General features: G+C 40.2%; 3 protein-coding genes across 11 annotated transcripts in view; 1 reads left to right on the top strand and 2 right to left on the bottom strand.

Moving 5' to 3' along the window:
* Positions 1-19,813: 19,813 nt before the first annotated feature.
* On the bottom strand, positions 19,814-59,210 carry matk (megakaryocyte-associated tyrosine kinase). 4 transcript variants are annotated; one of them, XM_072914584.1, is made up of 14 exons: positions 59,022-59,210; positions 58,923-58,943; positions 56,416-56,449; positions 54,444-54,560; positions 48,610-48,725; positions 48,206-48,425; positions 42,668-42,761; positions 42,538-42,603; positions 38,114-38,213; positions 32,831-32,915; positions 27,420-27,493; positions 27,153-27,354; positions 24,877-24,963; positions 19,814-20,197 (listed from the first exon to the last, which is right to left on the bottom strand). In XM_072914584.1, the coding sequence occupies exons 1-14, from the start codon at positions 59,207-59,209 to the stop codon at positions 20,030-20,032; spliced, it is 1,572 nt and encodes a 523-aa protein (XP_072770685.1). In that variant the 5' UTR covers position 59,210; the 3' UTR covers positions 19,814-20,029. The 4 variants fall into 4 exon arrangements, with proteins under 4 accessions (XP_072770685.1, XP_072770687.1, XP_072770686.1 ...); XM_072914586.1 differs by lacking the exon at positions 56,416-56,449 and adding an exon at positions 56,072-56,342 and having other exon boundaries at positions 58,923-59,152; XM_072914585.1 differs by lacking the exon at positions 56,416-56,449 and having other exon boundaries at positions 59,022-59,077.
* Positions 59,187-128,561, bottom strand: zfr2 (zinc finger RNA binding protein 2). Of its 2 annotated transcripts, none has more exons than XM_061976274.2 (19): positions 128,447-128,561; positions 122,057-122,315; positions 107,748-107,862; positions 103,015-103,257; positions 102,597-102,922; positions 96,689-96,877; positions 96,372-96,603; positions 96,086-96,246; positions 92,337-92,456; positions 92,123-92,262; positions 91,814-91,940; positions 86,674-86,885; positions 80,816-80,984; positions 76,826-77,000; positions 67,560-67,654; positions 67,365-67,460; positions 61,955-62,066; positions 61,783-61,880; positions 59,187-61,698 (listed from the first exon to the last, which is right to left on the bottom strand). In XM_061976274.2, exons 1-19 carry the CDS (start codon positions 128,497-128,499, stop codon positions 61,531-61,533), a joined length of 3,090 nt encoding a protein of 1,029 aa, XP_061832258.2. In that variant the 5' UTR covers positions 128,500-128,561; the 3' UTR covers positions 59,187-61,530. The 2 variants fall into 2 exon arrangements, with proteins under 2 accessions (XP_061832258.2, XP_061832259.2); XM_061976275.2 differs by having other exon boundaries at positions 67,560-67,651.
* A 2,781-nt stretch (positions 128,562-131,342) lies between these two features.
* atcaya (ATCAY kinesin light chain interacting caytaxin a) overlaps positions 131,343-141,287 on the top strand; it is a 57,737-nt gene continuing 47,792 nt past the window's right edge. For 2 of the 5 annotated variants that reach the window (XM_061976284.2, XM_072914587.1), the window contains exon 1: positions 131,343-131,762. The gene's annotated coding sequence lies outside the window, so the exon portion shown is untranslated. Of the gene's footprint in view, positions 131,763-135,669; positions 135,702-141,287 lie in introns of those variants that run through there. The other 3 variants (XM_061976282.2, XM_061976280.2, XM_061976281.2) reach the window with 2 other exon arrangements.

The raw sequence follows: 141,287 nt of genomic DNA, 5'->3' as shown, positions 1-141,287 counted from the left end.
ATACGTTTGTCAAGTTTTAGTCCCAAATGTCCCAATACTTTTGTCAAGTTGTAGTCCTAAGTGTCCCAATACTTTTGTCCAGTGTAGGTGTCCCAATACTTTTGTCCAGAGGTAGGCCTAAGTGTCCCAATACTTTTGTCAAGTTTAGGCGTAAGTGTCCCAATACTTTTGTCCAGTGATAGTCATAAGTGTCCCAATACTTTTGTCTACTTTTAGTCCAAATTGTCCAAATACTTTTGTTTAGTGTACCTACCTTGTCTGCATTGTGTGGGCACGCTGGTGCGCCCTGCTTTTAAGCAGCCTTCTAGAAAAAACAGCAGCATCAGCACAGCGGCTCTTTGAAGGGTCATAAAATCAAAACCGGAGCCGGTATCAAAACTCGTTCGCTAACTTTCAATCAGAAGGGTTCAATCTCTCTCCTGTGTTAGTTTGAAGCCGAAACGACAAACACGCTCAGAGGAGATAATGTTTGAAGAAAGGTGACCGGTTTTTACAAAAAATGTTGTGTTGAAGGGGGAATAGCAAACTTCCTGTAGATTTTTGCTGGGGGTTGTCAATTTATGAAATGTAGGTCTAAGTGAGACCTACATAGTGGTTTTTGTTTCATGTCTTTCCGACCTTCCCAGTGGGAGTTACAGGCAGTTTTGTCATTTTTTTCTTCCGAGGAGCAGTTTTTTCTCCGTTTTATTCAAAAATTGCTCTAGAGCGCAATTTTGAGATTTTGGGTTAGGTTTTTTTTATTAGATCGCAATTTTTGCCAGTCCTGATGTGTGCGTTCAGTTTGGTGAGTTTTGAAGCGTGTCAAATTACAGCTCAAAGAGGCAAAAGTAACTGTTTTTAGTACTTTTTGAAGGGGGAATTGCCAACTTCCTGTTGATTTCTGCCCGATGATATACAGTTATGAAAACTAGGTCTAAGTCAGACCTACATAAAGGTTTTTGTTTCATGTCTCTCCGATCTTCCTAGTGGGGGATATAGGCAGTCTAGTTTTTTTTTTCCTAGGGGGCGCTAGAGCGCAATTTCGAGTTTTGTGGTTCGGTTTTTTTATTAAAAGACAATTTTCGCAGGTCCTGATGTGTGGGTCAAATATGGTGAGTTTTGAAGCATGTTAAGTGGGACAAATTAGTGCTCAAAGAGGCGGCGGAAGAATAATAAAGAATTAAAGCTGCAAGCAGCGTTGTTCGGGCCCGCGTATTTGGCAGGTGCTAGTCCTAAGTGTCCCAATACTTTTGTCTACTTTTAGTCTGAAGTGTCCCAACACTTTTGTCTAGTGTACCTACCTTGTCTGCATTGTGTGGGCACGTTGGTGCTTCCTGCTTTTGAGCAGCCATCTTAAAAAAAACAGCAGCGCAGCAGCATCAGCGCAGCGGGTCTTTGAAGGGTCATAAAATCAAAACCGGAGCAGGTATTAAAAAGCTGTTCTGTTATTTTATACACAAGGGTTTAATCTCTCTCCTGTGTTAGTTTGAAGCCGAAACGACAAACGCGCTCAGAGGAGATAGTTTTCGAAGGAAGGTGACCGTTTTTTACAAAAAATTTGTTTTGAAGGGGGAATAGCAAACTTCCTGTTGATTTTTGCTGGGGGTTGTCAATTTATGAAATGTAGGTCCAAGTGAGACCTACATTGGGGTTTTTGTTTCATGTCTCTCCGACCTTCCCAGTGGGAGTTACAGGCAGTTTTGTCATTTGTTTCTTCCAAGGAGCAGTTTTTTCTCCGTTTTATTAAAAAATTGCTCTAGAGCGCAATTTTTAAATTTGGGGTTAGGTTTTTTCATTAGATCACAGTTTTAGCCTGATGTGTGTGTTCAGTTTGGTGAGTTTTGAAGCATGTTAAGGGGGTCAAATTACAGCTCAAAGAGGCAAAAGTAACTGTTTTTAGTACTTTTTTGTCTTGAAGGGGGAATTGCCAACTTCCTGTTGATTTTTGCCCGAGAATATACAATTATGAAATCTAGGTCTAAGTCACATCTACATAAAGGTTTTTGTTTCATGTCTCTCCGACCTTCCTAGTGGGAGTTACAGGCAGCGTAGTTTTTTCTTCTTCCTAGGGGGCGCTAGAGCGCAATTTTGAGTTTTGGGGTTTGGTTTTTTTATTAAAAGGCAATTTTCGCAGGTCCTGATGTGTGGGTCAAATATGGTGAGTTTTGAAGCATGTTAAGTGGGTCAAATTACAGCTCAAAGAGGCAAAAGTGACTGTTTTTAGTACTTTTTTGTCTTGAAGGGGGAATTGCCAACTTCCTGTTGATTTTTGCCCGAGAATATACAATTATGAAATCTAGGTCTAAGTCAGACCTACATAAAGGTTTTTGTTTCATGTCTCTCCGACTTTCCTAGTGGGAGTTACAGGCAGTCTAGTTTTTTTTCCCGTAGGGGGCGCTAGAGCGCAATTTTGAGTTTTGAGGTTTGGTTTTTTGATAAAAAGTTTTGCCGTATATTACTGATGTGTGTGTAAAATTTGGTGAGTTTTGAAGTATGTTAAGGGGGTCAAATTACAGCGCAAAGTTGCGGAAGAATAATAATAATAATAATAAAACCTTAGAATAACAATAGGTCCTTATGTCCCATTGCATAAGGACTCCCTGTGGGAGTCCTTTTGCAATGGGCCATTGCGGGCCCTAATAATAAAACCTTAGAAAGTCAATAGGTCCTTATGTCCCATTGCATAAGGACTCCCTTTGGGAGTCCTTATACAATGGGCCATGCGGGCCCTAATAAAGAATAAAACCTTACAAATTCAATAGGTCCTTATGTCCCATTGCATAAGGACTCCCTGTGGGAGTCCTTATGCAATGGGCCATGCGGGCCCTAATTAACAAATAATAAAATCAATGAATAAAAATGATAATGTTTTAAGCTAACCCTCTTGTCATTTAATGCCATAGCAACAGTGCACGCATTTCTCCCATAGGTCATTGCATACTGGTTTGGTCTGTAACGATGTCAGTGTGTGTGTGTGTGTGTGTGTGTGTGTGTGTGTGTGTGTGTGTGTGTGTGTGTGTGTGCGACTAGAGAAGGGGCGGCCACAGAGTTGGAGGCTGATGCCAGCTTAGCGTCCTAGAAATCAGCCACGACTCTAAAGACACTAAAGAGATTTCCTGTGACCTTCAACATTTCCCTAAGATAAAGAAAGGAACATTTCCTCCATCTTTGTCGTTAAAAATACCAAAAACAACGTTATTATTACGCCACCCCGATCAATACTAAAATAAAATGTTTAAATAGTAAATAATTTCATAAATGAAATGTTTATCTGCACTTCGCCTGCCGTCTCTGCATCCTGGGGTCAAGACCAGCACTACCTTGACACGTTCCGAACTCTGCTACACTGGAACGTAACATTATCATCATCAGGTGTGTCCCCATCGAACGGATAGTGAACCCTTGAGTAATGACCGATACTGATCTGATATCAGCAGGAATCTCACATATTATTATTATCATTTTGTATTATGGGATGTTGAAAAGGTTTGATCAAGTGAAGTTAAAGTTAAAGTAGCAATGATTGTCACACACACACTAGGTGTGGTGAAATTTGTCCTCTGCATTTGACCCATCACCCTTGATCACCCCCTGGGAGGTGAGGGGAGCAGTGAGCAGCAGCGGCGGCCGCGCCCGGGAATCATTTTTGGTGATTTAACCCCCAATTCCAAGCCTTGATGCTGAGTGCCAAGCAGGGAGGTAATGGCTCCCATTTTTATAGTCTTTGGTATGACTCGGCCGGGGTTTGAACTCACGACCTACCCATCTCAGGGCGGACACTATAACCACTAAGCCACTGTAGAATTTACATTAGTTTTTTTTAGTTTTTTTTACTGTAAAGAAAAAAACTGCAATTTTACAGTGAAGTCAGTCAAAAAAAACTAAAAACTAAATATATTCATTATTGACTGTCTGGTATGGACTTAAGCGGATGGACTGGACTTAGGCTGTCCTAATTGTTTTACCGCGACACCTAGTGGCCACAATAGTTAAACAATGCGGACACCTTTGTTACTGGATACTTTTTAATACGCTTGTGCCTTGGAGACTCTGTATGAGTAAGTAATATACAACTATAACTACTTGATACTTGTTTATATTTACACTGTTCAATCATTATTAGGTATGTTTAGCCTGTGTGCTATCGTCTGCTTAACTGTTGTGTAGCTGCTAGCTCCTGGTAGCCTGTAGGCTAGCATGTTTACCTTTCTCACAAATAGGGATGTCCGATAATGGCTTTTTGCCGATATCCGATATTGTCCAACTCTTAATTACCGATACCGATATCAACCGATATATATACAGTCGTGGAATTAACACATTATTATGCCTAATTTGGACAACCAGGTATGGTGAAGATAAGGTCCTTTTTTAAAAAAATTACTAAAATAAGATAAATAAACTAAAAACATTTTCTTGAATAAAAAAGAAAGTAAAACAATATAAAAACAGTTACATAGAAACTAATAATTAATGAAAATGAGTCAAATGAAGTGTTAAAGGTTAGTACTATTAGTGGAGCAGCATGTGTGCTTACGGACTGTATCCCTTGCAGACTGTATTGATATATATTGATATATAATGTAGGAACCAAAATATTAATTAAAGCTGCAAGCAGCGTTGGTCGGGCCCGCGTATTTGGCAGGTGCTAGTCCTAAGTGTCCCAATACTTTTGTCCAGTTTTAGTCCCAAGTGTCCCAATACTTTTGGCAAGTTGTAGTCCTAAGTATCCCAATACTTTTGTCAAGTTGTAGTCCCAAGTGTCCCAATACTTTTGTCCAGTTTTCGGCCTAAGTGTCCCAATACTTTTGTCCGGTGCTAGTCCTAAGTGTCCCAATACTTTTGTCTACTTTTAGTCTGAAGTGTCCCAAGACTTTTGTCTAGTGTACCTACCTTGTCTGCATTGTGTGGGCACGTTGGTGCTTCCTGCTTTTAAGCAGCCATCTTAAAAAAAAACAGCAGCGCAGCAGCATCAGCGCAGCGGGTCTTTGAAGGGTCATAAAATCAAAACCGGAGCAGTTAGAAAAAAAAGCGCTTCTGTCATTGTAATCACAAGGGTTCAATCTCTCTCCTGTGTTAGTTTGAAGGCGAAACGACAAACGCGCTCAGAGGAGTTCGTTTTTGAAGGAAGGTGACCGGTTTTTACAAAAAAATTGTTTTGAAGGGGGAATAGCAAACTTCCTGTTGATTTTTGCTGGGGGTTGTCAATTTATGAAATGTAGGTCTAAGTGAGACCTACATAGAGGCTATGTGGGCTTTGTACCGAGGACGTCGTTGTGGCTTGTGCAGCCCTTTGAGACACTTGTGATTTAGGGCTATATAAATAAACATTGATTGATTGATTGAGGTTTTTGTTTCATGTCTCTCCGACCTTCCCAGTGGGAGTTACAGGCAGTTTTGTCATTTTTTTCTTCCGAGGAGCAGTTTTTTCTGCGTTTTATTCAAAAATTGCTCTAGAGCGCAATTTTGAGATTTGGGGTTAGGTTTTTTTTTTAGATCGCAATGTTTGCCAGTCCTGATGTGTGTGTTCAGTTTGGTGAGTTTTGAAGCATGTTAAGGGGGTCAAAATACAGCTCAAAGAGGCAAAAGTGACTGTTTTTAGTACTTTTTTGTCTTGAAGGGGGAATTGCCAACTTCCTGTAGATTTTTGCCCGAGGAAATTAATTAATAAAAAGTAGGTCTAAGTAAGACCTACATAGAGGTTTTTGTTTCATGTCTCTATGACATTCCTACTGGGAGTTAGAGGCAGTTTTCTTCCTAGGGGGCGCTAGAGCGCAATTTTGATTTTTGAGGTTCGGTTTTTTTTTATTAAAAGGCAATTTTTGGAAGTCCTGATGTGTGTGTTAAATTTGGTGAGTTTTGAAGTATGTTAAGGGGGTCAAATTACAGTGCAAAGCTGCAAAGTGCGGAAGAATAATAATAAAGAATAAAACCTTACAAATTCAATAGGTCCTTATGTCCCATTGCATAAGGACTCCCTTTGGGATTCCTTTTACAATGGGCCATGCGGGCTCTAATAAAGAATAAAACCTTACAAATACAATAGGTCCTTATGTCCCATTGCATAAGGACTCCCTTTGGGATTCCTTTTACAATGGGCCATGCGGGCTCTAATAAAGAATAAAACCTTACAAATACAATAGGTCCTTATGTCCCATTGCATAAGGACTCCCTTTGGGAGTCCTTATGCAATGGGCCATGCGGGCCCTAAAAACAAAAAAACGATACCGATAATAAAAAAAACTATACCGATAATTTCCGATTTTACATTTTAAAGCATTTATCGGCCGATAATATCGGCAGGCGGATATTATCGGACATCTCTACTCACAAACAAGCAGGTTGCAGGACCGCTCGTATCGGCGCGCTTACACCGGAGATTTGACATGCAATCCCACATCATTTGCTAATATCAAAGCGATATCTGATATCAACAAGGGGACGGCAACATTTCTTTCTAAGCTAAACCAGAAGGACGTGAATCCACCTTCGCTGCCTCACTCTTCCCTCAGTAAGCTGACACTGCGCATTTACACATTAGCTGCTTTGGCCTTTAATAGGATGAGGGCGACTTATCTTGTCATTTGATAAAAGCCAGCAGCTCCACAACCACGCTGAGGTCCCTCAGGCACGGGATAGATGACCACCAGCAGGACCCCCGACATGCGCGGCGACAAAGTAGCGATGGCGGTGATCTTGTTGTCACTCAGAGACCTTAAAGCACAGGTGTCAAACTCAAGGCCCACTTCATTTTATTTGGCCTGGAAATAATATGTGTCAATAAAGTATTTGTAACTTTTCTTACTAAATGTATTTTCTGTCTCTATTTTGGGAGAAGAAAAACAATATTACTCCATGTGGGCTCTGTACCGAGTATGTCGTTGTGGCTTGTGCAGCCCTTTGAGACACTTGTGATTTAGGGCTATATAAATAAACATTGATTGATTGATTGATGATGTAATTGCAAATTATGTTAACTTAAATATTGTCTAATTATGCAAAAATATATATGATCAAACATTCAAACTAGAGATGTCCGATAATCGCTTTTCTGCCGATATCCGATATTGTCCAACTCTTAATTACCGATTCCGATATCAAGCGATACCGACATATACAGTGGTGGAATTAACACATTATTAGGGCCCGCATGGCCCATTGCATAAGGACTCCCAAAGGGAGTCCTTATGCAATGGGACATAAGGACCTATTGAATTTGTAAGGTTTTATTAGGGACCGCAATGTCCCTTTGGGACAGAGGACCCTATTGAAATTGTAAAGTTTTATTATTATTATTCCGCCGCCTCTTTGAGCTGTAATTTGACCCCCTTAACATGCTTCAAAACTCACCATATTTGACACACACACCAGGACTGGCGAAAATTGCCATCTAATAAAAAAAAAACCAAACCCCAAAACTCAAAATTGCGCTCTAGCGCCCCCTAGGGATAAAAAACAGACAAAACTGCTTGTTACTTCTGTTAGGAATGAAACAAAAACCTCTATGTAGGTCTGACTTAGACCTAGATTTCATACATTGACATCCTTCAGCAAAAATCAACAGGAAGTTGGCAATTCCCCCTTCAAAACAAAGGTTTTGTAAAAACAGTCACTTTTGCCTCTTTGAGCTGTAATTTGACCCCCTTAACATGCTTCAAAACTCACCATATTTGACACACACACCAGGACTGGCGAAAATTGCCATCTAATAAAAAAAAAACCAAACCCCAAAACTCAAAATTGCGCTCTAGCGCCCCCTAAGGATAAAAAACAGACAAAACTGCTTGTTACTTCTGTTAGGAATGAAACAAAAACCTCTATGTAGGTCTGACTTAGACCTAGATTTCATACATTGACATCCTTCAGCAAAAATCAACAGGAAGTTGGCAATTCCCCCTTCAAAACAAAGGTTTTGTAAAAACAGTCACTTTTGCCTCTTTGAGCTGTAATTTGACCCCCTTAACATGCTTCAAAACTCACCATATTTGACACACACACCAGGACTGGCAAAAATTGCCATCTAATAAAAAAACCAAAAAAAACAACAAAACTCAACATTGCGCTCTAGCGCCCCCTAGGGATAAAAAACAGACAAAACTGCTTGTTACTTCTGTTAGGAATGAAACAAAAACCTCTATGTAGGTCTGACTTAGACCTAGATTTCATACATTGACATCCTTCAGCAAAAATCAACAGGAAGTTGGCAATTCCCCCTTCAAAACAAAGGTTTTGTAAAAACAGTCACTTTTGCCTCTTTGAGCTGTAATTTGACCCCCTTAACATGCTTCAAAACTCACCAAACTAGACACACACATCAGGACTGGCAAAAACTGTGATCTAATAAAAAAAAACCCAACCCCAAAACTCAAAATTGCGCTCTAGCGCCCCCTAGGAAGCAAGCACAGACACAACTGCTCCTAGGAAGAAAACTCAGACAAAACTGCCCGTAACTTCCAGTAGGAATGTCTTAAAACCTCTATGTAGGTCTCACTTAGACCTACATTTCAAATATTGACAACCCCCAGCAAAAATCAACAGGAAGTTTGCAATTCCCCCTTCAAAACAAAAGTTTTGTAAAAACGGTCACCTTTTTTCAAACATTATCTCCTCTGAGCGCGTTTGTCGTGTCGGCTTCAAACTAGCACAGGAGAGAGATTGAACCTTTCTGATTAAAAGTTGACCAAAGAGTTTTAATTACTGCTCCAGTTTGGATTTAATGTGCCGTCAAAGTCGGTCCCGTCCATCGCTGCTTGCAGCTTTAATTTATTCTTTATTATTCTTCCGCACCCACAATAAACTGTAATTTGACCCACTTAACATGCTTCAAAACTCACCATATTTGACCCACACATCAGGACCTGCGAAAATTGCCTTTAAAAAAAAAAAAAACGAACCCCAAAAATCAAAATTGCGCTCTAGCGCCCCCTAGGAAAAAAAAACAACTAGACTGCCTGTAACTCCCACTAGGAAGGTCGGAGAGACATGAAACAAAAACCTCTATGTAGGTCTGACTTAGACCTACATTTCATAATAGTACATTTTCGGGCAAAAATCAACAGGAAGTTGGCAATTCCCCCTTTAAGACAAAAAAGTACTAAAAACAGTCAATTTTGCCTCTTTGAGCTGTATTTTCACCCTCTTAACATGCTTCAAAACTCACCAAACTGAACGCACACATCAGGACTGGCGGAAATTGCGATCTAATAAAAAAACCTAACCCCAAATTTAAAAATTGCGCTCTAGAGCAATTTTTTAATAAAACGCAGAAAAAACTGCTCCTCGGAAGAAAAAAATGACAAAACTGCCTGTAACTCGCACTGGAAAGGTCGGAGAGACATGAAACAAAAACCTCTATGTAGGTCTGACTTACACCTAGTTTTCATAACTGTATATCCTCGGGCTAAAATCAACAGGAAGTTGGCAATTCCCCCTTCAAGACAAAAAAGTACTAAAAACAGTCACTTTTGCCTCTTTAAGCTGTAATTTGACCCCCTTAACATTATTCAAAACTCACCAAACTGAACACACACATCAGGACTGGCAAAAATTGCCATCTAATAAAAAAACCTAACCCCAAATTTAAAAATTGCGCTCTCGAGCAATTTTTGAATGAAACAGAGAAAAACGTGCTCCTCGGAAGAAAAAAATGACAAAACTGCCTGTAACTCCCACTGGGAAGGTCGGAGAGAGATGAAACAAAAACCTCTATGTAGGTCTTACTTAGACCTACATTTCATAAATTGACAACCCCCAGCAAAAATCAACAGGAAGTTTGCTATTCCCCCTTCAAAACACTTTTTTTTTTAAAAACCGGTCACCTTCCTTCAAAAACGAACTCCTCTGAGCGCGTTTGTCATTTCGCCTTCAAACTAACACAGGAGAGAGATTGAACCCTTGTGATTACAACAACAGAAGCGCTTTTTAATTAACTGCTCCGGTTTTGATTTTATGACCCTTCAAAGACCCGCTGCGCTGATGCTGCTGCACTGCTGTTTTTTTAAGATGGCTGCTTAAAAGCAGGAAGCACCAACATGCCCACACAATGCAGACAAGGTAGGTACACTAGACAAAAGTCTTGGGACACTTCAGACTAAAAGTAGACAAAAGTATTGGGACACTTAGGACTAGCACCTGCCAAATACGCGGGCCCGAACAACGCTGCTTGCAGCTTTAATTATTTATGAAACTCTCTAATCTGTTATTGAACAGTTTTTCAATGATTTTAGAAAATTGTGGAAGTAAGGAAACAGGTCTATAGTTTGTAAATTGATGTTTGTCGCCAGTCTTGTAAATTGGTGCAACTTTAGCTATTTTCATTTTGTTTGGAAATGTTCCTGTTTGAAATGATAGGTTACTAATATACATTAATGGTCCTGAGATCTCTTCAATAACCTTTTTTTATCGTTTCCATATCAATTCCGTTACAATCAAACTTCACATCAGATTTCAAAAATATATTTGTTATTTTTATTGTCTTTTCAACAGTTTCAAGTCTTGAAGTTGAACATGTTTTAAAGTGTTTGTTTCAATCACAATGATTTGCTTTTAGTGCTTGGAGTAAATGTAAGACAGTTGTAGTTTGATGATTAGATTACACATGAAATGTGCATGTTAAGAGTGCACATTAGAACTAACTACAAAAAATAAATGTTTTGAATTGAAAATGAGGCAATAAAGTGAGAGTAAAATGTGAGTAGTGTCGTAATAAAGAAGGGATTCATTCCTTCCATCGTAACTGTTATGCAATCCCAAAGAAAGAAGCTGTGTGGTATTATTGTTATTATTAGTAGTGTTTAACTGCGTGACCTCATTTCCAGACTAAAGCATGTTGTGGGCTAAACATACAGTTCTTAGGAGGATTGTGGGCAGCAAACGGACTAATCTACACAACTCCTTAACCCACTGATCTAATGGAGGGCAAGAACACAAGTCCAAACCACCACGTTAAAATAAACATGATTATTATAATAATTAGTATTATTATGATGATGATGGACAGGAGTAGGAAAAAAGAAGCCATTAACCCAGGCCCGGCCCTCACCAATCTGGCGCCCTAGGCAAGATTTTAGGTGGCGCCCCCCCACATCGGCAGTGAAGTGTATATACTCACAAGAAACTGAATAGCTTTGTCTTTGACCTTTTTTTTTTTTTTTACTTACAATTATACCTAATATATAAAAGGGGTGGAAAAGTGACTATTACCTGCAGGGCAAACATTAGCTAACCAGAAGGCAAAAACAATGTAAACAAAAAACACCTGCTTAAAAGATCTAATACAAATGTCCCTGAGGAATGTAAGGTGGGAGTACTGTAATTACCTAACGTTACATTATTATTTTCCATAACAATTTAGCCCCCTCCAACAATATTAACCTGACGTTAAAACAAAACTAGCTATTTATTGATTAGCAATTGCCGAATCATGTAACAATAGCTTAATGCTAAAAAGCCAGGTTACTATCACATTCTGTAACAGACAAATAATTTCATGTAGGCTAACGTTACCTACCTGCTACCTCTGTCTTTTCTCGTTTCTCCTCTTCTTTTCTCTTTTTTCTTCCCTGGGCACCTGACAGTTTTGGCCGTTTTGACATCTTGTGTTGATTTTTTGATGTGGTGACGTCCAAAAAGAGTCATGATACGGGAAGGGGGGGGGGGGGGGGGGCTTAATGGTGTAACAAATAATATTTCTATTAAATAGGCTTTACTTTGCATTTTAATTAACGTGGGATTATTTTTTGTATTTAGAAATAATAGTACCAACTTTCTTTTTCTTTTTTTTTTTTCTCCAACATTTGTGGCACTGGCGTGGCGCCCCCTGATGGACGGCGCCCTTAGCATTTGCCTATACGGCCTATGCCACGGGCCGGCCCTGCATTAACCCTTTGAGGACTTTCCAGTTTGATTATCTTCAAAGCCAAACAGGACATAAAAGCATTTGGGGTTCATATGTTTGTTTACTTTTTTTCCTTACATTTTTTTTAATAAACTTCAGTCCTAAAAAATATCTAACATGTCATTGAAAACTTTTCTTTTTATCTTTTTGAAGGCCTTTTGATCAGGTCTTATTTCAAGCATGAAATAAAAATTCCTGACTTTGACACAATTGTGTCTCATTATTAAACTGACAGTTAATATTTGAACATTTAACATGTGACATTTCAAAACAATTTTGAACAGAAATAGTTCATGCACATTCAGATAAATTCTTCAAAATTACAATAAAAAAAAAATTGGCCGGGGGCCGGGCTGTAAATAAATAAAATATATATATATATATATATATATACACAGGTAAAAGCCAGTAAATTAGAATATTTTGAAAAACTTGATTTATTTCAGTAATTGCATTCAAAAGGTGTAACTTGTACATTATATTTATTCATTGCACACAGACTGATGCATTCAAATGTTTATTTCATTTAATTTTGATGACTTGAAGTGGCAACAAATGAAAATCCAAAATTCCGTGTGTCACAAAATTAGAATATTACTTAAGGCTAATACAAAAAAGGGATTTTTAGAAATGTTGGCCAACTGAAAAGTATGAAAATGAAAAATATGAGCATGTACAATACTCAATACTTGGTTGGAGCTCCTTTTGCCTCAATTACTGCGTTAATGCGGCGTGGCATGGAGTCGATGAGTTTCTGGCACTGCTCAGGTGTTATGAGAGCCCAGGTTGCTCTGATAGTGGCCTTCAACTCTTCCGCGTTTTTGGGTCTGGCATTCTGCATCTTCCTTTTCACAATACCCCACAGATTTTCTATGGGGCTAAGGTCAGGGGAGTTGGCGGGCCAATTTAGAACAGAAATACCATGGTCCGTAAACCAGGCACTGGTAGATTTTGCGCTGTGTGCAGGCGCCAAGTCCTGTTGGAACTTGAAATCTCCATCTCCATAGAGCAGGTCAGCAGCAGGAAGCATGAAGTGCTCTAAAACTTGCTGGTAGACGGCTGCGTTGACCCTGGATCTCAGGAAACAGAGTGGACCGACACCAGCAGATGACATGGCACCCCAAACCATCACCCAGCCATGCACATTTTGCATTTCCTTTGGAAATCGAGGTCCCAGAGTCTGGGGGAAGACAGGAGAGGCACAGGATCCACGTTGCCTGAAGTCTAGTGTAAAGTTTCCACCATCAGTGATGGTTTGGGGTGCCATGTCATCTGCTGGTGTCGGTCCACTCTGTTTCCTGAGATCCAGGGTCAACGCAGCTGTCTACCAGCAAGTTTTAGAGCACTTCATGCTTCCTGCTGCTGACCTGCTCTATGGAGATGGAGATTTCAAGTTCCAACAGGACTTGGCGCCTGCACACAGCGCAAAATCTACCCGTGCCTGGTTTACGGACCATGGTATTTCTGTTCTAAATTGGCCCGCCAACTCCCCTGACCTTAGCCCCATAGAAAATCTGTGGGGTATTGTGAAAAGGAAGATGCAGAATGCCAGACCCAAAAACGCAGAAGAGTTGAAGGCCACTATCAGAGCAACCTGGGCTCTCATAACACCTGAGCAGTGCCAGAAACTCATCGACTCCATGCCACGCCGCATTAACGCAGTAATTGAGGCAAAAGGAGCTCCAACCAAGTATTGAGTATTGTACATGCTCATATTTTTCATTTTCATACTTTTCAGTTGGCCAACATTTCTAAAAATCCCTTTTTTGTATTAGCCTTAAGTAATATTCTAATTTTGTGACACACGGAATTTTGGATTTTCATTTGTTGCCACTTCAAATCATCAAAATTAAATGAAATAAACATTTGAATGCATCAGTCTGTGTGCAATGAATAAATATAATGTACAAGTTACACCTTTTGAATGCAATTACTGAAATAAATCAAGTTTTTCAAAATATTCTAATTTACTGGCTTTTACCTGTATAACACGGAGATAACTTTTTTATGATTAGGGCTCAAAGATAACAATGTATCTATAAGAGTTTCCGGAGGACGATTTGGAAAGTGTGGGAACTGCTTCTTTACGAAGTCCCTCGCTCATATTTGTTTTTTCTACCAAGAAAAGCGCACTTGTTATGAGTGAGAATATACTTATTTTAAGCTATGTTGGGATTAGCTAATTTGACTTGTTTTGTAAAGTCTTGACAAGCCAAATGTTCTTGTTCTATTGGCATATAATTTTGCTTAGTTCAAGTAAAATACCTCTCATTTTTTTCCCTTGTTTTTGAACACTGACCTTTTGCAGTGTAAATAAAAGTTCTTCTATGTATCAACTACCTCATTTCAACTATCAACTATTTGCTTGCCTAACAGAATTACTATTGCTACATCTAGTGGACACAATCAGAACATTTTAAAATGCAGTTCAATTAAACCGTGGACATTAATCCTGACTTCCTCATTTTGATACTTACCTTCCCTCCTGGCTGGCTGGAAGAAATCACACCATTCCAGTGCTTGATTTCGGTTCCTCGTCCTCCATCCATCCATCTTCTTCCGCTTATCCGAGGTCGGGTCGCGGGGGCAGCAGCTTAAGCAGGGAAGCCCAGACTTCCCTCTCCCCAGCCACTTCGTCCAGCTCCTCCCGGGGGATCCCGAGGCGTTCCCAGGCCAGCCGGGAGAGATAGTCTTCCCAGCGTGTCCTGGGTCTTCCCCGTGGCCTCCTACCGGTCGGACGTGCCCGAAACACCTTCCTAGGGAGGCGTTCGGGTGGCATCCTGACCAGATGCCCGAACCACCTCATCTGGCTCCTCTCCATGTGGAGGAGCAGCGGCTTTACTTTGAGCTCCCCCCGAATGACAGAGCTTCTCACCCTATCTCTAAGGGAGAGCCCCGCCACTCGGTGGAGGAAACTCATTTCGGCCGCTTGTACCCGTGATCTTGTCCTTTCGGTCATGACCCAAAGCTCATGACCATAGGTGAGGATGGGAACGTAGATCGACCGGTAAATTGAGAGCTTTGCCTTCCGGCTCAGCTCCTTCTTCACCACAACGGATCGATACAGCGTCCGCATTACTGAAGATGCCGCACCGATCCGCCTGTCGATCTCACCATCCACTCTTCCCTCATTCGTGGACAAGACTCCCAGGTACTTGAACTCCTCCACTTGGGGCAGGGTCTCCTCCCCAACCCGGAGATGGCACTCCACCCTTTTCCGGGAGAGAACCATGGACTCGGACTTGGAAGTGCTGATTCTCATCCCAGTCGCTTCACACTCGGCTGCGAACCGATCCAGCGAGAGCTGAAGATCTTGGCCGGAGGAAGCCATTAGGACCACATCATCTGCAAATAGCAGAGACCTAATCCTGCAGCCACCAAACCAGATCCCCTCAACGCCTTGACTGCGCCTAGAAATTCTGTCCATAAAAGTTATGAACAGAATGGGTGACAAAGGGCAGCCTTGGCGGAGTCCAACCCTCACTGGAAACGTGTCCGACTTACTGCCGGCAATGCGGACCAAGCTCTGACACTGATCATACAGGGAGCGGACTGCCACAATAAGACAGTCCGTTACCCCATACTCTCTGAGCACTCCCCACAGGACTTCCCGGGGTACACGGTCCAATGCCTTCTCCAAGTCCACAAAGCACATGTAGACTGGTTGGGCAAACTCCCATGCACCCTCAAGGACCCTGCCGAGAGTATAGAGCTGGTCCACAGTTCCACGACCAGGACGAAAACCACACTGTTCCTCCTGAATCCGAGGTTCGACTATCCGGCGTAGCCTCCTCTCCAGTACACCTGAATAGACCTTACCGGGAAGGCTGAGGAGTGTGATCCCACGATAGTTGGAACACATCCTCCGGTTCCCCTTCTTAAAGAGAGGAACCACCACCCCGGTCTGCCAATCCAGAGGTACCGCCCCCGATGTCCACGCGATGTTGCAGAGTCTTGTAAACCAAGACAGCCCCACAACATCCAGAGCCTTAAGGAACTCCGGGCGGGTCTCATCCACCCCCGGGGCCTTGCCACCGAGGAGCTTTTTAACAACTTCGGCAACCTCAGCCCCAGGTTTCAAGTCGGTTTACAAGAGCAATAATAATCAGCGGAAATATGTAATATGTATTTTGACCTTTCATCTTTGGGCCTTCCTGAACATCCTCTTTAGTGTGAAGGCGCCTGCAGGGACAGTCCCGTGGTTCCTGTGTAAGAATGGAAGACTCCAGCCATCAGTTCAGTTTAGGACGCCACAAAAGCCAAATGGTGCCGGTGAAAAGGTTTTATTGGCATGCTTGACTTAGCGCTCATTAGGCAGCTTGTTGTCCCGTCCAAGTGAAGCAGAAAGCCCACCTTAGGAGGCATTAGATCCACGCTAACATATGGCCAGTGGGATCATGGCTGTGGACACCAAGACCACAGTCAGCAATCCTTCACGCAAAATCGTTTATCATTTTTTTACATGTGCTGTAAATCCTTGCTGGGGAAATTGCTGCTCATCCTATTACGGACGTGGAGGGGGGAAAAAAACAGATTGAACAAATGCTAAAGTGGGAAGGAAGCACGAGGGATCAAGCCTCAATTTGGGTTTGTGTCTCGCGGGACAGAGACAAACATCGAGCTTACGCAGATTTAAAGCTCTTCCATGTGCTCATCCTGTGTGACAACAATCCTGGAAACCATTCTCAAGCTTTCATTACACACAACACGTCCGATTATTGACATGTTCATTCACATTTGTACCTTTGAACCTCTGGATCACACCATTTCAATGTCTAAAGTAGGATTCAGGTTAGATTAAAATCCTATAATCGATGGACTGCCCTGACCAAAGAAAGCTACAATGTCATACGATCAGAGGTGGGTAGAGTAGCCAGACATTGTACTCAAGAGTACTGTTACTTTAGAGATTTATTACTCAAGTAAAAGTAAGGAGTAGTCACCCAAATATTTACTTGAGTAAAAGTAAAAAGTATGTTGTGAAAAAACTACTCAAGTACTGAGTAACTGATGAGTAACATACACACTCATATTATATATATATACACATATATATATACATATACAGGTAAAAGCCAGTAAATTAGAATATTTTGAAAAACTTGATTTATTTCAGTAATTGCATTCAAAAGGTGTAACTTGTACATTATATTTATTCATTGCACACAGACTGATGCATTCAAATGTTTATTTCATTTAATTTTGATGATTTGAAGTGGCAACAAATGAAAATCCAAAATTCCGTGTGTCACAAAATTAGAATATTACTTAAGGCTAATACAAAAAAGGGATTTTTAGAAATGTTGGCCAACTGAAAAGTATGAAAATGAAAAATATGAGCATGTACAATACTCAATACTTGGTTGGAGCTCCTTTTGCCTCAATTACTGCGTTAATGCGGCGTGGCATGGAGTCGATGAGTTTCTGGCACTGCTCAGGTGTTATGAGAGCCCAGGTTGCTCTGATAGTGGCCTTCAACTCTTCTGCGTTTTTGGGTCTGGCATTCTGCATCTTCCTTTTCACAATACCCCACAGATTTTCTATGGGGCTAAGGTCAGGGGAGTTGGCGGGCCAATTTAGAACAGAAATACCATGGTCCGTAAACCAGGCACGGGTAGATTTTGCGCTGTGTGCAGGCGCCAAGTCCTGTTGGAACTTGAAATCTCCGTCTCCATAGAGCAGGTCAGCAGCAGGAAGCATGAAGTGCTCTAAAACTTGCTGGTAGACGGCTGCGTTGACCCTGGATCTCAGGAAACAGAGTGGACCGACACCAGCAGATGACATGGCACCCCAAACCATCACTGATGGTGGAAACTTTACACTAGACTTCAGGCAACGTGGAGCCTGTGCCTCTCCTGTCTTCCTCCAGACTCTGGGACCTCGATTTCCAAAGGAAATGCAAAATTTGCTTTCGTCAGAAAACATGACTTTGGACCACTCAGCAGCAGTCCAGCTCTTTTTTTCCTTAGCCCAGGTGAGACGCTTTTCGCGCTGTTTCTTGGTCAACAGTGGCTTGACACGAGGTATGTGGCAGTTGAAACCCATGTCTTTCAAGCGTCTCTTGGTGGTGGATCTTGAAGCACTGACTCCAGCAGCTGTCCACTCCTTCTGAATCTCCCCCACATTTTTGAATGGTTTTTTTTTCACAATCTTGACCAGGGCGCGGTGATCCCTATCGCTTGTACACTTTTTCCGACCATAGTTTTTCCTTCCCTTTGCCTCTCCATTAATGTGTTTGGACACAGAGCTCTGAGAACAGCCAGCCTCTTCAGCAATAACCTTTTGTGTCTTTCCCTCCTTGTGCAATGTGTCGATGGTTGCCTTTTGGACAGCTGTCAAATCTGAAGTCTTCCCCATGTTTGTGTAGGCTTCAGAACTGGACTGAGAGACCATTTAAAGCCCTTTGCAGGTGTTTTGAGTTAATCAGCTGATTAGTTTGTGGCACCAGGTGTCTTCAAAATTTAACCCTTACACAATATTCTAATTTTGTGACACACGGAATTTTGGATTTTCATTTGTTGCCACTTCAAATCATCAAAATTAAATGAAATAAACATTTGAATGCTGCACACAGCGCAAAATCTACCCGTGCCTGGTTTACGGACCATGGTATTTCTGTTCTAAATTGGCCCGCCAACTCCCCTGACCTTAGCCCCATAGAAAATCTGTGGGGTATTGTGAAAAGGAAGATGCAGAATGCCAGACCCAAAAACGCAGAAGAGTTGAAGGCCACTATCAGAGCAACCTGGGCTCTCATAACACCTGAGCAGTGCCAGAAACTCATCGACTCCATGCCACGCCGCATTAACGCAGTAATTCAGGCAAAAGGAGCTCCAACCAAGTATTGAGTATTGTACATGCTCATATTTTTCATTTTCATACTTTTCAGTTGGCCAACATTTCTAAAAATCCCTTTTTTGTATTAGCCTTAAGTAATATTCTAATTTTGTGACACACGGAATTTTGGATTTTCATTTGTTGCCACTTCAAATCATCAAAATTAAATGAAATAAACATTTGAATGCATCAGTCTGTGTGCAATGAATAAATATAATGTACAAGTTACACCTTTGAATGCAATTACTGAAATGAATCAAGTTTTTCAAAATATTCTAATTTACTGGCTTTTACCTGTATATATATATATATATATATATATCTACATCCTGAAAATATGCAAACAAAACTGTGTTTAGATCATTGATACTTCAAACTTGCATAAATAAATCTTAAGGAATATAACATAACTTGGCTTCTGAGAGCTTCAAAATGTAATGAATAAAATGCTAAAATTGTTGATAAACAAGCAATTATTTTAATAATTAAACATGGTCATTTTAAATGAATTATGATCATTTAAAATTATTTCAAATATGTTTATTTTAATGTATAATTCTATGGCTGGATGTAATAAGGAGTCAGAAAAAATACAAATAAAAATACAATTAATTTTGATGTTTTTAGCAAAATATAGTAAAAATGTATTTCTTTTTTGTTTTTTTTAATTAGTAAATATATTTATTTTTAGGTAAGATAAACATAATAATACAATTTATCTCTAGTCTGGATGATTTAGTTCTTGTCACCCTGTTGTCCTCCCGTCATAAAAAAAAGGCTGTCCTCACTCAGGTCCGCATGGAGCTGGAGGGGGCGTGGCCTCCAGCTCCCGCTGAAAATCGGGAGATTTTCGGGAGAATATTTGTCCCGGGAGGTTTTCGGGAGAGGCGCTGCATTTCGGGAGTCTCCCGGAAAATTCGGGAGGGTTGGCAAGTATGCTTTTAAGAAAAAGACGACCGAATGCTAAAGCGATACAACAATGGCTAAAAGGCAAGGCATATAAAAACAATACAATAATAAATACAGTGGAAAAAAACTATTCATAACCAGGAACATAAATATTTATTACTACAGTCAATGAAGAGGATATTTACTGAATGGTTGGTGGTATCCAGTTCTTCAAGACAAGAACTATGAAGAAGAAACGCTCCAATGGGTCAACTGTACTGGCGAGTGTGTGTGTGCATTATTACAGGACCGTATTCCACCCGGAATGTTTTATATTCCACAAATGTTCATCAGAAAATATCTTATCAACATGTCGTGTGGGATATCCACCTCCGTGTCCGGATCCAAACCTGACGCTGTCAGAACTCTTCAAGGCGTCTGTTGCTCCAGTTTCTCCCTCACTTTGTGGAAGGCGGGTCTCCTGCGAGGCTCCTTGTCCCAGCAAACGGTCATGAGGGCGTACACAGCGGGGGGGCAGTCGCCCGGAGCCTCCATGCGGTGGCCGCCCTCCACTCGCTCTTTCACCTCCTGCAGAGACTGGGCCACAGGAAGGGAAGAAGAAACTTGGCTATCAAATCATTTCTCTTCCGGATTAAAGTGCTCCTCCTCGTCTTGGAGAATTGAAGTATGTTTTATTCATATCAATAATATCACTATTAGCCCAACATTAGCAATAAACCCAAATATGCTTATTTTTGATACCATTAACCCCATAACAATACTCAATACTAATAAATACTAAATTATTAAACACAATTAAGATTTTGTTTTGCACGTTAAGAAACAATTAGTTACTCCCCAAGAACCCCTGCGTATGGTGAAAAATGGACGCAAGGTCAAATAAAGTAGGCCTATATAAAAAGGTAAAAAAAAAAAGGTAAATAAAAGTTAAAAGAAGTAAATAAAAGATAAAACAAGGTAAATAATAGGTAAACAAAGCCAAATAAAAGGTAAAAGAAGGCGTATTAAAGGTAAACAATAAATAAAAGACAAAAGAAGATAAATAAAACGTAAAAGAAGGTAAATAGTAGTGATGGGTCCGGCAACACCGATGCATCGGCGCATGCGTCGAGCTCATAGAGCAAAACCCTGTGTCGGTGCGCGTACCGCTTTTAGAAAGTCACGTGACCGATCATGAGCTGTTTTGGTCACGTGACCGATACGCCAACTGTGTCGCCTCCTCTGTGCCCTGTGAGCGGCTCTTTTCTACAGCCCGAGAAATAATAACTAAGAAGAGAAATCGTCTAAAATGTAATACGTCGGAAAAACTTTTTTTTTTTTTTTTTTAATAAAAATGTGTAAAAAAATTAAATTAAAAAAAATTCCCAGTCCACAATCATCCACAACACGTTCTCTTAGATTTCCATGTTATGATACATGTTCACATTATTTATTGACTGTATCTAAAAAAGATAAAATATATTTTTATTTAAATGAAGATATGAAATAATCCTAAATGAAATACAATGACTTGGTTTATATTATTGTATATACTAGGGCAGGGGTCACCAACGCGGTGCCCGCGGTCACCAGGTAGCCCGTAAGGACCAGATCAGCCTTTTCTAAAAATAGCTCAAAGAGCAGCACTTACCAGTGAGCTGCCTCTAATTTTTTAAATTGTATTTATTTACTAGCAAGCTGGTCTCGCTTTGCTCCACATTTTTAATTCTAAAAGAGACAAAACTCAAATAGAATTTGAAAATCCAAGAAAATATTTGAAAGACTTGGTCTTCACTTGGAATAAGCGGTAGAAAAATGGATGGATGGATGGGTCTTCACTTGTTTAAATAAATTCATTTATTTTTTTACTTTGCTTCTTATTACTTTTAGAAATACAATTTTAGAGAAAAAATACAACCTTAAAAATGATTTTAGGATTTTTAAACAAATATACCTTTTTACCTTTTAAATTTCTTCCTCTTCTTTCCTGACAATTTAAGTCAATGTTCAAGTACATTTTTTTTTTTTTAATTGTAAAGAATAATAAATATTTTAGCTTCTGTTTTTTCGACGAAGAATATTTGTGAAATATTTCTTCAAACTTACTATGATTAAAATTCAAAAAAATTATTCTGGCAAATCTAGAAAATCTGTAGAATCAAATTTAAATCTTATTTCAAAGAATTTTGAATTTCTTTTAAAATTGTTGTTCTGGAAAATCTAGAAGAAATACTGATTTGTCTTTGTTAGAAATATAGCTTGGTCCAATTTGTTAAATATTCTAACAAAGTGCAGATTGGATTTTAACCAATTTAAAACATGTCATCAAAATTCTAAAATGTATCTTAATCAGGAAAAATTACTAATGATGTTCCATAAATTCTTTTTTTAATTTTTTCAAAAAGATTCAAATTAGCTAGTTTTTCTCCTTTTTGTCGGTTGAATTTTGAATTTTAAAGAGTCGAAATTGCAGATAAACTATGTTTCAAAATTTTATTTTAATTTTTTTCGTGTTTTCTCCTCTTTTAAACCGTTCAATTAAGTGTTTTTTTCATCATTTATTTTCTACAAAAAACCTTCCGTAAAAGGAAAAAAAAATGTACGACGGAATGACAGACAGAAATACCCATTTTTTATATATATAAATGTATTTATTTAGCTATTCTTGTTCAAATCACACTTACGTGTAACTTACAAATGACAATATATTTATTTATTTAAGTGTGTATCAAACTGGTAGCCCTTCGCATTAATCAGTACCCAAGAAGTAGTTTTTGGTTTCAAAAAGGTTGGTGACCCCTGTACTAGGGCATCAAATCAGTGTCAGTTGAGTCGGTCCATAGGTTGCCTGTAGGGATTTTAAATGTCCAGCAGATGTCAGTATTTAGTGACACAGTATCGACACAGTATCAATACAGTTTTGCAATGTGTCGAAACACTTCATGACGCCTCATCAACCCATCACTAGTAAATAGAAAGTAAAAGCTAAATAGAAGGTAAAAGGTAAAAGTTAAATAGAGGGTAAAAAAAGGTTAACAAAAGGTAAAAGAAGGAATTTAGAAAGTAAAATTAATTAATTAGAGGGTAAAAAAAAAGGTTAACAAAAGGTGAGGGACGGTAAAATAAAATGTAAAATTATAAAAAAGCTAAAAGATAAATAAAAGGTAAAATAAGATAAATAGAAGGTACAAAATGGCAAACAGAAGGTAAATATAAGGTAAGAGAAGTTATATAGAAGGTGAAAGAATATAAATGAAAGGTAAATGAAGCTAAATAGAAGGCATAATAAGGAATATGGAAGGGAAAATAAGTCAAGTAGAAGGTACAAAAAAAGACTATAGAAGGTAAAAAAAAAAAAAAAACATAAATAGAAGGTAAAAGAAGGTCAATATAAGGTAAAATAAGGTAAATAAAAGGTAAAATAAGGTAAATGAAGGTAAATAGAAGGTAAAAGACTTTAAAATAAAATGTACAATTAGATAAAAGCTAAAATATGAATAAAATGTAAAATAAGATAAATAGAAGGTAGAAAAAGGCAAACAGAAGGTAAATAAAAGGTAAAAGAAATTATATAGAAGGTAAAAGGATATAAATGAAAGGTAAATGAAGGTAAATAGAAGTTATATAGAAGGTAAAAGGATATAAATGAAAAGTAAATGAAGGTAAATAGAAGTAAAAATAAGGAATATAGAACGAAACATAAGATAAATAAGTAAATAAAAGGTAAAATAAGTTAAGCAGAAGGTAAAAAAAGGAATATAGAAGGTAAAAAAACATAAATACCAGGTAAAAGAAGGTCAACAAAGGGTAAAAGAAGGAATTTAGAAAGTAAAACTAATTAATTAGAGGGTAAAAAAAAGGTTAACAAAAGGTGAGAGACGGTAAAATAAAATGTAAAATTATAAAAAAAGCTAAAAGATAAATAAAAGGTAAAATAAGATAAATAGAAGGTACAAAATGGCAAACAGAAGGTAAATATAAGGTAAGAGAAGTTATATAGAAGGTGAAAGAATATAAATGAAAGGTAAATGAAGCTAAATAGAAGGCATAATAAGGAATATGGAAGGGAAAATAAGTCAAGTGGAAGGTACAAAAAAAGACTATAGAAGGTAAAAAAACCAAAAACAAATAGAAGGTAAAAGAAGGTCAATAAAAGGTAAAATAAGGTAAATAGAAGATTAAAAACATAAATAAAAAGTAAAATAAGGTAAATGAAGGTAAATAGAAGGTAAAAGACTTTAAAATAAAATGTACAATTAGATAAAAGCTAAAATATGAATAAAAGGTAAGGTAAAAGGATATAAATGAAAAGTAAATGAAGGTAAATAGAAGGCAAAATAAGGAATATGGAAGGGAAAAAAAGTCAAGTAGAAGGTACAAAAAAAGACTATAGAAGGTAAAAAGAAAAAAACATAAATAGAAGGTAAAAGAAGGTAAATAAAAGGTAAAATAAGGTAAATAGAAGATTAAAAAGATAAATAAAAGGTAAAATAAGGTAAATGAAGGTAAATAGAAGGTAAAATACTTTAAAATAAAATGTAAAATTAGATAAAAGCTAAAATATGAATAAAAGGTAAGGTAAAAGGATATAAATGAAAAGTAAATGAAGGTAAACAGAAGTAAAAATAAGGAATATAGAACGAAAAATAAGATAAACAAAAGGTAAAATAAGATAAGGCAAAAGAAGAAAAACAAAAGGTTTAAATAAGTAAATAAAAGGTAAAATAAGTTAAGCAGAAGGTAAAAAAAAGTAATATAGAAGGTAAAAAAACATAAATACCAGGTAAAAGAAGGTCAACAAAAGGTAAAATAAAGTAAATAGAAGGTTAAAAAGATCAATAAAAGGTCAAATAAAGTAAATAGAAGGTTAAAAAGAAGGTATAAAAGGTAAATAAAAGGTAGAATAAGATAAATATAAGGTAAAAAAAAAGGAATATAGAAGGTGAAACAAGGTAAAAGATGGTCAAAAAAAGTAAATTAAAGTTAATGAAGGATGTGACAAGTAAAGAAATATTTGCTTATTTCAACTATTTTCCCTAAAATAGGCAATAAGGCTATAAAGTGTGTTTATCCAATTACTAGATTAGTGGCTAGATTAGTGGATGACTAAAAGAATGGAAAGCTGCAGCCACACATCAAGATGGCTGTGAGAGGATCTTGGATCAATAAAGAAGGCAGGCTGGGAAAGTGTGCTGGGACTCCAAATATGTCTTTTAGCACAGTCCTGGAACTTTTCTCACACAGCTCCTCAAATGAAACGCTCTGAGAGCACATACCATCTTTGGGTAGGGTTGGCGACCATAAGAGAAGATCTCCCACAGGAGGACGCCGTAACTCCAAACGTCTGACTTGGTGGAGAACTTCTGCGGTATGGGGACAAAGTCACAACATTAGGTACGCCTGCACAATGACATGAGAGCCGACACAAAGGAAATACTTCTGATTGATGTGGTATAAATACACTGTCACAGAGTATCCATGTAACATACAGTAATGTGGTATAAATACACTGTCACAAAGTATCCATGTAACAACATACAGTAATGTGGTATAAATACTAAGGCTGAAACGACGCGTCGACGTCATCGGTTACGTAAATACGTCGACGCCGTTTTTGTGCGTCGGCGCGTCGCATATTTACGTCACACTACTTTACTGTCATGGCGGAGCGCAAAGCAGACGATGCGAGCGAGGGGAAAAAAGCACGCCAAAAGTCGTCAAAAGTGTGGGAGTATTTCAATAAACGGCCTAATAATGTTGTTGTATGCACACTGTGTCGAGCGGAAATGGCCTATCATAGCAGCACAACGGCTATGAACGAACATTTGAAAAGAAAACCGACAGCGTTCTTGCCATCACCATCAACAAGTCAATCGTCCGCGTGCGTATACGTTGTCATTATTACACAAAAACATGAATGTGTCATTTGTATCTGCGTTGTAAATTCATAAACTAAAGCACCGTTTCGCTCGGAGAGGCGCGTTTGGCGTGCCTGTTCAGTGTTTACAAAGACGCGCTCCTCTTTAACGCTGTGGAGAGGCGGCGGCGGCGGCGAGCGAGCGGCGAGGCGGGGCGCGCCGGGAGCGACGCCGCAATCGTGCCCAGGTGCGCGATCCGCGCAGTTGGAAGAGAAAAGACTTTGTGTAAAATTAAAAGATTGTAAACCTGGCAAAGCCGTCTGGCGTTCAGTCTGTCGGTCCTGAAAGAACCCCACGGCACAAGACGTGTCACAAACGCTAACGTTAATTAGTTGTGCAAATACCTTTTACAACATTAACAGTTACATATACTATGTACAAACCAACAATTAACTTTCACTTTAATCATACTATCATTGTTGTGTTATTAAGCAAAATAAGCAATACTTTTACTTTTGTTGAAATGTTTACACTGTACACTTTTTTGTATTGGATGTTTAGCTTTATTTTTGCACATTTTAGCAAATAAGCAATACTTTTACTTTTGTTGAAATGTTTACACTTGTTACAGAATATTTCCGTTTTGCACTTTTTTGTATTGGATGTTTATCTTTATTTTTGCACATTTTAAAGCAAAATAAGCAATACTTTTACTTTTGAAATGCTTATACTATTCCAGAATATTAAGATTTGCACTGGATGTTTACTTTTATATTTGCACATTAAAAAGCAAATAAGCTACTTTTAATTTTGTTAAATGTTAAAAGTTTTAAATGTTTACATTGTTACAGAATATTTTGTCATGTTGTTGTCAATGTTGACTGAGTGGCCATACTTTTTTTTTTTGTAAATAAAAGCCATGCCTTTTGAAAAAACTGGCCTACATTTATTTTTTCCTCTTCATTTTAAATAAAACAAAAAAAAATCGGTAAAAGGAAAAATAATCTATAGATTAATCGAAAAAATAATCTATAGATTAACAGATTAATCGAAAAAATAATCTATAGATTAATCGATAGAAAAATAATCGTTAGCTGCAGCCCTAATAAATACACTGTCACAAAGTATCCATGTAACAACATATAGTAATGTGGTATAAATACACTGTCACAAAGTATCCATGTAACATATTACATATATTATAGAATGTATCACAAACAAAAGCATGTAGTTTTATGAAGAAATGTAATGATAATGTACAACATTCACTTTGGAGAGTGGACTTCTACGGTATTTTGTTTGAGCCGCTTCTCCGTCAAACACACCATCAGCAGCTTTTCCATATTTTCATGTATAAATGTCCGCCGTTTAGATATTATTTTAACATTTTTCTGCTACGCTCAAATTGCTTCACCAAGTTAGCTCGCTACACACTATGTCATGTTTTTCACGATTTATTTCTTTAATTCAATGAAAATCATCTTCTCAGCGATGTCCTTCACACTCACGTTCTTCCTTCCTATGGTTGGAAAACATCTCTGGAGGATGGCGAGGATGCTGGTAACTAAAATGTTAGCTTGCAACTTAAAGCAAAACAATTCGCCGAGAGACTGCTCTTATCTCAAGACGCTCTTAAGTCGAGGTGCCACTGAAGTAACCGCTAATAACCGATGTAGAGCATTCCGTCCACTGACCTCATTACTCAGCGCTTCTGGGGCGCTCCATCGAACGGGCAGTTTGGCACTCTGGTTGTCCGACACCTTGGAGGCGGCCCGAGTCAGCCCAAAGTCGCTGACCTTGGCCACAGTGTCGTGCGAGACCAGGATGTTGCGAGCGGCCAAGTCTCTGTGCACCAGCTTCTTGGTCTCCAGGTACTCCATTCCTTCACACACATCACTGTGGACGTAGGGCACGGTCAGGCTGACTTGGTGTATTTCTGCACGTGCACCTGCTGTACTTACAGTGCAAAGACCAGCAGCTGCACGCGGCTGATGACCGAACGGCCTCTTGTCCGGAGAAAGTTTGCCAGGTTTCCCTGCAACATAACAATTATTTGCTTCAATAACAATTAATATTATTTGCACTGGAAATGTAATAAAATGCAGTATGTGGCTCTAGGCCAAAATGCGCCATAGAGGTGGGAATCTTTGGGCCCCTCACCATTCAATTATGATTCAGGGGCTATTATTTATTTATAAATCTATAATTATTACAGTGTATATTGTTAATATATTATACATTATTATTCTAAACTATGTCTACAAGGCATAGTTATATACATACATACACCTATATATATATATATATATATATATATATATATATATATATATACCGTATTTTCCGCACCATAAGGCGCCCTGGGTTAAAAGCCGCGCCTTCAATGAACGGCATATTTCAAAACTTTGTCCACCTATAAGCCGCCCCGTGTTGTAAGCCGCATCTAACTGCGCTAAAGGAATGTCAAAAAAACAGTCAGATAGGTCAGTCAAACTTTAATAATATATTAAAAACCAGCGTGATGTGGGCGCGCATGGAGTCGTATATCAACATGGACGGAGCTGCGTGAAAAAAGCCACCCGGCCTCTTCGCGTAAACTTAAACTTACCTTAACCACTCGCTCATCTTTTCTTCATCCATCCCTTCGAGTTAGCTTTTATGATGACGCCGGCTGGAAAGGTCTCTTTTGGCAAGGTCTTCCTTTTGAATATCACCATGGGTGGAAGTTTCTGGCCATTAGCATGGCAAGCTAGAACCACAGTGAAGGATGACTTCTCATTCCCTGTGGTGCGAATATTCACCGTACGTGCTCCCGTTGTATCCACAGTGCGGTTCACAGGAATATCAGTTGCTGTGAAATAGTAATCCGTGTGCGGATGGAGAGATTGCGTCTTTTCATGAACCGGATCCCTGTCGCTTAGTAGGAGCCATTTTGTGGTCTTTACAGATGTAAACACACAAAGGAAATGAAACGTACGGTAATATCCGCGCGCTTTTTCTTCTTCTACGCGGGCGGGTGGTTGCTTACAGTAGAAGAAGAAGCGCTTCCTGTTCTATGGGGGCGGGTGCTTACCTTGGCGGTTGCTTGCGTAGAAGAAGAAGCGCTTTCTGTTCTACCGGGAAAAAAGATGGCGGCTGTTTACCGAAGTTGCGAGACCGAAACTTTATGAAAATGAATCTTAATATTAATCCATATATAAAGCGCACCGGGTTATAAGGCGCACTGTCAGCTTTTGAGAAAATTTGTGGTTTTTAGGTGCGCCTTATAGTGCGGAAAATACGGTATATATATATATATATATATATATATATATATATATATATATATATATATATATATATATATATATATATATATATATATATATGTGTGGGGAAAAAATCACAAGACTACTTCATCTCTACAGGCCTGTTTCATGATGGTACAACCCCCCATAGAGCAAAAACGTCTCAACTAACATTGGCCACAAATTCCTCACTCTGATTGACAAACACTTCCCCAAAGGCAACACCCTAAGAAAAGTATTCAACAAGAACAACATTAAATTGAGCTACAGCTGTATGAACAATATACGACAAATTATCTCAAACCACAACAAAACAATTGCAAATGAGCCGTCGGCCCCCGGACAGAGCGACTCCAAAACCAACAAAGGCTGCAACTGCCGCAAGAAACCTGATTGCCCTCTCAACGGGGGGTGCTTACAAACATCAGTTGTTTACCAATCTAAGGTAACACGCAAGGACATTAACATATCCGACACGTGTAGGATTAACCGAGGGAGAGTTTAAAACCAGATGGAACAATCACAAGGCTTCTTTCAGGAACCAAAACCTGCGGAATACCACAGAACTCAGCAAACACATTTGGGACCTCAAAGACAATAATGTTGAATATTCAATAACATGGCAAATTCTTGCATCCAGCACACCTTACAATAGTGGTAATAAAAGATGCAACCTATGCTTGAAAGAGAAACTGTTTATTATATACCGTCCAGACTTGTCATCCCTCAACAAGCGCAGCACCCCAAACCATCACCCAACCATGCAAATTTTGCATTTCCTTTGGAAATCGAGGTCCCAGAGTCTGGAGGAAGACAGGAGAGGCACAGGATCCACGTTGCCTGAAGTCTAGTGTAAAGTTTCCACCATCAGTGATGGTTTGGGGTACCATGTCATCTGCTGGTGTCGGTCCACTCTGTTTCCTGAGATCCAGGGTCAACGCAGCCGTCTACCAGCAAGTTTTAGAGCACTTCATGCTTCCTGCTGCTGACCTGCTCTATGGAGATGGAGATTTCAAGTTCCAACAGGACTTGGCGCCTGCACACAGCGCAAAATCTACCCGTGCCTGGTTTACGGACCATGGTATTTCTGTTCTAAATTGGCCCGCCAACTCCCCTGACCTTAGCCCCATAGAAAATCTGTGGGGTATTGTGAAAAGGAAGATGCAGAATGCCAGACCCAAAAACGCAGAAGAGTTGAAGGCCACTATCAGAGCAACCTGGGCTCTCATAACACCTGAGCAGTGCCAGAAACTCATCGACTCCATGCCACGCCGCATTAACGCAGTAATTGAGGCAAAAGGAGCTCCAACCAAGTATTGAGTATTGTACATGCTCATATTTTTCATTTTCATACTTTTCAGTTGGCCAACATTTCTAAAAATCCCTTTTTTGTATTAGCCTTAAGTAATATTCTAATTTTGTGACACACGGAATTTTGGATTTTCATTTGTTGCCACTTCAAATCATCAAAATTAAATGAAATAAACATTTGAATGCATCAGTCTGTGTGCAATGAATAAATATAATGTACAAGTTACACCTTTTGAATGCAATTACTGAAATAAATCAAGTTTTTCAAAATATTCAAATTTACTGGCTTTTACCTGTATATACATATGTATATATACATATATGTATGTGTGGGAAAAAAATCACAAGACTATTTCATCTCTACAGGCCTGTTTCATGAGGGGGGGTACCCTCAATCATCAGGAGATTTTAATGGGAGCATTCGCATACCATGGTTTATATAGGGCACAGAGTGGGTGGGTACAGGCTGGTGTAGGGGCGTGGTGATTGGCTCATGTGTTACCTAGGAGGTGTTTCCGTCTATGGCGGCATGCTGTTACAATTTCGCTGCGCTTGTTGAGGGATGACAGGTCTGGACGGTAAATAATAAACAGTTTCTCTTTCAAGCATAGGTTGCATCTTTTATTACCACTATTGTAAGGTGTGCTGGATGCAAGAATTTGCCATGTTATTGAATATTCAACATTATTGTCTTTGAGGTCCCAAATGTGTTTGCTGAGTTCTGTGGTATTTCGCAGGTTTTTGTTCCTGAAAGAAGCCTTGTGATTGTTCCATCTGGTTTTGAATTCTCCCTCGGTTAATCCTACATATGTGTCGGATGTGTTAATGTCCTTGCGTGTTACCTTAGATTGGTAGACAACTGATGTTTGTAAGCACCCCCCGTTGAGAGGGCAATCAGGTTTCTTTCGACAGTTACAGCCTTTGTTGGTTTTGGAGTCGCTCTGTCTGGGGGTATACATATACATATATATATATAAATATACACATATATATATTACATATATATATATACACATATATATATATATATATATATATATATATATATATATATATACACATATCCACTATACTGTACATATATACACACATATATATTTATATACATTATATACATACTGTATACACACAAATGGTGGCTATTTTGAAGAAACTAGAATATAAAACATGTTTTCTGTTATTTCACCTTTTTTTGTTAAGTACATAACTCCACATGTGTTCATTCATAGTTTTGATGTGACAATCTACAATGTAAATAGTCATTAAAATAAAGAAAACCCATTGAATGAGGAGAAGGTGTGTCCAAACTTTTGTCCTGTACTGTACCGTATATATATATATATATATATATATATATATATATATATATATATATGTACTGTACGTATGTTACTGTACATGGAGTCGGCTTTTGGTCCTCGACCAATTTTTTTTAACCCAATGCGGCCCCCGAGTCAAAAAGTCTGGACACCCCTGATGTAGATAATGGGTTTCACTATGTAAAGTGCTTTGAGTCTCTAGAGAAAAGCGCTATATAAATATAATTTACAATACACATACAAAACGCATCAAAACGAAACCAGCATTATTACATTTTGTTGTATGCGGCCCTGGCTGGAAACAGTTTGGACACGTCAATATATAACATGCTTTAAAAAAAAAAATACTTGAATTATATAGATATAAACATGTTTGAAAAGGGGGGGGGAGAAGCAGAGCTTATCCTCTCTCTTTATCTCCATTATTATTCTTTTTATATACAGTATTTTAGCTACTATTAATTATGCCCATATTTTTTTTTAACCTATAAACATTATTGTATTAGAATATTTCCTTGAAAGAACAGAAAAATAATGATGTGATGTTATTGATAAGGTTTGTAGCAAGCTTGGTGAGAATTAAAAAAAAAAAAAAAACCTCTTACAGATGACAGTTTTTTTAAGAATAAAAGTGAGGCAGTCTGTAGCAAGTACAGCTTTGCTAAAATGTATAGAGTATTTTTTATTTATTTATCAGGGGCATCCAAAGTGTGCCTCTAGAGCAGGGGTCGGCAACCCGCGGCTCTAGAGCCGTATGCGGCTCCTTAGCGCCGCCCTCGTGGCTCTCTGGAGCTTTTTCAAAAATGTATGAAAAATGGAAAAAGTTTAGGGGGGAAAAAAAATATTTTTTGTGTTAATATGGTTTCTGTAGGAGGACAAACATGACACAAACCTCCCTAATTGTTATAAAGCACACTGTTTGTATTAAACATGCTTCACTGATTCGCGTATTTGGCGAGCGCCGTTTTGTCCTACTAATTTTGGCGGTCCTTGAACTCACCTTAGTTTGTTTACATGTATAACTTTCTCCGACTTTCTAGGATGTGTTTTATGCCACTTCTTCTTCTGTCTCATTTTGTCTACCAAACATGAACCCACAAAGGTGAGTTTTGTTGATGTTACATATTTGGTCACTGCATGACTGCGAGCTAATCGATGCTAACATGCTATTTAGGCTAGCTATATGTACATATTGCATCATTATGCCTCATTTGTAGCTATATTTGAACTCATTTAGTTTCCTTTAAGTCCTCTTAAATCAATTTATATCTCATGACTCACTATCTGTATGTAATATGGCTTTTATTTTTTTCGCGGCTCCAGACAGATTTGTTTTTGTAGTTTTGGTCCAATATGGCTCTTTCACCATTTTGGGTTGCCGACCCCTGCTCTAGAGTATAGTGAAAAGAAAAAGCTGATTCATGCTCTCCGTGAATTATTGGAAGATGCACGCACCTTCGTCATGAGCTCTGTGATGATGAGGAGGCCTTTGTGCAAGATGACACCCAGCAAGCCCACCAGGTTTTTATGCTTCAACTTCCTGGAAGGAAACGAAGCAAACTCAACACGAGTGAAAACTGTATTCAACCAAGTAAAAGAAAAAAACACTGAGATTAAAATCTCTTTTACAAGAGCGACTTGGCCAAAAGGGGCAGCAAAAAACATGTATCATCAATCAGAGGTGGGTAGAGTAGCCAGAAATTGTACTCAAGTAAGAGTACTGTTACTTTAGAGATTTATTACTCAAGTAAAAGTAAGGAGTAGTCACCCAAATATTTACTTGAGTAAAAGTAAAAAGTATGTTGTGAAAAAACTACTCAAGTACTGAGTAACTGATGAGTAACATACACACACATATCATATATATATATATATATATATATATATATATATATATATATATACACACACACACATATATATATACACACACATATATATATATATATACATATATATACACATATACATAATGTATATATATATACACACACACACACATATATATATATATATATATATATATATATATATATACATACATTGATATATACAGTATATAATTTATATTTATTTATTTTGCCGTTTTTGTTTACATGTTAAAGGTGTTTTAATGAATATACATGCATGTTTAACACATATAGATTCCTTTCTTTCATGAAGACAAGAATATAAGTTGGTGTATTACCTGATTCTGAGGACTTGCATTGATTGGAATCAGACAGTAGTGATGATAACGTCCTCGTTTTCAAATGGAGGAGAAAAAAAGTTCCTCCTTTCTGTCTAATACCACATGAAAGTGGTTGGTTTTTGGTATCTTATTTGTCCAGCTTCCATATTCGTTTTTATACACTTTACAAGAAATACATTGGCGGCAAACTCCGTAGCTTGCTAGCTTGTTTGCGCTGGCTTTCGGAGACTCTTATTTTGAAAGCGCAGGCGCGATGGAGCGGCACTTTTATTGTGAAGACAGGAACTGTGCAGTCAGTCTTTAGGCTTTTGACGGGATGTACAGTTAAAATAAAAAAATGATCTTTTTTCCTTCACACTTTTGATTGATTGATTGGAACTTTTATTAGTAGATTGCACAGTACAGTACATATTCCGTACAATTGACCACTAAATGGTAACACCCCAATAAGTTTTTCAACTTGTTTAAGTCAGGTCATGTGACCCCTGGCTCTGTTTGATTGGTCCAACGTCACCAGTGACTGCATCTGATTGGTGGAACGGAGTGAACGTCACCAGTGACTGTATTTGTTGAAACGCAGGCACTATGAAGGTCTGTCTGACAGACCAAAACAAACAAAGCGTGCATTAACAGATCGATAAAAATTAGTAGCGAGTAGCGAGCTGAATGTAGATAAAAGTAGCGGAGTAAAAGTAGCGTTTCTTCTCTATAAATATACTCAAGTAAAAGTAAAAGTATGTTGCATTAAAACTACTCTTAGAAGTACAATTTATCCCAAAAGTTACTCAAGTAGATGTAACGGAGTAAATGTAGCGCGTTACTACCCACCTCTGTCATCAATACAGCAGCAGTCATACACTAAACATCAGGCCTGGGCAATTACTTTCACTCAAGGGGCCAAATTTACAGAACAAAATGTGTCTGGGGGCCGGTATATCTATTTTTTAGGAACACTAATACAAAACCTCACAATAATGTACATGAAAAAAAAAAAAGTGTGATTAACAATATTAGCTATGAAGGATAAAACACTGAATATTGACAACATATGAACGCTCGATTGACACATTTTTACAATCAAGCGAAACGCTACAAAAATGCGACATACGGCGAAATATGAACGTGAAGGGTTAAAAAAATAAAAAAAACTACAATCTGATACATCACTAAGCTTTAGAACTTTGTTGTAAAAATCTCCTTCGGCGTTTGTCCCTGACACCCACATTTCAGGCTCTGGAAACTGTGTGGAACTCTGTGGAAACGCTCCCCACCCACACTGCTTGGTGCCTCGTCTGAGCTGCTGTGACTTAGATGACCATAGTAACTAATTAGATTACCATAGCAACTAATTAGATTACCATAGTAACTAATTAGTTGACCATAGTAACTCATTAGATTACCATAGTAACTAATTAGTTGACCATAGTAACTCATTAGATTACAATAGTAACTCATTTGATGACCATAGTAACTAATTAGATGACCATAGTAACTAATTAGATTACCATAGCAACTAATTAGATTACCATAGTAACTAATTAGTTGACCATAGTAACTCATTAGATTACCATAGTAACTAATTAGTTGACCATAGTAACTCATTAGATTACAATAGTAACTCATTTGATGACCATAGTAACTAATTAGATGACCATAGTAACTAATTAGATTACATAGTAACTCATTAGTTGACCATAGTAACTCATTAGATTACAATAGGAACAAATTAGATTACCATACCTGCCAACTTTTGAAATCAGAAAAACCTAGTAGCCAGGGTCCAGGGGCCGCAGGCCCCAGTAGGTCCAGGACAAAGTCCTGGTGGGGGGTTCAGGGGGTTCGCCCCCCGATGCAAAATGATTGATTGCATTCAGACAGGTTAAAATGTTGCTAAAACCATCACTTTTCTATCAGTCACAGTGACTTTTCAAAACAAAAATATTACAGCAAAAATCATATGGGTTGATTGACATGTTTATTCTGTAAGCTAACTTCAATAGTTTGAAATTATTTTGACAGTTAATGCCAGTTATCCTGTCAACCTTTCACAAGACTTCAATTTGTTCATTGAAAGTATAAACACTTTTTACAGTAAACAAATGGTAAAACAGTACTAAACAATTCCATAAAAATAAAAAAATTGGTGTCATTATTAACTTTCTGTCCAAGCTTGTATAATCTACTGCCTTGTTCAATTGTATAAAATATTCTGTGCCTAAAATTCACATTTCGATCACAATTATCATACTGTAAACATGGTAAGCTAACTTCATTAAAATTAATAGTCCTGTCAATAGCATGGAATTACAATTCAAATGTCGTTTTTTTGTAAGCCTTTCAAAAGAATTCAAAATATGAAAAATGAATGAAAATTAATTTAAGCCATCAGACACTTGAAAAGTGGCACATCACATCTCTAATGTAATCATTTGAACTTTTCAACAGAAATAGCACTGCAAAAATATGAAGGACATACTTCTGTATTTTGGTAGTTATGCTGTCAACATTTAACAAGATTTCTTCAACTTGGACTTGAAAGCATAAATAGTATAAACACTTTTAACAGTATGTCGTGCTGTGAAATACAGCCGACAGGATTGCGCACCAAACACGAAGCAAGGCCAAAGCGCATATGCATGGTGCAGGAGAACAAAGGACTTCTTTCATTTAAGGTTTGTGATAAACCATCAAACTCATTCGTTAAAAGGACTCTATAGTAATATAAAGCGAATTTTTCTGGACATTATCATGCAAGAAAAGTTTATTTTTGGGACCGCGATCACCGCGTAATGATTTTTAAAGGTTGCATTACAAACATTTAACTGTCCCATGTGATCAGCCAGTGCGATTGGAAGTCCATGCTCAATTATTGCCTCCGTAAATAAAACTTCGGCATTTATCACATCCAAAGAATCTGTTTGGGCGACGAAAAACGTTGAAAGTTTTCCACTTGTATCGCTAGCAACGGCATTAGACTTGTGTTTTTTTGTCCCAACGTGGTCTTTTACATCGCTAATTCCTCCGTGTCCGATCGAAAAATCTTGTCTGCACAAGGTGCAATTCGCGTAGTTTTCACCCTTTTTTTTTTTTTAATGAATGAAAAACCGTATTTTTTATCACTGCAACCGTAACCCGGAATAGGTTGATGAAAACCGTACGAATTACGGGAAAACCGGAGTAGTTGGCAGGTATGTTAGTATAGTTGAAGACTTACGGTCATTAGAAAACATCACTGCACATTAGAGATGCGCGGATAGGCAATTATTTCATCCGCAACCGCATCAGAAAGTCGTCAACCATCCGCCATCCACCCGATCTAACATTTAATCAGAACCGCACCCGCCCGCACCCGCCCGTTGTTATATATTTAATATAGACGATGCAAGGCATTAGTGAGGTTATAAAGCTTTTGCCTGTTAAAGAAAGGAGACTGATCCAATGCAGCACAGACATTCGCGTGCCACGCTGTCACGGCCCAGACGCACACCAGTGCGCAATCATATGGGAGCCGCGCTGAGCGCACCTCCAAGCGCGTCTCGCTGCCGGCGACGGCCGGGTATGGTCCCGACGCTCCAGCGCCATCCATTTTCAGGGCTAGTTGATTCGGCAGGTGGGTTGTTACACACTCCTTAGCGGGTTCCGACTTCCATGGCCACCGTCCTGCTGTCTATATCAACCAGGGTGAGCCCCACCCCTTTCGTGAGCGCACTGCGCGCGGAGTGACCCCTGTTACGCGCCCCCGGCAACAGGGGTGGCGGGCAGGTAAGCTGCGCGGGCGGAGCGCGCGGAGTGACCCCTGTTACGAGCCCCCGCGGCCACGGGGGTGGCGGGCAGGTAAGCTGCTTACCTGCTGCGCGTGACGCCGGCCGCGGCGAAGGCGGACGAGGCGGGGTGTCGGTGCGGTGGTGACCCTGGACGTGCGTCGGGCCCTTCTCGCGGATCGCCTCAGCTACGGCTCCCGGTGGGGCCCTCTCGGGGGAAGGGGCCTCGGTCTCGGACCCCGGCGAGGCGTCCCTTCTCCGCTCCGTAAAAGTGTCCATCTCTTTTTCTTTTTTCTTCTTCTGTTGTGGCATATGCTGCAGGTGCCTGCTCGTTTTTCGTATGTGGGTAACAACATTTAACTATGTATATATATTTACCAATTGGTTTAACTGCCACCCGCCTGAATCTATTTAAAATCTAATTTTTTTTTATTTCAACCGCCCGACCCGACCCGCGGATAAAATCAAATTTTTTTTTATTTCATCCGCCCGATCCGCGGATAATCCGCGGTTGTGCCCGCAAACCGCGCATCTCTAGTCTACACATAAACAGAAATAAGGGAGAACCAGACCAAGAAGTGATTTTAAAAAAAACAAAAAAAACATCCATTGAGAAAATCTACGGACTGATAAAGATGGACAGTTTGCCTTTGCATATAAAGTGAAATGGTGGACAAGGTCGTCACAAGCAGTAATGTAGCAGTGATAAACAGTATCTAGTTTTTTGACAGATGTCAATGTGGTGCAAGAGATGCACGGAGGCCACAAAGAAGCGACGAGACTTACGTCATCACGGCCGTCTCCTGCAGGAAGGCCTGCGCTGTGACATCACACTTGATGGTCTTGACTGCCACCCTCTGGCCCAAATACTCGCCTTCAAACACAGCTGGAGGACACAATCATACAAGAAGTGTCAAGAATGAATCTCTTAAAACAGCAGCGTTCAAACTTCTCCCACTGAGGGCCGAACACTGACAAATTCAAGGATGCGGGGGCCATGTCATCTGCTGGTGTTTTCTGAGTTTTAGAGCACTCCATGCTTCCCGCTGCTGACCAACTTTATGGAGATGCAGATTTAATTTAACAAGTGCCAAAACTACCAGCACCTGGTTCAAGGGCCATAGTATCCCTGTCTTTAAATGGCATGCAAGCACGCCTGACCCGCGCGCGGGCGAACAGGTTTTGTCCGGCCTGTGAGATACGTTTTCAAAGTACAAGAATGAGCTGACATTTTTGAATGAAAGAGACTGCTGTTCTAAATGTGTCCACTGGATGTCGCAATTCTTTGTATGACTAGCTATGATAGAATAATGCAGTGTTTTTCAACCTTTTTTGAGCCAAGGCTCATTTTTTGCGTTGAAAAAATGCGGAGGCACACCACCAGCAGAAATCATTCAAAAACGAAACTCAGTTGACAGTAAAAAGTCGTTGTGGCAATTGTTGGATATGACTTTAAAGCATAAAATATGACTTTAAAGCATAACCAAGCATGCATCACTATAGCTCTTGTCTCAAAGTAGGTGTACTGTCACATCACACCCTGACTTATTTTAACTTTATTGCTGTTTTCCTGTGTGTAGTGTTTTACTTCTTGTCTTGCGCTCCTATTTTGGTGGCTTTTCCTCTTTCTTTGGTGTTTTCCTGTAGCAGTTTCATGTCTTCCTTTGAGCCATATTTCCCGCATCTACTTTGTTTTAGCAATCAAGAATATTTCAGTTGTTTTTATCCTTCTTTGTGGGGGCATTGTTGATTGTCATGTCATGTTCGGATGTACATTGTGGACGCCGTCTTTGCTCCACAGTAAGTCTTTGCTGTCGTCCAGCATTCTGTTTTTGTTTACTTTGTAGCCAGTTCAGTTTTAGTTTCGTTCTGCATAGCCTTCCCTAAGCTTCAATGCCTTTTCTTAGCAAAACTCACCTTTTGTTTATTTTTGATTTAAGCATTAGATACCTTTTTACCTGCACACTGCCTCCCGCTGTTTCCGACATCTACAAAGCAATTAGCTACCTGCTGCCACCTACTGATATGGAAGAGTATTACACGGTTACTCTGCCGAGCTCTAGACAGCACCGACACTCAACAACAACACATCATTTGCAGACTATAATTACTGGTTTGCAAAAAATATTTTTAACCCAAATAGGTGAAATTAGATCATCTCCAACGGCACACCAGACTATCTCGTGGTTGAAAAACACTGGAATAGAGGCAGGACTTCCGTGTTTGGACAGACGCACTTACACTGCTTATTAGTGATAAATCTACAAAATGTGGATTGTTACGTTCATGCCTTCATTGTCAAATATGTTGTAAGATATCATGTAAAACATGTGATGTAATGTAACTTGTGACATTTATACCCAAATAAATGCTTTTGATAATCTGTACATTTCGTGTTGCACAAATGACTGGGGACACATTTTCTTGGCACACATTTCCATCCATCCATTTTCTACCGACATAAATATGCTGAAATAATATGTATCCCCTTTTAACTTCATGTGTAATTCATGAAATAAGTCCAAATTCACAAGTTTTGTTGTAGATGATGCTACATACAGTACAAGTCAAAAGTTTAGACACACCTTCTCATTCAATGTGTTTTCTTTATTTTCATGACTATTTACATTGTAGATTGTCACATCAAAACTATGAATGAACACATGAGGAGTTATGTACTTAACAAAGAAAGGTGAAATAACTGAAAACCTGTTTTATATTCTAGTTTTTTCAAAATAGCCACCCTTTGCACACTCTTGGCATTCTCTCCATGAGCTTCAAGCACACCTGTGAAGTGAAAACCATTTCAGGTGACTACCTCTTGAAGCTCATCCAGAGAATGCCAAGAGTGTGCAAAGCAGCTTCAATAAGCTTCAAGAGGTAGTCACCTGGAATGGTTTTCACTTCACAGGTGTGCTTGAAGCTCATGGAGAGAATGCTAAGAGTGTGCAAAGCAGTAATCACAGCAAAGGGTGGTTATTTTGAAGACACTAGAATATAAAACATGTTTTCAGTTATTTCACCTTTTTTTTTTTTTTTTTAAGTACATAACTCCACTTGTGTTCATTCATAGTTTTGATGTGACAATCTACAATGTAAATAGTCATGAAAATAAAGAAATCACATTGAATGAGAAGGTGTGTCCAAACTTTTGGCCTGTACTGTATAAATGTTAAAATAGATTTTTTTTTTTATTAAATAAGAATCGCAATCTTTTTGATAGTCCTAATAACTACTGTGGCGATATCAGGAATTATGACGTTACACCAGCGTTTCTCAAAGTGTGGGGCGCGCCCCACTGGTGGGGAATAGAGACATGACAGGTGGGGCGCGAGGAACGGGAGGAAATTTCACTTTAAAAAATGTTTTTATTATTATATTCTTAGATTATTTTTTTTACTATGCTTTCATTTTCTATACACACTGTAAATCACTTTGTGATTCTGTCTGTGAAATCCGCTATATAAATAAATGGAAATTATCGGTACTTATTTTTACTGTAGGCTTTATATTTCTCGGTAGGAGCGAAAGTTTGACAGACATAGCAACAGTAACTAATGGGGGCGGGGCTAAGCGGAACAAACTTTCGCGCGGATGGGTAGCAGGCTAATGTGTGGATCACAATTACACAAATATATACATTTGTGACTCGCACCTCAAAGGTCGTCGAGCCAGAGCCAGCGCCTGCAGAGAAACAAAAATGTGACGGGCACACACTGTGTCATTCACCGGGAAGCACTCGCGTCAAGGCAGCTCAGCCCCGAACTCAATGAGGTTTTAACAGATGTTGTGAGCGCGGTAAATTTGATCAAAACACGACCACTGAAAGTGCGACTGTTCTCTGCACTGTGTGAGGAAATGGGAGCTGATCATACAGCCGTGCTGTTTCACAGTGAAGCAAGGTGGCTCTACCGGGGAAAAGTGCTGTCACTTGCCCGGTCTTGCCAAATGCATAGCTCCTCCTTTTTTTTTGCAAAGATTTCAAAGTGGCACTTTTATTGTATTTATTATTTAACTTGATGCAAGTTATTTGATTTATTATTGAACTTGGTGCAAGTTATAACACTTTTTTTGATTTATTATTGAACTTGATGCAAGTTAACACTTTTGTTTTATTTATTATTGAACTTGATGCAAGTTATAACACTTTTTTTGATTTATTATTGAACTTGATGCAAGTTATTTGATTTATTATTGAACTTGATGCAAGTTATAACACTTTTATTTGATTTATTATTGAACTTGATGCAAGTTATAACACTTTTTTTGATTTATTATTGAACGTGATGCAAGTTATAACACTTTTTTTGATTTATTATTGAACTTGATGCAAGTTATAACACTTTTTTTGATTTATTATTGAACTTGATGCAAGTTATAACACTTATTTGATTTATTATTGAACTTGATTCAAGTTATAACACTTTTTTGATTTATTATTGAACGTGATGCAAGTTATAACACTTTTTTTGATTTATTATTGAACTTGATGCAAGTTATAACACTTTTGTTTTATTTATTATTGAACTTGATGGAAGTTATTTTATTTATTATTGAACTTGATGCAAGTTGTACCACAGCTGCACAGTTATTTTATTTATCATTGAACTTGATGTTATTTTATGTTATTGAGTTTGAATGTATACAACTTGATGTTCAATAAATTTGAAAATGTTAAAGCTTGGCATTAGCGCTCTGTTGGGGTGATGGGGGCAGGTGGGGCTTGAAAACTCCCCCTTGTCCAAAGTGGGGGATGACAAAAAAAGTTTGAGAAACACTGCGTTACACCGATAAATCTGATCATACTAAACTGAAAAAAATAACAATAATATATATTTTTTAAATGATATATACTGTGCTGTAAGTAGGTCCTGGGTGAGGAAATCAAGCGCTCCTTTCCTCGTACTCGTGAGCTCATTGTAAACAAACATGGTGTCGATCATTCGGTACTTGGTCACTGTTTTAGACCCTTTGTGTGATATTTGCACCAAATGGGAAATCACACTTCAACACATCCAACCTTATCAGCCACCTGAAATGCCAGCATTTCTACGACGGCGTTTTGAGAGCCTAGAAAGTTGGCACCACTGTAATTTTGCGTGTGACGACCCAGGGCTAGCAGCAGTGTGCTCAAACAACCACCAGGTGCCATCTGTGAGCAGATAATACTGCATAATATACATAATACTATAAGAATACAAGAAGCTTACCACCAAACTCCCCTTCTCCAATGCTGTGCCCCAGTGTGAGTTTGGAGATGTCCAGCAGCCATCCAGCTGCAAGAGCAGACACATTTCGTGTGACAATCAATTAAGACTTCAAAGAATTCTTCATTCCTACCTTTGGATAGCTCCGTCTCCGCCGACTTGGCTCCGTGTTTGGCTTTGGGTTTCAGGAGCGTTTGAGCAATGGAGCCCTTGTTGTGAGAGTAGAACTGGAAAGAGGGAAACAAGTAAAGGTCAGATGACACTCATGTGCAATCACATTGGATCATTCCTCATTTAAAGATCATGCATGAGTCACGTTGCCTTTTGTCTGCATGCAATATATTTAACTGGGGTTACATATTGGCACAAACCATTGCCAAAAAGGTCAATCTCAGTATTTTTTTTTGATATCTGCAAAAAGCATACACTTTTATTTAGTAGTGAAAAAGTTTGGTCAAGTCATACACTCTTAGAAATAAGGGTTCTAAAAGGGTTCTTCTACAAGGGCTGAGGTTCTAACTGGAACCATTTGCTTCTGAAAAACCCTTTCCCGAAGAAAGGGTTTTTCAAGGGTTCTTGGTAACGCTAATGGTTCCAGTAAGAACCATTTTGATCCAGAGAACCCTTTAAAACCCCTTTTCTGAATAATTGGTTTTAAAAGGGTTCTCACTAACACTAAGGGTTCCAGTAAGAACTATTTTGATCCAGAGAACCGCTTCTGGAAGAAAGAGTTCTTCAGGGATTGTTGAAAGCATGGGTAAGATCCTGTGTCACCAGGGACATACTTCCTGATAACATTTGCCAATAATGGTGCCTATCTTTAAATAAATGTTTTTCTCATTAAAATGTTTGTTCAATGTCAACATGATAAATGACCACAATATAATATGAACTAAACTGATCTGTAGAATACAATATGGTTCTTTATAGAACCCTCAGAAGACAAGACGGTTATCGGTGAAAACCTTTGAAAAGGGATGTTTTTAGAACCCCCTGTGTCAGTTCTAGATGAAACCCTTGAAACATGAAAGAGTTCTTTGTAGAACTCCCTGTCTGGGTTCTAGATGAAACCCTTGAAACATGAAAGGGTTCTTAGTGGAACTCCCTGCATGGGTTCTAGATGAAACCCTTGACAAACGAAAGGGTTCTTAGTGGAACTCCCTGTGTGGGTTCTAGATGAAACCCTTGAAATACGAAAGGGTTCTTAGTGGAACTCCCTGCGTGGGTTCTAGATGAAACCCTTGACAAACGAAAGGGTTCTTAGTGGAACTCCCTGTGTGGGTTCTAGATGAAACCCTTGAAATACGAAAGGGTTCTTAGTGGAACTCCCTGCGTGGGTTCTAGATGAAAGTCTTGAAATACAAAAGGGTTCTTAGTGGAACTCCCTGCGTGGGTTCTAGATGAAACCCTTGAAATACGAAAGGGTTCTTAGTGGAACTCCCTGTGTGGGTTCTAGATGAAACCCTTGAAACATGAAAGGGTTCTTAGTGGAACTCCCTGCGTGGGTTCTTTGTAGAACCTCTCATGGGGGGTTCTGGGTGGAACCTTACACACACAGTTCTAGGTAGAACCCTCCAAAAGGGTTCCAGGTGGAACCTTTATAAAAAGGTTCTACCTGGAGCCAAAAAGGGTTCTCCTATGAGGACGAGCCGAAGAACCTTATATGGTTCTACTTAGCACTTTTATTTCTAAGAGTGTACTTGCCAACCTTGAGACCTCCGATTTCGGGAGGTGGGGGGCGGGGGTCGTGGTTAAGATATATATATATATATATATATATATATATATATATATATATATATATATATATATATATAAGAAATACTTGACTTTCAGTGAATTCTAGCTATATATATATATATATATATATATATATATATATATATATATATATATATATATATATATATATATATATATATTTTATTACATATATATATATATATATATATATATATATATATATATATAAATAAATAAAATAAATACTTGAATTTCAGTGTTCATTCATTTACGCATATACACACACAACACTCATCTACTCATTGTTGAGTTAAGGGTTGAATTGGCCAACCTTGTTCTATTCTCTGTCACTATTTCAGAACACACACATTATACAAATATACATTATAAAATCAATAAGAAAACGGGAGCTCTAATTTGGGAGTCCGAATTAGAATCAGAAGTTCCTATATAAACATTGCGCACTCACGTCGCCTTTTTGTATTGATTACTGCAGCTGTGCACTGGATTCATTCACAAATACAAACTACAACTCACAAACACTTTAGAGTTAGGCTCCACCATCAGAATGTGTACTTAAACTTATAAAGATCACATGGATATTATTCAGTGAGTGGATTCACCAAAACTAACCTGTTATACATGAGGAAAAAGCACACAGGACGTTTCAATAGTTCACAGACTGATCGCTCTCATCAGAATGACAAGACACTTCCGGTCTGCAGGTGATAGCATTCAATTGGGAAGAAACGCCCTACTGCCCCCTACTGACCAATGTGAATACTGATAAATGTGTAATGACAGCTCCAAAAACGAATTCAAACCACAAAATAAAATAAATAAATCAACACAAAAATGTGACACATTATGGGTGGGTCACATATGCATGTACAGTAGATGGCAGTATTGTCCTGTTTAAAAGTGTCACAACATTGCTGTTTACGGCAATGTTGTGAACAGGCTGTCAACACGTCACTCAGGTCCGCATGGAGCTGGAGGGGGCGTGGCCTCCAGCTCCGCCTACATTTCGGGAGATTTTCGGGAGAAAATTTGTCCCGGGAGGTTTTCGGGAGAGGCGCTGAATTTCGGGAGTCTCCCGGAAAATCCGGGAGGGTTGGCAAGTATGGGTCAAGTAAAATGAGTCAAACAGAGAATACCGTATTTTCCGCACTATAAGGCGCACCTAAAAACCACAAATTTTCTCAAAAGCTAACAGTGCGCCTTATAACCCGGTGCGCTTTATTACGATTAATTTTCATAAAGTTTCGATCTCGCAACTTCGGTAAACAGCCGCCATCTTTTTTCCCGGTAGAACAGGAAGCGCTTCTTCTTCTACGCAAGCAACCGCCAAGGAAAGCACCCGCCCCCATAGAACAGGAAGCGCTTTAAGCAACCACCCGCCCCCGGAAGAAGAAGAAAAAACGCGCGGATATCACCGTACGTTTCATTTCCTGTTTACATCTGTAAAGACCACAAAATGGCTCCTACAAAGGACAAGGATCCGGTTCATAAAAAGACGCAATCTCTCCATCCGCACACGGATTACTACCGTATTTCACAGCAACTGATATTCCTGTGGAACGGGAGCACGTACGGTGAATATTCGCACCACAGGGAATGATAAGTCGTCCTTCACTGTGGTTCTAGCTTGCCATGCTAATGGCCAGAAACTTCCTCCCATGGTGATATTCAAAAGGAAGACCTTGCCAAAAGAGACCTTTCCAGCCGGTGTCATCATAAAAGCTAACTCGAAGGGATGGATGGATGAAGAAAAGATGAGCGAGTGGTTAAGGGAAGTTTACGCGAAGAGGCCGGGTGGCTTTTTTCACACAGCTCCGAAGGCGAACACACCTTCACTAAGACGGGCAGATAGCGCCGGTCGACATACGCCAACATCTGCCAGTGGATCGTAAATGCCTGGGCAGATAGTTTCGGTCACAACTGTGGTCCGAGCTTTCCGGAAGGCAGGATTCACAGAACTGCTGCACAACAACAGCGACACTGAATCCGATGACTTCGACGAGGCGGAGCCGGCCATTTTTGGATCCCACGCTTGCGCAACTTTTCAATTCGGACACCGAAGACGAAGAATTCGAAGGATTTACGAATGAAGAATAACTTCAGAAGGTGAGCGCTATGTTTATTTTGTGTGTTGTGACATTAACGTTCGAGCAACATTATGTTGCTATTTATTGCTCTACACCATTTTGAATTTTACTATGTTTGTGATTGCACATTTGCGTACATTTTGGGACAGAGTTGTTAGAACGCTGGTTTTCAATATATTATTAAAGTTTGACTGAACTATCTGACTGTTTTTTTGACATTCACTTTAGCGCAGCGTTTTTTTGACATTCACTTTAGCGCAGCGTAGGCGCGGCTTTTAGTCCGGGGCGGCTTATTGGTGGACAAAATTATGAAATATGTAATTCATAGAAGGTGCGGCTAATAATCCGGTGCGCCTTATAGTGCGGAAAATACGGTAGTATTACAGACCTTGACTGATAATTGTGTTTTGGTGACACCTAGTGGCCACAATAATTCAGTAAGGGGTCATATCATGATTTTTCTTTTCTACATTTACACATTTAAAATCTTGTGGTTTACATAACATGTAAGGTTGGTTCTTTGGGTCAACATTTTGCATTTTCGAGCTGCTTTCTGACCCTCACTTCAGGATTCGCCGTTTTGTTTACGTGCCGCCACTTCGATAGGCGTGTCCAGTGATGTTGCAGTTTTTAGTGCTTCCAAAGCGAGTCGACTGACAGATTAAGTTGGAACTGTATGCTACTTTGTAGTAGAAATGGCAACAGCTGGAGGATGCATGTGCATGTACGAGCCAGTCTGTCCCGCAACAAGAGGAAAGTGAAAAAGAAGAAACTTATTGATTACATTGTCAGACTACAATGTGAGACCCGCGCAAAGCACTTTGGGTAAATCTCTACTATATGGCGATGACGTCACCAATGTCTAAAACATCATTAATGAGGCAAATTCCAAACGGCTCGTTTAGGCAAGATTATTTTACAAATATCTCCATGGTTTCAGTTCACATTTTTGCAACTTATGCAGATCCCAAATACCTGTACACTATTTTCCCAAATACATTTCAAAATAAAATACAAATAAACCAGTTCTTGTTTAAATTATCATTCATGAAAACAAATAATATTGATAATTAATTGTTTTGTTTTTTATTGTGGATGAAATGTTTATTGTATATTGTTTGCTGCCGGTGATCTACATCTTGCCCAGGGACTATGGCTGGAAACTAGCTTTGTAGATTTGAGATTTGTTCCTAATATTTCACTGCATCATGAACATTAGTACTGTCAGAATAATTGTATATAAGTTATCATACAAACTTTGTGTTCCCATGAGTTCATGCTGCCCTGCAAGAAGACAAAAGCTGTCTTTGATCTTATCAAGCAAAAGGCCTACCGCTTGTAAACCTCCGCTGTGTGCGATGGGTTGCGACGTGGAGGTGTCGGTTTCTTTGATCTATTGGACAGCCACAGGAAGACCTTGTCATGACCCGAGGTCTACACAGCAGAGAGGGGGGAAAACCTGACACCGCTACAGGCACCTTTTCTTTGAACTGTTTCTGACCGAGTGCGGCAGCTATTTATGACCCCCCTCCTCTGTAATCAGAAAAGGCCCAAATAAAGGAGGTGGCATGGAACCCTTTCGTCAAGAGAGTGGTGGGAGGCTGTAGCTGAGTGTGCGGCCTCAGACGTTTCTCCTCATGAGCTAAATTGAATCTTGTCTCTGTTTGATTGCTTTGCTTCTTGTCTTGTTTAATAGATAGTTCGGTGTACTACTGCATCATGAACATTAGTACTACTGCATTGTGAACATTAGTACTACTGCAGTGTAAACATTAGTACTGCGTCATGGAGGTTTCTGATGCACACAGAATACAAAGTACCTCTATCATGTGGATGAGGTTGGGGAAGTGCTGCTTGTTGTCAATGGTCAGCTGGTGGTCCTGGTGCATCACACGGTAGTGGATGACCTCCCCACACACACTCACACACAGCACGTAGTCGCCGGGGTGACGGATGGACTCCCGCACCAGGAACAGGCCGTCCTGCGCCGGCTGCAGCTTGCAGACGGCATCTGGGCCCGAGATCTTCCCGTGAAACCATCTGCTGAAGGACAGGTCACACATCTGGCATTTAAAAAAAAAAAAGGAAGTCGGTCTTCGGACTCCTGCGGGGTGTTTGTGAGTTTCCTAGCCCGCAGAAATAGAGCTGTCACTACGTCAGCCGCCACACTTCCTGCGGTGGCGGTTGAGTTTCCTGTGAACATTCGGAGGAACAGTTTACGTACGGCATGAGGCTGAGGCTTGCATCAACACGCAGAGCTCCTCTTTCACGCACATTGCTGCCGTTTATGATCCCCTCTTCTCCGGTGGAGTTATATCGGGCTTTGTAGTATCCTTTATTCTAGGGCACATATTACAAACACGCAATAAGTATGTTGACTTTCTTATATTCAAGGTTTAGGTATACAGTGGAACCTCCATTTAAAAACACCTCTATTTGCAAACTTTTTGATTCATTTAGATCGCGGGTGTCAAACTCAAAGATTTTATTTGGCCCTTGAAAGTCAGGAAATAATATATCAATAAAGTACTGTAACTTGTCTTACTAAATGTATTCTTTCTTTCTATTTTTGGAGAAAAAAAATGTACTCCATGTAATCGCAAATGATGTTAACTTAAATATTGTCTAATTATGCAAAAATATATTATCAAACATTCAAACTATTTTTTAAATATAAATAAATACTAATAATAATGATTTCAAAGCAAGTTATCAATTAAAGTGTGCAATGTAAAAGTAGCAATAGATTTCATGGTCAAATTGTGAAATTTCCTGTGGTTTTTACAGCATTTTTCTCTAAATGAAAAAAACAGTACTTTTTTTTTACTGTAATAAACTTTGGTGCCCTTTTGGCATTTACAGTAATACACCCAAAAATATACACTTGCATACCTGCCAACTTTTGAAATCAGAAAAACCTAGTAGCCAGGGTCCAGGGGCCGCAGGCCCCGGTAGGTCCAGGACAAAGTCCTGGTGGGGGGTTCAGGGCCCCCCGACGCAAAATGATTACGGTATTAGCATTCAGACAGGTTAAAATGTTGCTAAAACCATCACTTTTCTATCAGTCACAGTGACTTTTCAAAACAAAAATATTACAGCAAAAATCATATGGGTTGATTGACATGTTTATTCTGTAAGCTAACTTCAATAGTTTGAAATTATTTTGACAGTTAATGCCAGTTATCCTGTCAACCTTTCACAAGACTTCAATTTGTTCATTGAAAGTATAAACACTTTTTACAGTAAACAAATGGTAAAACAGTACTAAACAATTCCATTAAAAAAAAATTGGTGTCATTATTAACTTTCTGTCCAAGCTTGTATAATCTACTGCCTTGTTCAATTGTAAAAAATATTCTGTGCCTAAAATTCACATTTCTATCACAATTATCATACTGTAAACATGGTAAGCTAACTTCATTAAAATTAATAGTCCTGTCAATAGCATGGAATTACAATTCAAATGTCGTTTTTTTGTAAGCCTTTCAAAAGAATTCAAAATATGAAAAATTTATGACAATTAATTTAAGCCATCAGACACTTGAAAAGTAGCACATCACATCTCTAATGTAATCATTTTAACTTTTCAACAGAAATAGCACTGCAAAAATATTAAGGACATACTTCTGTATTTTGGTAGTTATGCTGTCAACATTTAACAAGATTTCTTCAACTTGGACTTGAAAGCATAAATAGTATAAACACTTTTAACAGTATAACAGTACTAAACAATTCCAACAGATAACATTGGTGTCATTACCTTTTTGTGGCTAAAATCCAAATGTATTCTATCAGATTGATCATACTGCAAAAATGATATGGTAACTTTATGATAAGTTTACTTCATTAAAATGTAATTCAATAGCATCATAGAATTAAGAAGTAATAGAATAGTATGATAGTTATATGTTACTTGTTTTGAACATGTTATCGTTATCACAAATAAAAAGATATACTGTACACAGAAATTATTTTTGATTTCATTTATTGTTTATGTAATAAAAGATTTACTTAAAATTTTATGTTTTGTGAGTTTTTTTATGCTACGAACTGTACTTACCGGCGATGTAAACCGAAGGAGACATTTCCGTAATGAAAGCTGCAACACCTTTTTTAGATCCCATCATCACTGCAGCATTATCGGCAGCAAAGCAAACCAAATTCTACCAAGGAATTTCGTTTGAGTCAATTTCTGCCGCGAGTATTTTGTAAATGTTTTCGCCTGTGGAAGCCGTATTGCATTCCCTCAAAGACAGAAGTACTGACAATACTTTTCCAATGTCGTCATCGAAATATCGAACACTAGGTGCAATTGGCGTAGTTTTCACCCTTTTTGGAACGGATAATTATTCCCGGATAGGCTTTTGAATATTCTTCACGGAATGACTGCAGTTTTCTTTTCGGTTTAAGACTCGTTTGCCATTTTTCTCCGGCTGATTCCATGATCGTTCGCTCGTTTGGAAACAATGGGCAACAGGTGCCTCGTGCTTGGCAGCGGTGCTATAAATAGCCTCGCGCATGGCATTCGGAATGGCTCGATAGGAAGTTACGGGAAGCAGTGTCGATTGTCATTGTTGTTACGCGATTTCGTGAATAAAACTTTTTTTTTTTTTAAATGAATGAAAAACCGTATTTTTTATCACTGCAACCGTAACCCGGAATAGGTTGATGAAAACCGTACTAATTACGGGAAAACCGGAGTAGTTGGCAGGTATGCACTTGTTGATTTGCGGTAAAAAAAGAAGAAGAAAAAATGGCAGCTCAGGTGCCAAAATTTAGTAAAATTGCATTTTGTTTTATTTACAGTAAAAAACTAATGTAAATTTTACAGTAAAATTCTGGCAACTGAGCTGCCTTTTTTTTTTACCATAAAAACAGCGGTACTGTTTTTCCATTTACAGTAATATACACTACATTTTGAGGTGTAATTATTGTAACTTACCATATTTTTTTTACATTTTAGTTTAAAAAAAATCTACTAATAAAATGCATTTAAAAAATTGCGTAATAATAGTACCGTATTTTCCGCACTATTAGCCGCACCTAAAAACCACAAATTTACTCAAAAGCTGACAGTGCGGCTTTTAACCCGGTGCGCTTTATATATGGATTAATATTAAGATTCATTTTCATAAAGTTTCGGTCTCGCAACTACGGTAAACAGCCGCCATCTTTTTTCCCCGTAGAAGAGGAAGCGCTTCTTCTTCTACGCAAGCAACCGCCAAGGTAAGCACCCGCCCCCATAGAACAGGAAGCGCTTCTTCTTCTACTGTAAGCAACCACCCGCCCGCGTAGAAGAAGAAAAAGCGCGCGGATATACCGTACGTTTCATTTCCTTTGTGTGTTTACATCTGTAAAGACCACAAAATGGCTCCTACCAAGTGACAGGTTTCCGGTTCATGAAAAGACGCAATCTCTCCATCCGCACACGGACTACTATTTCGCAGCAACTGCCTAAAGACTTTCAAGAAAAACTGGCTACTTTCCGTGCATATTGTAAAAACAAGATAGCTGAAAAAAAGATCCGGCCAGAGACCATTATCAACATGGACGAGGTTCCACTGACTTTTGATATTCCTGTGAACCGCACTGTGGATACAACGGGAGCACGTACGGTGAATATTCGCAGCACAGGGAATGAGAAGTCATCCTTCACTGTGGTTCTAGCTTGCCATGCTAATGGCCAGAAACTTCCACCCATGGTGATATTCAAAAGGAAGACCTTGCCAAAAGAGACCTTTCCAGCCGGCGTCATCATAAAAGCTAACTCGAAGGGATGGATGAAGAAAAGATGAGCGAGTGGTTAAGGTAAGTTTAAGTTTACGCGAAGAGGCCGGGTGGCTTTTTTCAGCAGCTCCGTCCATGTTGATATACGATTCCATGACTGTTTTTTTGACATTCCTTTAGCGCAGTTAGATGCTTGCTTACAACACGGGGCGGCTTATAGGTGGACAAAGTTTTGAAATATGCCGTTCATTGAAGGCGCGGCTTATAACCCAGGGCGCCTTATGGTGCGGAAAATACAGTAGTTAATTTATCACCCCTTGTTATGTTTGTTTGCGATACCGTACCGTATAGCACTTTATTGTGTGTCATACTTGCCAACCGTCTTTCCGAGAGACTCCCGAAATTCAGCGCCTCTCCCGAAAACCTCCCGGGACAAATTTTCTCCCAAAAATCTCCCGGAATTCAGGCGGAGCTGGAGGCCACGCCCCCTCCAGCTCCATGCGACCCGAGTGACGTGTCGACAGCCTGTTTTCACGTCCGCTTTCCCACAATATAAACAGCATGCCTGCCCAATCACGTTATAACTGTAGAATGATGGAGGGCGAGTTCTTGGTTTCTTTTATGGGTTTATTGTTAGGCAGTTTCATTAACGTCCTCCCAGCGCGGTAACAACACACAACAACAGCAGTCAAGTTTTCGTCTACCGTAAAGCAGTTCGTCTGCCGTAAACAGCGATGTTGTGACACTTTTAAACAGGACAATACTGCCATCTACTGTACATGCATATGTGACAATAACATCTACGGCTTTTAGAGAGTGCAGTGCACAACTGCGCACACAACAAAGAGACGAAGCAGAAGAACGAGGAAGATACAGCCATGGAGACGACGACGACGACGAGTAAGATGAAGAAATATGCTTGTAAGTTCCAAGCCGCAGCTGCGATTGGACCTGCATAGCTTCCGGGAAGAAATAGTGGACTACCAAGTGCTTGTGAAGATCTTCCTCAGGAAGCAAGGATTGGCCGGTTTTGGGCCATGAAATGTTTTGATGAAAGCACTTTTGTGCGTGCCACACAGAAACGCATCATCAGAGAGGGTGTTCAGCATGGTTAGAAAAATAGTGACAGAGAATAGAACAAGAATGGACAATTCAACCCTTAACTCAACAATGAGTAGATGAGTGTTATGTGTGTGCATATGTGTAAATAAATGAACACTGAAATTCAAGTATTTCTTTTATATATATATATATATATATATATATTGTCGGAGGCAGATATTTACATATATCCGAATTTAAGTTGTACTTCTTTCATTTCTTAGTCATATTTGAAAACAGCTCGTGTTTTCCATTTCTTCTCTTGATGCTCTGTCAGCAAGTATACTGTGTGTGTTAACCTTGAGTTCTTTGGAATGTGTTTTGACTAGCATTTGTTTTGTCTACAGAGATGGGACGAGAGAGAGGGTGGTGGGATCGGGAAGACAGACCATTTTGGGAGGCGCAATAGAATGTTCTAGGGTTAGACTGGTCTCAATCAATGTATATTGGCAAAGCTTTGAAAATATACAACAAAATACCAATTCTGTCTCTGGTGGTTTTTCAACTCAGCTTTAAGTGTCGTAAAGAGCTTGGGAGCCAATTGTGACTTGAATTCCCTGGGAGGAACAACTGGTCCAAAACGCAATATATATATATATATATATATATATATATATATATATATATATATATATATATATATATATATATACATATATATATATGTATATATAGCTAGAATTCACTGAAAGTCAAGTATTTCATATATATATATATATATATGGATATATAGCTAGAATTCACTGAAAGTCAAGTATTTCATATATATATATACATATATATATATATATATATATATATATATTTATATTTATTTATATATGAAATACTTGAGTATTTCCTATATATATATTTATATATATGAAATACTTGACTTGGTGAATTCTAGCTGTAAATATACTCCTCCCCTCTTAACCACGCCCCCGCCCCCAACCACGCCCCTGCCCCACCACGACCCACCCCCCACCTCCCCACCGCCCACTTCCCGAAATCGGAGGTCTCAAGGTTGGCAAGTATGTTGTGTGTTCAAAGTATACAAACTTTCTCGAAAATATGGACTTTTGTCAAGGCTGAAACCCATTATTATTATTATTATGGAGAAATTTGCTTCACTCGATAAAACTTTTCGATTAAGAAGCAATCAAATTTGTAAATGGAGGTTCCACTGTAATAGTTGTTTTTACTTATACAGAAGACATCGATGTATGAACCCAAAATGTGAAAACGTACCATTATGTTGGTGTCAAGGATGGTGAGGATGTCACCTTTGCAGTATGCCAACTCCCCTGGTTTGGGCTTCCTGTGGTCTCCCTTGGCGACGCACTGCGTACCAGCGGTCCAGCTCATCTGCAGGTGAAACGTAACAAGTGTTTAGCGACAAAAATCACACTCGTTTGTCTTAAAAGGTGAACAAGTTTCATATTTGGCTGCAACACAGGCTTGAGTCGAAGTGTGTTTAGAATGCAGACGGGATTTATGGCTCTTTGACGGCAGCTGGATCTTGAGGGCGGCCATTCCTTATAAAGAGTTTATATTTATAAAGAATGTTTTGACAGTGACAACACTATATTTGAATTTTCCTTCACCTAAAAAAACTTCGTAAAACAAGAGCATTACAACAATACAGAAAACAATACATAAATACAAGTAAGAATACCATATATATATATATATGTATATAAAAAGTAGAAATACAAATTAGGAAATTGTCCCAACCTACCCAGTAGGGATGTGACTCTTACAACAACTCATGAGTCGATTCAGAATCGATTATCCGTTTAACTCAATTCTCGATTCAAAGCGATTCTCACAAGACATTATTTGGTATAATAATTGTAATAAAACCTTTGTGAGACAAGTTACGGGTTCCAAAAGCACCTCCTGGCTGCTGACGTGTGACGTAAACGTGCAGCAAGGAAGCACTGAGATGGCCTAAAGAACGTATTTTTAAAATTGGATTCTTAAAAAATATAAACAGTACAGGCCAAAAGTTTGGACACGCCTTCTCATTCAATGCTTTTTCTTTATTTTCATGACTATTTATACATGTACTTAACAAAAAAAGGTGAAGTAACGGAAAACATGAATTATATTCTAGTTTCTTCAAAAAAGCCACCCTTTGCTCTGATGACTGCTTTGCACACTCTTGGCATTCTCTTTATGAACTTCAAGAGGTAGTCACCTGAAATGGTTTTCACTTCACAGGTGTACTTGAAGCTCATCAAGAGAATGCCAAGAGCGTGCAAAGCAGTAATCAGAGCAAAGGGTGGCTATTTCGAAGAAAGTAGAATATAAAACATCCGTCCATCTATTTCCTACCGCTTGTCCCTACATGTGTTCATTCATAGTTTTGATGTGACAATCTACAATGTAAATAGTCATGAAAATAAAGAAAACACATTGAATGAGAAGGTGTGTCTAAACTTTTGGCCTGTACTGATATAGATATATATATATATTAAGGCTGAAACGACGCGTCGACGTCATCGGTTACGTAAATGTCGACGCCATTTTTGTGCGTCGATGCGTCGCATATTTACGTCACACTACTGTCATGGCGGATCGCAAAGCAGACGGTGCGAGCGAGGGGAAAAAAGCACGCCAAAAGTCATCAAAAGTGTGGGAGTATTTAAATAAACGGCCTAATAATGTTGTTGTATGCACACTGTGTCGAGCGGAAATGGCCTTTCATAGCAGCACAACGGCTATGAACGAACATTTGAAAAGAAAACACCCGACAGCGTTCTTGCCATCACCATCAACTAGTCAATCGTCCGCGTGAGTATACGTTGTCATCATTACACAAAAACATGAATGTGTCATTTGTATCTGCGTTGTAAATTCATAAACTAAAGCACCGTTTCGCTCTGAGAGGTGCGTTTGGCGTGCCTGTTCAGTGTTTACAAAGACGCGCTCATCTTTAACGCTGTGGAGAGGCGGGGCCGGCGAGCGAGCGGCGAGGTGGGGCGCGCCGGGAGCGACGCCGCATCCAATCTCCTCTCGCTGAAGAAAAGGGGAGCAGCAGAGAGAGAGGGAAGAGAGACTGGAAGGAGCCAGAGTGAAGCTGACGTGGAGCGAGAGAGGAGGAGAGACAGAGACAAAGGACGACGAGCGAGCGAGGAAGAGGAGCTGAAAAGCGAGGAAAAAAAGAGAAAAGAGTTGGAAGAGAAAATACTTTGTGTAAAATTAGAAGATTGTAAACCTGGCAAAGCCGTCTGGCGTTCAGTCTGTCGGTCCTGAAAGAACCCCACGGCACAAGACGTGTCACAAACGCTAACGTTAATTAGTTGTGCAAATACCTTTTACAACATTAACAGTTACATATACTATGTACAAACCAACAATTAACTTTCACTTTAATCATACTATCATTGTTGTGTTATTAAGCAAAATAAGCAATACTTTTACTTTTGTTGAAATGTTTACACTGTACACTTTTTTGTATTGGATGTTTAGCTTTATTTTTGCACATTTTAGCAAATAAGCAATACTTTTACTTTTGTTGAAATGTTTACTTTGTTACAGATTATTTTCGTTTTGCACTTTTTTGTATTGGATGTTTATCTTTATTTTTGCACATTTTAAAGCAAAATAAGCAATACTTTTACTTTTGAAATGCTTATACTATTGCAGAATATTAAGATTTGCACTGGATGTTTACTTTTATATTTGCACATTAAAAAGCAAATAAGCTACTTTTAATTGTGTTAAATGTTAAAAGTTTTAAATGTTTACATTGTTACAGAATATTTTGTCATGTTGTCAATGTTGACTGAGTGGCCATACTTTTTTTTTTTTTTGTAAATAAAAGCCATGCCTTTTGAAAAAACTGGCCTACATTTATTTTTTCATCTTCATTTTAAATAAAAAAAAAATCGGTAAAAGGAAAAATAATCTATAGATTAATCGAAAAAAATAATCTATAGATTAACCGATTAATCGAAAAAAAAAATAATCTATAGATTAATCGATAGAAAAATAATCGTTAGCTGCAGCCTTAATATATATATATATATATATATATATATATATATATATATATATATATACATACATACATACAGGTAAAAGCCAGTAAATTAGAATATTTTGAAAAACTTGATTTATTTCAGTAATTGCATTCAAAAGGTGTAACTTGTACATTATATTTATTCATTGCACACAGACTGATGCATTCAAATGTTTATTTCATTTAATTTTGATGATTTGAAGTGGCAACAAATGAAAATCCAAAATTGTGTGCAGGCGCCAAGTCCTGTTGGAACTTGAAATCTCCATCTCCATAGAGCAGGTCAGCAGCAGGAAGCATGAAGTGCTCTAAAACTTGCTGGTAGACGGCTGCGTTGACCCTGGATCTCAGGAAACAGAGTGGACCGACACCAGCAGATGACATGGCACCCCAAACCATCACTGATGGTGGAAACTTTACACTAGACTTCAGGCAACGTGGATCCTGTGCCTCTCCTGTCTTCCTCCAGACTCTGGGACCTCGATTTCCAAAGGAAATGCAAAATTTGCATGGTTGGGTGATGGTTTGGGGTGCCATGTCATCTGCTGGTGTCGGTCCACTCTGTTTCCTGAGATCCAGGGTCAACGCAGCCGTCTACCAGCAAGTTTTAGAGCACTTCATGCTTCCTGCTGCTGACCTGCTCTATGGAGATGGAGATTTCAAGTTCCAACAGGACTTGGCGCCTGCACACAGCGCAAAATCTACCCGTGCCTGGTTTACGGACCATGGTATTTCTGTTCTAAATTGGCCCGCCAACTCCCCTGACTTTAGCCCCATAGAAAATCTGTGGGGTATTGTGAAAAGGAAGATGCAGAATGCCAGACCCAAAAACGCAGAAGAGTTGAAGGCCACTATCAGAGCAACCTGGGCTCTCATAACACCTGAGCAGTGCCAGAAACTCATCGACTCCATGCCACGCCGCATTAACGTAGTAATTGAGGCAAAAGGAGCTCCAACCAAGTATTGAGTATTGTACATGCTCATATTTTTCATTTTCATACTTTTCAGTTGGCCAACATTTCTAAAAATCCCTTTTTTGTATTAGCCTTAAGTAATATTCTAATTTTGTGACACACGGAAATTTGGATTTTAATTTGTTGCCACTTCAAATCATCAAAATTAAATGAAATAAACATTTGAATGCATCAGTCTGTGTGCAATGAATAAATATAATGTACAAGTTACACCTTTTGAATGCAATTACTGAAATAAATCAAGTTTTTCAAAATATTCTAATTTACTGGCTTTTACCTGTATATATAATTATTATTTTTTATGAAATGATTAATCAATTTAGAACCAGGATAGAAACTGCAATTCGGATGTGAATGCATTTTCTTCAGCACCCCTGCTACCTGGTGTGTACTGTGTAGCTTGAAATACTTTACATATCCACATCACAAAAATGACTAAGAAATGCAAAACGAAACAAAAATCAGACAAGTGGATCCGAATGCTCCAACCTGTTTTTTTGACTCTGACTCACTTTCGAGTCCATTCGCCAGTACGGTGTGGTTAATCAAAACATCGTCCCCAGTGTAGTAGAATCTACACCATTGCAACCATGATAAATAACAGATTTTAAATTCATATTTATTATTTTCGTTACATTGTAAATGTGCACTGCATGTACAGTAAAGGTCATCGACTACATAGTAAATGTATGAAGTACACCTATAGATGCTTCTTAGAGTGCCTACCTTTTAGCGGTCCTGGGACACCTGTCAAAGGGAGAGAAAAAATACCTTCAACAAGCATACAGAGGCAGAGAGCTTAATGACCAGTGAATGTTTTATTACCTTAGGCAAGATGGACGGTGGACGGACGTCTTCCTCAGCAAAATGGACAAAATGTTACATTGTGGAAAGCAGCAGGACGTTCTTATCAGTCCGTCACAGCACTTCCTAAATATGCGCCTAAATGCGTCTGCTGCCAAATGACGCAACGAGTCACATGAAAGGTGCTTTTGTTTTTTTTGCGTCTCCATGACTGTTTATTTACATTCAAACCAATAATACAACTGTAAAGGACAAACTGGCTTAAAAGTGTCTTATAACACACCTAAACGGGCGAGGGAAGGGTAGCAACAGTTTTTTTTTTTCAATATTGACAGAAAATTTTTTAGAAATAAAATTGGTTGCTCTTAGCAACTAAACGTACATCATCCTCGTCTACTTTTAAACCAAATTGTTGCGCAATCGCCCCTTCCTCGCCCCCCTCCTTCAGTGTACTGCAAACCGCAGGTTGCTCAAAACCACAAGAGCAGGGGTTTTCCACGTAGATTTCTGGCAGCAGCTTCAAAAAAAAAAATAAAAATAAAAAATCAAGAAAGAAAAAAAGATACCTGGCTAAGCCAACTTGCGTCGTACAGAATGAAGATGAATAGATTTTTAGTACAAAGGATAAATAAACAAGTCTGGCCGGATGATATTCACTCTGAAATACATCACTGCATATTCAGTCAGACATGCTCCTAATAATCACTTGCTAAATATTTATTTTAAGGTGTTTTTTTACTTAGTTTCCAGGATTTTTAAACATCCATTCATCGCAGGTCTGATTGTGCCTCCTAGTCTGCAGTCGCCGGCCATAAACCTCCTTTTTTACTCTCTCACGGGCGGAGTCCACACCGCAGGGAAGGATGTCCAATTCGGATATTCTTGTCAAATCCGCTATTTTGATGCAATCGTTCACATTAGAAAACAAATTTGACCCGCATGCAGACATTGAAGTCACACGTGCTGCAGTGTTCACGGCTTCGGTTCTAGGCGCATTTTGTTGCAATTTCAAGGGTTTTTGTCAACATTTTCTGATCCGAATAATTGTGCGTAAAAGATGAATGAATTTTGGCGTTCACTGTTTGTGAGACATTTGCATTTTCTTTGACGGTTTTCTGCTCATTTGTCAACTACCGTAAATTCCGGACTGTAAGCCGCTACTTTTTTTCCCAAAGTTTTGAACCCTGCAGCTTATAGAAACTTACTGGATTTTTCTTTGGTGACGGTCATAATGCAATTTGTGCTATGGCGCCATCTTCTGGACGAGTTCGCTCATTGCAGGTGCTGCAGTGTCCTTCTATTTAAGTCCTTTCAAATGGAAGTAGAAGTGCCATTCAGGCTTTTAGCCGTCAATAGCGTTTTTACGCGTATTTTATTTTTACGCACCAACCGCGACCCTGAAATGGAAAGAGGGGAAGCAAATGGATGGATGGATTCTTCATTCATCAGTCCAATCTACGTTCGTAAGTTTCATAAAATAACAAACAATTCTTACTGACTAAGTTGTCCCACGTGTGATGTCTGTCCAAACATTCACGGGTGTCTCTATTAGTAATATTACCTTACAATTAGATTTTTGTTTTTATTGTTCCAGTTTCACAAATTCCTCAGTAAAATCACCAAGAGAGCTGATTAGAGAGCTAGCTTGCGCAGCCAGTGGGTCCATGACCATGACTTCTGTTTTGTTTGATTGGCCGTTTTACTGCCGTGTTTACAAGCACCATTTGGTAGCAAATAATTTAAATTTCTGTGTAAATACCTCATTTTGCGACGTATTTATCTGCAGCTTATAGTCCGGTGCGGCTAATTTAGAACAAATAGTATTTTATTTTATAATTTAGTGGATAGTCCGGAAAATACAGCATCTATTTTGGCAAAAAATTGTGATGTTTACCGCTATTTGATGACGTATTGGTGGGATAATTGCGACAGGGGCGTTTCGACTGCCGTTGCATTCGATACATATCCGATTTATATCTACACATGCATGGGTCGGTCGGATTTGAACATTTTGGAATTGCTCTGTTCACATTGACGTGAAAAAAAAAAAATCTGATTCAGGTCACATATGGGCCAAAAGATGGGGATTTGACCTGCAGTGTGAAAACAAGGCCGAACACACATTTACTATTACCTTAGGCAACCTTTGTTGAGTCTGGAGAGAAAAAAAAAAAAGGACACGACTGCTGCAGAGTTGCATGTGACTAATCAAAAGCTGCAGAGATATTAGTGCGCAGTTGAAATGAAATGGAATGATGCATACTGTGCACACTTCTACATCTGTAAGGAAAATGAGATCGGCCTCTGCACTCTGGAGCACGTGTGATTAAGATTGCTTCATTCCGATTACCGTATTTTTCGGACTATTAGTCGCAGTTTTTTGCGATTTATATGTTTTTTTCCTTCTTTATTATGCATTTTCGGCAGGTGCGCCTTATACTCCGGTGCGACTTATACTCCGGAAAATACGGTAATTCAAATTGTGACATTCTAACGGGGCGCTAAACTAACAAGCTGCACTTTTTGGACGTCAAGCTTTCGCAGTCTCGTCCTTCTTTTCCTTTTTGCCCTCCGCCTCGCCTTCGCTAGTGTCGCCCACGTCCCGTCTGCGTTTGCGAGCGCCGGTCTTGGACGCGGCCAGGGAGTCGATGCCGAGGACTTTGTGGATCTGACGGAAGGCGAGCAGCCGTAGCGCGTGCTGGAAGTCAAAGACATGGTTGTCACGACTCGGTTAGTGTTATAAAAAAAATAAAAAATAAATTGCATGGTGGGACATTCTCACCTGTGCGTTGGCGGTCAGGTACTCCCGGTCTTCGACCGTCAAGCCCTGCAGAGCGTCTGTGGGCTCCTTCTCGCAGGGGTCCCACAAGCCGGTCCCCTCTGTGGAATGACAAGACATTGTGACCATCCAGGTGTCAAGGAAGCTCATCCACACACATCCTGGTTAGTCAGACCTGACAGCAGGATGCCCGTGGCCAAGCATTCCAGCACCCTGCGTAAGGCCTCTCCTGGGCTGAGTGGGCCCGTCGCACTGCTGATCGCCTTCTCCACCAGCAGCTCCAGCGCCTGCAAGATGACAGGGTTCAACCATAGGGCCTAAAACAGGCCTTCCATGTTGCTTAAAAAGGTTCATTATGTCTTCTTATTCATATACTTTTCAAATGTTCTTGTAATCAGACAATATTTTCGGTATATCAGATGGAATTTTTGCCCGACGTGTTTCGACTGTCATTTTTAGTCTTTTTAGTCTTCTAGTTGTGGATCGGTGGAGGGAATACTTCGAAGACCTCCTCAATCCCACCAACACGTCTTCCTATGAGGAAGCAGTGCCTGGGGAATCTGTGGTGGGCTCTCCTATTTCTGGGGCTGAGGTTGCTGAGGTAGTTAAAAAGCTCCTCGGTGGCAAGGCCCCAGGGGTAGATGAGATCCGCCCAGAGTTCCTTAAGGCTCTGGATGCTGTGGGGCTGTCTTGGTTGACAAGACTCTGCAGCATCGCGTGGACATCGGGGGCGGTACCTCTGGATTGGCAGACCGGGGTGGTGGTTCCTCTCTTTGAGAAGGGGAACAGGAGGGTGTGTTCTAACTATCGTGGGATCACACTCCTCAGCCTTCCCGGTAAGGTCTATTCAGGTGTACTGGAGAGGAGGCTACGCCAGATAGTTGAACCTCGGATTCAGGAGGAACAGTGTGGTTTTCGTCCTGGTCGTGGAACTGTGGACCAGCTCTATACTCTCAGCAGGGTCCTTGAGGGTGTTGCCCAACCAGTCTACATGTGCTTTGTGGACTTGGAGAAGGCATTCGACTGTGTCCCTCGGGAAGTCCTGTGGGGAGTGCTCAGAGAGTATGGGGTATCTGACTGTCTGATTGTGGCGGTCCGCTCCCTGTATGATCAGTGTCAGAGCTTGGTCCACATTGCCGGCAGTTTTCAGAGCTTGGTCCACATTGCCGGCAGTAAGTCGGACATGTTTCCAGTGAGGGTTGGACTCCGCCAAGGCTGCCCTTTGTCACCCATTCTGTTCATAACTTTTATGGACAGAATTTCTAGGCGCAGTCAAGGCGTTGAGGGGATCCGGTTTGGTGGCTGCAGATGATGTGGTCCTGATGGCTTCATCTGGCCAGGATCTTCAGCTCTCGCTGGATCGGTTCGCAGCCGAGTGTGAAGCGACTGGGATGAGAATCAGCACCTCCAAGTCCGAGTCCATGGTTCTCGCCCGGAAAAGGGTGGAGTGCCATCTCCGGGTTGGGGAGGAGATCTTGCCCCAAGTGGAGGAGTTCAAGTACCTCGGAGTCTTGTTCACGAGTGAGGGAAGAGTGGATCGTGAGATCGACAGGCGGATCGGTGCGGCATCTTCAGTAATGCGGACGCTGTATCGATCCGTTGTGGTGAAGAAGGAGCTGAGCCGGAAGGCAAAGCTCTCGATTTACCGGTCGATCTACGTTCCCATCCTCACCTATGGTCATGAGCTTTGGGTCATGACCGAAAGGACAAGATCACGGGTACAAGCGGCCGAAGTGAGTTTCCTCCGCCGGGTGGCGGGGCTCTCCCTTAGAGATAGGGTGAGAAGCTCTGTCATTCGGGGGGAGCTCAAAGTAAAGCCGCTGCTCCTCCACATCGAGAGAAGCCAGATGAGGTGGTTCGGGCATCTGGTCAGGATGCCACCCGAACGCCTCCCTAGGAAGGTGTTTCGAGCACGTCCGACCGGTAGGAGGCCACGGGGAAGACCCAGGACACGCTGGGAAGACTATCTCTCCCGGCTGGCCTGGGAACGCCTCGGGATCCCCCGGGAGGAGCTGGACGAAGTGGCTGGGGAGAGGGAAGTCTGGGCTTCCCTGCTTAAGCTGCTGCCCCCGCGACCCGACCTCGGATAAGCGGAAGAAGATGGATGGATGGATGGATGGCTTCTTGTAAACCTTCCAGTTGTCTCTTTTTCACATTCTTCCTTGTGTTGAATGTCCTCCCTGTTTCTCCCATGAATGATTTTTTGCATGATTTTGTAAATGACATTGCATTTCTTGTCTTGTTCTATTTTGTCTTTTGGCTGTACAAGTAACTGTCTAGTTTTTGTGAGGTTTAACTGTTGTGTTTTGTCATGACCCGACGTATTGGTTCAGTTATTCCTCTCTGTTCTTTGATTCAGGTTATTCTTTGGGTTTCTTCTTTGTTCTCTTTTCCTTGTTGTTCCCCTTCTTTGATGGCCCAGGTTCGATATTTTTGTCAATTTTTGAGTGCCAACCAGGTACTCTTGACAGGTCTGCCTTGTTGGCCACGCCTATAAGAACAGCTGATAGGCAACACGTTACAGTGGTCAAGTGACCCTTCTGAAGAAGACTGCAGATGACAGCCCAAACAAAAACGACCCTAAATTTTTGTTTAGTACAGTAGCATCGCTAACCCAACAAGGGACTCCTCCCAATAGCTCCACCCACTCGGCAGATGACTTTATGAATTTCTTTAATAAGAAAATTGAACTCATTAGAAAGGAGATTAAAGACAACGCATCCCAGCTACAACTGGGTTCTATTAACACAGATACAACTGTATCTACGACGGATACTGCAATACAAAATAGTCTCTCTCTTTTTGATGAAATAACATTAGAGGAACTATTACGGCGTGTAAGTGGGATAAAACAAACATGTTTACTTGACCCGCTTCCTGGGAAACTTATCAAGGAGCTTTTTGTATTATTAGGTCCATCAGTGCTAAATATTATAAACTTATCACTTTCCTCTGGCACTGTTCCACTAGCATTCAAGAAAGCGGTTATTCATCCTCTGCTCAAAAGACCTAACCTTGATCCTGACCTCATGGTAAACTACCGACCGGTGTCCCACCTTCCCTTTATTTCGAAAATCCTCGAAAAAATTGTCGCACAGCAGCTAAATGAACACTTAGTGTCTAACAATCTCTGTGAACCTTTTCAATCCGGTTTCAGGGCAAATCACTCTACGGAGACAGCCCTCGCAAAAATGACTAATGATCTACTGCTAACGATGGATTCTGATGAGTCATCTATGTTGCTGCTTCTTGATCTTAGCGCTGCTTTCCATACCGTCGATCATAATATTTTATTAGAGCGTATCAAAACACGTATTGGTATGTCAGACTTAGCCTTGTCGTGGTTTAACTCTTATCTTACTGACAGGATGCAATGCGTCTCCCATAATAATGTGACCTCGGACTATGTTAAGGTAACGTGCGGAGTTCCTCAGGGTTCGGTTCTTGGCCCTGCACTCTTTAGCATTTACATGCTGCCGCTAGGCGACATCATACGCAAATACGGTGTTAGCTTTCATTGTTATGCTGATGACAGCCAACTCTACATGCCCCTAAAGCTGACCAACACGCCGGATTGTAGTCAGCTGGAGGCGTGTCTTAATGAAATTAAACAATGGATGTCCGCTAACTTCTTGCAACTCAACGCCAAGAAAACGGAAATGCTGATTATCGGTCCTGCTAAACACCGACATTTATTTAATAATACCACCTTAACATTTGACAACCAAACAATTACACAAGGCGAATCAGTAAAGAATCTGGGTATTATCTTCCACCCAACTCTCTCCTTTGAGTCACACATTAAGAGTGTTACTAAAACGGCCTTCTTTCATCTCCGTAATATCGCTAAAATTCGTTCTATTTTATCCACTAGCGACGCTGAGATCATTATTCATGCGTTCGTTACGTCTCGTCTCGACTACTGTAACGTATTATTTTGGGGTCTCCCTATGTCTAGCATTAAAAGACTACAATTGGTACAAAATGCGGCTGCTAGAATTTTGACAAGAACAAGAAAGTTTGATCATATTACGCCTATACTGTATATACCTTTATATACATATATACATATATATATACCTATACTGGCTCACCTGCACTGGCTTCCTGTGCACTTAAGATGTGACTTTAAGGTTTTACTACTTAGGTATAAAATACTACACGGTCTAGCTCCGTCCTATCTTGTCGATTGCATTGTACCATATGTCCCGGCAAGAAATCTGCGTTCAAACAACTCCGGCTTATTAGTGATTCCCAGAGCCCAAAAAAAGTCTGCGGGCTATAGAGCGTTTTCTATTGGGGCTCCAGTACTATGGAATGCCCTCCCGGTAACAATTAGAGATGCTACCTCAGTAGAAGCATTTAAGTCCCATCTTAAAACTCATTTGTATACTCTAGCCTTTAAATAGCCCCCTTGTTAGACCAGTTGATCTGCCGTTTCTTTTCTTTTCTCCTCTGCTCCCCTATTCCTTGTGGAGGGGAGGGGGGCACAGGTCCGGTGGCCATGGATGAAGTGCTGGCTGTCCAGAGTCGGGACCCGGGGTGGACCGCTCGCCTGTGCATCGGCTGGGAACATCTCTGCGCTGCTGACCCGTCTCCGCTCGGGATGGTGTCCTGCTGGCCCCACTATGGACTGGACTCTTACTATTATGTTAGATCCACTATGGACTGGACTCTTACTATTATGTTGGATCCACTATGGACTGGACTCTCACAATATTATGTCAGACCCACTCGACATCCATTGCTTTCGGTCTCCCCTAGAGAGTAAAAGTAAAGCCGCTGCTCCTCCACATGGAGAGGAGCCAGATGAGGTGGTTCGGGCATCTGTTCAGGATGCCACCCGAACGCCTCCCTAGGGAGGTGTTTCGAGCACGTCCGACCGGTAGGAGGCCACGGGGAAGATCCAGGACACACTGGGAAGACTATCTCTCCCGGCTGGCCTGGGAACGCCTCGGGATCCCCCGGGAAGAGCTGGACGAAGTGGCTGGGGAGAGGGAAGTCTGGGCTTCCCTGCTTAGGCTGCTGCCCCCGCGACCCGACCTCGGACAAGCGGAAGAAGATGGATGGATGGATGGATGGATGTTTTATATTCTAGTTTCTTCAAAATAGCCACTCTTTCCTCCGATTACTTTTTCGCACACTCTTGGCATTCTCTGGATGAGCTTCAAGAGGTAGTCACCTGAAATGGTTTTCACTTCACAGGTGTGCTTGAAGCTCATGGAGAGAATGCCAAGAGTGTGCAAAGCAGTAATCGGAGCAAAGGGTGGCTATTTTGAAGAAACTAGTATATAAAACATGTTTTCAGTTATTTCACCTTTTTTTTTGTTCAGTACATAACTCCACATGTGTTCATTCATAGTTTTGATGTGACAATCTACAATGTAAATAGTCATGAAAATAAAGAAAACGCATTGAATGAGGAGAAGGTGTGTCCAAACTTTTGGCCTGTACTGTATATTGAAACATTATCACACTGATAAATGTGACAAACCATGTTTGTTATTCCACAATCTGACCTCTTAAAGAAATAAATGTTGATACAAGTCAAGTGATGATGTTAAAGAATGGTAACAAAGGCTCACCCAGCTTGGCATCTTCCCCCAGGCGGGCACACGCTGACATAAATCACGGAGGATTCGAATGATGATCACACAGGACTGCAGACCGTTGGCACGAGCCTTCAGGGGAACCATCAATAAGGTGGGATTACTTCAACATCGCGGGCAGACATGGACTTCAGTCCACGACGACGCTACGAAGCATCTGCAGAGATGTACCTGAAACCATTTGGCGTGGCGCAGCGCGGCCAGGTGTTCCTGACATTTCTTCTCGTCCAGCAGGTCCGGAGGGTCTTTCTCTGCCGCCACGTCTGCTGGAGATAACGCATGCATGCTCAAAGGTTACAGCCAACCTGCAGATGCATCCTCGCTAAAGCAAGAGGTTTATTTTGCGCCTTTGTTTGTTCAGTCGAGGGTGAGAATGTGGTGCATGTACTCAGGAGCTACACTGGCTTTATGCTTTAACGTGGTGTTACAAATACCCTTTCAGACACACAAAATAGGCACATGCAAAAATAAGGTTGGTCAAACATAGGGCTGGGCGATACAACGATATCAATTTGTATCGTGATAGACAAGTAATCGACATCAATAAAAAAATGTTTTGAACCCTGCGGCTTATAGAACTTTTTGGATTTTATTTAGCTGACGGCCATAATGCAATAGTTTAAAAAAAAACAAGCGAACACACTGACTACCGTATTTTTCGGACTATAAGTGGTAGTTTTTTTTCATAGTTCGGCCGGGGGTGCGACCATACTTGCCGACCCTCCCGGATTTTCCGGGAGACTCCCGAAATTCAGCGCCTCTCCCGAAAAACTCCCGAAATTCAGGCGGACTTGAGTGACGTGTTGACAACACACAACAACAGTGTCTACCGTAAAGCAGTTCGTCTGCCGTAAACAGCGATGTTGTGACACTTTTAAACAGGACAATACTGCCATCTACTGTACATGCATATGTGACCCACCCATAATGTGTCACATGTTTGTGTTGATTTATGTATTTTATTTTGTGTCTCTCATAACATCTGAGCACTGCCAGAAACTCATCGACTCCATGCCACGCCGCATTAACGCAGTAATTGAGGCAAAAGGAGCTCCAACCAAGTATTGAGTATTGTACATGCTCATATTTTTCATTTTCATACTTTTCAGTTGGCCAACATTTCTAAAAATCCCTTTTTTGTATTAGCCTTAAGTAATATTCTAATTTTGTGACACACGGAATTTTGGATTTACATTTGTTGCCACTTCAAATCATCAAAATTAAATGAAATAAACATTTGAATGCATCAGTCTGTGTGCAATGAATAAATATAATGTACAAGTTACACCTTTTGAATGCAATTACTGAAATAAATCAAGTTTTTCAAAATATTCTAATTTACTGGCTTTTACCTGTATTGTGATACAGTTTTCAGGTATAACGCCCAGCCCTAGTCCAACATCAGAAAACACTTATAAAGGACCAATGTGAAGGATGTAGTGGCGCCTAGTGGTGAGGTTGCAGATCATCACATATTAAAAGCTTCCTGCACAATGCAACTAAGACGGTTATTGGAAAAAAAATAATCGTACTCAAAATGTCCATTTTGTTTCCCCCTAATAGTGCCGCTAATGTCCTGCACGCTGGTCCTTCAGCACACTTCAATTTGTTTGCAGGCAAATACAGTACAGAAAGTTATAAAAGAACATTTGTTGTTGGGGATTCCCTGGGTACTTTTTGATCTGATCAGTAGCTCGGTGCAAGAAGCTTGCTTCAGCACAAGCGATGGCTGCCTCTTTCAAACATGACACAACTACAAACGTGCACTTGATCATCTTGACGATGTCTTGAAAAGTGTGTGCAAAGAGACGACGGCGTTCCCCTTTGCAGACACTGACATCTCCCAGCAGAGAAGGCACAGTCACTGATGGCAATTAGTGTCATTAGTGTGAGGGTAACTGTGCCTTTCCTGCTCTGGCATGTACAGTAAATGTTTATGTCATGAAACAAACCGCCCGTGCATGCGTCCAAATTTGCCAAACAACAAGGACAAAAAAACAAAAAGGTACTTTTCGATATGACACCAATTTAAGATGAACATGTTTAGTAATATCAAAACAGTAGTGATGGGTTGATGAGGCGTCATGAAGCGTTTCGACACATTGCAAAACTGTATTGATACTGTGTCGATACTGTGTCACTAAATACTGACATCTGCTGGACATTAAAAATCCCTACAGGCAACCTATGGACCGACTCAACTGACACTGATTTTATAACCTAGTACAGTGGTTCTCAAATGGGGGTACGCGTACCCCTGGGGGTACTTGAAGGTATGCCAAGGGGTACGTGAGATTTTTTTTTAAATATTCTAAAAATAGCAAAAATTCAAAAATCCTTTATAAATATATTTATTGAATAATACTTCAACAAAATATGAATGCAAGTTCATAAACTCAGTGAAGCACAAGCTCAGGTTTGTCACTAAAATGTCTGTCAAAAAGAACTGTGAAAAGAAATGCAACAATGCAATATTCAGTGTTGACAGCTAGATTTGTTGTGGACATTTTCCATAAATATTGATGTTAAAAAAAAATTTTTTGTGTGAAGAAATGTTTAGAATTAAGTTCATGAATCCAGATGGACCTCTAATACAATCACCAAAGAGGGCACTTTAAGTTGATTACTTCTATGTGTATAAATCTTTATTTATAATTGAATCACTTGTTTATTTTTCAACAAGTTTTTAGTTATTTGTATATCTTTTTTTCCAAATAGTTCAAGAAAGACCACTACTAATGAGAAATATTTTGCACTGTTATACAATTTAATAAATCAGAAACTGATGACATAGTGCTGTATTTTACTTCGTTGTCTTTTTTTTTTCAACCAAAAATGCTTTGCTCTGATTAGGGTTAGGGGGTACCGTATTTTCCGCACTATAAGGCGCACCTAAAAACCACAATTTTTCTCAAAAGCTGACAGTGCGCCTTATAACCCGGTGCGCTTTATTACGATTCATTTTCATAAAGTTTCGGTCTCGCAACTTCGGTAAACAGCCGCCATCTTTTTTCCCGGTAGAACAGGAAGCGCTTCTTCTTCTACGCAAGCAACCGCCAAGGAAAGCACCCGCCCCCATAGAACAGGAAGCGCTTCACCCGCCCCCATAGAACAGGAAGCGCTTCACCCGCCCCCATAGAACAGGAAGCGCTTCACCCGCCCCCGGAAGAAGAAGAAAAAACGCGCGGATATCACCGTACGTTTCATTTCCTGTTTACATCTGTAAAGACCACAAAATGGCTCCTACTACGCGACAAGGATCCGGTTCATAAAAAGACGCAATCTCTCCATCCGCACACGGATTACTACCGTATTTCACAGCAACTGATATTCCTGTGAACTGCACTGTGGAACGGGAGCACGTACGGTGAATATTCGCACCACAGGGAATGAGAAGTCATCCTTCACTGTGGTTCTAGCTTGCCATGCTAACTTCCACCCATGGTGATATTCAAAAGGAAGACCTTGCCAAAAGAGACCTTTCCAGCCGGCGTCATCATAAAAGCTAACTCGAAGGGATGGATGGATGAAGAAAAGATGAGCGAGTGGTTAAGGGAAGTTTACGCGAAGAGGCCGGGTGGCTTTTTTCACACAGCTCCGAAGGCGAACACACCTTCACTAAGACGGGCAGATAGCGCCGGTCGACATTCGCCAACATCTGCCAGTGGATCGTAAATGCCTGGGCAGATAGTTTCGGTCACAACTGTGGTCCGAGCTTTCCGGAAGGCAGGATTCACAGAACTGCTGCACAACAACAGCGACACTGAATCCGATGACTTCGACGAGGCGGAGCCGGCCATTTTTGGATCCCACGCTTGCGCAACTTTTCAATTCGGACACCGAAGACGAAGAATTCGAAGGATTTACGAATGAAGAATAACTTCAGAAGGTGAGCGCTATGTTTATTTTGTGTGTTGTGACATTAACGTTCGAGCAACATTATGTTGCTATTTATTGCTCTACACCATTTTGAATTTTACTATGTTTGTGATTGCACATTTGCGTACATTTTGGGACAGAGTTGTTAGAACGCTGGTTTTCAATATATTATTAAAGTTTGACTGAACTATCTGACTGTTTTTTTGACATTCACTTTAGCGCAGCGTTTTTTTGACATTCACTTTAGCGCAGCGTAGGCGCGGCTTATAGTCCGGGGCGGCTTATTGGTGGACAAAATTATGAAATATGTAATTCATAGAAGGTGCGGCTAATAATCCGGTGCGCCTTATAGTGCGGAAAATACGGTACTTGAATTTAAAAAAAAATCACAGGGGGTACATTGCTGAAAAAAAGGTTGAGAACCACTGACCTAGTATATACAATAATATAAACCAAGTCATTGCATTTCATTTAGGGTTATTTCATAACTTCATTTAAATAAAAATATATTTTTTGTCTTTTTTTAGATACAGTCAATAAATAATGTGAACATGTATCATAACATGGAAATCTAAGAGAACGTGTTGTGAATGAGGATGCTTGTGGACCTGGAAATTATTATTTATTTATTTTTTACACATTTTTATTTAAAAAAAAAAACAGTTTTTCCAACGTATTCAATTTTAGACGCTTTCTCTTCTTAGTTATTATTTCTCCGGCTGTAGAAAAGACCCGCTCACAGGGCACAGAGGAGGCGACACAGTTGGCGTATCAATCACGTGACCAAAACAGCTCATGATCGGTCACGTGACTTTCTAAAAGCGGTACGCGCACCGACACAGGGTTTCGCTCTATGAGCTCGACGCATGCGCCGATGCATCGGTGTTGCCGGACCCATCACTACAAAACAGTGTTGTCTGCTAAAATTCAACAAAAACATGCTGGTGTGATTTTTAAGAAGCAGCTCGGCAACTCGATGATACATTTAGCAATTTCGTAAAACTGCCGAGAGGCAACTTTTTTCAACTTTCTGAAGCGGTAAAAATGCAACGACGGCCAAATGCTCCAGACGCCGAAATGATACAAGAAAAGCACCATGAAACAAATGCAACAGGAAAAAGCTGCTAATGCCAAAATAACTCCATGGAACAAAACTAATGTTAGCAAGGTAAGGTTAACTTTTGGCTGTAAAAATATGTTGATGTACAGTGGGGCAAAAAAGTATTTAGTCAGCCACCAATTGTGAAAGTTCTCCCACTTGAAATGATGACAGAGGTCTGTAATTTTCATCATAGGTACACTTCAACTGTGAGAGACAGAATGTGAAAAAAAAATCCAGGAATTCACATTGTAGGATTTTTAAAGAATTTATTTGTAAATTATGGTGGAAAATAAGTATTTGGTCAATAACAAAAATTCAACTCAATACTTTGTAATATAACCTTTGTTGGCAATAACAGAGGTCAAACGATTACTATAGGTCTTTACCAGGTTTGCACACACAGTAGCTGGTATTTTGGCCCATTCCTCCATGCAGATCTTCTCGAGAGCAGTGATGTTTTGAGGCTGTCGCCGAGCAACACGGACTTTCAACTCCCTCCACAGATTTTCTATGGGGTTGAGGTCTGGAGACTGGCTAGGCCACTGCAGGACTTTCAAATGCTTCTTACGGAGCCACTCCTTCGTTGCCCGGGCGGTGTGTTTGGGATCATTGTCATGCTGGAAGACCCAGCCACGTTTCATCTTCAAAGCTCTCACTGATGGAAGGAGGTTTTGGCTCAAAATCTCACGATACATGGCCCCGTTCATTCTTTCCTTAACACGGATCAGTCGGCCTGTCCCCTTAACAGAAGAACAGCCCCAAAGCATGATGTTTCCACCCCCATGCTTCACAGTAGGTATGGTGTTCTTGGGATGCAACTCAGTATTCCTCTTCCTCCAAACACGACGAGTTGAGTTTATACCAAAAAGTTCTATTTTGGTTTCATCTGACCACATGACATTCTCCCAATCATCCATGTGCTCTCTGGCAAACTTCAGACGGGCCTGGACATGCACTGGCTTAAGCAGGGGGACACGTCTGGCACTGCAGGATTTGATTCCCTGTCGGCGTAGTGTGTTACTGATGGTAACCTTTGTTACTTTGGTCCCAGCTCTCTGCAGGTCATTGACCAGGTCCCCCCGTGTAGTTATGGGATTTTTGCTCACCGTTCTCATGATCATTTTGACCCCACAGGATGAGATCTTGCGTGGAGCCCCAGATCGAGGGAGATTATCAGTGGTCTTGTATGTCTTCCATTTTCTGATAATTGCTCCCACAGTTGATTTTTTCACACCAAGCTGCTTGCCTATTGTAGATTCACTCTTCCCAGTCTGGTGCAGGTCTACAATTATTTTCCTGGTGTCCTTCGACAGCTCTTTGGTCTTGGCCATAGTGGAGTTTGGAGTCTGACTGTTTGAGGTTGTGGACAGGTGTCTTTTATACAGATAACGAGTTCAAACAGGTGCCATTAATACAGGTAACAAGTGGAGGACAGAAGAGCTTCTTAAAGAAGAAGTTACAAGTCTGTGAGAGCCAGAGATCTTCCTTGTTTGAAGTGACCAAATACTTATTTTCCACCATAATTTACAAATAAATTATTTAAAATTCCTACAATGTGAATTCCTGGATTTTTTTTCACATTCTGTCTCTCACAGTTGAAGTGTACCTATGATGAAAATTACAGACCTCTGTCATCATTTTAAGTAGGAGAACTTGCACAATCGGTGGCTGACTAAATACTTTTTTCCCCCACTGTATATTACTACCGTCACATGTTACAGTACACCTTAAGGCAGTGTTTTTCAACCACTGTGCCGCAGCACTGTGAGATACAGTCTGGTGTGCTGTGGGACATTATGCGGTTTCACTTATTTGGGTTAAAATAACCAGTAATTAAAATCTGCAAATAGTGTGCCGTTGTTGAGTGTCGGTGCTGTCCAGAGCTCGGCAGAGTAACCATGTTATACCATACCATATCGGTAGGTGGAAGCCGGTAGCCAATTGCTTTGTAGATGTCGGGAACACGTCGTGTGAGACGACGATGGTTTGTAGTGATCACAATATGCAGGCGACAGCCGGAGGCAGTGTGCAGGTAAAAAGGTGTCTAATGCTTAAACCAAAAATAAAAAAAAAGGTGAGTGTCCCTAAGAAAAGGCATTGAAGCTTAGGGATGGCTATGCAGAACGAGACTAAAACTGAACTAGCTTCAAAGTAAACAAAAAAACAGAATGCTGGACGACAGCAAAGACTTACTGTGGAGCAAAGACGGCGTCCACAAAGTACATCCGAACACATACTTGCCAACCCTCCCGGATTTTCCGGGAGACTCCCGAAATTCAGCGCCTCTCCCGAAAACCTCCCGGGACAAATTTTCTCCCGAAAAACTCCCGAAATTCAGGCGGACCTGAGTGACGTGTTGACAACACACAACAACAGTGTCTACCGTAAAGCAGTTCGTCTGCCGTAAACAGCAATGTTGTGACACTTTTAAACAGGACAATACTGCCATCTACTGTACATGCATATGTGACCCACCCATAATGAGTCACATTTTTGTGTTGATTCATTTATTTTATTTTGTGGTTTGAATTCGTTTTTGGAGCTGTCATTACACATTTATCAGTATTCACATTGGTCAGTAGGGGGCAGTAGGGCTTTTCTTCCCAATTGAACGCTATCACCTGCAGACCGGAAGTGTCTTGTCATTCTGATGAGCGCGACCAGTCTGAACTATTGAAACGTCCTGTGTGCTTTTTCCTCCTGTATAACAGGTTAGTTTTGGTGAATCAACTCACTGAATAATATCCATGTGATCTTTATAAGTTTAAGTACACATTCTGATGGTGGAGCCTAACTCTAAAGTGTTTGTGAGTTGTAGTTTGTAAATGAACACTGAAATTAAAGTATTTATTTTATATATATATATATATATAGCTAGAATTCACTGAAAGTCAAGTATTTCTTATACATATATATATATATATATATATATATATATATATATCTTAACCACGCCCCCCGCCCCACCTCCCGAAATCGGAGGTCTCAAGGTTGGCAAGTATGTCCGAACATGACAATCAAAAATGTCCACACAAAAAAAGATAGCAACAACTTAAATATTCTTGATTGCTAAAACAAAGCAGGTGCAAGAAATAGCGCTCAAATGAAGACATGAAACTGCAACAGGAAAATACCAACTAAACACGAAAAGCCACCTATAACCCCTTTGTTTCAAATGTTTGTTCCACTTGTGGCAGTCGGGCACCAGCATACCGTCTTTGACAACTTGAAGTGGCATAAAACACTGAAAGTGATTGTTCCTATAACCCCTTTGTTTGAAATGTTTTATGCCACTTCAAGTTGTCAAAGACGTGCTGTGAAATACAGCCGACAGGATTGCGCACCAAACACGAAGCAAGGCCAAAGCGCATGCATGGTGCAGGAGAACAAAGGACTTCTTTCATTTAAGGTTTGCGATAAACCATCAAACTCATTCGTTAAAAGGACTCTATAGTAATATAAAGTGAGTTTTTCTGGACATTATCATGCAAGAAAAGTTTATTTTTGGGACCGCGATCACCGCGTAATGATTTTTAAAAGGTTGCATTACAAACATTTAACTGTCCCATGTGATCAGCCAGTGCGATTGGAAGTCCATGCTCAATTATTGCCTCCGTAAATAAAACTTTGGCATTTATCACATCCAAAGAATCTGTTTGGGCGACGAAAAACGTTGAAAGTTTTCCACTTGTATCGCTAGCAACGGCATTAGACTTGTGTTTTTTTGTCCCAACGTGGTCTTTTACATCGCTAATTCCTCCGTGTCCGATCAAAAAATCTTGTCTGCACAAGGTGCAATTCGCGTAGTTTTCACCCTTTTTTTTTTTAATTAATGAAAAACCGTATTTTTTAATCACTGCAACCGTAACCCGGAATAGGTTGATGAAAACCGTACTAATTACGGGAAAACCGGAGTAGTTGGCAGGTATGATAGCGCGATACTATACTAGTACAACCCTAGTGCAGTGTAAACGGGGTCTAAAACAGCCCCTTGATGCACTCCTGTGGTAATTGGATTGAACAAAACACCTGAATTCAATTTGTGGCCCAATACTTGTGTCCATAATATTAGTAGAATCGCTGCATTGTGTGCATCTGAACAGTGGTCAACATACTGTATATGTGTTCTTCTTCGAGTGTGTGTTCTTGACATAAACACACACTCAGTGGCATAGAAAGGTCGGAGAGCCCGGCTTTTTGTTCCCATGTTGTGAAAAGTAAAGGATCATTTCCAGGGGCCTAAGTGTCTAACTGCAAATAAAACAACAGCTACGGGGAAAAATGAATGTGATTTTTTTTTTAAACAGGATAAAAAAGTTAGGGTGTCCAATATGTTGTGAAATTTTTAGGTGGCTAATGTGTGCAAAGGGCGGAGCGGGGGGGGGCGGGGTTTGTGCTGTGAGTGTATTCGGCCAACATGTGGTTCTCTGGTACTGAAAGCTTTGGCTTCTCTAACCTTTCTCAGCCGCTTTTCCTCCTGCCTGCTTGTCCTTCTCGGCAGCAGGGTCGTCCCTCATGAGCGGCGAGGTGAGAGCAACGGTCACCTGCATTACGGGCTCCTTGCTCGATAATATGACGATGTTGGCCTCCTCGGGGTGAGCCTGCACCTCATACTGATCTTCAGAAAATGTCTGCCGGTTAAAAGGACACTTGGAATTACTCACTACAGAGGAGGTGGGAGGGGCTAAAAAGAAAAAAGGCCTTATTCGGCGATGTTATGGGGCAAGTCGGCTTTAACACTTATTTGTTTCTTAATACAGTTCTGACAACAGTAGAAAATGTTACTTCAGAATGGACAGTTTCGGAAACCCCGCGTCTCACTCTGTAGGATTCATGTGTCATAACCAGGCAGGACATCTAAAGATCAGTCAATCAAACATGATTTGCACAGCAGGGGGGGGCCAAGGTGGGTTATTTCAATGTAATACATCCGTCCACTGACTGCTGACCTACAGATTTCTCTCTTCAGCCGCGAGGCAGCTCAGTTATTTTACCTTTCTCATCGCAAACAATCACAATATAAGCAATAATACTACTGTTTTTGACACTTTCCCACGAACTGCTCTTGGCTATTAGAGAAAAACTGAAACTTTTGCAAAAAAATATCTGTTTTACTGCTTTAAAGTGGAACTGCACTTTTGGGGAATGTTGTCGATCATTCACAATCCTTATGTGACACAAGCACACATACGTTTTTCTTTTTTATGTATTTTAACTCGTAAATCAACGCTAGAAAGAGTCGGCTAACGACGGATGCAATTCGCTCTATTCCACCTATAAACCACACTAAAAAAACATCCAAAAACGTCCATAATCGTTTTATACATCGTAAATTCCGAACCATAGGCATACCTGCCAACTTTTGAAATCAGAAAAACCTAGTAGCCAGGGTCCAGGACAAAGTCCTGGTGGGGGGTTCCTTCGCCCCCCGACGCAAAATGATTATTAGCATTCAGACAGGTTAAAATGTTGCTAAAACCATCACTTTTCTATCAGTCACAGTGACTTTTCAAAACAAAAATATTACAGCAAAAATCATATGGGTTGATTGACATGTTTATTCTGTAAGCTAACTTCAATAGTTTGAAATTATTTTGACAGTTAATGCCAGTTATCCTGTCAACCTTTCACAAGACTTCAATTTGTTCATTGAAAGTATAAACACTTTTTACAGTAAACAAATGGTAAAACAGTACTAAACAATTCCATAAAAAAAAAAAAATTGGTGTCATTATTAACTTTCTGTCCAAGCTTGTATAATCTACTGCCTTGTTCAATTGTAAAAAATATTCTGTGCCTAAAATTCACATTTCTATCACAATTATCATACTGTAAACATGGTAAGCTAACTTCATTAAAATTAATAGTCCTGTCAATAGCATGGAATTACAATTCAAATGTCGTTTTTTTGTAAGCCTTTCAAAAGAATTCAAAATATGAAAAATGAATGAAAATTAATTGAAGCCATCAGACACTTGAAAAGTGGCACATCACATTTCTAATGTAATCATTTGAACTTTTCAACAGAAATAGCACTGCAAAAATATTAAGGACATACTTCTGTATTTTGGTAGTTATGCTGTCAATATTTAACAAGATTTCTTCAACTTGGACTTGAAAGCATAAATAGTATAAACACTTTTAACAGTATAACAGTACTAAACAATTCCAATAGATAACATTGGTGTCATTACCTTTTTGTTTGCTCAATTATTGCCTCCGTAAATAAAACTTCGGCATTCATCACATCCAAAGAATCTGTTTGGGCGACGAAAAACGTTGAAAGTTTTCCACTTGTATCGCTAGCAACGGCATTAGACTTGTGTTTTTTTGTCCCAACGTGGTCTTTTACATCGCTAATTCCTCCGTGTCCGATCGAAAAATCTTGTCTGCACAAGGTGCAATTCGCGTAGTTTTCACCCTTTTTGGAACGGATAATTATTCCCGGATAGGCTTTTGAATATTCTTCACGGAATGACTGCAGTTTTCTTTTCGGTTTAAGACTCGTTTGCGATTTTTCTCCGGCTGATTCCGTGATCGTTCGCTCGTTTGGAAACAATGGCAACAGGTGCCTCGTGCTTGGCAGCGGTGCTATAAATAGCCTCGCGCACGGCATTCGGAATGGCTCGATAGGAAGTTACGGGAAACAGTGTCGATTGTCATTGTTGTTACGCGATTTCGTGAATAAAACTTTAAAAAAAAAAAAATTTTTAATTAATGAAAAAACGTATTTTTTATCACTGCAACCGTAACCCGGAATAGGTTGATGAAAACCGTACTAATTACGGGAAAACCGGAGTAGTTGGCAGGTATGCATAGGCCACTACTTTTTTCCTACGCTTTGAACCCTGCTCTTATAAAACGGTGCGGCTAATTTCTGGCTTTTTCTTTACTGGCGGCTAAAATGGAAATACTTAAAAAACTGAATATTTCTATTCAGTGTGTGCTGCATTGCCTTTCTGTTTGGGACTGAGCTTATACCTGGAAGTTCAAGTGATGTTCCATCTTCTAGCCGTACATAGCGTTTCTCTTGTATGTTTTTTTCCATTCGTCACTCCAAGCAACGTTTTCAAGTTTTACAATATAACTAAAAAGATTCTTACTTACCGTATTTTCCGCACTATAAGGCGCACCTAAAAACCACAAATTTTCTCAAAAGCTGACAGTGCGCCTTATAACCCGGTGCGCTTTATATATGGATTAATATTAAGATTCATTTTCATAAAGTTTCGGTCTCGCAACTTCGGTAAACAGCCGCCATCTTTTTTCCCGGTAGAACAGGAAGCGCTTCTTCTTCTACGCAAGCAACCGCCAAGGTAAGCACCCTCCCCCATAGAACAGGAAGCACTTCTTCTTCTACTGTAAGCGACCACCCGCCCGCGTAGAAGAAGAAAAAGCGCGCGGATATTACCGTACGTTTCATTTCCTTTGTGTGTTTACATCTGTAAAGACCACAAAATGGCTCCTACTAAGCGACAGGTTTCCGGTTCATGAAAAGACGCAATCTCTCCATCTGCACACGGATTACTATTTCACAGCAACTGATATTCCTGTGAACCGCACTGTGGATACAACGGGAGCACGTACGGTGAATATTCGCACCACAGGGAATGAGAAGTCATCCTTCACTGTGGTTCTAGCTTGCCATGCTAATGGCCAGAAACTTCCACCCATGGTGATATTCAAAAGGAAGACCTTGCCAAAAGAGACCTTTCCAGCCGGCGTCATCATAAAAGCTAACTCGAAGGGATGGATGAAGAAAAGATGAGCGAGTGGTTAAGGTAAGTTTAAGTTTACGCGAAGAGGCCGGGTGGCTTTTTTCACGCAGCTCCGTCCATGTTGATATACGACTCCATGCGCGCCCACATCACGCTGGTTTTAATATATTATTAAAGTTTGACTGACCTATTTGACTGTTTTTTTGACATTCCTTTAGCGCAGTTAGATGCGGCTTATAACACGGGGCGGCTTATAGGTGGACAAAGTTTTGAAATATGCCGTTCATTGAAGGCGCGGCTTATAACCCAGGGCGCCTTATGGTGCGGAAAATACGGTAATGTTGGTGGTTTTTGGATGTTTTTTTCCGGGGCCTTTATGAGCGCAAAAGATGATTCCCATTAGCTTCATTTTTAGCCACCTTGTACTTGCCGTATATTACAAATTAGAATGTATAAAAAACAAAATGGAAAAACATTTGTGTTCTTGTCTCACGTAAGGATTGTGAATGATAGGCAAAATTTCCAAAAAAAAGTGCAGTTCCTGTTTAAGTTGATATTAGTTACATCCGGCGAGAGTCCAGCTGTTGTGGGCCAGTACAGATAATAACCTGCAAAAAACACACAGCGTTAATTTCTAGGGTTCTTCAATCTTAAGTCGACTTCTGCAAAATACAAAGAAAATCAGGCAGCATGGAAGCCTTTGGGTTGAAGAGGGAGCTTTTTCTTACCGCCAGTTGTTTGGGCAGCTGTTCAGCGATGCTCTTGAGTAAAGCGACGCTGGGTTTTTTAGTAGACAGCACGGTGAGTTCAACATTAGTGTCACCTCGAAGCAGCAGGCCCTTGGCGAGGATGCCCACCCGCATCACACCTTTCAGCAGCCGTGCTGCGCTCTCAGTACTGTCGAAGGAAGGGGAAATCATGCTACATAACTAAAACATTTGGATGGAATTATTTTTTTTATTTTTTTTTTTTTTTTAGACAAACATTTAGTTGTCTACTGGATCCAGTACATGTGTATTGTATGTATTAGAGATGCGCGGTTTGCGGGCACAACCGCGGAGTCCGCGGATTATCCGCGGATCGGGCGGATGAAATTTAAAAAAATTAGATTTTATCCGCGGGTCGGGTCGGGTCGGGCGGTTGAAATAAAAAAAAATTAGATTTTAAATAGATTCAGGCGGGTGGCAGTTAAACCAATTGGGAAATATATATACATAGTTAAATGTTGTTACCCACATACGAAAAACGAGCAGGCACCTGCAGCATATGCCACAACAGAAGAAAAAAAAAAAAAGAGATGGACACTTTTACGGAGCGGAGAAGGGACGCCTCGCCGGGGTCCGGGACCGAGGCCCCTTCCCCCGAGAGGGCCCCACCGGGAGCCGTAGCTGAGGCGATCCGCGAGAAGGGCCCGACGCACGTCCAGGGTCACCACCGCACCGACACCCCGCCTCGTCCGCCTTCGCCGCGGCCGGCGTCACGCGCAGCAGGTAAGCAGCTTACCTGCCCGCCACCCCTGTTGCCGGGGGCGCGTAACAGGGGTCACTCCGCGCGCAGTGCGCTCACGAAAGGGGTGGGGCTCACCCTGGTTGATATAGACAGCAGGACGGTGGCCATGGAAGTTGGAACCCGCTAAGGAGTGTGTAACAACCCACCTGCCGAATCAACTAGCCCTGAAAATGGATGGCGCTGGAGCGTCGGGCCCATACCCGGCCGTCGCCGGCAGCGAGATGCGCTTGGAGGTGCGCTCAGCGCGGTTCCCATATGATTGCGCACTGGTGTGCGTCTGGGTCGTGACAGCGTGGCACGCGAATGTCTGTGCTGCATTGGATCAGTCTCCTTTCTTTAACAGGCAAAAGCTTTATAACCTCACTAATGCCTTGCATCGTCTATATTAGATATATAACAACGGGCGGGTGCGGTTCTGATCAAATGTTAGATCGGGTGGATGGCGGATGGTTGACGACTTTCTGATGCGGTTGCGGATGAAATAATTGCCTATCCGCGCATCTCTAGTACCGTATTTTCCGCACCATTAGCCGCACCTAAAAACCACAAATTTACTCAAAAGCTGACAGTGCGGCTTTTAACCCGGTGCGCTTTATATATGGATAAATATTAAGATTCATTTTCATAAAGTTTCGGTCTCGCAACTTCGGTAAACAGCCGCCATCTTTTTTCCCGGTAGAACAGGAAGCGCTTCTTCTTCTACGCAAGCAACCGCCAAGGTAAGCACCCGCCCCCATAGAACAGGAAGCGCTTCTTCTTCTACTGTAAGCAACCACCCGCCCCCGGAAGAAGAAGAATCGCGCGGATTTTCGTTTCATTTCCTTTGTGTGTTTACATCTGTAAAGACCAGACCACAAAAGAGACCTTTCCAGCCGGCGTCATCATAAAAGCTAACTCGAAGGGATGGATGGATGAAGAAAAGATGAGCGAGTGGTTAAGGGAAGTTTACGCGAAGAGGCCGGGTGGCTTTTTTCACGCAGCTCCGTCCATGTTGATATACGACTCCATGCGCGCCCACATCACAGATGGTGTCAAAAAACAAGTGAAGCACACAAATACAACACTCGCCGTCATTCCGGGTGGATTAACCAAAGAACTCCAACCGCTGGATATTGGTGTCAACAGGGCATTCAAATCACGACTGCGAACGGCGTGGGAACAATGGATGACCGAAGGCGAACACACTTTCACTAAGACAGGGAGACAGCGCCGGACGACATACGCCAACATCTGCCAGTGGATCGTAAATGCCTGGGCAGATATTTCGGTCACAACTGTGGTCCGAGCTTTCCGGAAGGCAGGATTCACAGAACTGCTGGACAACAGTGACACTGACTCCGATGACTTCGACGAGACGGAACCGGCCATTTTGGATCCCACATTTGCCCAACTTTTCAATTCGGACACCGAAGACGAAGAATTCGAAGGATTTACGAATGAAGAATAACTTCAGAAAGTGAGCGCTATGTTTATTTTGTGTGTTGTGACATTAACGTTCGAGCAACATTATGTTGCTATTGCTCTGCACTATTTTGAATTTTACTATGTTTGTGATTGCACATTTGCGTACATTTTGGGACAGAGTTGTTAGAACGCTGGTTTTTAATATATCATTAAAGTTTGACTGACCTATCTGACTGTTTTTTTGACATTCCCTTTCGCGCAGCGTAGGCGCGGCTTATAGTCCGGGGCGGCTTATAGGTGGACAAAGTTTTGTAATATGCCATTCATTGAAGGTGCGGCTAATAACCCGGGGCGGCTTATAGTGCGGAAAATACGGTATGTATGTATGTACAGTCGTGGTCAAACGTTTGGACACACCTTCTCATTCAATGCCTTTTCATTATTTTCATGACTATTTACATTGTAGATTGTCACATCAAAACTATGAATGACACATGTGGAGTTATGTACTTAACAAAAAAAAGGTGAAACAACTGAAAACATGTTTTATGTTCTTGTTTCTTCAAAATATCCATCCATTGCTCTGATTACTGCTTTGCACACTCTTGGCATTCTCTCCATGAGCTTCAAGAGGTAGTCACCTGACATGGTTTTTACTTCACAGGTGTGCTTGAAGCTCATGGAGAGAATGCCAAGAGTGTGATCTTTCGGTGCAGTCAGCCAAATTTTAGAACTGTCTGTATTACTTTATTTACACTAAATAAATTGATTATTGACGTTTACTAATCAATTTTATAATAGTCGATGTCCGACTTGCGAGGCATCTAAAAATCGATTATTTCCCCCACCTCTAATTGTTACATTTGTTAAAACACGGTCTAATTAATTATATCGAAGACGCCTCATATTTCTATTGAGGAAAATCTTGCGATATACATTGATATCGTTTAATCTCCAAGCCCTAATAACTTATAGTAATAATAATAAACACACAAAGAAACACCACCAAAAACGTCCTCGTTTTCTGCGAGCATATCCCATACCTGCCAACTTTTGAAATCAGAAAAACCTAGTAGCCAGGGTCCAGGGGCCGCAGGCCCCGGTAGGTCCAGGACAAAGTCCTGGTGGGGGGTTCTTCGCCCCCCGACGCAAAATGATTATTAGCATTCAGACAGGTTAAAATGTTGCTAAAACCATCACTTTTCTATCAGTCACAGTGACTTTTCAAAACAAAAATATTACAGCAAAAATCATATGGGTTGATTGACATGTTTATTCTGTAAGCTAACTTCAATAGTTTGAAATTATTTTGACAGTTAATGCCAGTTATCCTGTCAACCTTTCACAAGACTTCAATTTGTTAATTAAATGTATAAACAATATACCGTATTTTCCGCACTATTAGCCGCACCTAAAAACCACAAATTTACTCAAAAGCTGACAGTGCGGCTTTTAACCCGGTGCGTTTTATATATGGATTAATATTAAGATTCATTTTCATAAAGTTTCGGTCTCGCAACTACGGTAAACAGCCGCCATCTTTTTTCCCCGTAGAAGAGGAAGTGCTTCTTCTTCTACGCAAGCAACCGCCAAGGTAAGCACCCGCCCCCATAGAACAGGAAGCGCTTCTTCTTCTACTGTAAGCAACCACCCGCCCGCGTAGAAGAAGAAAAAGCGCGCGGATATTACGTTTCATTTCCTTTGTGTGTTTACATCTGTAAAGACCACAAAATGGCTCCTACTAAGCGACAGGGATCCGGTTCATGAAAAGACGCAATCTCTCCATCCGCACACGGATTACTATTTCACAGCAACTGCCTAAAGACTTTCAAGAAAAGCTGGCTACTTTCCGTGCATATTGCAAAAACAAGATAGCTGAAAAAAAGATCCGGCCAGAGAACATTATCAACATGGACGAGGTTCCACTGACTTTTGATATTCCTGTGAACCGCACTGTGGATACAACGGGAGCACGTACGGTGAATATTCGCACCACAGGGAATGAGAAGTCATCCTTCACTGTGGTTCTAGCTTGCCATGCTAATGGCCAGAAACTTCCACCCATGGTGATATTCAAAAGGAAGACCTTGCCAAAAGAGACCTTTCCAGCCGGCGTCATCATAAAAGCTAACTCGAAGGGATGGATGAAGAAAAGATGAGCGAGTGGTTAAGGTAAGTTTAAGTTTACGCGAAGAGGCCGGGTGGCTTTTTTCACGCAGCTCCGTCCATGTTGATATACGACTCCATGCGCGCCCACATCACGCTGGTTTTAATATATTATTAAAGTTTGACTGACCTATCTGACTGTTTTTTTGACATTCCTTTAGCGCAGTTAGATGCGGCTTACAACACGGGGCGGCTTATAGGTGGACAAAGTTTTGAAATATGCCGTTCATTGAAGGCGCGGCTTATAACCCAGGGCGCCTTATGGTGCGGAAAATACGGTAAACACTTTTTACAGTAAACAAATGGTAAAACAGTACTAAACAATTCCATTAAAAAAAATTGGTGTCATTATTAACTTTCTGTCCAAGCTTGTATAATCTACTGCCTTGTTCAATTGTAAAAAATATTCTGTGCCTAAAATTCACATTTCTATCACAATTATCATAGTGTAAACATGGTAAGCTACCTTCATTAAAATTAATAGTCCTGTCAATAGCATGGAATTACAATTCAAATGTAGTTTTCTTGTAAGCCTTTCAAAAGAATTCAAAATATGAAAAATGAATGAAAATTAATTGAAGCCATCAGACACTTGAAAAGTGGCACATCACATCTCTAATGTAATCATTTGAACTTTTCAACAGAAATAGCACTGCAAAAATATTAAGGACATACTTCTGTATTTTGGTAGTTATGCTGTCAACATTTAACAAGATTTCTTCAACTTGGACTTGAAAGCATAAATAGTATAAACACTTTTAACAGTATAACAGTACTAAACAATTCCAATAGATAACATTGGTGTCATTACCTTTTTGTGGCTGAAATCCAAATTTAGCAACGGCATTAGACTTGTGTTCTTTTGTCCCAACGTGGTCTTTTACATCGCTAATTCCTCCGTGTCCGATCGAAAAATCTTGTCTGCACAAGGTGCAATTCGCGTAGTTTTCACCCTTTTTGGAACGGATAATTATTCCCGGATAGGCTTTTGAATATTCTTCACGGAATGACTGCAGTTTTCTTTTCGGTTTAAGACTCGTTTGCCATTTTTCTCCGGCTGATTCCATGATCGTTCGCTCGTTTGGAAACAATGGCAACTGGTGCCTCGTGCTTGGCAGCGGTGCTATAAATAGCCTCGCGCATGGCATTCGGAATGGCTCGATAGGAAGTTACGGGAAGCAGTGTCGATTGTCATTGTTGTTACGCGATTTCGTGAATAAAACGTAAAAATAAATTTATTTTTTTTAATTAATGAAAAACCGTACTTTTTATCACTGCAACCGTAACCCGGAATAGGTTGATGAAAACCGTACTAATTACGGGAAAACCGGAGTAGTTGGCGGGTATGATATCCGTTGTCCACAAGTTGCAGACTTTTTCCATTTTTATTTTACGCTTAAAAAGCTTACCAAGCACTTCGAAGATTTTAATCGGATTTTGTCTCCACAAAAAACAAACGTAAGTTTTGATTAGACAATTTTGCATGAATTGGCCTGATTGTTCCTACCTTTTTTGTTGTTCACCTTCAGCAGCAGCAGCAGCAGTAACACTGGGTGTCATGTCCTTCTCCAGCAGGGTGTCGGACACCAGCTTCAGGGCTCGCTCCGAGTGGGAGACGATCCTCTGAACGGCCTGCAGCTCCAGCTCCCCCGGGTATATGGTGGCGTGTCTGGCCATGACGTGACGGTCGTCGGGCGACTCTGGACGACGCACGCACGGCTAATGAAAACAGTATTAATCCATCGTTAGGGAGAAAATATTGTGCACGTTTACTTGTGAAACATAAGAAAAATGGATGATATTATTATTGTGAATTATCATTCACAAGCTCTATTTAAGACAAGAACACATACATGCCTCTTTTTTATGCATTCTAATTTGCAAAATATGGCAAGTGTAAGGTGGCTAAGAATGCAGCTAATCTGAGTACTCCATTCTGCCCATAAAGCCCTCTAAAAAACATCCAAAAACCACCAACAATACTCCATTTACATTTCGTAACCTGAATATTAACCAAGTGTTAGCAATATTGATTATTATAAGTGCTAACACCAAGGAACTACTTTCAGCGACGCATTGATCACAAAGAGGTAACTAGCTTATGCCATACTTGCCAACCTTCCCGGATTTTCCCGAAATTCAGCGCCTCTCCCGAAAACCTCCCGGGACAAATTTTCTCCCAAAAATCTCCCGAAATTCAGGCGGAGCTGGAGGCCACGCCCCCTCCAGCTCCATGCGGACCTGAGTGACGTGTTGACAGCCTGTTCTCACGTCTGCTTTCACACAATATAAACAGCATGCCTGCCCAATCACGTTGTAACTGTAGAATGATCGAGGGCGAGTTCTTGGTTTCTTATGTGGGTTTATTGTTAGGCAGTTTCATTAACGTCCTCCCAGCGCGGTAACAACACACAACAACAGCAGTCACGTTTTCGTCTACCGTAAAGCAGTTTGTCTGCCGTAAACAGCAATGTTGTGACACTTTTAAACAGGACAATACTGCCATCTACTGTACATGCATATGTGACCCACCCATAATGTGTCACATTTTTGTGTTGATTTATTTCTTTTATTTTGTGGTTTGAATTCGTTTTTGGAGCTGTTATTACACATTTATCAGTATTCACATTGGTCAGTAGGGCGTTTCTTCCCAATTGAATGCTATCACCTGCAGACCGGAAGTGTCTTGTCATTCTGATGAGAGCGACCAGTCTGTGAACAATCGAAACGTCCTGTGTGCTTTTTCCTCCTGTATAACAGGTTAGTTTTGGTGAATCAACTCACTGAATAATATCCATGTGATCTTTATAAGTTTAAGTACACATTCTGATGGTGGAGCCTAACTCTAAAGTGTTTGTGAGTTGTAGTTTGTATTTGTGAATGAATCCAGTGTACAGCTGCAGTAATCAATACAAAATGGCGACGTGAGTACGCAATGTGTATATAGGAACTTCTGATCCTAATTCAGACTCCCAAATTAGAGCTCCCGTTTTCTTATTGATTTTATAATGTATATTTGTATAATGTGTGTGTTCTGAAATAGTGACAGAGAATAGAACAAGGATGGACAATTCAACCCTTAACTCAACAATGAGTAGAGGAGTGTTATGTGTGTGTATATGTGTAAATAAATGAACACTGAAATTCAAGTATTTCTTTTATTTATTTATTTATATATATATATATATATATATATATATATATATATATATATTAGAGATGCGTGGATAGGCAATTATTTCATCCGCAACCGCATCAGAAAGTCGTCAACCATCCGCAATCCACCCGATCTAACATTTGATCAGAACCGCATCCGCCCGCACCCGCCCGTTGATATATAGCTAATATAGACGATGCAAGGCATTAGTGAGGTTATAAAGCTTTTGCCTGTTAAAGAAAGGAGACTGATCCAATGCAGCACAGACACGCTGTCACGACACAGACGCACACCAGTCCCTTCTCCGCTCCGTAAAAGTGTCCATCTCTTTTTTTTTTTTTTTCTGTTGTGGCATATGCTGCAGGTGCCTGCTCGTTTTTCGTATGTGGGTTACAACATTTAACTATGTATATATATTTCCCAATTGGTTTAACTGCCACCCGCCTGAATCTATTTAAAATCTAATTTTTTTTTATTTCAACCACCCGACCCGACCCGCGGATAAAATCTAATTTTCTTTAATTTCATCCGCCCGATCCGCGGATAATCCGCGGACTCCGCGGTTGTGCCCGCAAACCGCGCATCTCTAATATATATATATCTTAACCACGCCCCCCACCCCATCCCGACCACGCCCCCCGCCCCCCACCTCCCGAAATCGGAGGTCTCAAGGTTGGCAAGTATGGCTAATGCTGCTGCATCGCCTCTGACTTGGTAAAAGTTCCTTCTAGATGATAAATCATGCATCACACTTGCATGTGTTAATCACAAAGATTATTATATATTTAACACGTAAACCTTAGGCTTGGGTCAGGCTGAGTAGAAAAATAAGTACTAATTAAACATACTGCAAAAGAAGGGACTCAAATGACTGACAAAAATTAACATTATATAGTTATGGTGTATTAAAATAAATAAAAGCAATTATTAATGAATATGTTTCTTACTCAAGTACAAATTAAAAAACAGCTTCACCAGTTTAGTTATATTTTTTGCGCTTAAGCCACTTCTCTGTGACATACACGCCAGACTTCTTCTGTTTGAAGTTGTCATTACTGCCACAAGTGGTCAAAAAGTGTATTACAACTGAGTACGGTCGCAGCCCATACGGACCACAGCTGAGACACATACTTTCGGGCGTCCCTCAAAAGGCAGCTCGTAGCCCAACAATATGGTTAAGAAACATTGCCCTAGACCAGAGGTCGGCAACCCGCGGCTCTGGAGCCGCATGCGGCTCTTTAGCGCCGCCCTAGTGGCTCTCTGGAGCTTTTTCAAAAATGTATGAAAAATGGAAAAAGATGAGGGGAAAAAATATATTTTTTGTTTTAATGTGGTTTCTGTAGGAGAACAAACATGACACAAACCCCCCTAATTGTTATAAATCACACTGTTTATATTAAACATGCTTCACTGATTCGAGTATTTGGCGAGCGCCGTTTTGTCCTACTAATTATGGCGGTCCTTGAACTCACCGTAGTTTGTTTAGGTGTATAACTTTCTCCGACTTTCTAGGACGTGTTTTATGCCACTTCTTTTTCTGTCTCATTTTGTCCACCAAACTTTTAAGGTTGTGCATGAAAGGTGAGTTTTGTTGATGTTATTGACTTGTGTGGAGTGCTAATCAGACATATTTGGTCACTGCATGACTGCAAGCTAATTGATGCTAACATTCTATTTAGGCTAGCTATATGTACATATTGCATCATTATGCCTCATTTGTAGCTATAATTGAGCTCATTTAGCTTATTTTAAGTCCTCTTAATTCAATTTGTATTTCATGACACACTATCTGTATGTAATATGGCTTTTAATTTTTTGCGGCTCCAAACAGATTTGTTTTTGTATTTTTGGTCCAATATGGCTCTTTCAACATTTTGGGTTGCCGACCCCTGCCCTAGACCACAAGTGTCAAACTCGAGGCCCGGCGGCCAAATTCTGGCCCGCCACATCATTGTGGCCCGCGAAAGCCTGGAAAAAATAGGTTTCAATAAAATCCTTTTTTTTTTTTTTTTTTTTACTACCGTATTTTCCGCACTATTAGCCGCACCTAAAAACCACAAATTTACTCAAAAGCTGACAGTGCGGCTTATAACCCGGTGCGCTTTATATATGGATTAATATTAAGATTCATTTTCATAAAGTTTCGGTCTCGCAACTACGGTAAACAGCCGCCATCTTTTTTCCCCGTAGAAGAGGAAGTGCTTCTTCTTCTACGCAAGCAACCGCCAAGGTAAGCACCCGCCCCCATAGAACAGGAAGCGCTTCTTCTTCTACTGTAAGCAACCACCCGCCCGCGTAGAAGAAGAAGAAGCGCGCGGATATTACGTTTCATTTCCTTTGTGTGTTTACATCTGTAAAGACCACAAAATGGCTCCTACTAAGCGACAGGTATCCGGTTCATGAAAAGACGCAATCTCTCCATCCGCACACGGACTACTATTTCACAGCAACTGCCTAAAGACTTTCAAGAAAAGCTGGCTACTTTCCGTGCATATTGTAAAAACAAGATAGCTGAAAAAAAGATCCGGCCAGAGAACATTATCAACATGGACGAGGTTCCACTGACTTTTGATATTCCTGTGAACCGCACTGTGGATACAACGGGAGCACGTACGGTGAATATTCGCACCACAGGGAATGAGAAGTCATCCTTCACTGTGGTTCTAGCTTGCCATGCTAATGGCCAGAAACTTCCACCCATGGTGATATTCAAAAGGAAGACCTTGCCAAAAGAGACCTTTCCAGCCGGCGTCATCATAAAAGCTAACTCGAAGGGATGGATGAATGAAAAAAAGATGAGCGAGTGGTTAAGGTAAGTTTACGCGAAGAGGCCGGGTGGCTTTTTTCACGCAGCTCCGTCAATGTTGATATACGATTCCATGCGCGCCCACATCACGCTGGTTTTTAATATATTATTAAAGTTTGACTGACCTATCTGACTGTTTTTTTGACATTCCTTTAGCGCAGTTAGATGCGGCTTATAACACGGGGCGGCTTATAGGTGGACAAAGTTTTGAAATATGCCGTTCATTGAAGGCGCGGCTTATAACCCAGGGCGCCTTATGGTGCGGAAAATACGGTAAATGCATTCATTCTTTAAATTTTGACAGAAAAAAAAAAGAATATTTTAAACTTTAATATTATCTGATCATGCCAATTATATTACTACATTCTGTATTGCAAAACAATTTTTGTGACATAAACACAAATCGTTAAATATCTGCTTGTCACCTTTATTTAGGATTTTAAAACAAGTTATACATAAAAAAAATCTAAAAATCGAATGCTTATGCATTCCGATTAATCCCGATTAATCACAGGTTATTACCCGCATCCATAATGTCAATTATTCTAAAAAAGCGGCCCTCTGAAAGCAGCCATTACTGCGTTGTGGCCCTCAATGAAAATGAGTTTGACACCCCTGCCCTAGGCGGATCGTCAACATAAATGGGACCGACTTTAACGGGAAACTTGCATTATCCAAACTTACCAACAGAGGAGGCACTGGCATACCCGGGCGACTCATCAAAGGCGGGGGTCCCATCCTGCGCCTCTGCTCACCCCAGTACATTTGCTCCTCCTCCATCCTTCTCCAGTACATGTCCTCCTCGTATCGCCTGCACAAGTAGCCAAAAACAGCTTTATTTCATGGAGTAAACGGATCTACTTGACATCTGAATATTAAATACATCTTAAACTCCTTAAGAGATGCCTAGCATCTCACAGCATACGTGCGTCTGAGAGAAAGCCCAGCAGGGAGATCTGTATTCTAGAATCTATTTTTAAACACCATGCTGACCTCATCTCCATGTGCCAGCGCTGCTCGTCGTCTCGCTGCCTTTTCAGCACCGCCTTCTGTTTCTTCAGTTTGGTCTCCTGCAGCTTCCTGGCTCGGTTACTCGGTTTGATCTCCACAGGGAGCTCCGGGTTCACTTTCCTCTGCAGAAAAAGCAAAAGGAGCATGAATGACCAGGTTCAAATATGTCCGAATGTGCTGTGTAACCAACGACTACCTTGTACTGCAGTCTGTGTCTTCTTCCCTTCAGGTGCATGTTTTTAGCATTTGGGTCATTGAAGCTGCATTCACATAACTTGCAGTGGAAGCGGATCACTTTGCCTTCGCTGTTACACACCTGAATACGTGTTTTGGAGGAAAGCACATTAAGAACCACGTCAACATTTTAATACGCTTGAAATAAAGACAGGCATTTACAGTACAGGCGGTCCCTGTGTTATGGCGCAACCCCATAAATTATTAATACTGTACATAAGACAAAAAAACATCCATCCATCCATCCATCCATCTTCTTCCGCTTATCCGAGGTCGGGTCGCGGGGGCAGCAGCTTAAGCAGGGAAGCCCAGACTTCCCTCTCCCCAGCCACTTCGTCCAGCTCCTCCCGGGGGATCCCGAGGCGTTCCCAGGCCAGCCGGGAGAGATAGTCTTCCCAGCGTGTCCTGGGTCTTCCCCGTGGCCTCCTACCGGTCGGACGTGCTCGAAACACCTTCCTAGGGAGGCGTTCGGGTGGCATCCTGACCAGATGCCCGAACCACCTCATCTGGCTCCTCTCCATGTGGAGGAGCAGCGGCTTTACTTTGAGCTCCTCCCGGATGACAGAGCTTCTCACCCTATCTCTAAGGGAGAGACCCGCCACTCGGCGGAGGAAACTCATTTCGGCCGCTTGTACCCGTGATCTTGTCCTTTCGGTCATGACCCAAAGCTCATGACCATAGGTGAGGATGGGAACGTAGATCGACCGGTAAATCGAGAGCTTTGCCTTCCGGCTCAGCTCCTTCTTCACCACAACGGATCGATACAGCGTCCGCATTACTGAAGACGCCGCACCGATCCGCCTGTCGATCTCACGATCCACTCTTCCCCCACTCGTGAACAAGACTCTGAGGTACTTAAACTCCTCCACTTGGGGCAAGATCTCCTCCCCAACCCGGAGATGGCACTCCACCCTTTTCCGGGAGAGAACCTTGGACTCGGACTTGGAGGTGCTGATTCCCATCCCAGTCGCTTCACACTCGGCTGCGAACCGATCCAGTGAGAGCTGAAGATCTTGGCCAGAGGAAGCCATCAGGACCACATCATCTGCAAATAGCAGAGACCTAATCCTGCAGCCACCAAACCAGATCCCCTCAACGCCCTGACTGCGCCTAGAAATTCTGTCCATAAAGGTTATGAACAGAATGGGTGACAAAGGGCAGCCTTGGCGGAGTCCAACCCTCACTGGAAACGTGTCCGACTTACTGCCGGCAATGCGGACCAAGCTCTGGCACTGATCATACAGGGAGCGAACTGCCACAATAAGACAGTCCGTTACCCCATACTCTCTGAGCACTCCCCACAGGACTTCCCGGGGTACACGGTCCAATGCCTTCTCCAGGTCCACAAAGCACATGTAGACTGGTTGGGCAAAAAACAAACAGTGCAGCGGAAAAATGCATAGTAACGTACCGTATTTTCCGCACTATTAGCCGCACCTAAAAACCACAAATTTATTCAAAAGCTGACAGTGCGGCTTTTAACCCGGTGCGCTTTATATATGGATTAATATTAAGATTCATTTTCATAAAGTTTCGATCTCGCAACTTCGGTAAACAGCCGCCATCTTTTTTCCCGGTAGAACAGGAAGCGCTTCTTCTTCTACGCAAGCAACCGCCAAGGTAAGCACCCGCCCCCCATAGAACAGGAAGCGCTTCTTCTTCTACTGTAAGCAATAGAGATGCGCGGATAGGCAATTTATCTCATCCGCAACCGCGTCAGAAAGTCGTCATCCATCCGCCATCCACCCGATGTAACGTTTGATCAAAACTGCATCCGCCCGCCATCCGCCCGTTGTTATATATCTAATATTAATTAAAAAAAAAAAAAAAGGGTGAAAACTATGCGAATTGCACCTTGTGCAGACAAAATTTTTCTTTCGGACACGGAGGAATTAGCGATGTAAAAGACCACGTTGGGACAAAAAAACACAAGTCTAATGCCGTTGCTAGCGATACAAGTGGAAAACTTTCAACGTTTTTCGTCGCCCAAACAGATTCTTTGGATGTGATAAATGCCGAAGTTTTATTTACGGAGGCAATAATTGAGCATGGACTTCCAATCGCACTGGCTGATCACATGGGACAGTTAATAATGTAATGCAACCTTTAAAAATCATTACGCGGTGATCGCGATCCCAAAAATAAACTTTTCTTGCATGATAATGTCCAGAAAATTTCGCTTTATATTACTATAGAGTCCTTTTAACGAATGAGTTTGATGGTTTATCACAAACCTTAAATGAAATTCCATGGCCACCGTCCTGCTCTCTATATCAACCAGGGTGAGCCCCACCCCTTTCGTGAGCGCACTGTGCGCGGAGTGACCCCTGTTACGCGCCCCCGGCAATAGGGGTGGCAAGCAGGTAAGCTGCGCGGGCGGAGCGCGCGGAGTGACCCATGTTACGAGCCCCCGGCCACGGGGGTGGCGGGCAGGTACCGTAAGCTGCTTACCTGCTGCGCGTGACGCCGGCCGCGGCGAAAGCGGACGAGGCGGGGTGTCGGTGCGGTGGGCGCCGTAGTGACCCTGGACGTGCGTCGGGCCCTTCTCGCGGATCGCCTCAGCTACGGCTCCCGGTGGGGCCCTCTCGGGGGAAGGGGCCTCGGTCCCGGACCCCGGCGAGGCGTCCCTTCTCCGCTCCGTAAAAGTGTCCATCTCTTTTCTTTTTTCTTCTTCTGTTGTGGCATATGCTGCAGGTGCCTGCTCGTTTTTCGTATGTGGGTAACAACATTTAACTATGTATATATATTTCCGAATTGGTTTAACTGCCACCCGCAAAAAAACAAAAAAAAAAAAAAAAAAAAAAAAAAAAAAATCTAATTAATCCGCCCGACCCGACCCGCGAGCGGATAAAATCTTATTTTTTTTAATTTCATCCGCCCGATCCGCGGATAATCCGCGGACTCCGCGGTTGTGTCCGCAAACCGCGCATCTCTAGTAAGCAACCACCCGCCCGCGTAGAAGCAGAAAAAGCGCGCGGATATCACCGTACGTTTCATTTCCTTTGTGTGTTTACATCTGTAAAGACCACAAAATGGCTCCTACTAAGCGACAGGTATCCGGTTCATGAAAAGACGCAATCTCTCCATCCGCACACGGATTACTATTTCACAGCAACTGATATTCCTGTGAACCGCACTGTGGATACAACGGGAGCACGTACGGTGAATATTCGCACCACAGGGAATGAGAAGTCATCCTTCACTGTGGTTCTAGCTTGCCATGCTAATGGCCAGAAACTTCCACCCATGGTGATATTCAAAAGGAAGACCTTGCCAAAAGAGACCTTTCCAGCCGGCGTCATCATAAAAGCTAACTCGAAGGGATGGATGAAGAAAAGATGAGCGAGTGGTTAAGGTAAGTTTAAGTTTACGCGAAGAGGCCGGGTGGCTTTTTTCACGCAGCTCTGTCCATGTTGATATACGTATGTTTGTGATTGCACATTTGCGTACATTTTGGGAGTGAACAGAGTTGTTAGAACGCTGGTTTTTAATATATTATTAAAGTTTGACTGACCTATCTGACTGTTTTTTTGACATTCCTTTAGCGCAGTTAGATGCGGCTTACAACACGGGGCGGCTTATAGGTGGACAAAGTTTTGAAATATGCCGTTCATTGAAGGCGCGGCTTTTAACCCAGGGCGCCTTATGGTGCGGAAAATACGGTACCTCTTGTAGAAAATAAATACAAATTGGCCTGTTTTGCCCGCTTACCTCCTCGATATAATCATGCCCGACAGGTTGGATGTCCGCCAGGCCTCCTGCCCTGTCGCCATCCTCATCCTCGCTCTGGAGCTCCGCCTTTGAAGCAGGTGCTGGTTGCAGGGTCTCTTCCCCTTTCACTGCTGCTGCTGGGGAGCTGCTTGACTTGTTGGCTGTAAAGCAGGGTGCAAACATCTTTATATTATTACCTCCATTTCAAAGGAGTGAGCTGTCGTTACACCACACGAGTAATGGAAAGGAAAACCACATTAGCTGAACGTCAAGTCCACAAACTTACAAGTGAAAGTTATTTTGGAGGGAGCCGTTTTCTTGACCGTTGTCAGGGTTTTTCCCGCAGTGTTGGGTTTGGACGTGACGGCGGGAGTTGAAACGGTTGTTGCTGAGGCAACGACAGCGGTGGAGGCCAGGTGTTTGGCAGCTGTTGATGTGGTGACGGTTGATGCGGAATTCAGCAACACAGGCTCGGTGGAAGGGATAGGCTTGCCCAGCTTGGTGTGTAGTTTCACCACCTATGCCAAGCCAAAAACAAAAATCCCCGTCGATCATGCTGTTGCAAAATGGGAAGGAACGTCACATGTATGAAACAGCTCTGACCTTCTGGTGTTTGGCCCCACGGATGTGTGCGGCGTAAGCATCAACTCCAGTGCAGGAAATGTCACACAATTCGCAGCGCAACTGAGACTGGACCCCTCGGGGGGCACAGCTGGGGCCTGTCTGGCCACTACTCTTCTGGGCTGCCTCTTTTTTCTTATGTTTCTGGCCCTCCAGATGCTCCCGGTATGTCTGTAAATAAAATAAATAACAATAAAATAAATGTACATACAATTACTTAGTGCTTAAGTACACTAACAAAATTAATATTAGTATATATGTTTCTTATATAAACTCATGATAACTGATGAAAAATACATTTACATATTTATAAAAAATGTATATGATTATTTATTACAAATTACAAACTATGTTACGCTAAAATAAATAAATTCTAACAAAAGTCATAACAAAAAACAATAATAATTACAATATATGTTTCTTGAATAAACAGTCAATAAAATTAAAGTGCTAATGAAAATACTAATATAAAACTGATGGAAAATAAATGTACATACAACAAAGTAGTGCTCAAATAAACAAACTAAATAATAATTAACAATAAATAGGTTACACTGTCAATAAAATTAAAGTCCAAATGAAAATACAGCTTCACCACTTTATTCATAATTTTTGCGCTTAAAAAACATCCACGCGAGTTTAGCGCCAAACTTCTTCTGTTTGTTTGCTATTGTCATTACTATTATTAAATGGTGAATAATAGTGTATTACCGTATTTTCCGCACTATTAGCCGCACCTAAAAACCACAAATTTACTCAAAAGCTGACAGTGCGGCTTTTAACCCGGTGCGCTTTATATATGGATTAATATTAAGATTCATTTTCATAAAGTTTCGGTCTCGCAACTACGGTAAACAGCCGCCATCTTTTTTCCCCGTAGAAGAGGAAGTGCTTCTTCTTCTACGGCAAGCAACCGCCAAGGTAAGCACCCGCCCCCATAGAACAGGAAGCGCTTCGTCTTCTACTGTAAGCAACCACCCGCCCCCGTAGAAGAAGAAGAAGCGCGCGGATATTACGTTTCATTTCCTTTGTGTGTTTACATCTGTAAAGACCACAAAATGGCTCCTACTAAGCGACAGGTTTCCGGTTCATGAAAAGACGCAATCTCTCCATCCGCACACGGACTACTATTTCACAGCAACTGCCTAAAGACTTTCAAGAAAAGCTGGCTACTTTCCGTGCATATTGTAAAAACAAGATAGCTGAAAAAAAGATCCGGCCAGAGAACATTATCAACATGGACGAGGTTCCACTGACTTTTGATATTCCTGTGAACCGCACTGTGGATACAACGGGAACACGTACGGTGAATATTCGCACCACAGGGAATGAGAAGTCATCCTTCACTGTGGTTCTAGCTTGCCATGCTAATGGCCAGAAACTTCCACCCATGGTGATATTCAAAAGGAAGACCTTGCCAAAAGAGACCTTTCCAGCCGGCGTCATCATAAAAGCTAACTCGAAGGGATGGATGGATGAAGAAAAGATGAGCGAGTGGTTAAGGTAAGTTTACGCGAAGAGGCCGGGTGGCTTTTTTCACGCAGCTCCGTCCATGTTGATATACGACTCCATGCGCGCCCACATCACGCTGGTTTTTAATATATTATTAAAGTTTGACTGACCTATCTGACTGTTTTTTTGACATTCCTTTAGCGCAGTTAGATGCGGCTTATAACACGGGGCGGCTTATAGGTGGACAAAGTTTTGAAATATGCCGTTCATTGAAGGCGCGGCTTATAACCCAGGGCGGCTTATGGTGCGGAAAATACGGTATGTTACGCTAAAATAAATAAATTCTAACAAAAGTCATAACAAAAAACAATAATAATTAAAGCTGCAAGCAGCATTGGTCGGGCCCGCGTATTTGGCAGGTGCTAGTCCTAAGTGTCCCAATACTTTTGTCAAGTTTTAGTCCCAAGTGTCCCAATACTTTTGTCTACTTTTAGTCTGAAGTGTCCCAAGACTTTTGTCTAGTTTGTCTACCTTGTCTGCATTGTGTGGGCACGTTGGTGCTTCCTGCTTTTAAGCAGCCATCTTAAAAAAAACAGCAGCGCAGCAGCATCAGCGCAGCGGTTCTTTGAAGGCTCATAAAATCAAAACCGGAGCATTTAGAAAAATTATTTCGATAACTTTTATTTGGAAGGGTTCAATCTCTCTCCTGTGTTATTTTGAAGCTGATACGACAAACGCGCTCAGAGGAGATAATGTTTGAAGAGAAGTGACCGGTTTATAAAAAAAAATTGTTTTTGTTTCATGTCTCTCCGACCTTCCCAGTGGGAGTTACAGGCAGTTTTGTCATTTTTTTCTTCCGAGGAGCAGTTTTTTCTGCGGTTTATTCAAAAATTGCGCTAGAGCGCAATTTTGAGATTTGGTGTTAGGTTTTTTTATTAGATCGCAATTTTTGCCAGTCCTGATGTGTGTGTTCAGTTTGGTGAGTTTTGAAGCAAGTTAAGAGGGTGAAAATACAGCTCAAAGAGGCAAAAGTTACTGTTTTTAGTACTTTTTTGTCTTGAAGGGGGAATTGCCAACTTCCTGTTGATTTTTGCCCGAGGAAATTAATTAATGAAAAGTAGGTCTAAGTAAGACCTACCGTACATAGAGGTTTTTGTTTCATGTCTCTACAACATTCGTACTGGGAGTTATAAGCAGTTTTCTTTCTAGGGGGCGCTAGAGCGCAATTTTGAGTTTTGGGGTTTGGTTTTTTGATAAAAAGTTTTGCCGTATATTACTGATGTGTGTGTAAAATTTGGTGAGTTTGGAAGCATGCTAAGGGGTTCAAATTACAGCGCAAAGTTGCGGAAGAATAATAATAATAAAACCTTACAAATTCAATAGGTCCTTATGTCCCATTGCATAAGGACTCCCTTTGGGAGTCCTTATACAATGGGCCATGCGGGCCCTAATTACAATATATGTTTCTTGAATAAACAGTCAATAAAATTAAAGTGCTAATGAAAATACTAATATAAAACTGACGGAAAATAAATGTACATACAACAAAGTAGTGCTAAAATAAACAAACTAAATAATAATTAACAATAAATAGGTTACACTGTCAATAAAATTAAAGTCCAAATGAAAATACAGCTTCACCACTTTATTCATATTTTTTGCGCTTAAAAAACATCCACACGAGTTTAGCGCCAAACTTCTTCTGTTTGTTTGCTATTGTCATTACTATTATTAAATGGTGAATAAGTGTATTACAACTAGGTACCGCTGCGGCCCACAGATACTTTTTGGCGGCCCCTCTAGGGGTTGTTCGTGGCCCCCTACAATAATAATAATATTAATAATAATGGATTAGATTTATATAGCGCTTTTCTAGACACTCAAAGCACTTCACAGAGAAGTCAGAACCCATCATTCATTCACACCTATCATTCATTCATCATTCATTCACCGGTGTGAGCGGCACCGGGGGCGAGGGTGAAGTGTCCTGCCCAAGGACACAACGGCAACGATTTTTGGATGGTAGGAGACGGGGAGCGAACCTGCAACCCTCAGGTTTCTGGCACGGCCGCTCTACCCGCTACGCCATTTTTACTTTGTCTTTAGATGTAAGGCTGCAGCTAACGATTATTTTTCTATCGATTAATCTATAGATTATTTTTTTCGATTAATCGGTTAATTATAGATTATTTTTTCGATTAATCTATAGATTATTTTTCCTTTTACCAATTATTTTTTTTATTTAAAATGAGGATGAAAAAATAAATTTAGGCAATTTTTTTCAAAAGGCATGACTCAGCCACTCAGTCAACATTGACAACATGACAAAATATTCTGTAACAATGTAAACATTTAAAACTTTTAACACTTAACAAAATTAAAAGTAGCTTATTTGCTTTTTAATGTGCAAATATAAAAGTAAACATCCAGTGCAAATCTTAATATTCTGCAATAGTGCTTATTTTGCTTAATAACACAACAATGATAGTATGATTAAAGTGAAAGTTAATTGTTCGTTTGTACATAGCATATGTAACTGTTAATGTTGTAAAAGGTATTTGCACAACTAATTAATGTTAGCGTTAAAGAGGAGCGCGTCTTTGTAAACACTGAACAGGCACGCCAAACGCGCCTCTCAGAGCGAAACGGTGTTTTAGTTTATGAATTTACAACGCAGATACAAATGACACATTCATGTTTTTGTGTAATGATGACAACGTATATTCACGCGGACGATTGACTAGTTGATGGTGATGGCAAGAACGCTGTCGGGTGTTTTCTTTTCAAATGTTCCTTCATAGCCGTTGTGCTGCTATGATAGGCCATTTCCGCTCGACACAGTGTGCATACAACAACTGTCAAGTGTTTTGCTTTTTTCGCTGTGCTTATCCCACACTTGAAGGGATGTACCAATGCTGAATGTGGCTTCTATATTTCACTCAAAAGACCAGACCGTAGTTACTTTTTCCTTTTATTTTCCTTTAGTTTGCAACAGTTTTTCCAACGAAGAAACAGCTTCTTTTTACTTCTTTAGTCTTTTTAGCAGTCTTTAGCAGTGTTAGTAGACTTTAGTTTCTTTAGCTGTCTTTAGTAGCCTTTAGCTTCTTTAGTAGGTGAAAAACCTTTAAGGACAAAACACCACAAGATTAACATGCTGTAAAAAAATCAATCAATTATCAATCCCATAATTTACAATTATTAATTAGGCTATCAAACTCTTAACCATTAAACAAGTGCAAGAAAATGGACACATCTTTTCCCTTTAAGTTAAAACAGATTTTAAATAAATTGTCTCAACATAAATGCGCCAAGATCCATATAAAATACATTTAAACCCAGAAACACGATAGATAAATGCAGCAGAAAACCCAATATGCAAGTACATAAATACCTAACCAATTAACCACCTATTTAGATACATATTTAAAATCTATATTCAATATAAATATATTATTAATTTAGCAGTGAAACACTCAATCTTAAACGCTGTCTACTGGTAGAAAAATGCCCCTTTTTCTATGCCCTCACCAGCAGCCAATGATCCAACACAGTTAAATCCAACACTTTAAGTTGAGCGACTTCACCCTCCTGATGAAGCAAACTGCTCCAACATTTATCAAACTATGCAAAGAATATCAACACGTCCTTACTAAACAACAGTTACATAAAACACTGTGTGTATTTAGCCTCCAGACTAAGCACGCTACATGCACACAACACCAGCGCAACAGGTGCGCCACACCCACAAAGAGGAATAAAGTGCGATCTTACCGGCTGTCCGTTCAGCTTTTGGTTTTGGTACACTTTTGGCACAACTCTGGGTTTTCTGTAATGAACTAAACATTTTTCCACTCTGCGCTGGCGTCTTTTGTACTCCTTGATTTGACACAGCGGTCTAATTACCGGGCTCGCGCACCAGCAGATGAGACGGGAGCGCGCCGCGTTATACCTGCGCGTGACCGTAAACTGATCGGCTCTGATCATATAAGTCGACTGGCCGAAATAATGCCGAATTATATACATTTCCTGGGGTTGCCTAGGTGAATAGGGATGCGGATGTGCTCTAAGATCAAATATAATTTTATTAAGTGGGGTTTGGCTGGTTGCTGAGCAGCCACGGTTGCGAGCTCGCGCGTCAGCTGACGAGACAGCTATTCGCCGCTATAATATTATTAGGCCGTTTATTGAAATACTCCCACACTTTTGACGACTTTTGGCGTGCTTTTTTCCCCTCGCTCGCATCGTCTGCTTTGCGCTCCGCCATGACGGTAGTGTGACGTAAATATGCGACGCGTCGACGCCGTATTTATGTAACCGATGACGTCGACTAAGTCGACGCGTCGTTTCAGCCTTATTTAGATGTGTCGCGGGCCAATAGAAAACGAGCTTGGACAGCCCTGTGCTAAACATTGAAATATGCTCCTTCATAACATCTCACCTGAGGGCCAGCGCAGCTAATCTTGCAAATGTCACAGTAATGCAGCTGGGGTTGCTTGGCGGGCCCTTTGGGCTTCTGCATCTTGTTCTGGTAAAAAGAGGGCTTTTTGTAGGAGCTTCCCGCCGGGCTTGTCACCATGTTGCTGCCGGGGTTGATCCAGGAAGCGCTCGTTAGCTGCTTGGGTGGCTGCTGCTGTTGAAGCTGTTGCTGCTGAGGCTGATGGGAGGCGGGCTGAGGCTGCGACAGAGTCTGCTGAGCCGGCTGGTAATAGGTGGGGGCGGATGTGGAGGTGTAGCCGGTTGAATCATAACCGGGGTAGCTGATGCCTGAGGGTTAGCAAAAAGAAAGAAAAGAAATGAGGTCACTTTTCAACAGGCGCTACCAACGAGAGTTAAAGCCGTGCAGAGAATGACAATACCGGAGTAGGAGGTGGCTGACGCGGTGGAGCTGTACGTGGAGCCGTAAGTGGAGCCGAGGGTGTAGGACGAGATGGACGTTTGCGGCGGCTGCACTGCCGCACTGCAGGACACCGGGTAGATGTTGTAGCTGGCGGACACCGTGCTGCTCGGGGCCACTGGTTTCAGCGCTGTTACCTGCCGCTGGGGAGGAGGGTGGCTGTACACGGTGGTGGGGGCCGGACTGTACTCGCTCTTCACGCCCACTGAAAGAGCAAAAGGGGGGAGGGCGGTGAGAAGGGCGCCATCTGATATGCAAGGTTGCGTCACAGCATTTAACTGGTAGTGGCGACACCCTCTATCATGTAACATTGACGTGAAAGTGACTTCTCACACCCTCACTACGACAGAGATGAAATACAGTTGTGGAGTATCCGTCTCAGCCACAATAAATACAGTATAATAACACAGCTTACATGTACACAGGGCTTCCCCTACATTGCCAAATTACTTGTGGTAGTGATGTCAATTTGCTGTGATATGATTTTCATTAAAAATATTCAAAAAATGTATGCATACATTTAAAAACCAAATCTGTGTTATTAGCAGTGTTGGGACTAACGCGTTACAAAGTAACGCGTTACTGTAACGCCGTTAGTTTCGGCGGTAACTAGTAATCTAACGCGTTATTTTTTATATTCAGTAACTCAGTTACCTTTACTACATGATGCGTTACTGCGTTATTTTACGTTACTTTTGATGTAGTATCGGCTAGAAACAGAAGCGCTGCGGTGTCGTTCTTCTGAATCTTCCTCTGTCACAAGCCGGAGAGAAGAAAAGAGGCGCGCTCTGGGTGTGTGTGTGTGGGGAGGGGAGGGGAGGCACGGTTTGATATAGGAAACAAAAACAAAAAAAGTTGTTGGCACGTTCAGTCCACACACAGCGTGGTCATGGCGAGCGCAGTAACGGAGGAGCTTGAACGCCCCGCGCCATTGAATCGGTGTGTTTATAGGTGCAGACTCGGTTGTGCAAAACGAGGGTTTTAAACACATGCTGAACGTGCTTGAGCCACGTTACGACATCCCGTCGCGCACCCACTTCAGCGATAAGATTGTGCCAGATCTTTATGAGCAGGAGAAGAAAAAAGTTGTGAATGAACTATCCCGAGCATCATCTGTTGCGCTCATGACAGACGGGTGGACGTCCAGGGGAACTATAAGCGCTCACTTCATCACAGCAGACTGGGAGATGAGAAGACACGCCCCCTCTACGAGAGTCACCTTTCGCAGGTTCTGACACAAGCAGTGGAGGAATGGAAGATAAAGATATCCCAGTCACACGTGATAATGCCAAAAATCAAATAATTACAGTGAATGAGGCAGGACTGGGACCACAGATAGGTGCTTTGCACATGTAGTGAATTTGGCATCACAGAAGGGAATCTCAGTCAATAGGATGGAGCGCCTCCTTGGGAGGATCAGGAAGGAGGTTTCCTACTTCCACCCAAGCACAACAGCTGCTCATGTGCTTAAGACAAAGCAAGAAATGCTAAAGCTGCCTAATCATAAGCTCATACATGATGTCCCAACGAGGTGGAACTCCACTTATGATATGTTGGAGCAGCAGGCAGCTATATACTCTGCATTGACCCACAACACCCTGAAGACAAATGTCACCCTGTCTGATGATGATGTGAGAGTGGCAGATGAGGTCCTCCAGGTGCTTAAACCCCTCAAAAGTGTTACATCTCTTCTGAGCACTGAAACTTCACCATCTGTGTCAATGATCCTGCCACTGAAAACAAGGATTCTACAATCCATGGCTCCAAGTGGACAGCAGCATCACTCCAGATGTCAGGCTTAATGTGCCTTCTTATGTTGCACTTTAACTTGTTTTTTATTAATGGTCATTGGTCCAAGTTTAAAGAAAGGAGGAATGCCTTTTTATGTTGCACTGTTTTTCATTAATTATGTTAAAAGGGAAATAAAAATGCATGTCAAGTTGATCAACAGATTGTATTATTCTCCAGTGCAATAACAGTACTGAAATGAAGGCTAAAAGGGCAATTAATGGGAGCTTTAAAAAAAAAAGAAGAAAAAAATAAGTAACTAAATAGTTACTTTTCACAGTAACGCATTACTTTTTGGTGTAAGTAACTGAGTTAGTACCGGTAACTGAGTTACTTTTGAAATAAAGTAACTAGTAACTGTAACTAGTTACTGGTTTTCAGTAACTAACCCAACACTGGTTATGAGTAAATATTAACAACATATATTTTTACATTATACTGTTTTGCTTTGTTTTCAGTTGTTGCTGCTTATTGCACAATGTACTTGAAGAATTCTTCAAATGTCTAGAGACTTTTAGTGACTTTTTCTTTATTAAAAACGACTAGCAACAAATCTAGCATCTTTTTCTGGTGTTATCATAACATGTACTCATGTTTTTAGAGCCCCGACTACAAGGCTCCTCCTTTGGCTACTGATATGTGCAGTATTGCATCATTTATGGTTTTTCGACGTTAGCGCGTGCAGCATGCTAACAGGAAGCATTCGTCATGTAACAAAATATTTGAAAATGAGATGTATACCTATAAAATTTGCTAAAACATATATCCTACTAGTGTTAGCATGCTAACAGGTAGCATTCGTCAAGTAACAAAATATTTGCTGCTAAGGTTTACACCTATAAAATTTGCTAAAAATATAGCCTACTAGCATTAGCATGCTAACAGGGAGCATTCGTCAGGTAACAAAATATTTGACGTTGAAGCGTGTACCAGCAAAATTTGGTAGAAAAGATAGCCTACTAACGGTTAGCATGCTAACAGGTAGCATACGTCAAGTAACAAAATATTTGACAATGAAGTGTACACCTATAAAATTTGCTGAAAAAGATAGCCAACCAGCGTTAACATGCTAACATGTAGCATTCGTCAAGTAACAAAATATATGCTGCTAAGGTGTACACCTATAAATGTTGCTAAAAAAGAGAGCCTACTAGCATTAGCATGCTAACAGATAGCATTTGTCAAGTGACAAAATATTTGACGTTGAGGCGTATACCTGCAAAATTTGTTAAAAAAGATAGCCTACTAACGTTAGCATGCTAACAGGTAGCATACGTCAAGTAACAAAATATTTGACAATGAAGTGTACACCTATAAAATTTGCTGAAAAAGATAGCCAACCAGCGTTAACATGCTAACATGTAGCATTCGTCAAGTAACAAAATATATGCTGCTAAGGTGTACACCTATAAATGTTGCTAAAAAAGAGAGGCTACTAGCATTAGCATGCTAACAGATAGCATTTGTCAAGTGACAAAATATTTGACGTTGAGGCGTATACCTGCAAAATTTGTTAAAAAAGATAGCCTACTAACGTTAGCATGCTAACAGGTAGCATTCGCCAAGTAACAATATGGACTAAAACTCATATCCCCATTTATTTTGGCTGAATACCGATATATATCGCAATTTTTTCCCCCACAGAAAACGAATTTTGATAAAGTAAAACCCAATTATGTGTGTCAAGTTGTTTTATTGAAACAAACCCAGATTTCTGAAAATGTTAAAAGTTCCATGCACAAATAGATACACATAAAAATATTAAAAAGCCTTGAAAATATAATAGTAGTAAAGTATAATCTGCAATCTTTAAAACAAATCTAGAGCTATGCTCAAATCCTCAGTTAATAAAATATACAGTACAGGCTAAAAGTTTGGACACACCTTCTCATTCCCAACACAACTCATTGATAAAGCAAGAAATTCCACTAATCAACCCTGATAAGGCACACCTGTGAAGTGAAAACCATTTCAGGTAACTACCTCTTGAAGCTCATGGAGAGAATGCCAAGAGTGTGCAAAGCAGTAATGAGAGCAAAGGGTGGCTATTTTGAAGAAACTAGAATATAAAAGATGTTTTCAGTTATTTCATTTTTTTTGTTAAGTACATAACTCCACATGTGTTCATTCATAGTTTTGATGTGACAATCTACAATGTAAATAGTGTCGGAGGCAGATATTTACATACATCCGAACTTTAGTGTTACTTATTTTCTTTCATAGTCATATTTGAAAACAGCTCGTGTTTTCCATTTATTCTCTTTCTGTTTCTCTGCAAGTAAACTGTGTGTGTTAACCTTGAGTTCTTTGGAATGTGTTTTGACTAGCAGTTGTTTTGGCTAGAGACAGAGGACTGCCAGGGACTTAAGGGGGGAGAGGGTGTTTCGGGGGGACAGACCATTTTTGGCGGCGCAATAGTATGTTCTATGGTTAGACTGGTCTCAAGAAGTATATTTGCAAAGCTTTGAAAATATACAACAAAATACCTATTCTGTCTCTGGTGGTTTTTCAACTCAGCTTTAAGTGTCGTAAAGAGCACGGGAGCGAATTGTGACTTGAATTCCCTGGGAGGAACAACTGGTCCAAAACGCAACAATAGTCATGAAAATAAAGAAAACCCATTGAATGAGACGGTGTGTCCAAACTTTTAGCCTGTACTGTATCTATTTCTAAAATATACCGGTATAATTCTCAATACTGGTATACCACCCAGCCTTACTATATATACAATATTTACTATTTACAGAGCGTCTGGGAAGGGGGAGTGCAGTTGAACACCAACGACCACAGATATAAACACACAAATAAAATAAGTAGCGTGACATCTATGCTCGGTTAAGATCATAAATGAGTCTTTAGAGAAATGAAAGAGCGTATTAAAAGTGCAGTGCAAAGAAGGTGTCTTACCAGTCTGGTAGTAACTGTCAGTGGAACTCCTCTGAGCTGGAGCGGCACTTGTCTGGTAGTACTGTTTGTTGTCATAGGCGGTCACAACGGCAGGACGGGCAAAGCTGTAGTTGTCCTGCAGCAGATAGAAGAGGCAAGCCATATGATTTTAAAACATATTTAACCACTTGTGTCAAACTTAAGGCCCGGGGGCCAGATCTGGACCACTTTTTTTTATACGGCCTGCGAACCCCGGGAAATAATATGCGTCAATAAAGTACCATCCATCCATCCATCCATTTTCTACCGCTTATTCCCTTTGGGGTCGCGGGGGGCGCTGGAGCCTATCTCAGCTACAATCGGGCGGAAGGCGGGGTACACCCTGGACAAGTCGCCACCTCATTGCAGGGCCAACACAGATAGACAGACAACATTCACACTCACATTCACACACTAGGGACCATTTTTAGTGTTGCCAATCAACCTATCCCCAGGTGCATGTCTTTGGAGGTGGGAGGAAGCCGAAGTACCCGGAGGGAACCCACGCAGTCACGGGGAGGACATGCAAACTCCACACAGAAAGATCCCGAGCCCGGGATTGAACTCAGGACCTTCATATTGTGAGGCAGATGCACTAACCCCTCTTCCACCGTACCATGTCTAACTAAATGTATTTGTTCTTTCCATTTTGACAGGAAAAATTATATGTACTAGGGATGTCCCGATCCAGGTTTTTGCACTTCCGATCCGATACCGATATTGTTTTTGCATTTCCGATCCGATACCGATACAGACCGATACTGACCGATACTGGCCTATCCGAGCATGTATTAAAGTTTAAAGTTATTTAGCTTACTTAGTTGTCAGAATCATGTTGAAAAGGGTTTTAGTACTCTTGATAACAACTAGCCAGCTGAATTAGGGGAGTTTGAATAATACACAATGGTTGGTAACAAGAAACTGACCTGTTTATTCAAGGATAAACACAAAATAGACAAAATGATACATGACAAACAGAAATGGCATCATTGAACTAGGGCTGGGCGATATGGCCTTTTTTTAATATTGCGATATTTTAAGGCCATATTGCGATACACAATATATATCTCGATATTTTGCCTTAGCCTTGAATGAACACTTGATGCATATAATCACAGCAGTATGATGATTCTATGTGTTTTGATTGATTGAGACTTTTATTAGTAGGTTGCACAGTGAAGTACATATTCCGTACAATTGACCACTAAATGGTAACACCCCAATAAGTTTTTCAACTTGTTTAAGTCGGGGTCCACTTAAATTGATTCATGATACAGATATATACTATCAGATATATACTATCATCATAATACAGTCATCACACAAGATAATCACATTGAATTATTTACATTATTTATAATCCAGGGTGTGGAGGGGGGCGCCGGATGTAAGTGTCAAAAAGACAGCCAAAAGAGTTTGATATGAGAATAAATCTAAAGTTAAAATATAGGGTAGAAATGCACCCATTTGCAGGAAATGTGGTCTTGATTTTCAAAATGTTCTTTCAAGGCTTGCATGTCTACATTAAAACATTCTTCTTCATACTGCATTAATATATGCTACTTTTAAACTTTCATGCAGAGAAGGAAATCACAACTAAAAAAATTACAAATTTTTTCATACGGTGTTGATGTGGACATTTTTGCCATTTTGATGGTGTGGAGTCTGGACGTGTGGCACCGAATGGAGATAAGCGTCTCGACAGACGTCACAATATTTGAACAATGATGACGAAAACGGTTGTCTCTGTCGTGTCCGTGTGTCGAAAATTGTTATGCGCTTATTTTTTTATTTGATTTTGTGCGTGGCATAGATTTGCCGTGCGCAGAGGACGCTTGAGCAGCCGCGCACCTTAGCGGCTGCGCTAGCATCACAGCTAACGTTAGCCATGCCGCTACCTCGCTCTCTGCTGGGAGAGGACGTATACGTATGTGACGTGTGTCGTGACAGTATGTGACGTATGACGTGACAGTATGTGACGTATGACGTGACAGTATGTGACGTATGACGTGACAGTATGTGACGTATGACGTGACAGTATGTGACGTATGACGTGACAGTATGTGACGTATGACGTGACAGTATGTGACGTATGACGTGACAGTATGTGACGTATGACGTGACAGTATGTGACGTATGACGTGACAGTATGTGACGTATGACGTGACAGTATGTGACGTATGACGTGACAGTATGTGACGTATGACGTGACAGTATGTGACGTGTGTAAGAAGGTGCGCTCGCTGTCTGTGAGAGGGAGACACAGGAAAGAGTGAGAAGAGCCTGTCGTGTAATGCCAGCAGCTAAAAGCAACTGCGTGAGAATTGTGGATGTGTTGAAGGTGTGCTGGAAAATGCGGAACGGAAATTACGGAGCAGCAGATAAGTGGAATGTATTATTTAAATCGATGCGTTGGAAAACACGGACCGGAGTTTTTTTTTTAAACTGGATCTGGATCGGCATTTTCCCATGCCTTGCCGATACGCAATTTTTGGCAAATATCGGCAGCCGATCCGATCCAAATATCGGATCGGGACATCCCTAATATGTACTATGCTAAACTTTATTATTGTTCAAAATTGCAACATACATTATATTATAATCCTCTCCAAACTATTGTTTGATGAAATTAAAATAAATAGTTACAATTGCAAAGCAAGATATCCATCAAATTTAAAAACCAACAATAGATTTCACGATAAACTATAAGGTAGATTTTACAGCATATTACTGCAAACTGAAAAAAACGTACCGTATTTTTCGGACTATAAGTCGCAGTTTTTTTTAATCGTTTGGCCGGGGGTGCGACTTATACTCAGGAGCGACTTATGTGTGAAATGATTAACACATTAGCGTAAAATATCAAATAATATAATTCACGTAAGAGACTAGACGTATAAGATTTCATGGGATTTAGCGATTGGGAGTGACAGATTGTTTGGTAAACGTATAGCATGTTCTATATGTTATAGCTATTTGAATGACTCTTACCATAATATGTTACGTTAACATACCAGTTGGTTATTTATGCCTCATATAACGTACACTTATTCAGCCTGTTGTTCACTATTCTTTATTTATTTTAAATTGCCTTTCAAATGTCTATTCTTGCTGTTGGCTTTTAACAAATACATTTCCCCAAAAAATGTGACTTATACTCCAGTGCGACTTGTATATGTTTTTTTCCTTCTTTATTATTCATTTTTGGCCGGTGCGACTTATACTCCGAAAAATACGGTACACTGCTTTTTACTGTAAAATTCTGACGACAAAGCTGCCAGTTTTGTACCGTAAAATCGACGTTTGTTTTTAAGGTGTATTACTGTTAATCAGTGCTTCTCCATTATTTTCTGTTACACCCCCCGTCGGGGAAAAAAAAAAAGGTTTGCGACCCCCTCAAACCGCGACTATAAATAGTATAATTTGTCTATAAAATTGTTATAAGTACACCTCTGCATTACACTGTATCATTATTAACATTAACAACATCAACAAAAGGAATGTTTTGACAGTGGAATGGTTGAAAACGGTTGAAAAATGTGGACTGTGAAAACTTTCCAGGGGTGAAAATAGGGCTTTGGAAAAACAAATAATTTTTTAACTTGGTAGTTTGCTTGTCCAAAGTGAGTGGAGTGTGTTGATGGTGGAACGGTTCGAATCGGGCGAGAGATGTGGGAGTTGTGCATGTTTGAAAATTGGCTCATTCATTTTCAATGGGCAAAATGTCCTGAAAAACCAGGCATTCTGGGTAATCCGGGATATTTTGTTTCTATTTTTTTGGGGGGGGAAGCTCACGATTCCCAGTCGAGCCGACTTCTACACCGTTTCTGGGGAAGAGTTTAATGATCTAAAACAGGGGTGTCCAAACTTTTTGACTCTGGGGGCCGTATTGGGCTAAAAAAATGTTAGCCGAGGGCCAAAAGCCGACTGCATGTAAAGTAACTTATACATATATGTACATATTATATACTAACATAAAGGATGCATACTTAATATGGTTTATGTTTACTTTCGTGACGACCTCCTTAAAGTTTTGTAACCAGCGGCAAAAATGTGGCAAACATGGATAAGTGTAGAGTGTTTGCATTTTTCCCATCATGCATTGTAATACATTTAAATGGGTGTGATTTTGAATTTTCTGTGGAGCGTCGACATTTAAAAAAAATATTATCTACAGAGTTCCGTGAGCAGGTTGTGTTATGTGTGACCATGTGTGTTGACTTGTTGTGTTGGTTGCTTTTTTTTTTTTGGCGCCATGACTAGGGAAGGTTGTTTGGATTGGGTCATATTAGTAAATGCTGAGCTGTGTTGATGTTAAATTGACCTGAATTACTCATGTTGTCCACAAGATGGTGGCAGAGTCGCAGCAATAAGATTGTCTTAATAGGAAAACACCCTGCGGGCCAGATTCCTTATTAAACTTGTGGTGTTTCGTGGGCCTAATAATCTAGACCATTTCTCAAGCGGGGAAAAAAATATCAAGCTTCAACACATCCAAACGTATCAGCCAACTGACACAAGTAACAAAATATTTGACGTTAAGGTGTATACCTCTAAGATTTGGGACAAAAGCTAGCCTACTAGCATTAGCATGCAAACAGGAAGCATTCGTCATGTAACAAAATATTTGAAAATGAGATGTATACCTATGAAATTTGCTAAAAAATATATCCTACTAGTGTTAGCATGCTAACAGGTAGCATTCGTCAAGTAACAAAATATTTGCTGCTAAGGTTTACACCTATAAAATTTGCTAAAAATATAGCCTACTAGCATTAGCATGCTAGCAGGTAGCATTCGTCAAGTAACAAAATATTTGACGTTGAAGCGTGTACCAGCAAAATTTGGTAGAAAACATAGCCTACTAACGGTTAGCATGCTAACAGGTAACATTCGTCAAGTAACAAAATATTTGACAATGAGGTGTACACCTATAAAATTTGCTGAAAAAGATAGCCAACCAGCGTTAACATGCTAACATGTAGCATTCGTCAAGTAACAAAATATTTGCTGCTAAGGTTTACACCTATAAAATTTGCTAAAAATATAGCCTACTAGCATTGGCATGCTAACAGGTAGCATTCGTCAGGTAACAAAATATTTGACGTTGAAGCGTGTACCAGCAAAATTTGGTAGAAAAGATAGCCTACTAACGGTTAGCATGCTAACAGGTAGCATACGTCAAGTAACAAAATATTTGACAATGAGGTGTACACCTATAAAATTTGCTGAAAAAGATAGCCAACCAGCGTTAACATGCTAACATGTAGCATTTGTCAAGTAACAAAATATTTGCTGCTAAGGTGTACACCTATAAATTTTGCTAAAAAGAGAGCCTACTAGCATTAGCATGCTAACAGATAGCATTTGTCAAGTGACAAAATATTTGACGTTGAGGCGTATACCAGCAAAATTTGGTAGAAAAGACAGCCTACTAACGGTTAGCATGCTAACAGGTAGCATACGTCAAGTAACAAAATATTTGACAATGAGGTGTACACCTATAAAATTTGCTGAAAAAGATAGCCAACCAGCGTTAACATGCTAACATGTAGCATTCGTCAAGTAACAAAATATTTGCTGCTAAGGTGTACACCTATAAAATATGCTAAAAAAGATAGCCTACTAGCATCAGCATGCTAAAAGATAGGATTTGTCAAGTGACAAAATATTTGACGTTGAGGCATATACCTGCAAAATTTGTTAAAAAAGATAGCCTACTAACGTTAGCATGCTAACAGGGTGCATTCATCGAGTATTAAAATATTTGATGCTGAGATGTATACCTAAAAAATGTGTTAAAAAAGATAGCATTAGCATGCTAACAGGTAACATTTGTCAAGTAACAGAATTGACGCTGAGGTATAACACCTATAAAATTTGCTAAAAAAGATAGCCTACTATAGCGTTAGCATGCTAACAGGGTGCATTCATCGAGTATTAAAATATTTGATGCTGAGATGTATACCTAAAAATTGTGTTAAAAAAGATAGCATTAGCATGCTAACAGGTAACATTTGTCAAGTAACAGAATATTTGACGCTGAGATATAACACCTATAAAATTTGCTAAAAAAGATAGCCTACTAACGTTAGCATGCTAACAGGGTGCATTCATCGAGTATTAAAATATTTGATGCTGAGAAGTATACCTAAAAAATGTGTAACAGGTAACATTTGTCAAGTAACAGAATAGTTGACGCTGAGGTATAACACCTATAAAATTTGCTGAAAAAGATAGCCTACTAGTATTAGCATGCTAACAGGGTGCATTCATCGAGTATTAAAATATTTGATGCTGAGATGTATACCTAAAAATGTGTGCACCTATAAAATATGCTAAAAAAGATAGCCTACTAGCAATAGCATGCTAACAGATAGCATTTGTCAAGTGACAAAATATTTGACGTTGAGGCGTATACCTGCAAAATTTGTTAAAAAAGATAGCCTACTAACGTTAGCATGCTAACAGGGTGCATTCATCGAGTATTAAAATATTTGATGCTGAGATGTATACCTAAAAATGTGTTAAAAAAGATAGCATTAGCATGCTAACAGGTAACATTTGTCAAGTAACAGAATATTTGACGCCGAGGTATAACACCTATAAAATTTGCTAAAAAAGATAGCCTACTAGCGTTAGCATGCTAACAGGGTGCATTCATCGAGTATTAAAATATTTGATGCTGAGATGTATACCTAAAAAATGTGTTAAAAAAGATAGCATTAGCATGCTAACAGGTAACATTTGTCAAGTAACAGAATATTTGACGCTGAGGTATAACACCTATCAAATTTGCTAAAAAAGATAGCCTACTAGCGTTAGCATGCTAACAGGGTGCATTCATCGAGTATTAAAATATTTGATGCTGAGATGTATACCTAAAAATGTGTTAAAAAAGATAGCATTAGCATGCTAACAGGTAACATTTGTCAAGTAACAGAATATTTGACGCTGAGGTATAACACCTATAAAATTTGCTAAAAAAAGATAGCCTACTAGCGTTAGCATGCTAACAGGGTGCATTCATCGAGTATTAAAATATTTGATGCTGAGATGTATACCTAAAAAATGTGTTAAAAAAGATAGCATTAGCATGCTAACAGGTAACATTTGTCAAGTAACAGAATATTTGACGTTAAGGTGTATACCTCTAAGATTTGGGACAAAAGCTAGCCTACTAGCATTAGCATGCTAACAGGTAGCATTCGTCAAGGAACAAAATATTTGACGTTAAAGCGTGTACCAGCAAAATTTGGTAGAAAACATAGCCTACTAACGGTTAGCATGCTAACAGGTAGCATTCGTCAAGTAACAAAATATTTGACAATGAGGTGTACACCTATAAAATTTGCTGAAAAAGATAGCCAACCAGCGTTAACATGCTAACATGTAGCATTCGTCAAGTAACAAAATATTTGCTGCTAAGGTGTACACCTATAAAATATGCTAAAAAAGATAGCCTACTAGCATTAGCATGCTAACAGATAGCATTTGTCAAGTAACAAAATATTTGACGTTGAAGCGTGTACCAGCAAAATTTGGTAGAAAACATAGCCTACTAACGGTTAGCATGCTAACAGGTAGCATACGTCAAGTAACAAAATATTTGACAATGAAGTGTACACCTATAAAATTTGCTGAAAAAGATAGCCAACCAGCGTTAACATGCTAACATGTAACATTCGACAAGTAACAAAATATTTGCTGCTAAGGTGTACACCTATAAAATATGCTAAAAAAGATAGCCTACTAGCATTAGCATGCTAACAGATAGCATTTGTCAAGTGACAAAATATTTGACGTTGAGGCGTATACCTGCAAAATTTGTTAAAAAAGATAGCCTACTAACGTTAGCATGCTAACAGGGTGCATTCATCGAGTATTACAATATTTAATGCTGAGATGTATACCTAAAAAATGTGTTAAAAAAGATAGCATTAGCATGCTAACAGGTAACATTTGTCAAGTAACAGAATATTTGACGCTGAGGTATAACACCTATAAAATTTGCTAAAAAAGATAGCCTACTAGCGTTAGCATGCTAACAGAGTGCATTCATCGAGTATTAAAATATTTGATGCTGAGATGTATACCTAAAAATGTGTTAAAAAAGATAGCATTAGCATGCTAACAGGTGACATTTGTCAAGTAACAGAATAGTTGACGCTGAGGTATAACACCTATAAAATTTGCTAAAAAAGATAGCCTACTAGCGTTAGCATGCTAACAGGGTGCATTCATCGAGTATTAAAATATTTGATGCTGAGATGTATACCTAAAAATGTGTTAAAAAAGATAGCATTAGCATGCTAACAGGTAACATTTGTCAAGTAACAGAATATTTGACGCTGAGGTATAACACCTATAAAATTTGCTAAAAAAGATAGCCTACTAGCGTTAGCATGCTAACAGGGTGCATTCATCGAGTATTAAAATATTTGATGCTGAGATGTATACCTAAAAAATGTGTTAAAAAAGATAGCATTAGCATGCTAACAGGTAACATTTGTCAAGTAACAGAATATTTGACGCTGAGGTATAACACCTATAAAATTTGCTAAAAAAGATAGCCTACTAGCGTCAGCATGCTAACAGGGTGCATTCATCGAGTATTAAAATATTTGATGCTGAGATGTATACCTAAAAAATGTGTTAAAAAAGATAGCATTAGCATGCTAACAGGTAACATTTGTCAAGTAACAGAATATTTGACGTTAAGGTGTATACCTCTAAGATTTGGGACAAAAGCTAGCCTACTAGCATTAGCATGCTAACAGGTAGCATTCGTCAAGGAACAAAATATTTGACGTTAAAGCGTGTACCAGCAAAATTTGGTAGAAAACATAGCCTACTAACGGTTAGCATGCTAACAGGTAGCATTCGTCAAGTAACAAAATATTTGACAATGAGGTGTACACCTATAAAATTTGCTGAAAAAGATAGCCAACCAGCGTTAACATGCTAACATGTAGCATTCGTCAAGTAACAAAATATTTGCTGCTAAGGTGTACACCTATAAAATATGCTAAAAAAAGATAGCCTACTAGCAATAGCATGCTAACAGATAGCATTTGTCAAGTGACAAAATATTTGACGTTGAGGCGTATACCTGCAAAATTTGTTAAAAAAGATAGCCTACTAACGTTAGCATGCTAACAGGGTGCATTCATCGAGTATTAAAATATTTGATGCTGAGATGTATACCTAAAAATGTGTTAAAAAAGATAGCATTAGCATGCTAACAGGTAACATTTGTCAAGTAACAGAATATTTGACGCTGAGGTATAACACCTATAAAATTTGCTAAAAAAAGATAGCCTACTAGCGTTAGCATGCTAACAGGGTGCATTCATCGAGTATTAAAATATTTGATGCTGAGATGTATACCTAAAAAATGTGTTAAAAAAGATAGCATTAGCATGCTAACAGGTAACATTTGTCAAGTAACAGAATATTTGACGCTGAGGTATAACACCTATAAAATTTGCTAAAAAAGATAGCCTACTAGCGTTAGCATGCTAACAGGGTGCATTCATCGAGTACTAAAATATTTGATGCTGAGATGTATACCTAAAAAATGTGTTAAAAAAGATAGCATTAGCATGCTAACAGGTAACATTTGTCAAGTAACAGAATATTTGACGCTGAGGTATAACACCCATAACATTTGCTAAAAAAGATAGCCTACTCGCGTTAGCATGCTAACAGGGTGCATTCATTGAGTATTAAAATATTTGATGCTGAGATGTATACCTAAAAAATGTGTTAAAAAAGATAGCATTAGCATGCTAACAGGTAACATTTGTCAAGTAACAGAATATTTGACGTTAAGGTGTATACCTCTAAGATTTGGGACAAAAGCTAGCCTACTAGCATTAGCATGCTAACAGGTAGCATTCGTCAAGGAACAAAATATTTGACGTTAAAGCGTGTACCAGCAAAATTTGGTAGAAAACATAGCCTACTAACGGTTAGCATGCTAACAGGTAGCATTCGTCAAGTAACAAAATATTTGACAATGAGGTGTACACCTATAAAATTTGCTGAAAAAGATAGCCAACCAGCGTTAACATGCTAACATGTAGCATTCGTCAAGTAACAAAATATTTGCTGCTAAGGTGTACACCTATAAAATATGCTAAAAAAAAGATAGCCTACTAGCATTAGCATGCTAACAGATAGCATTTGTCAAGTGACAAAATATTTGACGTTGAGGCGTATACCTGCAAAATGTGTTAAAAAAGATAGCCTACTAACGTTAGTATGCTAACAGGTAACATTCGTCAAGTAACAAAATATTTGACAATGAGGTGTACACCTATAAAATTTGCTGAAAAAGATAGTCAACCAGCATTAACATGCTAACATGTAGCATTCGTCAAGTAACAAAATATTTGCTGCTAAGGTGTACACCTATAAAATATGCTAAAAAAGATAGCCTACTAGCATTAGCATGCTAACAGATAGCATTTGTCAAGTGACAAAATATTTGACGTTGAGGCGTATACCTGCAAAATTTGTTAAAAAAGATAGCCTACTAACGTTAGCATGCTAACAGGGTGCATTCATCGAGTATCAAAATATTTGATGCTGAGATGTATACCTAAAAATGTGTTAAAAAAGATAGCATTAGCATGCTAACAGGTAACATTTGTCAAGTAACAGAATATTTGACGCTGAGGTGTAACACCTATAAAATTTGCTAAAAAAGATAGCCTACTAGCGTTAGCATGCTAACAGGGTGCATTCATCGAGTATTAAAATATTTGATGTATACCTAAAAAATGTGTTAAAAAAGATAGCATTAGCATGCTAACATGTAGCATTCGTCAAGTAACAAAATATTTGCTGCTAAGGTGTACACCTATAAAATATGCTAAAAAAGATAGCCTACTAGCATTAGCGTGCTAACAGATAGGATTTGTCAAGTGACAAAATATTTGACGTTGAGGCGTATACCAGCAAAATTTGGTAGAAAAGATAGCCTACTAACGGTTAGCATGCTAACAGGTAGCATTCGTCAAGTAACAAAATATTTGACAATGAGGTGTACACCTATAAAATTTGCTGAAAAAGATAGCCAACCAGCGTTAACATGCTAACATGTAGCATTCGTCATGTAACAAAATATTTGCTGCTAAGGTGTACACCTATAAAATATGCTAAAAAAGATAGCCTACTAGCATTAGCATGCTAACAGATAGCATTTGTCAAGTGACAAAATATTTGACGTTGAGGCGTATACCTGCAAAATTTGTTAAAAAAGATAGCCTACTAACGTTAGCATGCTAACAGGGTGCATTCATCGAGTATCAAAATATTTGATGCTGAGATGTATACCTAAAAAATGTGTTAAAAAAGATAGCATTAGCATGCTAACAGGTAACATTTGTCAAGTAACAGAATATTTGACGCTGAGGTGTAACACCTATAAAATTTGCTAAAAAAGATAGCCTACTAGCGTTAGCATGCTAACAGGGTGCATTCATCGAGTATTAAAATATTTGATGTATACCTAAAAAATGTGTTAAAAAAGATAGCATTAGCATGCTAACATGTAGCATTCGTCAAGTAACAAAATATTTGCTGCTAAGGTGTACACCTATAAAATATGCTAAAAAAGATAGCCTACTAGCATTAGCGTGCTAACAGATAGGATTTGTCAAGTGACAAAATATTTGACGTTGAGGCGTATACCAGCAAAATTTGGTAGAAAAGATAGCCTACTAACGGTTAGCATGCTAACAGGTAGCATTCGTCAAGTAACAAAATATTTGACAATGAGGTGTACACCTATAAAATTTGCTGAAAAAGATAGCCAACCAGCGTTAACATGCTAACATGTAGCATTCGTCATGTAACAAAATATTTGCTGCTAAGGTGTACACCTATAAAATATGCTAAAAAAGATAGCCTACTAGCATTAGCATGCTAACAGATAGCATTTGTCAAGTGACAAAATATTTGACGTTGAGGCGTATACCTGCAAAATTTGTTAAAAAAGATAGCCTACTAACATTAGCATGCTAACAGGGTGCATTCATCGAGTATTAAAATATTTGATGCTGAGATGTATACCTAAAAATGTGTTAAAAAAGATAGCATTAGCATGCTAACAGGTAACATTTGTCAAGTAACAGAATATTTGACGCTGAGGTATAACACCTATAAAATTTGCTAAAAAAGATAGCCTACTAGCGTTAGCATGCTAACAGAGTGCATTCATCGAGTATTAAAATATTTGATGCTGAGATGTATACCTAAAAATGTGTTAAAAAAGATAGCATTAGCATGCTAACAGGTAACATTTGTCAAGTAACAGAATAGTTGACGCTGAGGTATAACACCTATAAAATTTGCTAAAAAAGATAGCCTACTAGCGTTAGCATGCTAACAGGGTGCATTCATCGAGTATTAAAATATTTGATGCTGAGATGTATACCTAAAAATGTGTTAAAAAAGATAGCATTAGCATGCTAACAGGTAACATTTGTCAAGTAACAGAATATTTGACGCTGAGGTATAACACCCATAACATTTGCTAAAAAAGATAGCCTACTCGCGTTAGCATGCTAACAGGGTGCATTCATTGAGTATTAAAATATTTGATGCTGAGATGTATACCTAAAAAATGTGTTAAAAAAGATAGCATTAGCATGCTAACAGGTAACATTTGTCAAGTAACAGAATATTTGACGTTAAGGTGTATACCTCTAAGATTTGGGACAAAAGCTAGCCTACTAGCATTAGCATGCTAACAGGTAGCATTCGTCAAGGAACAAAATAATTGACGTTAAAGCGTGTACCAGCAAAATTTGGTAGAAAACATAGCCTACTAACGGTTAGCATGCTAACAGGTAGCATTCGTCAAGCAACAAAATATTTGACAATGAGGTGTACACCTATAAAATTTGCTGAAAAAGATAGCCAACCAGCGTTAACATGCTAACATGTAGCATTCGTCAAGTAACAAAATATTTGCTGCTAAGGTGTACACCTATAAAATATGCTAAAAAAAGATAGCCTACTAGCATTAGCATGCTAACAGATAGCATTTGTCAAGTGACAAAATATTTGACGTTAAGGCGTATACCTGCAAAATTTGTTAAAAAAGATAGCCTACTAACGTTAGCATGCTAACAGGGTGCATTCATCGAGTATTAAAATATTTGATGCTGAGATGTATACCTAAAAAATGTGTTAAAAAAGATAGCATTAGCATGCTAACAGGTAACATTTGTCAAGTAACAGAATATTTGACGCCGAGGTATAACACCTATAAAATTTGCTAAAAAAGATAGCCTACTAGCGTTAGCATGCTAACAGAGTGCATTCATCGAGTATTAAAATATTTGATGCTGAGATGTATACCTAAAAATGTGTTAAAAAAGATAGCATTAGCATGCTAACAGGTAACATTTGTCAAGTAACAGAATATTTGACGCTGAGGTATAACACCTATAAAATTTGCCAAAAAAGATAGCCTACTAGCGTTAACATGCTAACAGGTAGCATTTGTCAAGTAACAAAATATTTGCTGCTAAGGTGTACACCTATAAAATATGCTAAAAAAGATAGCCTACTAGCATTAGCATGCTAACAGATAGCATTTGTCAAGTAACAGAATATTTGACGCTGAGGTAAAACACCTATAAAATTTGCTAAAAAAGATAGCCTACTAGCGTTAACATGCTAACAGGTAGCATTCGTCAAGTAACAAAATATTTGCTGCTAAGGTGTACACCTATAAAATATGCTAAAAAAGATAGCCTACTAGCATTAGCATGCTAACAGATAGCATTTGTCAAGTAACAGAATATTTGACGCTGAGGTAAAACACCTATAAAATTTGCTAAAAAAGATAGCCTACTAGCGTTAACATGCTAACAGGTAGCATTCGTCAAGTAACAAAATATTTGCTGCTAAGGTGTACACCTATAAAATATGCTAAAAAAGATAGCCTACTAGCATTAGCATGCTAACAGATAGCATTTGTCAAGTAACAGAATATTTGACGCTGAGGTAAAACACCTATAAAATTTGCTAAAAAAGATAGCCTACTAGCGTTAACATGCTAACAGGTAGCATTCGTCAAGTAACAAAATATTTGCTGCTAAGGTGTACACCTATAAAATTTGCTAAAAAAGATAGCCTACTAGCGTTGTTTTGTCAGTTCATCACAACAATTACTGCGAGCTTATGAACTTGTGTACAATTACAGGGTTGAATAATTTTGGGTGCAACCGTGAATGTCAAGACATAACACAGACGACGAGAGGATTTCTCACCGCGTCGGAGTACACCTGATACGTTTGTGGGGTGGTGGTCGGTTGCGGAGGTGCAGGGGGGTCCGGCGGCCTGTAGGCGTAGTCTGGCGGCGGCTGGTGGCTCTGATAGGCGGCGTAAGGAGAGGTGACGACCGCCTGGGCCGCCTGGACCGTGGCCGGAGAGTAGGAGGCGGTCACGGCATGAGGCACCGCTGCAGCCTGCTGGACGCTGTAGGCGGCCGTGGAAGGGTGCGAGTAGGCTGGGGGAGGAACTGCGGTGCTGAGGAGGACAGATGGGTCAGCTCAGTCAACATCAGGAGGGAAATACTGTATGTCTGTAATGATTTTTGATTTTGGTCATGAATGGATTACATGGCTAAAACAATAAAGGCATATATAATGGATCCCAGCCTTTTTTACATTTGCTACCTCACATACACGCACATTTCTTCTCAACAATGTTTGTTTGTTAGTTTTAGCAATCAAGAATATTTCAGTTGTTTTTATCCTTCTTTGTGTGGACATTGTTGATTGTCACGTCATGTTCGGATGTACATTGTGGACGCCGTCTTTGCTACGCAGTAAGTCTTTGCTGTCGTCCAGCATTCTGTTTTTGTTGACTCTGTAGCCAGTTCAGTTTTAGTTTCGTTCTGCATAGCCTTCCCTAAGCTTCAATGCCTTTTCTTAGCAGCACTCACCTAGGGGTGTAACGGTACACACAAATTGCGGTTCGGTACGTACCTCGGTTTAGAGGTCACGGTTCGGTTCATTTTCGGTACAGTAAGAAAACAACAAAATATACATTTTTGGGTTATTTATTAACCAAAGTTGCAAAATCTTCCACCAACAATATTTTTCTTAGTGTAATATTTGATGTGAAGTAATGGGAACCTTGGATAGGTCAATAATTCATAATAACATTGATTTTGATTCAATATTATGTTTTGAGCAATGACAGTTTGAAAGAAAAAAAAAACATCTTTGTTTTATTAGTCAACATTGCAACTTTTTCTAAATTACATTTAACCTTTATTATTTCACTTTTGTTATGTTTTTGTTTATTTTAATAGTATTTTTAGAATGTGCCGTGGGCCTTTAAAACATTAGCGGTGGGCCGCAAATGGCCTCCGGGGCACACTTTTGACACCCCTGTTATAGATAATAAAAAATTAAATGTGATAAATCTATGGATAAAAAGCAGAGCCTGCCGACGCATGCGCGTTTATCATAACTCTCTCTCTCTCTCTGTCTCTGCCCCTCCCTCACCAATACTGCTGCGCGCAATTTGTTTTGTTTTTAACCCCTTCTTAACCCTGAACGTACATTGAAAATACACGCAACCCTAACTCAAAATGCCAGACATTTGAGGCATTTAAGAAACTCCGCCCTGACAGCGCCGCAAAAGAGGACATGTCCGGTGAAAAGAGGACGTATGGTCAGTGTATCGTAGCTCGTTAGCTGCTAGCATGCCGTGTGTTGTGCCTCGGTGTGCATTGTTTACACGCTACTTAATATGTCCGTGTGGAAACTCGTTCGGTACACCTCCGAACCGAACTGAAACGGTTCAATACAAATACACGTACCGTTACACCCCTACACTCATCTTTTCTTTATTTGTGGTTTAATCATTAAGATACCTTTTTACCTGCACACTGCCTCCCGCTGTTTCCGACATCTACAAAGCAATTAGCTACCGGCTGCCACCTACTGATATGGAAGAGTATTACACGGTTACTCCGCTGAGCTAAATTTAGACAGCACCGACACTCAACAACAACACATCATTTGCAGACTATAATTACTGGTTTGCAAAAAGTATTTTTAACCCAAATAGGCGAGGGCGGACCTACGTCACTTCCGCCTGCCAATCCCCTAGCAACCGGTCGCCATATTGAATTCGTTGAAAACAAACCAGCTCACAGCGCACACAGCATTGACAGAAAAGGCATTTAACGAGGTTTCACGGCATTTTAAACTGTTCTAAATGGCGTATGATTATGTAAATAGTCTTTCCAGTGAGGCTAGGTTAAGATACGAGTTAAAATGTTCTGTAGTTGGATTAAACGACTGCCCTTACCGCCTTCCAGCAGATGCGTGGACTGAAAATCCTACACAATCCGGACATGGAATTTGGAAATCTTTATGTCTACCTCACAAGCGCACCAGGTCGGTTGTTAGCTTCGGTTGTTATATAACGAATAAATCACATAAAAATTGTTAAATCACCCAAGGTATGTTGATAAATGATAATAAGGATGACACGGTGGCTACTAGTATCTGTATATTTATTATATCTGTAGAGAGCTCATTCAAATTCAGTTCAGTATTATGATTTATTATTTGCTGAATTACTGGAAATAGCCTTTATAAATAAATGGGTTGTACTTGTATAGCGCTTTTCTACCTTCAAGGTACTCAAAGCGCTTTGACACTACTTCCACATTTACCCATTCACACACACATTCACACACTGATGGAGGGAGCTGCCATGCAAGGCGCTAACCAGCACCCATCAGGAGCAAGGGTGAAGTGTCTTGCTCAGGACACAACGGACATGACGAGGTTGGTACTAGGTGGGGATTGAACCAGGGACCCTCGGGTCGCGCACGGCCATTTTTCCACTGCATCATACCTGCCAACTACTCCGGTTTTCCCGTAATTAGTACGGTATTCATCAACCTATTCCGGGTTACGGTTGCAGTGATAAAAAATACGGTTTTTCATTAATTAAAAAAAAAATATTTTTTTTAAGTTTTATTCACGAAATCGCGTAACAACAATGACAATCGACACTGCTTCCCGTAACTTCCTATCGAGCCATTCCGAATGCCATGCGCGAGGCTATTTATAGCACCGCTGCCAAGCACGAGGCACCAGTTGCCATTGTTTCCAAACGAGCGAACGATCATGGAATCAGCCGGAGAAAAATCGCATACGAGTCTTAAACCGAAAAGAAAACTGCAGTCATTCCGTGAAGAATATTCAAAAGCCTATCCGGGAATAATTATCCGTTCCAAAAAGGGTGAAAACTACGCGAATTGCACCTTGTGCAGACAAGATTTTTCGATCGGACACGGAGGAATTAGCGATGTAAAAGACCACGTTGGGACAAAAAAAACACAAGTCTAATGCCGTTGCTAGCGATACAAGTGGAAAACTTTCAACGTTTTTAGAACAGTTTAAAATGCCGTGAAACCTCGTTAAATGCCTTTTCTGTCAATGCTGTGTTCGCTGTGAGCTGGTTTGTTTTCAACGAATTCAATATGGCGACCGGTTGCTAGGGGATTGGGAGGCGGAAGTGACGTGGCGTATGATTATGTAAATAGTCTTTCCAGTGAGGCTAGGTTAAGATACGAGTTAAAATGTTCTGTAGTTGGATTAAACGACTGCCCTTACCGCCTTCCAGCAGATGGTATAGCCAAGTTGTGGTTAAGAAGGTGGATTTTTGTTCCTTATATTTACCAGAAACGAAGTGATCCAAACACACGACCCGGGATTTTGGGGGACTCCAGTGAGAACCGTCCTCGTTTTCCCGGTGTAAAGCTGCGAGCCATTTGTCTCGTCTCTGTGGGGCTTTTAGCACGCTTTGGCAGAACAAATATTGAGAGATTTGAGGGCTACAACTACAAGTAATGTTTGATTACAACAAAGGAGACTTGCAGACAGCATTTTACGACTGTCTTGAAAAGTTGTTTAAATGGCAACATGAAAATTATAGGGTTTATTGGTTTTTAAAAACCCAACCGTTAAGTGCAAATTTAAATGAAACCGGTTTTCGAAAATAGCCTTTATACCGTATGTTATTGTTGTGCAACAACAACAACTTCAGCTGTTGAACGTTATTCAGTAAAAATTCAACGGGTTCAACATTAGCATGGACGGTATAGCCAAGTTGTGGTTAAGAAGGTGGATTTTTGTTTCTTATATTTACCAGAAACGAAGTGATCCGAACACACGATCCGGGATTTTGGGGGACTTCAGTGAGAACCGTCCTCGTTTTCCCGGTGTAAAGCTGCGAGCCATTTGTCTCGTCTCTGTGGGCTTTTAGCACGCTTTGGCAGAACAAAATACGACCTTTGTTTTCCCTGTTTCCAGTTGTGGTTTGCACAACCAAAAACAACACTGTTTTTTGGCATTTTGGAGGCAGAATGACGGGTTTAATCAGCGCAGGTCGACAGGTTAAAGAGTAATGGCGACGGTTTGTTTTCAACGCCAGTCAGGTTGCTATGGCTCGAAGAACCCGTATGTAGCTCAGTTGCCCGGATGTCGGCCCTGCCCTACAGGTAAAAGCCAGTAAATTAGAATATTTTGAAAAACTTGATTTATTTCAGTAATTGCATTCAAAAGGTGTAACTTGTACATTATATTTATTCATTGCACACAGACTGATGCATTCAAATGTTTATTTCATTTAATTTTGATGATTTGAAGTGGCAACAAATGAAAATCCTAAATTCCGTGTGTCACAAAATTAGAATATTACTTAAGGCTAATACAAAAAAGGGATTTTTAGAAATGTTGGCCAACTGAAAAGTATGAAAATGAAAAATATGAGCATGTACAATACTCAATACTTGGTTGGAGCTCCTTTTGCCTCAATTACTGCGTTAATGCGGCGTGGCATGGAGTCGATGAGTTTCTGGCACTGCTCAGGTGTTATGAGAGCCCAGGTTGCTCTGATAGTGGCCTTCAACTCTTCTGCGTTTTTGGGTCTGGCATTCTGCATCTTCCTTTTCACAATACCCCACAGATTTTCTATGGGGCTAAGGTCAGGGGAGTTGGCGGGCCAATTTAGAACAGAAATACCATGGTCCGTAAACCAGGCACGGGTAGATTTTGCGCTGTGTGCAGGCGCCAAGTCCTGTTGGAACTTGAAATCTCCATCTCCATAGAGCAGGTCAGCAGCAGGAAGCATGAAGTGCTCTAAAACTTGCTGGTAGACGGCTGCGTTGACCCTGGATCTCAGGAAACAGAGTGGACCGACACCAGCAGATGACATGGCACCCCAAACCATCACTGATGGTGGAAACTTTACACTAGACTTCAGGCAACGTGGATCCTGTGCCTCTCCTGTCTTCCTCCAGACTCTGGGACCTCGATTTCCAAAGGAAATGCAAAATTTGCATGGTTGGGTGATGGTTTGGGGTGCCATGTCATCTGCTGGTGTCGGTCCACTCTGTTTCCTGAGATCCAGGGTCAACGCAGCCGTCTACCAGCAAGTTTTAGAGCACTTCATGCTTCCTGCTGCTGACCTGCTCTATGGAGATGGAGATTTCAAGTTCCAACAGGACTTGGCGCCCGCACACAGCGCAAAATCTACCCGTGCCTGGTTTACGGACCATGGTATTTCTGTTCTAAATTGGCCCGCCAACTCCCCTGACCTTAGCCCCATAGAAAATCTGTGGGGTATTGTGAAAAGGAAGATGCAGAATGCCAGACCCAAAAACGCAGAAGAGTTGAAGGCCACTATCAGAGCAACCTGGGCTCTCATAACACCTGAGCAGTGCCAGAAACTCATCGACTCCATGCCACGCCGCATTAACGCAGTAATTGAGGCAAAAGGAGCTCCAACCAAGTATTGAGTATTGTACATGCTCATATTTTTCATTTTCATACTTTTCAGTTGGCCAACATTTCTAAAAAAATCCCTTTTTTGTATTAGCCTTAAGTAATATTCTAATTTTGTGACACACGGAATTTTGGATTTTCATTTGTTGCCACTTCAAATCATCAAAATTAAATGAAATAAACATTTGAATGCATCAGTCTGTGTGCAATGAATAAATATAATGTACAAGTTACACCTTTTGAATGCAATTACTGAAATAAATCAAGTTTTTCAAAATATTCTAATTTACTGGCTTTTACCTGTATAGGTGAATTTAAGACTGTATCTGACGGCACACTAGTGTGCCGCGGCACAGTGGTTGAAAAACACTGAAGTACATAACTCCACATGTGTTCATTCATAGTTTTGATGTAACAATCTACAAGGTAAATAGTCATGTTAATAAAGATTGATGTGTCCTGTGCTGTAAAGTGTTGATGTAGTGAAGTGGCGATGCACCTTTTTACTGCACTTAAAGGTGAAGTCATGTCACATTTCACCAGTTAGCTCGACACTTTAACCCAAAAAAAAAACAAGCCGCTTTTTCCAGCTGCGTCACGACAGGCTGCACACACGCAGTTTGCTTGCAAGTTGACATTTAAAGAGATTTGACGGAACCTTCCATCGAGTCAAACAGAAAGCTAACGCGGCTAGCTAGCGCGGGCTAAAGTTAGCTTGGTGTCAGCCCAAGCCGCGTGGATGGAAAAGGGCGACAAAACGACTCTCTGAAACCCCAACGACGACCTGTCACTGTGATGCGTGTTTTTAGCCGGGCGTACACAACCGCATATCGCTGGAATTACCTGTACTGCGGGCCGGCGGCGTGGGTGAAGCCGAAGTAATTACTTGCAGCCATTTTGGCATCTCCGGTACAGTACAGTCGTCAGAGAGTCACTTGAAAGCAACACGACAAGAGAGTTCACCCTCTCCACGACAGCCACATGTACACCGGAATATATTACAATGTATTATTTGTTTCCGACTGACTTATTTCAGTATCATTCGATGAATACCGTTTCATTTTTATGGCATAAAAGGATTCCTCTCATGGATTGATTGCTGTAGAATTATTTAGAAATGTTCCCGGAAGTGGATGCTGTAACCGGAAGTTTTGGACGAGAATCATCTTGCTTCCGTAGCTGGGTTTCGTGCAAATACAGATGAAGGTTGGTGGCTCTTTGAAGGGAGGAAGTGTTCCGTTTAAAGAGTCGTTCAAAACACTAACTCGTTATCATATTTCTTTTTTAGAAGTAACTTGTTATTATCAAGAAAACAGTCAATAGTAGGGGTGTGGGGGAAAAATCGATTCAAATTCGAATCGCGATTCTCACGTTATGCGATTCAGAATCGATTGTAATAAAAAAAAAAACGATTTATTTAATTTTATTTAAAAAAATATTTTTTATTTTATTTTTTATTAATCAATCCAACAAAACAATACACAGCAATACCATAACAATGCAATCTAATTCCAAAAGCAAACCCGAGCCAGCAGGGCCGGCCCGTGGCATAGGCCGTATAGGCAAATGCTAAGGGCGCCGTCCATCAGGGGGCGCCACGCCAGTGCCACAAATGTTGGAGAGAAAAAAAAGAAAAAAAGTTGATACTATTATTTCTAAATACAAAAAATAATCCCACGTTAATTAAAATGCAAAGTAAAGCCTATTTAATAGAAATATTATTTGTTACAACATTACGCCCCCCGCTGAGTTCTGTGGTATTTTGCAGGTTTTTGTTCCTGAAAGAAGCCTTGTGGTTGTTCCATCTGGTTTTGAATTCACCCTCGGTTAATCCTACACATGTGTCGGATGTTAGGTTGTTGTCTTGTCAACCTAAGAAAAGTATTCAACAAGAACAACATCAAATTGAGCTACAGCTGCATGAACAATATACGACAAATCATCTCAAACCACAACAAAACAATTGCAAATGAGCCGTCGACCCCCAGTCAGAACGACTCCAAAACCAACAAAGCATGTAACTGTCGAAAGAAACCTGATTGCCCCCTCAACGGGGGATGCTTACAAACATCAGTTGTCTACCAATCTAAGGTAATACGCAAGGACATTAACACATCCGACACATATGTAGGATTAACCGAGGGTGAATTCAAAACCAGATGGAACAACCACAAGGCTTCCTTCAGGAACAAAAACCTGCGAAATACCACAGAACTCAGCAAACACATTTGGGACCTCAAAGACAATAATGTTGAATATTCAATAACATGGCAAATTCTTGCATCCAGCACACCTTACAATAGTGGTAATAAAAGATGCAACCTATGCTTGAAAGAGAAACTGTTTATTATCTACCGTCCAGACCTGTCATCCCTCAACAAGCGCAGCGAAATTGTAACAACATGCCGCCATAGACGGAAACACCTCCTAGGTAACACATGAACCAATCACCACGCCCCTAGGCCAGCCTGTACCCACCCACTCTGTGCCCTATATAAACCATGGTATGTGAATGCTCCCATTAAAATCTCCTGACGATTGAGGGTACCCCCCTCATGAAACAGGCCTGTAGAGATGAAATAGTCTTGTGATTTTTTTTCCCCCACACATACATATATTGCGCTCTACTACGGTATCGAGCACTATTTTTTGGATAACCTTATTAAGACATATATATATATATATATATATATATATATTTTTTTTTTTTTTTTTTTTAAGCTATTATTATTATATATATATTTTTTTTATTAAAAAAATATACTATTATTATTATTTTTTTTTTTATGTTTTTTTTTTTAACACATAACTCTTTACATCAAATTTAGGTCTATCTGTATATATAAAGAAGAAGAAAAAAAGGTTTTATACATGTCATGCCCGTTTTATAAAAAAAGAAAAAAGGAAAAAAAGAAAACCCTTTTTTTTTTTATGGCAAAAACACAAAATATGCAATATTTTCCTGACAAAAATTTCAAAGTGGAATATTTGATGTGAATTAAGGTCATTCAAAACATTGATTTTAATTCATTATTATTTTCTGAGCGATGACAATTCTAAAAAACAACACAAAAATTCTTGGGGATCCAAAAAGGTCCTACTCAAAAAGTTTAAAAAAATAAGGCATACATATTTTTACTTTCAAAACTTAACTCTCGAGATCAACTTCAGATCTTTTTGTCCATTATAAGTTTTGATACTATTTTTAGTTGTTTTTTTTTTGTTGGTTTTATGCCCTTTATGGCAAAGAAAATGTTTTGTTTTTATATGGCAAAAAATATGCAATATGTTTCCCCCCCAAAATTTTTTTGAATAATAAATATAAATAAATATAATATATATAAATATATAAAATAAATAAATAAAAACACAAATTGACCTCCCGAGCTCGCAAACACAACTGCGAATGGGTTCACTTAAAGGAGTCGTTCAAAAGACTCGACTCGTTCACAAACCTCACATTTCCACTTGCATGAGTTGCAGATAACAAGACACATATATGAATTTACTGGCAAAATAACATTAAAGAAAGGTTCACAAAGCAAAATGACAAAACATAGTTTTTCTTACTGTACTGTACACCTTGATGTAGATTTATTGTGCAGTCAACTGCATTTAGTCCAGGGCTGTTGTCATTGGCTGAGTGGAGCTGAATAATGGATGTTGCAGAGGGGATTTGAGGGTTGGGCCAGTGGGTGTGAAAGGGAGGGGGGGGCGGGATGCTGTTGCCAGGGAACACCAGCGACGTGGAGAACCACTGCAGGATCATCACACTGCTTATTTTGCCCGAGTCACTACAGGATTAAGATGCTCCCACGGAAGGATCGGGATGCTTCAGGCGGGGTTAGGTGAACTCGGACTATTTGGCAGGCAAGAAGATCCATTGAAATATAGTCCAAAGGTGGACGAAGACATACAGGAGAGGAGACAAGGAGGGAGCTGAGGGCGGGGGTCCTCCAGCACAGAGGTGCCCCCTGTCCTCCAGCACCTGCTGCTGGCTAACGTCCGACTTCGAGGACACGGCCGGCTTGTGTTGTTGCATGTCAATTAAGGCCAGAGCAGACCTATGCGCTTGTGTCCGGGTGCAAACCAATCTTTGCTCCTGGGAGTGAGAAGAAAGGAGGTCAGAGCATTTCCAAGGGGATCACGGACATCTCATGTGAGTACTTGCACTGGCATATAGGTCAAAGGTTATATGGAAGACTTATATGTGCTGCATATAAGTCTTTGACATGACAGCACTTTGGGCCATTCTTTTTCATTTTACACTAATTCAACAGCAGGAAGTGGGTGGAGTACCAACAGCATGTTTCCTCTTAACAATCAATTTACTGTAAATATAATATATATGTCCTAAACCAGGGGTGTCCAAACTTTTTCCACTGAAGACCGCACACTGAAAAATTAAAGCATGCTAGCATTGATATTTTTAATTTTTAAAACCAATACAAATTAAATGTATATATTTTTTTTACTTTATGGCTCGACTCAAGTTTGGTCTTGGGTACCCGGACGGGTCTCAGTCCTAAAAATAATAAAAAAAATAAGCCATATATATATATATATATATATATATATATATATATATATATATATATATATATATATATATACATATATATATATATATTAATTTTTTGTTTTTGTTTATTTTTATTTTTTTTATTTTTTAAAATATTTTTATTTAATTTATTTATTTATTATTATTATTATTATTATTATTATTATTATTATTATTATTATTATTATTTGTAATTTTTTTTAAACACCTAACTCTTTAGATCAAATTTAGGTTTATCCGTCAATATAAAGCACAATATATATATATATATATATATATATATATATATTAATTTTTTGTTTTTGTTTATTTTTATTTTTTTATTTTTTTTATATATTTTTATTTAATTTATTTTTTTAAATGTACTTATTATTATTATTATTATTATTATTATTATTATAATTATTATTTGTAATTTTTTTTAAACACCTAACTCTTTAGATCAAATTTAGGTTTATCCGTCAATATAAAGCACAATATATACATATATATATATTAATTTTTTGTTTTTGTTTATTTTTATTTTTTTTATTTAATTTATTTTTTTAAATGTACTTATTATTATTATTATTATTATTATTATTATTATTATTATTTGTAATTTTTTTTAAACACCTAACTCTTTAGATCAAATTTAGGTTTATCCGTCAATATAAAGCACAATATATATATATATATATATTTTTATACGTGTTATGCCCTTTGAAAAAAAAAAAAGTAAAGTAAAGTAAAAGAAAACCCATTTTTTTATGGCAAAAACACAAAATATGCAATATTTAACTCCCAAAAATGTAAATTTCTTGGGGATCCAAAAAGATCCCACTCACAAAAGTGTTAAAAATAAGTCATAGATTTTTTTTTCACTTTCAAAACTTAAGTCTCTAGATCAACTTCAGATATGTTCATCGATTATAAGTTTTTATACATATTTTGTTTGTTTTTTTGTTTGTTTTATGCCCTTTATGTCAAAGAAAAAAAACAAAAAACAAAAACAAAACGTGTATATATATATATATATATATATATATATATATATATATATATATATATATATATATATATATATATATATATATATATATATATATATATATACACACAGGACTGTCTCAGAAAATTAGAATATTGTGATAAAGTTCTTAATTTTCTGTAATGCAATTAAAAAAACAAACATGTCATACATTCTGGATTCATTACACATCAACTGAAATATTGCAAGCCTTTTATTATTTTAATATTGCTGATTATGGCATACAGCTTAAAAAAACTCAAAAATCCCATCTCAAAAAATTAGAATATTTCCTCAGACCAAGTAAAAAAAAAAGATTTATAACAGCAAAACAAAATCAAACATTTGAAAATGTCAATTAATGCACTCAGTACTTGGTTGGGAATCCTTTTGCACCGATTATTCCATCAAAGTGGCGTGGCATGGAGGCAATCAGCCTGTGGCATTGCTGAGGTGTTATGCATGCTTCAATAGCGGCCTTTAGCTTATTTGCATTATTGGGTCTGGTGTCTTTCAGCTTCTTCTTCACAATACCCCACAAATTCTCTATGGGGTTCAGGTCAGGGGAGTTGGCAGGCCAATGGGGGACAGTAATGCCATGGTCAGTACACCAGTTACTGGTGGTTTTGGCACTGTGGGCAGGTGCCAGATCATGAAATCATCATCTCCATAGAGCTTTTCAACATATGGAAGCATGTCGTGCTTAAATAAGTCAATAATTCATAGCAACATTGATATTAATTAATTACTATTTTTGAGCGATTAAAAAAAAATCCCACAAAATTTTTGGGGGATCCAAAAAGGTCCCACTCACAAAGGTGCTCAAAATAAGTCATGCATTTTCAAAACTTAGTCTCTGGATCCACTTCAAATCTCTTCATTGATTAGAAGTTTTTATACATTTCTTAGTTTTTTTTTGTTTGTTTTGTGCCCTTTATGTCAAAGAAAACATGTTTTTATATGACAAACACACAATATATGCGATATTTTTGCCCAAAAGACATTTAAAAGTGGAATACTTCATGTGAAGCAATTAGATCACTGAGTAGGTCAATATTTCATAACAACATTGATTTTGATTCATTATTACATTATTACTATTTTTTTTAGCAATGATAGCTTTAAAGAAAAAACATCCTGCATGGCAGCGTTGTGTTATTATTATTACAGTCAAAATTGCAACTTTTTTCCCCGTCACATTTGACCTGTTTGCTCTTTTATTCCACTTGTTTGTGAACATGACCCCATGTATGATGTTTTATGCCCAGGGCCGGCCCGTGGCATAGGCCGTATAGGCAAATGCTAAGGGCGCCGTCCACCAGGGGGCGCCACGCCAGTGCCACAAATGTTGGAGAAAAAATAAATAAAATAAAAGTTGGTACTATTATTTCTAAATACAAAAAATAATCCCACGTTAATTAAAATGCAAAGTAAAGCCTATTTAATAGAAATATTATTTGTTACAACATTACGCCCCCCCCCCCCACCGGGGGGAACCCCCCGCACCGTGCGCCCCCTCCCTTCCCGTATCATGACTCTTTTTGGACATCACCACATCAAAAAATCAACACAAGATGTCAAAACGGCCAAAACTGTCAGGTGCCCAGGGAAGAAAAAAGAGAAAAGAAGAGGAGGAGAAACGAGAAAAGACAGAGGTAGCAGGTAGGTAACGTTAGCCTACATGAAATTATTTGTCTGTTACAGAATGTGATAGTAACCTGGCTTTTTAGCATTAAGCTAATGTTACATGATTCGGCAATTGCTAATCTATAATCTGTTTTAACGTCGGGTTAATATTGTGGAGGGGGCTAAATTGTTATGGAAAATAATAATGTAACGTTAGGTAATTACAGTACTCCCACCTTACATTCCTTAGGGACAATTGTATTAGATCTTTTAAGCAGGTGTTTTTTGTTTACATTGTTATTGCCTTCTGGTTAGCTAATGTTTGCCCTGCAGGTAATAGTCACTTTTCCACCCCTTTATATATTATATATAGTTGTAAGTAAAAAAAAAAGGTCAAAGACAAAGCTATTCGGTTTCTTGTGAGTATATACACTTCACTGCCGATGTGGGGGGGCGCCACCTAAAATCTTGCCTAGGGCGCCAGATTGGTTAGGGCCGGGCCTGTTTATGCCCATTGTTTCACAAGAAAACCCAGTTTTTATGGCAAAACCACTAAATAGAAAATATTTCCCCCCACCAAATTTAAAAATATTTGATGTGAAGTAATTAAATAGGTCAATAATTCACAACATTTTAATTCATTATTGTTTTTTGTGCAATGACAGTTGAAAAAAAATCCCACTAAAATTCTTTGGGACCCAAAAGGGTCCCACTCATAAAAGTTTTGAAAAAAAGTCATTTATTTTATTTTTTTTTTTTTTACTTTTAACACTGACTCATAAATGCACATCATGGCTTTGATAATGTTGTTTTTAGCTTTCTTTGACGTGAACAAGAACATTTTTTTGGAGGCATTGAAGACATTTTTTTGTTGCGTACAAAAGCCTCGCCTTGGTTTGAAGGTAAATCTTTTTTTACTGTTTGCTAAATCTGTACGTGACTTTTTGAATTATGAATTAATATTTGCAATATAAAATCTGTACTTGGCTTTTTGAATTAGGAATCATTATTTGCATTCTAAAAGAGGGAAGCAGGGAGTTTTATTTTTAATAATATTATTTATATTATTATTATTATTATTATTATTATTATTATTATTATTATTATTATATTATTTATATTATTATATTATTATTATAATATTATTATTATTTATAATTTTATAAAAGAGGGAAGCAGGGAGTTTTATTTTTGTACTTTGCAACAATATCCTTTCTGGAAACCAATAGTGTCTCCCACCAGGGGTGTCAATGTTGACAATTCAATCCGATTCCGATTCCTGGGTTTGAGAATCGATCCAGAATCGATTCAAGCCAATTCTCGCAATGTATTATTTGGTATAATGATTATAATGAGGAAAGGGAAGCAGTGCAGTGTCAACACCGTGTATGGCGAGGATGGTGTTCTGCTGACCTCGACTGCGGATGTTGTGGATCGGTGGAGGGAATACTTCGAAGACCTCCTCAATCCCACCAACACGTCTTCCTATGAGGAAGCAGTGCCTGGGGAGTCTGTGGTGGGCTCTCCTATTTCTGGGGCTGAGGTTGCTGAGGTAGTTAAAAAGCTCCTCGGTGGCAAGGCCCCGGGGGTAGATGAGATCCGCCCGGAGTTCCTTAAGGCTCTGGATGCTGTGGGGCTGTCTTGGTTGACAAGACTCTGCAGCATCGCGTGGACATCGGGGGCGGTACCTCTGGATTGGCAGACCGGGGTGGTGGTTCCTCTCTTTAAGAAGGGGAACCGGAGGGTGTGTTCTAACTATCGTGGGATCACACTCCTCAGCCTTCCCGGTAAGGTCTATTCAGGTGTACTGGAGAGGAGGCTACGCCGGATAGTCGAACCTCGGATTCAAGAGGAACAGTGTGGTTTTCGTCCTGGTCGTGGAACTGTGGACCAGCTCTATACTCTCGGCAGGGTCCTTGAGGGTGCATGGGAGTTTGCCCAACCAGTCTACATGTGTTTTGTGGACTTGGAGAAGGCATTCGACCGTGTCCCTCGGGAAGTCCTGTGGGGAGTGCTCAGAGAGTACGGGGTATCGGACTGTCTGATTGTGGCGGTCCGCTCCCTGTATGATCAGTGCCAGAGCTTGGTCCGCATTGCCGGTAGTAAGTCGGACACGTTTCCAGTGAGGGTTGGACTCCGCCAAGGCTGCCCTTTGTCACCGATTCTGTTCATAACTTTTATGGACAGAATTTCTAGGCGCAGTCAAGGCGTTGAGGGGATCTGGTTTGGTGGCTGCAGGATTAGGTCTCTGCTTTTTGCAGATGATGTGGTCCTGATGGCTTCATCTGGCCAGGATCTTCAGCTCTCACTGGATCGGTTCGCAGCCGAGTGTGAAGCGACTGGGATGAGAATCAGCACCTCCAAGTCCGAGTCCATGGTTCTTGCCCGGAAAAGGGTGGAGTGCCATCTCCGGGTTGGGGAGGAGATCTTGCCCCAAGTGGAGGAGTTCAAGTACCTCGGAGTCTTGTTCACGAGTGAGGGAAGAGTGGATCGTGAGATCGACAGGCGGATCGGTGCGGCGTCTTCAGTAATGCGGACACTGTATCGATCCGTTGTGGTGAAGAAGGAGCTGAGCCGGAAGGCAAAGCTCTCAATTTACCGGTCGAGCTACGTTCCCATCCTCACCTATGGTCATGAGCTTTGGGTTATGACCGAAAGGACAAGATCACGGGTACAAGCGGCCGAAATGAGTTTCCTCCGACGGGTGGCGGGGCTCTCCCTTAGAGATAGGGTGAGAAGCTCTGCCATCCGGGGGGAGCTCAAAGTAAAGCCGCTGCTCCTCCACATCGAGAGGAGCCAGATGAGGTGGTTCGGGCATCTGGTCAGGATGCCACCCGAACGCCTCCCTAGGGAGGTGTTTAGGGCACGTCCGACCGGTAGGAGGCCGCGGGGAAGACCCAGGACACGTTGGGAAGACTATGTCTCCCGGCTGGCCTGGGAACGCCTCGGGGTCCCACAGGAAGAGCTGGACGAAGTGGCTGGGGAGAGGGAAGTCTGGGCTTCCCTGCTTAGGCTGCTGCCCCCGCGACCCGACCTCGGATAAGCGGAAGAAGATGGATGGATGGATTGATTATAATGAGACTTTTTCAAAACAGGTACAGTTAAGAAAGGCACCTTCTGGTTGCAAGAAGATGGCCTAAAACCATATTTGTCAAAATGTATTCTTATAAAAAAAATAAATAAATAAATAAATGTATTCTTCATGTATTTTTTTAATCGATTTTGGAAAATTATTAATTGATTCATAATCAGGATGAATAAGAATCACGATTCTGTTGTGAATCGATTTTTTTGTGCACCCCAATTTCTCACCTTCTTCATCAGAGTGCTGGCACTCACAACTTTCTATGGTCTCTTGGTGGATTATTTTGCAGGTCAGCCAATCGATTGACAGGCAAGCAAACAGATGAGTTTGTTACACGCGGTGTTTGGTGACGACCTAATTGTCCACATCCGGGTGTACCAACTGGATGCGGGCATCGGCAAGGCAAGGCAATTTTATTTAGAGAGCGCAATTCGTACACGAAGCAATCCAAAGTGCTTTACAGAAAATTAAAAGAAGGGAAAATATGAAATCATAAAAACAATCATAATGAATTAAAATCAATCAAAGAGTGCCATTAAAAATAATTTCAGTTGTCATATGCACAATTGAATAAAAGTGTTTTCAGCTTGGAATTGAACATTGCCAACGTTGAGGCCCGTCTCACGTCTTCAGGAAGACTATTCCACATTTCAGGAGCATAAAACTGTAAAGCAGTTTCACCATGGTTTGGTCCTGACGAGACCACTGCCCGAGGTTCTCAGAGCTGGAGGTGGTTCACACGGTTCCAACGTGTCGGAGATGCACTTTGGCACAGACCATGGAAAGACACAAGTAGAGCTGTTTTAAAGTCTATTGTCTGAGCAACAGGAAGCCAGTGCAGTGACCTAAGCGCTGGACTAATGTGGTCGCATTTCCTGCTTCTAGTCAGGACTCGAGCAGCAGAAATCTGGGTGTACTGCAGCTGCTTGACAGCTCAGTGAGAAAGCCATTGCAGTAGTCTAACCTGCTGGAGACAAAGGCACGGGTCAGTCTTTCTAAGTCTGATTTAGACATTATTCCTCCGGTTTTGGCGATGCGATAAAAATCTCTCTCTCTCAGTCTCTCTCTCAGTCGTCCTCAGACAAGCTTCCATCGGAGTCTCCAATCATTCCGGTTCTCCATACACCCGGCCAGCTCCGTAGAGCTTTCAGCTCCCGCATCTTTCTTCAGGATGTCCACGTACGTTAGCGCGGGACGTCCTCGCGATCGATGTTGGTTCCCATAGGACCAGCCTGCTGGCCGGAAGCTCCCAATGTCTGTGGCAGTGGCCGGCCAGCCTCATCCTCCTTAGCTGTTACCTGTTACCTTATCGGTTTTGGCAATGCGATAAAAATCTCTCTCTCTCAGTCTCACCCTCAGTCTCTCTCTCAGTCGTCCTCAGACGAGCTTCCATCGGAGTCTCCAATCATTCCGGTTCTCCATACACCGGGCCAGCTCCGTAGAGCTTTCAGATCCCTCATCTTTCTTCAGGATGTCCACGTACGTTAGCGCGGGACGTCCTCGCGATCGATGTTGGTTCCCATAGGACCAGCCTACTGGCCGGAAGCTCCCAATGTCTGTGGCAGTGGCCGGCCAGCCTCATCCTCCTTAGCTGTTACCTTCTTGCTGAGCCTCGGCAGTTGCCCGTACAAGTCCTTGTTGGTGATGTGGATGTTCTGGTCCACATTCAGAACAGCTCGTATCATTCTGGTGTAGTACCCATATAGGGACTTCTGCAGGGTGGGCGTCAGGGTCCAGCTTTCGGAGCCATGCAGGAGGACAGACTCCACAGTGGCGTGGAATAGACTCACCTTTGTGTCGAGGGAGCTTCGAGCACCAAACTCTTGACATACCGTTCAGGGCCCTCCACGCTAGTGCCTTCCTGACCTTAAGGTCTTGTTCTGTGGAGTTCATCCAGGAACCCAAGTACTTGAAGTCATTGACCTCTCGCAGAGCGTTGCCATCTGATGTTGTTATGGCGTGTGGTCCATGTGTAGGTTATAGGTGATTACCTCAGTATTCTTTGCATTCAGTCTGAGGCCAACCCTGGCACATTCCACCTCCACTCTGTTTAGGAGTTCCTGTGCCTGTTCCACACGATCTGCCAACAGGCAGATGTCATCTGCGTAGTGTTGCGTTTTGGACCAGTTGTTCCTCCCAGGGAATTCAAGTCACAATTCGCTCCCAAGTTCTTTCCGACACTTAAAGCTGAGTTGAAAAACCACCAGAGACAGAATAAGTATTTTGTTGTATATTCTCAAAGCTTTGCCAATATACATTGATTGAGACCAGTCTAACCATCGAACATTCTATTGCGCCTTCCAAAATGGTCTGTCTTCCCAACGCCAAAAACCTCTCTTTCCTTCCCCCTCCCTAGCCATAACACAAGCACAACGTCTCCCTAGCCATAATACATTCCAAAGAACTCAAGGTTAACACACACAGTTTGCTTGCTGACAGAGCAGAAAGAGAAGAAGTGGAAAAGACAAGCTGTTTTCAAATATGACAAAGAAATGGAAGAAGTACAACTTAAATTCGGATATACAGGTAAAAGCCAGTAAATTAGAATATTTTGAAAAACTTGATTTATTTCAGTAATTGCATTCAAAAGGTGTAACTTGTACATTATATTTATTCATTGCACACAGACTGATGCATTCAAATGTTTATTTCATTTAATTTTGATGATTTGAAGTGGCAACAAATGAAAATCCAAAATTCCGTGTGTCACAAAATTAGAATATTGTGTAAGGGTTAAATTTTGAAGACACCTGGTGCCACAAACTAATCAGCTGATTAACTCAAAACACCTGCAAAGGGCTTTAAATGGTCTCTCAGTCCAGTTCTGAAGCCTACACAAACATGGGGAAGACTTCAGATTTGACAGCTGTCCAAAAGGCAACCATCGACACATTGCACAAGGAGGGAAAGACACAAAAGGTTATTGCTGAAGAGGCTGGCTGTTCTCAGAGCTCTGTGTCCAAACACATTAATGGAGAGGCAAAGGGAAGGAAAAACTGTGGTCAGAAAAAGTGTACAAGCGATAGGGATCACCGCGCCCTGGTCAAGATTGTGGAAAAAAAAACCATTCAAAAATGTGGGGGAGATTCAGAAGGAGTGGACAGCTGCTGGAGTCAGTGCTTCAAGATCCACCACCAAGAGACGCTTGAAAGACATGGGTTTCAACTGCCGCATACCTCGTGTCAAGCCACTGTTGACCAAGAAACAGCGCGAAAAGCGTCTCACCTGGGCTAAGGAAAAAAAGAGCTGGACTGCTGCTGAGTGGTCCAAAGTCATGTTTTCTGACGAAAGCAAATTTTGCATTTCCTTTGTATGTAAATATCTGCCTCCGACAAACCCTACACCACAACATGACGATGCGTGAAGTAAATAAAGGAGGTTTGAACATCTCCATCACATGCCT

The sequence above is a fragment of the Nerophis lumbriciformis genome, linkage group LG14 (genome assembly GCF_033978685.3).
Source record: "Nerophis lumbriciformis linkage group LG14, RoL_Nlum_v2.1, whole genome shotgun sequence".
NCBI lineage: Eukaryota > Metazoa > Chordata > Actinopteri > Syngnathiformes > Syngnathidae > Nerophis > Nerophis lumbriciformis.
This window is presented reverse-complemented; position numbering and strand designations above follow the sequence as displayed.

Coding starts and splice junctions, on each gene's coding strand:
- matk (XM_072914584.1), bottom strand. CDS start 59,209: ATGGAGACGCAAAAAAAACAAAAGCACCTTTCATGTGACTCGTTGCGT. Junction 38,214..42,537: donor TGGAGAAGGGGAGTTTGGTG/GTAAGCTTCTTG, acceptor TGTGTCCTCCAG/CTGTGTTTGAAGGCGAGTAT. Junction 32,916..38,113: donor CAGGAGACGGCCGTGATGAC/GTAAGTCTCGTC, acceptor GTTTCCTTCCAG/GAAGTTGAAGCATAAAAACC.
- zfr2 (XM_061976274.2), bottom strand. CDS start 128,499: ATGGCTGCAAGTAATTACTTCGGCTTCACCCACGCCGCCGGCCCGCAG. Junction 103,258..107,747: donor TGACAGTTACTACCAGACTG/GTAAGACACCTT, acceptor TTGCTCTTTCAG/TGGGCGTGAAGAGCGAGTAC. Junction 86,886..91,813: donor TGCCAGTGCCTCCTCTGTTG/GTAAGTTTGGAT, acceptor TGTTTTCATTAG/CCGTGCGTGCGTCGTCCAGA.